General features: G+C 36.4%; 13 protein-coding genes, 1 long non-coding RNA gene and 2 pseudogenes across 22 annotated transcripts; 9 read left to right on the top strand and 7 right to left on the bottom strand.

Annotated features, from left to right (window-relative positions):
• The first annotated feature begins 4,270 nt into the window (after nt 1-4,270).
• Nucleotides 4,271-7,667, top strand: LOC103959540 (polyadenylate-binding protein RBP47). 2 transcript variants are annotated; one of them, XM_009371896.3, is made up of 6 exons: nt 4,271-4,729; nt 5,718-6,198; nt 6,669-6,736; nt 6,830-6,960; nt 7,060-7,156; nt 7,297-7,667. In XM_009371896.3, the coding sequence occupies exons 1-6, from the start codon at nt 4,358-4,360 to the stop codon at nt 7,471-7,473; spliced, it is 1,326 nt and encodes a 441-aa protein (XP_009370171.2). In that variant the 5' UTR covers nt 4,271-4,357; the 3' UTR covers nt 7,474-7,667. The 2 variants fall into 2 exon arrangements, with proteins under 2 accessions (XP_009370171.2, XP_009370172.2); XM_009371897.3 differs by having other exon boundaries at nt 7,300-7,667.
• A 2,522-nt stretch (nt 7,668-10,189) lies between these two features.
• LOC103959538 (uroporphyrinogen-III synthase, chloroplastic-like) lies at nt 10,190-13,901 on the top strand. Of its 3 annotated transcripts, XM_048580278.1 has the most exons (11): nt 10,281-10,423; nt 10,495-10,762; nt 10,864-10,951; nt 11,151-11,217; nt 11,337-11,455; nt 11,807-11,902; nt 12,252-12,307; nt 12,830-12,915; nt 13,009-13,143; nt 13,335-13,409; nt 13,510-13,901. In XM_048580278.1, the coding sequence occupies exons 2-10, from the start codon at nt 10,712-10,714 to the stop codon at nt 13,381-13,383; spliced, it is 747 nt and encodes a 248-aa protein (XP_048436235.1). In that variant the 5' UTR covers nt 10,281-10,423; nt 10,495-10,711; the 3' UTR covers nt 13,384-13,409; nt 13,510-13,901. The 3 variants fall into 3 exon arrangements, with proteins under 3 accessions (XP_009370166.2, XP_009370167.2, XP_048436235.1); XM_009371891.3 differs by lacking the exon at nt 10,495-10,762 and having other exon boundaries at nt 10,190-10,423; XM_009371892.3 differs by lacking the exon at nt 10,495-10,762 and having other exon boundaries at nt 10,190-10,423; nt 13,335-13,371; nt 13,475-13,901.
• A 1,478-nt stretch (nt 13,902-15,379) lies between these two features.
• Nucleotides 15,380-25,784, bottom strand: LOC103959539 (serine carboxypeptidase 1). Its single transcript, XM_009371894.3, is given in 9 exon segments — nt 15,380-15,735; nt 20,912-21,017; nt 21,225-21,311; nt 21,737-21,843; nt 21,955-22,209; nt 22,462-22,666; nt 22,668-22,737; nt 23,001-23,108; nt 25,215-25,784. Coding segments are annotated over 9 exon segments (1,515 nt in total). The 5' UTR covers nt 25,648-25,784; the 3' UTR covers nt 15,380-15,591.
• Nucleotides 25,785-49,263: 23,479 nt separating this feature from the next.
• LOC103959537 lies at nt 49,264-53,604 on the top strand. The gene is made up of 12 exons (XM_048580279.1): nt 49,264-49,717; nt 49,967-50,046; nt 50,495-50,596; nt 50,704-50,820; nt 51,061-51,304; nt 51,365-51,535; nt 51,635-51,941; nt 52,054-52,153; nt 52,317-52,376; nt 52,481-52,564; nt 52,642-52,758; nt 52,854-53,604. Exons 2-12 carry the CDS (start codon nt 49,987-49,989, stop codon nt 53,151-53,153), a joined length of 1,662 nt encoding a protein of 553 aa, XP_048436236.1. The 5' UTR covers nt 49,264-49,717; nt 49,967-49,986; the 3' UTR covers nt 53,154-53,604.
• A 12,003-nt stretch (nt 53,605-65,607) lies between these two features.
• On the bottom strand, nt 65,608-66,702 carry LOC108868102 (F-box protein CPR1-like). The gene has a single exon (XM_018650446.2). The coding sequence runs from the start codon at nt 66,700-66,702 to the stop codon at nt 65,608-65,610; it is 1,095 nt and encodes a 364-aa protein (XP_018505962.2).
• A 5,061-nt stretch (nt 66,703-71,763) lies between these two features.
• Nucleotides 71,764-75,152, top strand: LOC125475440 (amino acid permease 1-like). Its single transcript, XM_048580167.1, has 6 exons — nt 71,764-71,975; nt 72,227-72,320; nt 73,223-73,440; nt 73,660-73,787; nt 73,909-74,136; nt 74,660-75,152. Exons 1-6 carry the CDS (start codon nt 71,816-71,818, stop codon nt 75,080-75,082), a joined length of 1,251 nt encoding a protein of 416 aa, XP_048436124.1. The 5' UTR covers nt 71,764-71,815; the 3' UTR covers nt 75,083-75,152.
• Nucleotides 75,153-87,772: 12,620 nt separating this feature from the next.
• On the top strand, nt 87,773-91,176 carry LOC103959536 (annotated as a pseudogene).
• Nucleotides 90,447-92,967, bottom strand: LOC103959535 (nuclear poly(A) polymerase 4-like). 6 transcript variants are annotated; one of them, XR_007256872.1, is made up of 6 exons: nt 92,623-92,967; nt 92,482-92,544; nt 92,179-92,343; nt 91,540-92,097; nt 91,221-91,294; nt 90,447-90,900 (listed from the first exon to the last, which is right to left on the bottom strand). XR_007256872.1 is itself a non-coding variant. In XM_048580280.1 (4 exons), the coding sequence occupies exons 1-4, from the start codon at nt 92,950-92,952 to the stop codon at nt 91,822-91,824; spliced, it is 834 nt and encodes a 277-aa protein (XP_048436237.1). In that variant the 5' UTR covers nt 92,953-92,967; the 3' UTR covers nt 90,447-91,821. The 6 variants fall into 6 exon arrangements, 1 of the variants encoding a protein (XP_048436237.1); XR_007256873.1 differs by having other exon boundaries at nt 91,534-92,097; XR_007256870.1 differs by having other exon boundaries at nt 90,447-91,294.
• A 3,819-nt stretch (nt 92,968-96,786) lies between these two features.
• LOC103959534 lies at nt 96,787-98,185 on the top strand. Its single transcript, XM_009371886.3, has one exon. The coding sequence runs from the start codon at nt 96,874-96,876 to the stop codon at nt 97,906-97,908; it is 1,035 nt and encodes a 344-aa protein (XP_009370161.2). The 5' UTR covers nt 96,787-96,873; the 3' UTR covers nt 97,909-98,185.
• Nucleotides 97,603-103,882, bottom strand: LOC103959563 (annotated as a pseudogene).
• Nucleotides 103,883-104,592: 710 nt separating this feature from the next.
• On the bottom strand, nt 104,593-109,965 carry LOC103959562. The gene is made up of 18 exons (XM_009371914.3): nt 109,670-109,965; nt 109,390-109,577; nt 109,144-109,248; nt 108,970-109,041; nt 108,698-108,845; nt 108,376-108,458; nt 108,090-108,145; nt 107,678-107,814; nt 107,489-107,579; nt 107,317-107,382; nt 106,972-107,194; nt 106,520-106,621; nt 106,208-106,293; nt 105,997-106,119; nt 105,661-105,730; nt 105,478-105,569; nt 105,216-105,320; nt 104,593-105,125 (listed from the first exon to the last, which is right to left on the bottom strand). The coding sequence occupies exons 1-18, from the start codon at nt 109,948-109,950 to the stop codon at nt 105,012-105,014; spliced, it is 2,142 nt and encodes a 713-aa protein (XP_009370189.3). The 5' UTR covers nt 109,951-109,965; the 3' UTR covers nt 104,593-105,011.
• A 2,126-nt stretch (nt 109,966-112,091) lies between these two features.
• Nucleotides 112,092-112,875, top strand: LOC125475623. The gene is made up of 3 exons (XR_007256945.1): nt 112,092-112,367; nt 112,460-112,556; nt 112,664-112,875. It is a non-coding gene; the product is annotated as an uncharacterized LOC125475623 (long non-coding RNA).
• Nucleotides 112,876-117,313: 4,438 nt separating this feature from the next.
• On the top strand, nt 117,314-118,574 carry LOC103959531 (protein MIZU-KUSSEI 1-like). The gene has a single exon (XM_009371884.3). The coding sequence runs from the start codon at nt 117,756-117,758 to the stop codon at nt 118,458-118,460; it is 705 nt and encodes a 234-aa protein (XP_009370159.1). The 5' UTR covers nt 117,314-117,755; the 3' UTR covers nt 118,461-118,574.
• Nucleotides 118,575-127,778: 9,204 nt separating this feature from the next.
• On the top strand, nt 127,779-128,804 carry LOC103959532 (transcription factor MYB73-like). The gene has a single exon (XM_009371885.3). It carries the CDS (start codon nt 127,957-127,959, stop codon nt 128,686-128,688), a length of 732 nt encoding a protein of 243 aa, XP_009370160.2. The 5' UTR covers nt 127,779-127,956; the 3' UTR covers nt 128,689-128,804.
• A 3,294-nt stretch (nt 128,805-132,098) lies between these two features.
• On the bottom strand, nt 132,099-133,089 carry LOC103959530 (early nodulin-55-2-like). The gene is made up of 2 exons (XM_009371883.3): nt 132,847-133,089; nt 132,099-132,593 (listed from the first exon to the last, which is right to left on the bottom strand). Exons 1-2 carry the CDS (start codon nt 133,019-133,021, stop codon nt 132,334-132,336), a joined length of 435 nt encoding a protein of 144 aa, XP_009370158.2. The 5' UTR covers nt 133,022-133,089; the 3' UTR covers nt 132,099-132,333.
• A 1,709-nt stretch (nt 133,090-134,798) lies between these two features.
• On the bottom strand, nt 134,799-135,804 carry LOC103959529. The gene has a single exon (XM_009371882.3). It carries the CDS (start codon nt 135,501-135,503, stop codon nt 135,141-135,143), a length of 363 nt encoding a protein of 120 aa, XP_009370157.2. The 5' UTR covers nt 135,504-135,804; the 3' UTR covers nt 134,799-135,140.
• Nucleotides 135,805-144,179: the final 8,375 nt, after the last annotated feature.

Here is a 144,179-nt window from a genome sequence, read left to right on the forward strand (position 1 = left end):
TTTCCTAAGTTCATTACTGTGTATGTACGTGTTAGCCCATCATCACTTTCTAATTTCAGTGGTCTCAAATTTAAAACTTTCTTATCCTCCTCTTGGAAACAATAAAAATTCTTACTTGTCTACTGCTTTGTTGCTTCAGTCTCCATAGTCCAATCAGAATACAAACTACGCCATTTCTGTTTAGTTGCATTTTCTGCTTGCCTTTCCTTTTCTTTTCGATCTGCTATTGTTTTATCATATTGGACAATGAATTCTTGCAGAAGGAGGTTTCGATCAAAATACTTTTTCAAAAACTTGTTCATGCTTTCAATTCTTTCTGTTGCTGTCATACCTAAGAAAAAAAATGGAAATTGATCATATTATAGCAGAAAAAGAAACTTGTGCCCTTATTATAAAGTATATACAAAATTATACGTAAAAATAATATAATAGGAATTGGTCAAGAGTAATAACAGCACAAAAGTGGTCTCGACCATAAACTTGTGCCCATTTCTCACATAATATTTCCTCTTAATTCATAATCATCAAGTAACTTATTCCAACTTGATTCAAATTCTTCAACAGTCTCCGAATCATATATGCATATTTTGAAATCCTATGCAAATGATTTAAACTCACTGAAAACGTGATTCAAGTTCCTTGCAACATTCTGATATATCTACCACAAACAAAGACGATGGTGGCAATTAGGAAATACTTCACTAATCGTAGCAGCGATTGATTAGGCTTCATCTGTAAATATGATTCTTGGTGCTTTTCCATCCATGGCTTGTAAAAGGGTCTTGAACAGCCACTCACATGTATCTATTCTCTCTCCATCTAGCAAACCACATCCAAAAAGTATGGTTTGACCATTATTATTGATACCAACTACTGGGGCACACACCATATTGTGTTAATTCATTTCGAATGTCGTCTCAAAACACACAACATCACCAAATACAGTATAATCGCGCCTCGAATTTCCATCATAGAAAAAACAACCACTTATTTCATTCTCCTCGTTTGTTCAAAGAGAATAGAAAAATGAATTGTCTTCAGTTTGCTTGTTCTTAAAATATTCAAGCAAACATTCTGAGTCACCCTTTTTTAGAACCCCGATGTGCTTTCTCATTGTCAAATTGTTACAATTAGACTAAATAAAATTTAGTTTTTGAGACCTTCCTGCTTTAGTGGTAAATTATGAGACATCAATAAATCGGAACTTGATGTCGGAACAAGAATATGATTATGTTCAACAACAAAATTTGTTATAACAAACTTCATTTCTAAATTAAGTTTGATTTCAAGCATTGTCTTGCAACCACATCTTGTTTCTTCTCTTTTCTTCTTTCGAGTTGTCTGTTTTTTTAGTTTTTATTTTTTTATTTTTTAATTTAATAAAAACCTTCACAAGAACAACAAAATTGTTTTTTCTTTAGTACACATGACCTGTCTTTATTCTCTTTGTTCTTTCTCATGCTAAATCCAACAATTCTACCATATGCATTGTAGTAATTATATGCATCATCCTCATTACCAAAAGTCATCCCCAACGAAATATCACCAACTTTGCTTGTAAATTCTCCTTTTTCTTCATTTTGATCCAAGACTTCAAAGCTTTTGGAATCTGAATCTAAATGTATACAATCAATTGATTCTTAATTTGGCATCACTGGAAGATGAGGATGAAACTCATCATCTTGGTGTTTCATCTGTATAAGCATCAAATTACTTAATATTGAATTAAATTGACACCCTATAATAATCCTAAAGACCAAATAGATGGGAGTTGCGTACCTTTTTCTAGTTGGAGAAAAATAACAGATGAAAAATCCAGAGAAAAATAGCAGATGAAAAACCAAGAAGATGTGTGCGCAGAGTCTATTTGTATTAAAAAAGGAGAGTTTTAAGTTTTAAGTTTTAATAACATATTTAAAAAGAAAGGATAGATATGGAGGTAAATGAGTAAAAGTAAGATTCTCTCCTATTAATTAAAGCAGAAAAAATTAAAAAAAATTAAGCTTAACTAGAGTTAGTGTGGATTACGCATGGAAAGCATTGAAATTACGAGTGAAATTTTTTGCCAAATTACCATACCAACCGAATTACCAACCATACCATACCAAAGTTGTGCCAAAAAATTTGTACCATTGGTAATGGTACGGTAATAGTATTCAAAACCATTACCAGTGGTATACCGTACCGTACCACTACTATTAATATTATATCATTTATTTATTCATTTATATATATACTTAGGTATTATTATCGTTATATATGCACTTTTTATTTTTTTCTTAGTCATTTATCCAATCATCTCACCCTCTAGCCTTTACTTTCCCAATAAAAAAAACCCAAGCCTTCTTGCATTACGACTCTTCATCTTTTCACTGATCTAGCCATCGACTTCATCTATGTTGCTCCCGTTCCGGCAACTCTCTCTTTCTTCGCAGTCCATCTCATCTGCTCCTTCATCAAATTGGGATGCCTTTCTCATTGGTTTCGTCTATCAAGTTAATATTTGTACAATTTTAAAGAATGTAGAGATGGAGTTTAGGAATCTTTGTACTATTTTTTTTAGGGATGTTGGGTTTTTTTCAGCAATTCTTCTATCTGTTTACTTCTTGTTTCTTAAATGAATCTCTATAAAATTTTCATAATTAAATAAAAAAGTTTTAGAAACTAAAGAAAGTGACCAAAACACGTTTGGGCCTTGAATTGGGTTAAAAAAAAAATCAAAAAAATTTGGCCCAAAAGCATGGCCCAAAACAAAGTGGTAATTACCATTCCATACCATGCCAAACGAACTATTTGGCATGCCCAAATTCGGTATACCAAAAGTTAAGCACGGTAATGGTAATAGATTTTATCATACCAAAAGTTTGGTATGGTAATTGGTACATGGGGTTTGGTACGGTAATCGTACCAATACCACCCGTAATTGGAATGGGTGATAAGCATACCCTAGAGTTAGTCTGGGTGAGCAAAAATGCACCCTGTGTAAATATAAAATCTTCTTTTATTTGCATGTAAAATACTTTTTTTACAGATTAAAAAAAAAAAACAATAATGCTATTCTTGCCATATTTTTGTTCCATAATTGTGTACCACCTAAATTAATTAGCATTTAATTTCAAAATGTTAATCAATAATTAATAAAAAAAATTGTTAATTAAATGATGATTGTGGTATATGAGGAGTCTTCTACTACCACCTAAGATTATTTATATGTTTTAATTAATAAAAAGATTGAAATTAAATGACGTAGCTTGTCCAGCTTACTTGCCACCTAAGATGGTAAAAAAAAATGTGGTATATAAATGTGGTAAAAATAGCATTACTCTTAAAAAAAAACCCACAATTGCTAAAATATTAAAATTTTCATTAAGAAAAAATTAGCATAAGATTAGCTATCTCATTTTTAAATTTTGACTTCGCCCCTCATAAAAGTTATTACAAGTAATTATAAAAAAAAAGTGCATGAATTTATAGTGAATGATTAATAACTATTGAATCTAACATTTAATTCCCAGTTGTTGATTGTAGCTACCATTCTCTCTCTCTCTCTCTCTCTCTCTCTCTCAATCTAACTTGATTTGAACTAAAATTTTCCACTACTTACATAAAAACACGTACTATACCATTTGTGTTACGTCACAACTGAAAATTAGGCCTGTTTTAGGTAACCCTTCTATTCCATCACTCTAACCTTTCCAGAAAAAGAATCTAACTTCAGTTTGGCAAACAAAGATCTTCCTCTGGGTTTTCCCCTGACCTCCGTACTTACCCATATCCGGTAAAAAAAAAGGATTTCCTTTCACCTCAGTAAATCTTCACTGAAATTCAAGAACAGAGAGTGACGTCACGCGGTAAATTTCGACGTTTAAGGTTGCGGTGAAAACAGAATCCAAAAACAGTAAAAACTAAAAAGCAAATCCAAAGCCCCAAAAAAGGATAAAAAAAAAAAGAAAAAAAAAAAATTGAGGGCAAGGGGCAGCTGGCGGCGGATCAACAAAACAACCTGTGCTAGTGCTTATCGGTTGGGTGTGTGAGATCCAACGGTGAGCAACAGACCTCACCGTTTGATCCGACGGTGGAGAAACCAACCGCGTTTTACGAAGCCAACCCATGAATCCGTCATCCGCACAAATACATCCTCCCCTTGCCCCCGCAGCCCAAGCCCCTCCCCCCTCCCTTCTACTTTCTATCTCTAAAACCTCCAGATTCGGAAAGACTCTCTCTCTTTCTCTCTCTAGAACTCCCAGTCTCTCTTTCTCTCTAGACTCTCTCTCTTTCTCTCTTCCTTAAGTTCGGATTAAACTGCGTCCTTTAGCGGAAGGAGAGAGAACAAAGAGTGTGTTTTTGTGGTGTAAGGATGCAATCAAACGGCTCTGATTCGTCGGTGCAACAGCAGGAGCAGCAGCAACAGAGTAATAACCATAACCAACGGCCGCAACAGGCGCAAGCACAGACGCCGCCGCCGCAGCAGTGGATGGCGATGCAGTACCCGACGGCGGCGATGGTAATGCAGCACCAGATGATGCCGCCGCAGCACTACGCGACTCCTCCGCCTCCGCCGCAGCACTACATGGCGTACCACCAGTACCAGCAGCAGCAGCACGTACAACACCTCCAGCAGCAGCAGCTGGGATCTGGCAGCGGCGAGAATAAGACCATCTGGGTCGGTGATTTGCACCATTGGATGGACGAGAGTTACCTTCACACCTGCTTCGCTTCCACCGGCGAGGTCTATGAATCTCCTCTCTCACTGCTTTTTCTCTCTCCTCTTTATATATTCACGTACACATATTTGTATGGATTTTTTTTACTGGTAGCATGATTATTCATATTGAAGATGAAAATTTTATTTTGATTTATTGTAAAAAAATTGACATTTGGGTTGGAAGTTGGATGCTTTGATGTTTCTGCTTAATTGGGTTGCAACCATTTTGTTGATTTTTTGCATGGTTTAATTGTTCATTTAATTTTCGTATAATTCTGTATTAAGTTTTATGGGTCAGAATATTTATCTGAACTCATTCGGTATACATGATAAAAATGCTGTAACTTTTGTGACTCATAAGCCAGTTTCTCCAATGCACAAATTAGGGCAAACATAAGCAATATAGTTCGGCGTACGAAACAAGGCCTGAAAGTGTTAAAAGCTAAATCTAATTAGTTATGAACTAAAGAGGGGACGATTCCCCTTCGGTGGCTAATTTTGTTTGGGAATATGCAAGAAGAACACTACTTTTCTGCGCTTTTTTCTCATTTGGTATTTTGGGGCAATTCTAAAATTGTACTGGAAGTCGTTGCACTAGTTCATAAAAAGTAAAACTGTTGGTGATTGGAGCATCTTTTGAGTACATATTGGAGCCAATTACTAAAAAGGAAACCCAAAAAGTACAAAAATGAAGAATATATTTTGAGTACATACATACATGTTGTTCTGTTTTCTAATCGAATATACAAAATAATACGGCCTTCATAAGGAATTCTCTGGCCGACGTACGGTAGATATAAAAATTATGGTATTTGTTTGGCCTGGTAGGAAAGATTGTGTACATTTGTTTCTTATTTTCTTTCTTCCGTGACGCCATGGAGTTTTCAGAGAACAAACTGTCTTATATTTCCAGTGAAACTGATTTCTTGAAGAAATTGTTGCATATTGTTTCTGTCTATGTAATTGATCATTACTGCCCTTTTAGGTAACATGTATTTCTTATGTCCTGCAGATTGCCTCCATCAAGCTTATTCGCAATAAGCAGACTCTTTTATCCGAGGGCTACGGCTTTGTGGAATTCTTTTCACATGCAACAGCTGAGAATGTTCTACAGAACTACGCTGGCATTCTAATGCCCAACACAGAACAGCCCTTCCGTCTGAACTGGGCTGCATTTAGCACGGGTGATAAGCGTTCAGATAATGCTCCTGATCTTTCCATTTTTGTAGGAGACTTAGCTGCAGATGTTACAGATAGTTTATTGCACGAAACTTTCTCTAGTAAATATCCATCTGTTAAAGCTGCAAAAGTCGTCTTTGATGCCAATACTGGCCGTTCAAAGGGTTACGGTTTTGTGAGGTTTGGGGACGAGAATGAAAGGTCACAGGCTATGACTGAAATGAATGGTATCTTTTGTTCCAGCAGGCCTATGCGCATTGGTGCTGCAACTCCTCGGAAATCATCTGGGTATCAACAACACTACTCTTCACAAGGTATTTAGTTCTACTTTTAGATAAGGAGGGGTTTAGTTCTTCTCTTTGGTAAGTAAGGTATTTGCGTCTACTTCTTCTCTCTCTGAAGTTGTGTTTTGGTCCTCCAAATCTTCTGTGCATTAGTAAGGATTTATATGAATGTCATGTTGTAGTTTTACCTCCATCATGGCATATTTGAATTTATTGCTAGAAATATTCACTGCTTCTTTAAGGTGTTTAAAGTTCATTTTAGCAAGTAGCTAAACTGATGAAATCTTTCTGGAATAGTTGTAATCATCAATCGTCTTCCATTTATTGGACTACTTTTGAAAAGCTATTTGTAATTTTCTTGTCCTTTGTGATCTATACTCCAGCAAATTAGATACCGTTTCCGAACGATGGTTTCAGATTATGAAAGAGGCTAATCTCTGCATGACCATGGCTTTAATGTTAGTTCTCTTTTATATGCTTATATTTTGTGCTTTCTGCAGGGGGTTATGTTTCAAATGGTACACCAACCCAGGGATTCCAATCTGATGGAGATTCTACAAACACGACAGTGAGTCTTCTAGCTTTCATGGTTTTTTAACCAATTGAGACTGCGCTTCTCTCTAGTCTCTACAACCTTTGCTGATGAATGTGTCATTTGTAGATATTTGTCGGGGGGCTTGATCCTAATGTTACTGATGAAGATCTCAGGCAGCCCTTCTCTCAGTATGGCGAGATAGTTTCTGTTAAAATACCAGTTGGAAAAGGATGTGGATTTGTACAATTTGCTAACAGGTAAACTGTTTGTCATGATGTTGGTCTGCAACACTGGTGGTGGTATAGTTTTTACTTGACAACGATTTGGGACGTGATCCTTTTGACCTCTTGTGACAGAAATAATGCTGAGGAGGCATTGCCGAAACTCAATGGCACAGTAATTGGCAAGCAAACAGTCCGACTTTCATGGGGACGCAATCCAGCAAATAAGCAGGTATTATTTCTCTCTTTTCAAAACGCCCTCCCCAAGTCCACAACAAAATTGTGTGACGAAATACAATTGTAATGCCTCTATCATGCCATTTGTTTTTTTTTTCTCACGAATCTTTTGTTTTCCTTGGTTTTGATTTTCAGCAGTTCAGATCGGATTTTGGTAACCAATGGGGAGGTGCCGCCTACTACGGAGGACCTGTTTATGAAGGTTACGGCTATGCTCTACCACCACATCATGACCCTAGCATGTATGCTGCAGCTTCGGCTGCATATGGAGCTTATCCGGTGTATGGCACCCACCAACAACAAGTAAGCTGAGACAGCAGCTCCTGTGCACGGTAGCAACCTACCAACAGCGAGGGAACCGAGTAAGCTGCATAAGTAGTTTAGAAATCAGACTCAATGGATCTGTAATTTGCTTGGTTCTCTAGAATTCTTATAAATCCCTCTAATTCTGGAGTGGAACTGAATTTTGATAACTTGAGGTAGTTATGCAAGGATTTCATTGATCATTTCTTTAGATTTACGTAATTTTTAGGGAAATATTATTCGATCAGTGCAGGGCCTCCGTGAATTGAAAATGTGCGAGACAATCTTTAGCATGCTAGTGCAAAGTTGCACTTGTGTTATGTTCTACACCGGGCAGCAGTCGCGATTTTAGGGTGAAGGCCTGAACAAGTACTGCAGAAGGCCTTGCCACAAATGGAAGGCAAATTTGAGAAAGCATTTTTTAGCATGCTTGTCTAAGGTTGCATGTTTTGTTGCCACGCTACAAGTTCTTTTCTTGGATTTACTTGCATTTTGTCTAACAATTCGTTCCAAAAGTATTTTTACCAAAAAGTGTTTTTAGTAATTTTAAACACACTTATAAATGAGCATTTACTCCTCAATTAAACTTGTTGCAGTATTCCACTACCCCACCATGATGGGATGGTTGAAAATAAAGGGTTTATGGTAAATGTAGAATTCTCTACAGTCCCACAATTCTCAATATACTACTTCAATTCTTTATTCTTCTCAATAAGGAGGTATTTATAAGATTACAAGGGAGCAATACTAGGAAATAAATCAAAATAATCCTTTGTCAACAATACAAGGAAACCTAGACCAAATCATATCAAACCTAATTAAATCATATAAAATCACTAATTAAATCATATCCCTAAAATATTTTCCTTTTGCCACTTAGTACTATGGTTTAGTGGTATTCCTCTTCACTGGTAAGTGAGAGGTCTTAGGTTCGATTCTCACCAAAAGCGAATTTGAACCACATTATTGCTAACCCATTGTGAGGAAGACTTCAATTAAGTCACCTCCAAAGGGAGGAAAACAACACAATCTCTCTAAATTTTACTGCAATCATCTCAATCACTTACTAACTTGAGCCTCACACTATCTTTTCCACAAACACTCCCCTCGTTCTCTCCTTGGTGGCAAGCGAAGATTGGAGGACCCAATTTTTTTCGCTCCAACGTGAGTTTTATGAGTTGGATTATCTATCACTGAACTACATGCAGTAAACATGACAAACCAATACATATTTTATAAAGGGAAATTGGCACTCCAAAAATCTCATTCTACACTCCTCATAAGTGTATCTTTCTTTCTAAATATAGAAAGTTTGAAGTATAGAATGAGAAATTTAGAACGCCAATAACAATTCCCTTTATAAATAACCAAAAGTGTTTCTATAGAGTTTAACATAAAAATTTTAGAATGCGCTTTGTTTTTGTTAAACGTTTCAGTATGCATATTACCTTCTGGAGAAACATTTTCAATTAGAATAATATGTGTGGCATGTGTTAGTGTTAATAATAATTGTCAACAACCATCATCATCATCATCATCATTGTGCAGGACCTAGTTTTATATTTTACTGCTCACATTGGCGTACGATCAAGCCATAAACAGACTCAATTCTAAGTACCATGAGGCTTAGTGAAAAAGCAAACAATAACAAATTGAGGTGGCAGGTGTTGGAATCTTGGGGCGCACAACACCCTTCAGTTGGGTTGGGCATTCGGGAGACATGGGGAACCAAAATTTAGCACAAATTGAAAAATGAATTATGCAGATCTCTACTTAATCCTTGCAGTAAAATGTGACTAAACAACATTTTTGATCACCTCAAAGAGCTGTTGAACTTGGGTTTGTCAATATAATTGTGATGATACTCACAATTTGTTATAATGGTTTTTCGCGTGAGGATTTCGAGTGTTGTCTTGCATCTAAAATTGGGAAATTTTGCTTAATTAATTTTAGGGTTTGAAGTTTAATTTTTTTATAAAATCAGAGCATGTTCGTCCATGTGTGAAACTTAACTATTAAACGTCAGAAGATGTGTGAGAATGTAAATTACTTTCTCTACTATCACAAAGTTTAAACACCTTACCACATGAAACTTTTCCTTTGCGTTTGTATGCCCTAAAAGTAGAGGTTAAAAAGAAATCATATCCTTCGGGCAGCTCATAGCTCCAAAGACAAGCACACAGCAGGAAGCTGATTGGTCGATGCCCAGAGGAATTCCACAGCCATGTGACACATCCCACCAAGAACTGCGATCCTCCCTAGCGGCAAGAAAAATTTCTTTGCAGTCAGAACATAGATAATATATCATATGTTATTATATAAATAATGAAAAAATTTATTTTTTTAAATTGTTAATTTTTTAACACAAGTATTTTACCATTTATATAATAACATGTGTATATTATCCTGTGTTATAGACACATTGCGAATTCTCTCCGACAGCCCCTTGGTTAATAAGAGGCATTTTTTAAGTGTGATAACGGAACACAAAATGTCATAATACAATTCAATTAATATTTAATATGTTTTCTCAGACAATATTATCTAAACTTCAGAATGACTAACTCATGGAATGTATTATTCCAATTGTTGTACCGGATTGTGTACCTGAAAAATCTCTCGGACTTATCAGAAGATTAAGAATAATTAAACAAAATTAATTATGCAAGATCTTCTGTTTAATTAATTACGTAAGATCTTCTATTACTTAATATGGTAATGGGCTGTCGAGGTGCAATCCTCTCTCTCCAACACGTTTCCAATGGCACACCTTTCTCTTTCCTCTCTCTCTCCTCCTATTTCCTACCCATCTTCTTGTCATCCACTTCACCGGCGAATCTTCGTCGTTGCTTCCAGGATCCACGCAGCCTCCGCAACTTCCACCTCCATTTCACACGCGCAGCCGAAGGTCGTCGTCACGAGAGAGCGCGGCAAGAACGGCAAGCTCATCGCCTCCCTGGTACGCAATTCTCTCCTCCTCTCTCTCTCTACCTCTGTATCTGACATTTTTTCCTGTGATTTTGCTGAAAGACTGGAAATTTAGCTGTTTGTGCTGCGTTGGATTTCTGGGTTCTACATTTCGTAATTGTACTCTGTTGCTGCCCTCTTTCTTGCATTTTCGGATTTGATCTCCTGAAATGTGAATTACTCTGCATTTACTGTTTGAGTGGTTGCTGCCAAAATTGTGAAAGAATTTGGAATTGTTTTCGGGCTGCGGTTTAGCTTTGGATTACCAGCTAGGTGTTCGATGAAATGCGAACGTGATTGGCTGTTTGTGGCATTTTGTTCTTCAGCATTTGTAAATCATCAATTTTTATTTTTTTTCCATTTCCACCGTTTTTCGAAGTTTAATTCTTTGATATTCTCCAACACATTCACATTTGAAAATTTTGAGTGCAGGCCAAGCAGGGAATCAGCTGTTTGGAGCTTCCACTCATTGAGCATACACGGGGGCCAGATCTGGATAGGCTTTCTACAGTATTAAGTGGTAAATTCTTCAACTTTCTTCTCCAATTTGTCGATGTCGTTGAGTAATTTCACAGATAATGCAACTAAGTTGACTGCCTCACATTCTAGTTAGCCCCATTTTGTCCTTTGGGCCTCAAACTTCAGCTCCATGTTTCTAAACAAATGTACAACTATTTTCTAACCAACTTTCTTCATTTAATGGTCCTTTTTGGCTGCAGATACTACATTTGATTGGATTGTCATAACGTCCCCTGAAGCGAGTTCAGTCTTCTTAGAGGCCTGGAAGTAAGGGAGAAAACTCGATAAATAAAACCCTGGCACATTTTGCATTTAAAACTTGTTCATACAAATTGGTAATTTAATTTTGTCTAAATTTTAGACTGTGTCTTGTTATTTACTTTCAGGGCTGCTGGAACTCCAAATGTTACGGTAGGGGTCGTGGGGGCTGGTACAGCAAGCATATTTGAGGAAGTAGTACAGTCATCGAAGCGATCCCTCAACATTGCTTTTGTGCCATCCAAAGGTGCGTATGAATTAGTGTAGGCAACGATGTAGTTTCGTACAAAGTATATTATTGCCTGTTATGCTTCCTACAATTAATGTGAAGCTCCCAGAAAGATGAACTTCATCTTAAAAACATTACGAAAGCACTGGAGAATACTATTAAATTAAAAACTCACCAAACATAGATGAATTGAGGAATGAATGTCTGAACAAAAGTTTTTAACTGTGAAGCAAAAGTTTTCTAGATTCCTGAGCTTGATTTTATTATCCTTTTTTTTTGTTTAATTTATGACTCAATATTGTGGGTATGCTCTCCATTCCACTATTGATTTTGATTATTGGTCTCTTTTGTTTAATAATCGCCGCACAGCAACTGGCAAGGTCTTGGCTTCAGAGCTTCCTAAGAATGGGAATGAAAAATGCACCGTTTTATATCCTGCTTCTGCAAAGGCCAGCAATGAGATTGGTATGTGGAATGCTTCAATTTTGATGCCTGCTTCTTTTGGATAGAGTTTTTATTGCTTTCGCCATTTTAGGATTGTGCATGTTCATGATTGCGATCTTTTATGATTGGGCATGTTCATGATTGTGATCTTTTATGAGTCATTTTTTCCTTTTCCATAAATGGATAGTTATATTCGTTCCTTTACGTTTTTGGTTGTGCAACAATACATATACAATTTTGGCATTCGTAGCGTATATCACGTGATGAAGCCAAGACTTTGGTCAATGTTCTGCTGATAGCGGCTTATAAGATTATGTGCACTGTCACTTGTCTTTGATTCACCCTTTTCATCTTGTTATATTTGTTTCAGAGGAAGGCCTGTCCAATCGTGGGTTTGAGGTCACAAGGCTAAATACATACACAACGGTATGCTTACTCAACTTTGGCATGCAAGTGTGGTCTCCTTATATTGGTTCCATGGAAATTTTCTATGAATTTTTTTTTAAGTGATCTATAATTTTTACTTTTTATTTAATGGTTCCATGAAAAATTTCTTATAGATTAATGACAAGATATTTACACTTCTCTTTTCTATACTTATTGTCATCAATTGATCATCCTTTCTATGTGTTTCTGTTGGATACGATAAAACATAATTTCTCTTTCCATGTCTTTGGTTTTGCAAATTATAGTTGTCCACCATAAAATTTAGTACATCATTCAGGATCAAGAGGCATCCCTGCTCCTCTTCCCAATCATTGCCTTGCTCTAGTCTAATGTGGACATTTGGAGTTTGATATGTTTGTTTGAACCTTTTTGTTATAGTTGCAGGTTGGCAGTTGAATGTGATATTAGCACTAATTGAATAGGATTACTGGTTATAGCTAATGACTTATTTCAGTCCTAACTTAACAATGTTTCTTGGGATCTTGGGATACTTACTTTTAGGAACCTGTTCATCATGTCGACCAAACAGTTTTAAAGCAGGCACTCTCCGCCCCTGTCATAGCAGTTGCTTCTCCATCAGCTATTCGGTAAGTAACCAGTTGAGCTACTTAGAGTTATTTCACTAGAGACTATAGTACCAATCATTAATTTTGTTTTTCACTATCTGCTTTCTCCAACAGTGCCTGGGTCGGTCTTATTCCAGAGTCAGAGCAATGGAGCAATTCAGTTGCCTGTATTGGTGAGACAACTGCTAAGGCTGCTAAGAAATTAGGCCTCACAAATGTTTACTACCCAGCAAACCCAGGTCTTGAAGGGTAATATTGACTTTTCGTTACTGTATATTATATCTGGTATGACGAGATGGTGAATTCAAATATGCTCTATAGTTTTCATTGTTTGGATTTTCCCCTGATGATTGTTGTAGTAGGCTACTATGAGATGCCTTCTTATATCCTTTTTTTTTTCTTCTTCTTTTCTTTCTTAACCTTTTTGTTTTGGACAACAGGTGGGTGGGTAGCATACTTGAAGCGTTGCAAGCAAATGTGCGTCTGTAAATTTGTAGGCAGTCTATTTTTTTAAGGTAGAATTTTACTCCTGCGCTACGGTTTAGTAACTTGCATCCTCTCTTTTCCTGTGGTTGTATAGATTAAATAAGCCGCGTGTCTTCAATTCTCTCCCAGGCCCAGGCAGGCTGACCAGGAGATCGCCGGAGCAGAAATTGAGGCAGCAAGAACTCACAAATGGAAAGTTGAATTTCCTAGTTTCTGCATAAAGTAGCCGTAAAACGAGGATGTAATATTTGCAAAGAGCAGGAATGAAAGATGTCAAGATATTCAACACCCCGAGGCGATCATATTCATTAGGCACAGCTTCTTTCTGGCCCGTGAAATAGGCGATTGGATCATATGTGGAAAGAAAGCTTACTCTTGTATATGTAAACTTCGTTTGCTCAATTACGCTGTGCAAGATCAGTTTTGCTGCTTGTTTGACTGCAGTTCATGTGTAGTAGCGAGGACACGATTGTAATTCTTTGTACATTTTATTCTTATAATCAAAGCTCATGTTGATTGTTCGTGTTTTTCGCTAATGAATTCTGCTGTTTTATGGACATCGAGTAGATGAACTTGTAAGTGCTGAAATTTGTGTCGCGCCTAAGAAAGTTTTTGTGCTGAAATTTACTCCTTGAGGTGGTCCTGCCAAGGCTGTAATTTTATTAGCTTTCTTCAGTCCATGCTGAGTTCCAGTTTAAACTGGAGAACAAGAAGACTCATCTAGGCGAACCGACGATTTGGAACGAGGAGGATTCGCATATCTTCGAGAATTAATTGAGTTTTTGAGGTTGTTAATTTGGTGATTAGCATTGCATGATATGATCAAAAAGGCTTAATTTGGTGATTAGCATTGCATGATTTGATCAAAAAGGCGAATTGGTGGCTGGAGGGGAGCAGCAAATTACATGCAAGTAGTGTAAGCTTCATCTTGACCAATGATCAGTTCAAGAATACCAAATTACCAATTGGTATTCACAATTTTTAATATTTATATTGTGGGTTGAGTTGAAACTTGACGAGTACATTTACTGATTGAAAGAATATGAGAATTTTGACGAGTAGATTTATTGCTAGATTATGAAGTATTAATGTATAAAATCTGTAGAATTTGTGAATAATTGACGAGTGCATTTATGCATGCAACGAACGTACATTTGGAGTGTTTGAATATAAAGAGCCTACATTATAATGCTAGACACACTATGTTTTCGTCATTTGTTAAATTTCTTTTTTACTAGGTGGTGCTACATAAATCAAATTCATGTACTAAATGGCGCTTCAAATTCATACATAGTGTTTTTTATTATAACTATTAATCAAATTCCAACTTGAATAAAAATTTTGATTGGTAGCACATCATTTGGTGTACTAATTTGGCGCAAAAAAACAATTTTGCACTCTTGCTAGTTTTATGTATTTTCTATAATTTTTCTGTACTTTTAAATGAGACAAATCTTCCTCTTATCCATAAGCTTGTAACCAAGGTTCTAAAAGACTCTAGGCGATAGTCAGACGGAAGGCTGAAGCCTAGAGCCTAGGCGGATTTAAGCAAATCTATTATATTTCGTATAAATAAGTGTTTGCATATACTTTAAATATATATAATTTCATCATAAACTACAAAATAGAATGACATATATATTATGAAGTGTTAGAACACAATGAAAACATAATGTGTGCTCATTTAAGTATGCAACAAGTCTCTTACAATTTATTGAAGAAAATAAAATGCAAAATGAAAGTTATCTATTTTTTGTTTAAGTGAGTCGCAACCTAGGCAGGTGCTTAGGTTGGTCTGGGCAAGTTAGGCAGGTGCTTAGGTGGTCTAGGCGGGCGCCTTAGCAGGTCTAGGCGCCATTTCTTAATTTTCAAACTGCCTAGGCATTAATTGGGTGGTGGCCAACTTCCTAGGGGCTAGGCGGCGCTAGGCAGGAATTTTTAGAACAGTGCTTGTAACAGAAAAATTGATAATATATGAAACATTTTCATCCAACCAAAATTTCAAACAACAAAAAACCCAATAGATGATATTAAACCCAATGGATGATATTACACGATCACCTTGGTTATTGTTTTAATTATTAAACAAAAATATATATGGTTACAAATCATAATACTTTTTGAATTTAGATTGTATATATCTGGATATTCAGATAATTAACGTAGGATTAATCAATAGCAGTAGTGCGGTTGGGAAATTGATATGATTAATTAGGAGGAAGGTGGAAGTTTCCCCTGAAGAAAAGATGAGATGAAGGTAAGTGATCGCTGCGGTTGATAGCTGGGAACCATATGACCTGCTCCTCTTATTGTGGTAAATGTCAATCCTTTGTACCCAGCCACATATCCTCCAACCTGCCAGCCCATTGCACCATAATTAAGGAAAATGTGTCTTCCCATCTTGCATTGACATGTATAATTAATGTACGGGGTTACGCTTTTGTACCATATCTACATGTTACAACACATGTTTTATCTGTTAATACTAAATATATTCTAAAATATAAACAAACTCATCATCTACCCATATTATAGATGTGGACTAATTGTTGACAGTGAATTTCATATTGATAAAAGGAGGGATCTTATATGAGCTTATAAGTAATTAGGTTACTTTTCATATGGTCAATTGTTTTTATGGTGATACCCAACTTTCTTCACGGCATCGGAGCAAGTTATTTTGCGTGTAAAACCCAATGGCCCACGTGCTCCACATTGTAAAGCAACATATTGTGTTGTAGCAATGTAGAATAACAATGGAGGTTTCAGAGAGAGAGAGAGAGAGAGAGAGAGAGAGAGAGAGAGAGAGAGAGAGAGAGAGAGAGAGGGAATGAATTTTTGTATATTTTCTTATTAGAGATACAATGCTTACATGAAATGTTATATATTCTTCTAACTAATAAGGCTTGCTTGCACACTATGTCACAACAATCTCAACAACCTTTAACTACCTTATAACAACCATACTAATCTATTGACACATGGCATCCTATCTAACCATTCATCTTATACTGTTATCATCCTCCCTCAATCTTAGGAGAAGGATCACGAAGCTTGAGATTGCAACAGTGAGTATGGAATAATGGTGCAAATAACCCTTTAGTCAGAATATCAGCAAATTGTTCATTGGAAAAGACAAACTACATTTGAATTAGTTGTTTGGCAACTCTTTCTCACACAAAATGCACATCAATCTCTATGTGCTTTTGTTCTTTGATGCATCATTGGATTGTAGGTAAGGGCAATAGCTGATAGATTGTCACAAAACATTATAGATGGAGTTGGGATTGAAATTTGCAAAAAGGCAAATAGCTGTCTTATCCAATCAATCTCAGCAGCTGTTGTAGCAATTGCTCTATACTCAGCTTCAGTAGATTAATGAGACATTGTGTTTTGTTTCCTTGAAGACCAAGATATTGGATTGTGTCCCATGAAAACAACCAATCAAACTGTGAATCTTTGACCATTGGGATTCCCAGCCTAGTCAGCATAACTGAATGCATTTAACTCCAGTGCTCCTTTAACATATTGAATGCCATAATTCAGCGTACCTTTATAAGGTATCTAAGTATCATTTTCACAGCCAAATAATGTGACTCCATAGGGCAATGCATGAACTGACACACCTGGTGCACAGAGTATGCAATGTTAAGTCTTGTAAATGTGATATACTACAAAGCTCCCACTATGCTTCTGTATAGCTTAGGATTGTTAAAGGGTACTCCATCATCCTTAAGAAGTCTGTTATAAGGTAAGTAAGGGGTAGCACAGAGCTTTGACTGATGCATTTCTATTTTTGTTGACAAATCATTGACATATTTATGCTGAGACAAAATCAATCCTTCTGCAGTCTGTGTAATTTGAATGCCAAAGAAGTAGTTTTGAGGTCCCAGATCCTTGATATCAAACTTTGTTGCTAATGCAGAAATAATTTCTTTTATGGCATCATTTGCACTCCCTGTGATGATTATATCATCCACTTAAAGTAGGAGAATCACCACCTCAAAACCAACATGTTTAACAAATAGTGATGTGTCTGCATAAGTGGTTTGAAAACCCAGAGAAGGCAAGAAATTTGTAAATCTCTCATTCCATGCCCTTGGAGCCTGTTTTAAACCATATAAGGACTTGTGAAGTTTACAAACTAAGGTAGAGTGTAAGGAATTCACAAAGCCATGAGGTTGTGCCACATACACCTCTTCTTGCAAGATTCCATGCAAAAATGCATTTTTTACATCGAGTTGTCTCACAGACCATCCAAAATGTGTAGCTAAAGGAAGAACAAGCCTTATTGTAGTAGGCTTAACCATAGGACTGAATGTTTTACCATAGTCTATACCTACCTCTTGATTGAATCCCTTTGCCACAAGTTTAGCCTTGTACCTTGAAATGGTTCCATCTGCATGTCTTTTGATCTTAAATACCCACTTACACCCCAAAAGGTTTCTACTTGATAGTAAAGGAACCGAAGACTAAGTGTTCTGAGAGTGTAAAGCTTGTATTTCCTCTTCCATAACAACAATGTTTTCACTTGTGATAGACATTGGTTTTAAATAAGCTTCAGAAATGGAACTTGTTGGAAGTACAAATAATTTTTGTGAAAAAGAAGGATATGGAAAATCACACTCATCAAATATGACATGTCTAGAAATGTAAATCCTCTATGAACTAACTTCAAGGCATATGTATCCGTGGTATTTAGATGCATATCTTAGAAAAATACATTTTTTGGTTTTTGGTTGTAACTTGTTACTGGTGGTATAAGGCTTCAATAATGGAAAGCATGCACAACCAAATATCCTGAGGTGTTGAACTTCTGGAATTGATTGAAATAAGACCTCAAATGGTGATTGATTATGTAAGGTTGATGATGGCATCCTATTAATAAGGTATATTGCAGTTTGACGTGCAAAAGACTAGAAAATGGCAGGTATAGACACATTTTGTAACACTGTGATTGAGGTTTCAACAATGTGTCTATGCTTTCTTTCTGCTAACCTATTAAGAAAGGTAATTTGCAAAATTTTCCTTGTAAACATGAGTGACACAGTGAAGGTGATACATCAGAGGGTACTGAAATATTAGACTTTCTAAGTGTAGTTGAAATAATAGAATTAGAGGGGTGACCTAGCCTGCTATGCCAGAAACTGGAAAGTCACTTGTTGTCCAAGAAATCAAACTTTGAATGCTTGATGCTGAATTATAGTTGGTCTTGATATTGGTATTAAATATCACCCATTACTACACTAGCCCTTTATAAACTCCTCTCTGTGGCTTTGTCCTGAATCCAGAAATTAAAAGCATCAAAGATTAACCAGCAATTATTATCTAGACAAATCCTATGTATAGATCACAAATTCTGAGTAATTCTTGGAACATATAGGACCAAATTAAGCTTTAAGGGTTGTATAGGTGTATGAATTAGAGAATATCCAATATGTGATATTGGTAGACATGCACCATTTGCAGTTTGAATTGTCTCTGTGGATGGGAAAGAAGTAGCCAAGGATAGATTTTGCAAATCAGCAGTGAAATGGTTTGTTGCTCATAAGTCTGTAAACCAGAATTGTTGAGAAGAAGCATTAGAGTTTAAAGGAGGTTGTGAGGAAGCCACATGCATTGTAGTTATTTGATGAGCATTTCCAAATACATTTGCATTTTTGAAGTGACAAAATTGAGCAGTATGGTTCTTCTTGCCACATATTTGACACCCTTCAAGTACTACTGACATTATCAGTATTTTTGAATCTGCATCTATCAACAAGATGTCCAAATTTTCCACAGATTTGATATGCTAAATGTGTTGGAGGTGCACCAAGAATGCCAAAAGCAGAATTATTATAGTTGTTTCTTGAATTTCCAAATCGAAAATTAGAATTTTACTTGGAATTATAGTTGAATTTGCCTCTACCCTTGTTCTTGTTATAGTTATTCTTGAAGTAGGTAGCCTGAGAGCCCCCATCATAAAAACCAGGAGATTGATTACTTGAATACCCTTTATTCGAATTGCCAGAAAACCCTTGGTTGTGATTACCAAAGTACTCTTGGGATGAAAGTGATGAGTTCTTGGAACTGGACTCAGAATTCTTGGCAACCTATTGCATAGAGAAATGGTGTAACAGTAGTGTTTTTAACCATTGCTTCTTCAGCAAGCAATTGGGATCTCAAATTTTTGATAGAGATAACACTTTCTCTACCTTTAGTGATAGACCTTATAATATTATACTCCCCTGGTAAGCCATTAAGTGTTAATATCGCAATATCATCAACTTCGAATAATACTCTGCAGCTGCTAAATATTTTCAAGCTTTCTTGATTCTCTGCAAATACTAGGATATTGAATCAGTGCCTTTCTTGATATTTTGCAACTCAAATTTCATTTGGAAAATAGTTGCATGAGTGACAATGGAAAACTGTTCTTTGAGCCGATTCCATAAATATTGAGAACTTGTGCTTCCAATAGCACATGACACAGCCGATGAAGATAGTGCAACAGTAATGAGTTGCATCAAGGCATGATCATACATTTTCCAAATCTTGTAGGCATTGGTTTCGGTTCTTGATGATGAATCCCCATAATCTACTTCAAATTCCCCTAAACTAGATGAAACAAATCTTTCAAGACAAGGGTTAGACCCATCTAAGAACTCCATAATTCCATGGCTTTCGAGTAGCAACTAAATATGAAAAATCCAAGTAAGATAGTTGGAATCATCGAGCTTGACAGTCATAGACGTAGAAATAGTAGAGATAAGAGATGTGATGGGTGATTGCACGATTTGTAATTGATTGGCAGTCACCAGTGTAACCTTTAGTTGAAGAATTGTGAATGAGATATGATCAAACACCTGGAGTGCACGACCTAGACAAAGAAAGAACTCAGAAACTTTAGTTTCAAGATCAAGAAGTAGAGAAGAAGATCTTGAATGGCGGAAGCAAGAAATTCAAGATCGAAGTAACCTTTCAAGCAAGAAGAGCTTGACAGGTGAAAGATACCATATAAAGCAACATATTGTGTTGCAGTAATGCAGTAACAATGGAGGTTTCAGAGAGAGAGAAATGTAGAAAGAGAGAGGAATGAATTCTTGTATACTTTCTTATTAGAGATACAAAGCTTACATGAATTGTTATATATTCTTCTAACTAATAAGGCTTGCTTGCACACTATGTCACAACAATCTCAACAACCTTTAACTACCTTATAACAACCATACTAATCTATTGACACATGGCATCCTATCTAACCATTCATCTTATACTGTTATCACATGTCACCCCGTTTATGTTGTTTACGTGTTTAGCTTGAAAATTTCTCACACATGAGGGGGTGTGTTGAGAATGAATCTCACATTAATGGGAAGAGGGACGTTGCATGAGCTTAAAAGTAAGTTGGATTACTCCCCACATATTGTCATTTAGTTGTACGGTGAAACTTCAACTTTCTTCACTAATACCATCCACCTCCCAATTACTTATTTATTTCCGAATGATTGTGGTAAAATGTAGTCACAAAGATGTGGACGTTAAGTACCTGTCCATTTGAATACCAGGCTCGCCATGGAGTTTGTAGGGGCAATTTGAAAGTGTTTATGGCGTATCTAGAAGATGTGACTGGTACTCTCCCATCAATATCTCCACTGCAGATTGCATTTAACATGAAATCTCAGCTGCTATATATAGATTAGTAAAATGTAATTGCAGTACATATGCATATGTTTATATCTATGTAACATGCTGATATAATTAATTATACTTAATCAATTGTTTAATGAAAATTAATCTTCTGAAGAGGAAGGGGAACATTGGGATCACTACACTATCTTACATCAATTCAAGGGTTTCACCTGTATATCCATAAACTTATCCCGCTTGCTATAAGCTGCTTTATGGTGGGTAGAATGGTGGTTGGGCTGTCTGTCCATCCAACTCCACTAGAGGCAACGATTAAAAATGAGAGTTAGTTATATAAAACACGTTTCTCTCGTAAAACCGTCTAACAATATCGTTAACAACAAACAAAAAAAAAAAATATATATATATATATATATATATATATATAAAATAACGGTCTAACAATATAACATAATTTATTAGTGGCAATGCAACTCAGGGCCGAGGTATTCCCTAGCCCCCAACCCCTACGTGCTCCCTTCAATTTTTTTTTTAATTACCAATTTATGAAGCATTTTAGCAAATTAAGCATCATCACTAAAGTCATCCTGCACTCTTTTAAGTACATATATGCAGAATGACATTTTTAGGGTGTCAGTAACACCTAAAAACGACTCTTGGTATAGTGCATAATTCATGTACAATTAAGCAATAAAGAAAGTTTGTCCGAAAGCATATCATATACCCGCAAGCTGACCACTCTGTAGGTTTTGCATGAAGAGCCGCTTGAACCTCCTTAAGATTTAGATAGGTTTTCACATAATTGTCAGAGCATGGATCAAAATCATCAATCTGTATCAGGATATATAACATACCATCCCAATTAATCATTATTTGAAGGTTTAATTCAGTCAAATGCACATTATTCCTTTCATATTAAGCTCTAGCTACAGATAGACTTACAGAAGATTTTGAGAGAGATTTAGTGGGTTCTGATGTTTTGCAAGGGGGAGCATAAATGTTGTAAATATCAACATTTCCAAGCTCCTCCTCAACTTGACTTCGATATTTGTCACATGCGCTGGAGAAATTGCCCGAAGAAAAATCACAATATTTGTGTATCCCTGCATTCGTCTCGTCGGAATTCATAGAATGTGTCCACACATAATCGTAAATCCCCAGTTCACCAGTACTATCATCAATCCAAGCATTTCCGATCTGTATGAATAATACGTGAAATTTTTTAGTGTGACGATCACATCGGCACATGGTACTGATAATAATTTGCGTTATGACATGGATGAACAATGAAATTGATATTTCATAGGTTATGATATGATATTAAACATATACACTTTTCATAACCTGAATGGATTAGTAACACACGTGGTGATTTGGCAGACAAACATTACTTAAACAACAAGATATTATTATATAAACTCTACGTAGAATTAATGAATAATTACTCACTGCAATTCCTTTGAGATTGATTTTTGTTTGCTTCGTGACTTTGTTGTTTAAGAGAATGGTGGAGGCAAGTTGAGGTACGTAATGACCGGCGTAGCTCTCTCCGGTGATGAAGAAGTCTCTGGTTTTATATTGGGGAAATCTCTCCAGCCAGTTTACAAGAAATTTATAGGAGTCCTCTGCTGTTCTCTTGTCACCCACGTCTCCAGTAGTCGGATGTTGTGTATGAATATGAGAACCCAACTCCTGCTGGTGACTCCAAGAAGATCACGTTTGCCACTGCCACACATTTTTATGGTGCTTATTATTATAATGAGTCTAAAGTTAGCGTGTTGCTTCAATACTACAGGTATTTTAAACGTTGTTTGATTTCTACAATTGTTAAATTTTCTATTTTCAATCTCAGCTTCTCATTTTTTGTACCAGTATTACGTCCTATTAAAAAATTTTTTTGCTAAAGTTGACAGAATTTTTGTAACTATTTGGGGAGAGAAAGGACATGTAGTGCTCATTATTTAGTTGCTTGATTAATTAGTAATTACCGTTGTTCCAAGCATAGTCATTTCTGAATAGTGTCTTTCTATCATTATTGACTCTGAAGGGTCCAATTTCTTCCATGGCTCCATATCCCAAAGATGAGCATCCTGGTCCTGCATGTACACAACAGAAATCATGCACACGAATATTGGAGGTGCGTGGCATCGGTGTAGTATGAAACTGTTGGCTGATATTAAATGACAAGTTAGCATTGAGGTCGTGCATCATCAAAGGAAATGTTAAATTTTAAGTGGATTGTCTTGTAATAAAATTTGGTAAATAGAGGCTTCAATCGATATGTCAACTCTATGTGGATTAACATAAATATTGTATGTGTGAAATATGAGATATGGCCATGTCAGCATTGAGTTTTTTTTTTTCTTTTTCTTTTTTGAGAAAAAGCATTGAGTTCTTAGAAGATGGTGTATCTGGCTGCTGGTTATAGTGACTACTTGGAGCTAAGGCAAGTTTGTTAGCTCTGATTTTTAAGCCATCTAAGCGCTGTGAACAGTTGGAGGCGGCAGTGTTGTAGCATGAAATTCGTTTTAGTATGACATGCAAGGTTTCTTCTTTCCTCAGTATGGTTTTCATAGCATGTAGAATTTGCAGTGTCAAATAATGTATAATTGGAGCAACTTTTGGCTCTGCTAGCTTGTTATCATACCACGTACATAAAATTAATCAAGGAATAACTTAAACTTCAGTCACAATCCAAACAATTTCCAAATTTTGGGATTTGTGTCATGTAATGGGAGTTAACCACTAGTTCATGATTAAACAGTAATTATACTTCATAACTTCATACTAAATTAGCCCGTCCCAAGTAGTTGTGGCAAGAACAATGTGAATTGCCAAAAGTACTTTCGTGCGTGTCTTGCATGTGTTTTCCTTTCACGAAGAAAGGAAATGGTATGCCCACTACAAAGTGGGAATGAGAATATACAACACATTACATGGCTCAAAATCATTCAAACAACTGGGTAACAGTTATTTTCATACCAATAGAGTCTTCTAGCATAGTGGCATGGAAATAAAGTATCTTCATTTGGTGGTGGACCTTAACTCTTTTCAGTTTTCATCGAGTAAACTATTTAATGGTGCTCTAGAATATCGAATATATCAGAGTTTTTAACTGTTAGATTTTAATTTTATACTTTTAATCAAAGATCTAAAGATTAAAAAGTTTGAAATATCCGATACTCCAAAGTATCATAAAAAAGATAATATCCTCATGATTTCCTCAAGAATTATACCACTCAATACGTGTTACATTTATATGTATTGGAAAACACACTACATGCATACAGGGACAGTTGGTGTTCAAGAGCACAAGATTAGTGGAAATTCTTGCAAGCTAGTGTTGTCCACCTAGCTAGCTACTTGGCTGGCCAGGAAATACATGGGATGTAAACCCCATATGCATATCATTCTTTTTGACTTTAAGCACTAGTTGTATATATCGTGGTTGCTTACATCAAATTTTATGATGATATATAGCTAAACAACAAACCGACCGATATCGTCTTAAGTCCATTATTATAGTGGTTCTAGCTGTTTCGAGTGTTCTTTTCCCTTAAAATAAGACTGCTGTCACAAATGATGATGTTATCATGTTATCCATGGATTTGTTGTTTTCTTATTCAAATTAACTAAAACTTACTCCGAGTGGTTATATACATTTTGACCAAAAAACAAAAAGAGTGGGTCTATAGTTTGTTACGAATAAATGTTTAAATAAATTTTTCATGTATAGCCTAATAATATATTCGCTGAAGCTGGCATATACCTATAGTTTTCACCGTGATTTCAGATATGTGACATATAGGTCGTTCCTAGCTTTTTTTTACTGGAATGATGTCCTACAAGTTACAAGTGCCATAGAAACTGATAGAATATGTTAATACATACATCTTTTCTTAGACGTCAGCCGGATATGTTTAAGTTGTAGACTCATGTCACTTTAAATTAAGAAGGTAAGAAACTTAATGACAAACTTTATAAGCACAAGCATAATCCACCACCAACATCACTGATATATTTTAGCTTAACCACCTATTACAAGGTGTTGAGTTTTATTACAAAAAATGTCAATGATATTAGAGGTGGAAACTCCCACATATTAATTGCATATTAAATATCGTATGACTGATGTGAAATCATATTCTCTAACACTTCAAGAATAGAATAATTGTATAGTAAAACTTCTAAGCAATATTTACCTCCATTTAACCATAGCAACAAAGGTTTAGTTGATGAATCCTGGGGCGACTCTACAAAGTAGTAGAACAATGCTCTCCCGGCTTTCTGGTCTACAGTAACATACCCTGCATATTGGTCAAAGTTTACGCCTTGAGGTTGTCCTGGCAAAGAACCAATCTTATCAGCTTCCTTCAACCCATCTTGGAGTCCAACATAAACTGGTGAAAATTGGTCATCGGCAACATTTGAGCCATCCCATAAGTCTGCCCGAGGAGGATTCGCAGATTTGCGAGACTTAATCAACTTGTTGAGGTTGTCGATTTGGTTGGCGTTGCATGATATGATGAGAAAGGTTAACTGGTAGCTGGAGAGGAGAAGCAAACATGTCAGTAGTGAAAGATTCATGATCTCCAGTAATTTTGTTGCTTGAATATGCTGGTGGACTAGTAGCATCAAACGCTAGCTTTTAGTATTTATAGGAATAAAGTCAACAACTGAAAGTTTGGGAGGAGAATACTAAGGCCTTAGCTTTGGGGCAACGTACAGCATATATACCATGACCTGTGGCCATCCACATCCTATCATTGTCAAAAGATTCAAGAAAGCTTTTTCTTCGGACATATATATGCGGATCGAAACCATATGCATCTAGCTTAGAATTAGAGAAAAAAGGATGTTTAAGAGTCTGGACTTACAAATTTTACTTTCTCTTTCATGTGGGTTGGTATTTGTTTGGTCACTTTGTGCACTACATATGTTCATCTGTCACTTGCCCAATGATAATATTTCAGAGTTGTATCTTAATTACGTCTCTTATAAATAGTTTTAGGCAACTATCTTCTTATCAAAAATATGTTTGTATTTTGATTATTATAAAATTCTGACTTCGCCATAGTATTACTAATTTATATATTATAAGATAAATGGTTTTAATTTGTTATATCATGTATCGGTACTACGCACCCTCTCACCTCGAAAATCACTCGCTAGTTAGATTCTTATTTGTTTGTGCTAAATGAGAACACAGTTGTTCATTCATTTTTAATTCATATTAATTAACATGCCACATCTAAAGATTCTAAGCTACGATTTTCGTGTCCAATTATTAAAATTTCCTAGAACAAGGGTACTTGTGCTTTGAATGCCGCAGATTTCAGTCCCTTGATTGGATAATTAGTTTAGCAAGTTTGGATATTTCTATTAATTAAAACTGACAATATAAGGATAAATTTTTAGTGTGGCCGTTACATAGTCATTTGGTTCTATTATCTTATGTGTTGTAATATAGATGAGCGACAAGGTTTATATGTCATCATTCTAAGATTATAATATTAATGTTGAGGCCCAATCAAGTCTTAGAGCCCAATTGTTATACAAGTCTCAAGTCGAGCTCAAGTACATGCAAAAGTGCAGAATCGAGAAGGAGTTATGTTCATAATTATGCCATGCTACGTTAATCAAGCCACACATTCGTGTAAATCAAACCACGCTTGCGCAAACTCATGCATATTCGTCACGCCAAGCTTTATCATGTTAATCACTATTCATACTAAGATAGGCCCCAAGTCATGCCCAGGGCTTGTCAAGTGAATTGTGGTGTGCATGGTCACCAAAGTTCATTAGGCAGTCAAGATTGTGGAAGATTTTGGGTTGTTTGGGAGCCTAAAAATTCAAGCCAATAACCTCTTTATTCCACGTAGTTAAGTTTGAGAGAGAACTAGCGTAGTTTCCTTATTTCCCTAGCAACCTGACCAACTTAGTTAGGAATGAACCAAATCCTAAGCCTTAAAGTCACATGAAAGCCCAGCAGGGCATGCATTTAATGAAGAGAGATGCTGACTTTCCTTTCCTAGCTCATGCAGAAGATCAAAGCCTGAAAGCTAAAAGACGCGTTACTTATAGTAACGCCTATGGAAGACTGACTCGGGAATGCCGCGCCTTGGGAAGAATGAGTGATGCAGGTTTCACGAGGTAGTACTTTGCACCAAAACTAAAGTGGCAGAAGAACTAGGGAGAAAAGGGAGAAAAGGCCAAGCAACAATTAGAGATTTTGTAGGAACCCTAGAAAGGAATCATTCACCTACAAAAGAGGTATCATAAGCCATTAGAGAACATAACATAGGAAGAAGAATTCAAACATTAGGGAGAGAAACACATAACCATCTTTCTGCAACTCAGAGTATTCCCCTAGACTTCCTTCAACCCTTTCAGTCAGGGAAAGAGCCTTTAGAACCCAGAAAGCTCAGATTATCCAACCTAGAACACCATGCAACCATGCCAACTTTTTTCTCTCTCATGCCAAACTGATGAACCTCTAGCTTCCACATCATGAATCATTTGAGCAAGCCATTATTTGCTTAATCATCCTATATTCGAGTCAAATGATCCAACTGTGTATTTCCTAAGACGTGCTAATTCTTCCGAGATATTCTGGGACTTGGTACGAATCCGAACCAAGGGAGACAAGAGGATGTTCTCAAAGCCCAAAGTCCATCTTGGCCTAAAAGTCCCCCAACAATTAATAAATATATCAAAATGTTATAATATGACTATATTAATAATATCTTATGACGGTATGACAATCACATTGAAAAAGTTGTTTAATATACAACAGAAAAAAAAATAAAAAGGAATCAAAGAAAAAAAAATAAATCAAAGAAGAACCAAATGAAAAATAAATAAATAATGATATACAATGTAAAAAATAGTGTACGAATTGAAAATCATTACCTTCTATTTCACGTAGATACATAATTTAACATATTGCTCTTCTCTTCAACCCCTCTTCTAATTGTTTTTTGACTTTCAATATGATTCAATAATAAAAATATAGAACACAATCAACTTCATATTATGGAGTAAAAGTACGAAGCTAGCTTGTATTATGTTCTAAATGAAAGACACAAGAAACTGCCATGTATTCATAAAGCATATGAAACCTTGAGCTCCGGAAAAGTAAATATTAATATCACTAAATTCTAAATCTGTTGTAGACCTATTTTACTGAAGGATTATAGAGAGAGGGGGTGACATGCCCAACCCTGATATTCTCCCAAACACCAAGGTAGACACGTGCTGGCCGACATCCGAAGGTGATGAAGTCATATTATAATGCATGAGAATGAGAAATAAATAAGACTTATTAATTTAAATATAATTAATATGCAAATGAGGAACGTGTTCAGAGTATACCACTAATTCTATACACTAGAAAAGAAATGATATAAAATTGAATGAACAAAGGAATGGGTCCTACACCGAGAGGACTCGAAGATGCCGATGTGGAAGCGCCTTGACGCCGAGATTGTACGCCTCGATTCTAAGTCTTGAGGGGGCGCAAAACAAAACATGAGTGGACCAAGTTGATATATATATATATATATAATACTGAAACAGTTATCAACATACTAACCCTCAAAGTTTTATAAAAACATCTATAGTATAATAGGTAGTCGGTTTTCCGAAAACCCTAGCATGCCATAAAACCTTTCATGAAACATATCTCGTATATAGTGTGCTAACTAGTGGTATCAGTATCATTATCAGTATCTCTCGGCCTGAAGCCATTAACTTATACCTTATGCCAACCATATATGTCCTTCAGCCTTATTTCTCCCTCGCCCGTATGCAGAATAGTGACCACTAGATACGAACAAAATCATTGGACATAATCTTTCCAAGCATAGCTAGGTACATATATCTCAAAAACATCTTCATAGTACAAAGTCATCCATCATCTATACTATAAAGAAGTCTAAAAACATGTTCTAAATAGTATATCGTCATCCATCAGATATCCTACGAAGAACATTGGTTCGATAGAAATTATGGTATTCCAAAATATTCTATGTAAGCATGATAATCATATAAGGTAAATCCAATTTACTCATAAAACGTTATCTAAAATATGATCATTAAATCATGCTTTTCATATATGTATTTCTACTATTAAAACATTCATTTTAGAAGGGGTCAACTCATAAATGCTTCGTCGTCTAAGAACCACGCAAACTAGCGAATACGGAAACGCCACAATAATTGCACCTAAGCACATAAAAGGTCCAATTAGTAAAACTCTACTCAAATGATTGAATTTGGGAAAATGGATATCGAAAACGGATCTAGGACGTCAAAATTAGACTAGGAAGGGTCTCGGACAAAACCCAAAAAAGTCAACGTTGACTGTTGACCCGTCAAAGTCAACGGTCAGACCGGGTTAAAAGGCCTAGGTCAAATAGGTCATTGGGTTAGGCCAAGTCAATGGGCCACTAGGATGGGCCGAAGGGTTTTGGGTTTGGGCTTGGTAGCCCGGCTCAAAAGGTTATGGGTTTAGGGTTACTAGGGTTTAGGCTTGGGCTTCATATTACATAGGCCCAAGATTTTGGGCTGGGTTTAGAGTTGCGCTAGGACTAGTGGGCCTAACCTGGCCCAAGACTCGATTTGGACTCACATGTTGCACTCGTCGGAGCCAACAGTAGAAGAAAGCCCGAACATGGGAAAATCTTCCCAAGCTCTGATTGGGTTCAAAACTGAACCATTTTCGTCGCACAAATGTTCAAATTGAAGCTCGTGAGATATCGAATCGAGTTATACCTTTCTCGTGGCCAACCGTGGTTGTATCTCGCCAGAATATGCTAGCAAAAGTAAGTTCACTTGCCGAAAATTTGAAAAACACTTTCCCGAGTTGTTTTTATATTAATTCCTAATCAAATCACACAAATAACTCGAAGCTCAACTCAAGACATCAACAAGATACAAGATCAAAGGAAATCCCAAGTCTTACCATGGTCGATGTTATTGAGGGTTTGTTAAAAAAGGTAAATGTCCAATGGTAGAGTAAGGGAGAAGCTTAGGGGAAGGTTCCTTCTTTGATCACACATTCATGGTTCTTGTATGGGTTTAGTGAAGGTGGTGGTGAGTGGTTGATTGGGTTTGTGTGGCTCGAAGAGAGTGGGAGTAAGAGGTCTGAGAAAAAGGGCTTAGGGGGTTTGAGAGAAAAAGAGGAAGTGGGCTGCGAGAGAGAGAGAGAGAGAGAGAGAGAGAGAGAGAGAGAGAGAGAAGAAGGAGAGACTACCACATGGCAATGTAAGAAGGGAAAAGGCCGGGGGGACAAGCTTAAAGGTGGGCCCCTCTTGGGCACACTAATTAAGGCCAAAAAGCCATATTTTAAACAAATAAAACCCGACTAAAGTGAAAATATGAAAATACCTTTCTATTCCGTAAATTCCGGGGCGGGTTGTTACAATTTACCCCCGTTAAATAAAATTTTGTCCTGAAATTTGAAATAACTAGTTACACTGAAAAACTTGAAAATAGGAAGAAAAAAAATATATATATATATAAAGAAGAAATCGAGTCAAAATGGTTGCACAAAAGGGAAAATGCCGCCCCATCGCGATTGGGTTGCAATGATTCCATCTTTCGTGCCTTCAAGCTCAAACATTCTTTCCCCATCAGTGTAAAAGTAGAAATGTACTTTATAAAAATATAAAGTCAAAAACATATAATAGTGTAAGGTCAAAAATATGTATGTATAATACGATACATCAAAATAGATATGTACTAACATATAAGTCGAAAACTCGTATTGAAATTAACACAGAACATGGAAAGGATTGACCAAATATTTGTAACTTCGAAAATACAAATATAACTATAATAAGATAAGTCAAAATACTTGTACTAAAAATCAAAACTGAAAGACAAAAGTGGGTTTCACCCACGTATACGTAACGTCACATACTATGGGAAAAAGGTATGTGTCTTTGGGTTGAGCCCCCCAACGATAACAAATCCGTAACAACTGCCGTAGACGGTCTACCTGCCCATTTGTTTAACGAGCCTAACGAATAAGCTATCGATATTATAGTCAGCCGCCTGCAATATCGACAACACATTGTTGTCTTGGTAAGCATGTGAGAAATTCCTAAGGATGCCAAACTACCATTTTGCCCCACAATGTGAGAGTGTGTATAGATTGTCCGATTCTAGCCTCAACCGCGCTGTCGTACCATTCTAGAGCGCACCAATCAAATCTACTAGAAGTGTTTCGACATCCACGCGCATCCAAACAGCAAGGTCCTAGAGTGAAGTAGTTGAATGATGCGTAGAGGCGAACACATATCGTAAACATGTCTTTCATGACTAACTATGATCATCGCTTTCCAGGGCGAGAGTACAAGATTCGAAACCTATATTAGAAGAACAATTACTCAGACTACTTCATTTGAAATAACGACTGCTGCTTCAAACCATTCACATAAATTGGCTCACTATCGTTGGAAAAGAACTTCTAGAGTACGATATGATGTCTATGAATTGTAGCAAGATAATATGAGGTGACTATTCATTTCTGCATGAAGATAGTGATTGGTGATGCAATCCGTTAACCATCTGTACTACCACCTTCACCTATCCCTTTCAAACCTCAAGGCTACATGAAACTCTTCTTGATAAGTTTGGTAGGCTCGCGAGAAGGTTATGCTCCAATTATTCCTACTAGCATTGATGTGAAACTAGGCGCACGCATTCGTCGAGTCGATTGATCGTGAATTCCCATTGATTAAGCGAGCAACCATGTAGAGAAGGCCAAAAGAACACTTAAGAATTTGAGGATCAAAACAAGTTCATCAAAACTAGAGTACAAAACCAAGGATACTTTGCATTTTACGACACCTTGTGAGGATTTTCAATTTCTAATAGTCGCAACCTTTTTTGAAATTGATGATAATAGTGTTTGCTATCGAAGAGTCTCCCAAGAAAGTATTTAATGTAAATGAAGTCAACACTTGAAGAATTTGATGTGAAGCTGACAGTCGATGGTTAGGGAACTTAGCTTCATCGTTGGAATAAGCGAGAGGGTTATCGATAGAATAATCATCGAGAATTGTTCTAAAAATCCACACGAATTTCCGCAGCGAAAACGAGTTCGAGATCATTGATTCGATCCTACCGACTACCACTTACTAAACTTCGTAATAATTAGGCGCTTACTCGCTTTCTCCGACACGCATTTTGAATGTTTCGAGTAGTTTCCACATAGATGTGACCCTGCCTGCCATTCCTAGTGAACGCATGTCGCAGAGTACATCACCATTTTGGATCTCTAACTTAAACCATTTAAATTTCTCCGTTTCTCCGTAGATACCACTATGCCCGTGTTTCCTAGAGAATCTCGACACGAGATTTCTTTTTCTACAATAAGATGTGACTATTCACAGTGTGATGAGGATTGTACAATTGTGCCGAACGACAACAAATCCAGAAGTCGTGACATCCAAATGATGTCAAGACCGACACATTACTAGAGTAAGAGAAGATCCTGAGTATACTCTGAATAAACCATGCTCTGATACCAAACTTACATGCTAGACCCTAATATTCTCCTAAACACCAAGGTAGACACGTGCTGGCTGACACCCGAAGGTGACAAAGCCATATTAGAATGCATGAGAACAAGAAATAAATAAGACTTATAAATTTAAATATAATTAATATGCAAATGAGGAACGTGTTCAAAGCATACAACTAATTCTATACACTAGAAAAGAAATGATATAAAATTGAATGAACAAAGGAGTGGGTCCTACACCGAGAGGACTCGAAGATGCCGATACGAAAGTGCCTTGACATTGGGGTTGTACGACTCGATTCTAAGTCTTGAGAAGGCGCAAAATAAAACATGAGTGGACCAAGTTGATATATATATAATATTGAAACATTTATCAACATACTAACCCCTAAAATTTTATAAAAACATCTATAGTATAATAGGCAGTACGTTTTCCGAAAACCCTAGCATGCCATAAAACCTTTCATGAAACATATATCGTAAATAGTGTGCTAGCTAGTGGTATCAGTATCAGTATCAATATCTCTCGGCCCGAAGCCATTAACATATACCTCATGCCAACCATAAATCTCCCTCAGCCTTATTTCTCCCTCTCCCATAGGCAAAATAGTGGCCACTAGATACACACAAAATCATTGAACATAATCTTTCCAAGCATAGGTGCATATATCTCAAAACATCTTCATAGTATAAAGTCATCCATCATCTATACTATAAAGAAGTGTAAAAACATGTTCTAAATAATATATCGTCATCTATCAGATATCCTACAAAGAACATGGGTTCAATAGAAAATATGGTAATCCAAAATATTCTAAGTAAGCATGATAATCATATAAGGTAAATCCAATTTACTCATAAAACGTTATCTAAAACGCGATCATTAAATCATGCTTTTCATATATGCATTTCTACTATTAAAACATACATTTTAGAGGGGGTCCACTCACAAATGCTTCGCCGTCGAAGAACCACGCAAACTAGCGAAGACGGAAACGTCACAATAATTGCACCTAAGCACATAAAGGGTCCAATTAGTAAAACTCTACTCAAATCATTGAATTTTAGAAAACAGATCTAGGACATCAAAATTAGCCTAGGAGTGGTCCCAGACAAAACCCAAAAAAAGTAAACAAAAGTCAACGTTGACCATTAACCGGTCAAAGTCGACCATTGATCGGTCAAAGTCAAAGTCAACTGTCAACGTTGACCAAAGTCAATAGTCAGACTGGGTCAACGAGTCTGGGTCAAATGGATCATTGGATTAGGCCGAGTCAACGACCCACTGGGATGGGCCGAAGGGTTTTGGGTTTGGGTTTGGTAGCCCGCCCCAAAAGGTTCTGGGTTTAGGGTTACTAGGGTTGGGCTAGGCCTAAGATTTTGGGCTTCAGATTACATAGGTTGAAGATTTCTGGGTTTAGAGTTGGGCTAGGACTCGTGGGCCAAACCTAGCCCAAGACCCGATTTAGACTCATACATTGCACTCGCCAGAGCCAACTGTAGAAGAAAGCCGGAACCTGGGAAAATCTTCCCGAGCTTTGATCTGGGTCAAAATTGAACCATTTTTGTTGCACAAATATTCAAATTGAAGCTCATGATATAACCAAATGAGTTATACCTTTCTCGTGGCCAGCGATGGCCGTATTTCGCCAGAATATGCCTACAAAAGTAAGTTCACTTGTCGGAAATCTGAAAAACATATTCCCGAGTTGTTTTTATATTAATTCCTAATCAAATCACACAAATAACTTGAAGCTCAACTTGAGACATCAACAAGATACAAGATCGAAGGCAATCCCAAGTCTTACCATAGTTGATGTTATCGAGGGTTCGTCAGAAAAGGTAAATGTCCAATGGCAGAGCAAAGAAGAAGCGTGGGGGAGGGTTCCTTCTTTGATCGCACGTTCGAGGTTCTCGTATGGGTTTAGTGAAGGTGGTGGTTAGTGGTTGATTCAGTTTGTGTGGTTCGGAGAGAGTATAAGCAAGAGGTCTGAGAAAGAGGGCTCGTGGGAGTTTGAGAGAAAAAGAGGAAGTGGGTTGTTAAAGAGAAAGAGAAAAAGAAAGGGAGACTGCTACGTGACTGGTGTAAGAAGGAGAGAGGCCAGGGGGATAAGCTCAAGGGTGGGCCCCTCTTGGGCATACCAATTAAGGCCAAAAAGCCATATTTTAAACAAATAAAACCCAACCAAAGTGAAAATATGAAAATACCTTTTTGTTCCGTAAATTCCTTGATAGGTTGTTATAGGGAGACTAGTTACAAGGAAGAAAAAAGGGAGAGAATTTAGTGAAAATGATTTCTCACCTCATTGTGTATTTATTTATAGTAGTGTGGAAGGGAAAATCCTTACATGTCAAGTAATACATTACAACTAGGTAACTATCTAAAGGATACTATAGAATCCAAGGGAGACGCTACAAAGGCGCAAGGAGGGGTGGCTGCCCTCCCCTCCTTGGAAATCAAGCTCAGGAGTGGTGGTTTCGCCCCTCTAGTCCCGTCGGAAGTAATGGAGTCCAGGTTGCTGCTCTGGTTTCTTTGCTACTCCGCGCAACAGCTGTGAAAGGAGTTCATCCTAAATAGAGCAAAGCGAACCCCTTCCGGTCTTGGTCGGGAAGATGCAGATAAAACGCCACTTTTTTTTTTTTTGAAAAATTCCTAGATGGAACGACACTATTTTGCTTTATTGAGTTGAAAAAAAAATGATTGTAGGGGGGGACCTCTGGTTCCCCGTTTCCTCTTCACACTCATACCCCGTTCCTTTTAAGAGAGTAGCAAAGTATGCCCCAAAAAACTCACAATTCACCATACCTTCTAGTTCCGACTTGTTAAATTATATATTTACAATGTATTTAATTTTGTATATATGAATATAAATTTTAGTCTGCAATAACTTAATCTAGATTAATATGTAGCACATAATTTAGTGTCTTACTTATATATAAATATTAGATAATTTTCGAATGAGTAATAAAATGAAGAACGTATATATTTGGAGTTTACCTTAAAAAAATAGGTCAAGTACAATTTACACTCTTGGCATTTGGAATGATTTTTAAAATGGGTCACGAAGTTTTAAAATTCTGATAATGCATCATAAAATATATTATAAAGTGCATTAATTTTTATCTTCGGCCTAATTGTACGATAATTTATTAAATTGATGACATTGTAAGCTTGAGACCCATATATGCACTAACTTGCAAACTATATTTGCACTGAATTGACAAAAAAAAAACCACGTTAATTTAATGGATAACTAAACCTTTTTAAAATTTGATTTTGACGAGGATTTAATTGAAACCGAAGGGTGATTGGTATCGAAAATGTGTTTTTTTGGATGACTAGTAAGAAAAAAATATTTCCAATGGAAGAACTTGCAACGACCAACGACAAACTTTTTCCCTCAAGAACGTTTTCGATGGCTCAATACCTTTTCTAACACCATTTTACCCTTGCTAATAACGTTTCGTTATGCAGTGAATAAGCATATTATCGAATGTTTTCATGACAAGAAAACTCACCGGTAATAATTTTTGCCTTTTCAAATTTCACCCCTCCCCCCTAATAATTCTTGGCTTCACCACTGATGGAATCCCATCGGGTTTTACATTATCACATTCCTAATTAATTTTGGACTGCAACATTTGCCCTTGAGAACTTGGATTAGGAATTCATGCATCATGGTGAATGTTTATAAAGAATAGATAATTTGGGGGTTCAAGCATCATGCTGAATGTTTGATAAATCAGGGGTTCATGCATCGTGATGAATGTTTGTTGTCATGGCTTATAAAATATGGATTCCCTGTTTTAGAAGAACCTGGATTTGATGGAAACGAAGAAAGCCTTTGAATGTTGGTTGTAGAAAGATCCTTCTCCAAAATCTAAATTTTTATCTCCAATGTGTTGTATTACGTCCAACATAGACATTGAAATAAAGAGCAACTGAACTAATAGCAAGCAGATCAATTCAATAAATTAATAAGTGAATCATAATAAGAATGATAAAAATGTAATACTCCCCTAAATTGAAGAAGATCAAACTCTCTTTAGTGCACCGATAAGAGCATGCTGATAAGGTAGGCCTATTTTACTGATGGATTATAGAGAGAGGGAGGTTAGTGGCAAGAGAGAGAAGAGTGAGAATTTGGTAAATTATGTGGTGATGATTTCTCATCCCATTGTGTCTTTATTTATGGTGGTAAGAAAGGGAGAATCATTGCCTTTCAAGTAATACATTACATTTAGAAAACTATCTAAAAAATACTATAGAATCCTATAAGGATTTACACAATCACATTCCTAACTAATTTAAGACTGCAACTATTTGGCCGACTGAATAGCTCCATGAGACGGCATCAGCACCGAAAATGATGTGATAACATGCAAATTGATGGCAACGATACATGATCGGCAAGTGCAGTCATAGGAGTTCAAAAATTGAGCACCTTGGAAGCATCATTGCGATCTCAGAAAAATGATAGTTTTTTCGTTCAGCCACCTTTTTTTTTGCTGGTATTTAGGGACACATGGTCTCGTGCAGGATGTCTTGCTCTAGAAAGTATTGAGACAATACGGCATTGACATATTCACCTCCATTATCCAAGCAAAACACCTTAATAGGGAGTGAAAATTAAGTCCAAAACCACGTGGTGGAAGTTTTTGACAATCTTAGTGACATCAGACTTGTGTTTCATGGTATATAGCTATTAACGATCAAAATTTGTAGGTTATCAAACTTGAAATAATTAGCCCTTGGTGGGCTTGGATTCAAAACTGAAATGAAATGAACTCCATTCAAAACTGGGCCACATCCACTGTGTTACTTGGATTATATTGATTTCAAAGGTTCCTACCCCTTTAAATAGGCCTTCAATAAACCCAAAAACTTTTTTGTCACTTTTCTAACATTTAATGCACCATTTCCATCAACCAACATGCTAACAAAGTTTTTTAACCATCGGTCAATATTAGGTGGTGAAGTGATGTTTGCTCAGTCGGGATTGCATGCCCTTTTAGGTCAACGTGTGACAAGTGACCTGCTCGACCTCAATTAATTAACCATGTCACTACTCGCATCGGTCCGAACACCTTTATGTCTCATCCTAGACTCTTACTTTTGATTATTGATTGACATGTGGATTGATTAGTATTTGAGTAGGCATGCTCCTAAAACCTTGTGTCATAAAGTTGTTAGCCTTCCCATGTGTCCTCTGACGGTCGAAAAGTACTTTATGTAGCCTAGTCAGATTAAGTTAATTCGAGGTCAGCCTTAGCGCCCAGACATATCCTTTTTTAATAATCTTCTCTAGGCTTCACCTTTAATTGGGCCTTTCGTGGTTTCTTTCTTGGTCTGCACTATTTTGTGGGCCGAAAATGACCCTACATTAACAAGAGCTAAGTCATTCGAGTATAATATTCCACGAATAACACAAACCAGTGAATTTCATGTTGAGTAGAAATAGGGGAAGAACCCCACACATCCAAATGTATTAACTCAAATGGAATAGTTCTTTTAGTAAAGCTTATTGGATAGGAAGCATGACGCTTTTTGCTCGAGTACAAACATTATATTTTAAATCAGTCCAAAACACCACTAAAAAGGACAAAAGCAATTTCCTCAAATACCCAAAAGATGCACGTCCAAGCCACCGATGCCACAACATAATTTTCTTAGTTGGTCATTGTTCTAATACGAACATGATTAACTTTGCCTGGTGTTACGTCGTCAACGTAGTACAACTCTCTTCTCTTAGTACCATGCCCAAAATTGCATGATTCTAGATATCCTCAAGGAGGAAAAACATATGAAACATTTATACATTACAATCCAACTGTTCAGTAACTTGACCAACACATAAAAGATTGTTTGATAAAGTCAGAATAAGTAGAGTATCATGTATCGATGAAGACGGTATGAGAGAAATAGAACCAGCCTCTGTTACTAAAATAACATCTTTATTTGCAGTGACGAAAGTTCTCTTTTGCAGGATAGTCATGGACTAAAAGAAAGACTTGTCATACGTCATGTGATTACTAGCACCATAATCAATAATCCAACGGGAGTCACAATTTTCAAGGGTAATTAAGGCTTTTATCGACTTTTCTGAATCATCCCAATCATCCGAGAGAGATATTTGATTAATAAGGAGCAAGATTGACTCTTTATCAAGAGCCAACTTAGCCGCATTAGATCCATAATAGAACATATGAGACGCACTATCCCAAATATTCTTGGTAGTTGGAAGACCAATGAACAACCCAAGTAGGTGGGGCTCCATGGTTTTTAGTAATCACCCCTTCACAATTGCATCTTCAATACTCCTCTTTGAGAATCCGAGATCTATTTTATCCGGCTGAGTTGATTCTCCAGTCAAATAGGCAAGCTTTCCCAACCCTGCTGCATGGTCTTCCATCATCTGAACCAAATTGAAAAATTGGTACAGAGTGTTTACCCAAACGGCAGGATATTAACATCGGGTGAATCACTTGAGGTAGAGACTGGAATCATGGCCTCATGTTTTTGTTCTTCTCCTATAGTCGCATCGGGTTGATATAGTATATTTAGGTTTACGATTTGGGTAGGATTGATGGTCCAAGACAACCAACAAAAATCGGGTTTGGCAACCGAGAACAAATTACACGACAATGATTAGGGCCGGCTAGTATAGTAGCAAGATAAGGTTTCGGTTTGATGATGATCACAAAATACTGAAATCGTGCAAGAATTGGTGCAGGCAAATAGCAGTTGTTGGCGATAGGTTTTCCGTGGATTCAGACAGGCCGAAACCTACTTTGATGCCTAGATAAAATTGTAGTATATTAGGGTTGAATTGTTGTGTGTGTGTGTATATACATGAATTACATATCAGTTGACTAGGGTTACAAGGAATCCCTAACAACAAGGAAATCTTAACTAATAAGGAAATTACAATAATAATTATAATAAGGAAATGGGAAAATTAGAATCCCCTGCACTTTTCTAATACTCATTAGATTAAACATTGGTTCCATTTTGAAATTTAATTAGGACGCCTAAACAATAATCATGTCAACATTTTTATATTTATTTAGATTACATGTAATTATTGTGTTTTTTTAATTGAAAATATTAATTCTTAAATTCCATATATATCCTTTTAGGTTGATATATTTATGTAGGTGGCCTTTTTTTTTAGGAAGTCAGTTTCTTCTCCCACGTTAGAATTCTGTGATCGTCATTTTTGAATTTTGAATGGACTTATCCATTTCAATTAGTGGTTGTTTTCACTATTTTATATCAATATCATGTGAGATAATTAGACGTATTCTCTATTTTTAGAGGCTTGAGGTTGGTACATTCAGATAATATATTTAAACGTACCGAAAACGTACTAAGAAGATACATAAAGTAACGTACCAAATATGTTTTTTTACATAAATATAAACATACCAAAATAATATATAAATGTACCAAATACATACAAAAAAGAAATATGAACGTACCAAATACGTACAAAGAAGATATATAAAGTAACGTACCAAATATGTACCAAGGAGAAATATATGTTTAATCAGAGGAAATATATGTACCAACTATGTTTTTTGTTTTAAATAAATATAAGCGTACCAAATACATACAAAAATGAAAACAAACATACAAAATATGTACCAAGAAGATATATTAAGTAACGTATCAAATATGTACCAAGAAGAAATCAACGTTTCATGTGTAATTTGAAAGACTTTTTATTAAAATTGAATACTACAATATTTATCTACAAGATCTATGGAGTTTTGAGATATTATCTAAGAAAATTAAAAGTATATTAAATATAATGGCAAGTCACATTTATGTGTATTTTGAAAGACTTTTTATTGGAATTAAATTCTACAATATTTATCAACAAGATTTTTGGAGTTTTGATGTATTATCTAGGAATTAAAAGGTATATTTATATAATGGCAAGTTGGGTAATTTAAATTATCTAAGAAGATATTCAGTTTACAATTGTCCCTCTCTTTCTCTCTCTAAAGTCTAAGCTTTTTCCCTCTATGTGTTCATCAAGATCTTCATTCTTCATTAGTTAACAAGGACAATAGGATAAAGTTCAGAAACGGAAAAATTATTGGTCAACCAATGTACTTCACATATGCGACGAAACATTGTAAATGCTAATCCTCGAGGTCTCATATGTTTGTCCTAAATGTGTGTACAACTATAGAGAAGTTTCATAAGTATGTTCTTCTTGTGCAGATTTTATCTCCTAATATTCTCCAACACATAAATCATCTCAATTCGTTATCTAATATGAGTTTAGCAGCCTACATCTTTCTCATAAAACTTGGAACTCAAGAACTTTTGCTAAGGAGTCAAGGACATATGCTTGAGAGTGATTTTGTTGGTGTTTGAGAAATTTAGAACTTGATTAGCTATAGGCTTGTTTGAGAGAGATTTTAGGGGTTTTTTTTTTTTTTTTTTTTTTGGGTAGAGATTGGCACAAAGAGTTTAAATGTCCTTTTTACTCTTTAGTAAAAATAAAAGGAGGTAAGGATACAAGATGACTTTTGGGTTGGGTGAACAATTAAAAAGTTTTTTTTTTTTTTTTCCTTTAATGAAAATCACTTAAAAGTAGATTTTCTTACCCGGTATCTTAACAGGTCGTGTCACTACTATAATATTAGCTTTAGGTGGCGGATGTTAGAAAAATCCTGTCGGATAAAATATATCCGATACATCATTTAATTAGTTGCAGATATTAGAAAAATCATGTCGGTTATAGCCGACATAAAGTCCTGGCGGATATCATAAAAATACTGTCGGTTATAACCGACAGTATTTTTGAAATTTTTTTTTTTAATATTTTTGAAGTTTCTGGCAGTTTTTAATTTAATTGTGGCGGTTATAACCTTCAGAAATTGACTATTTTATTATTTTCCTTTCTGACGGTTATTATTTTAGTATTCTAGCGGTTATAACCGACATAAATAAAAATTTTATTATTTTAATATGTTATATTGATTAAATATAAATAAATACACACACATTTTAAATTTTTTTTTTTTCACTCATGATCCTAAAGTCTAATGAACCTAATTCCCACAAGCCATAAATTTTCTGAGAGAATAATAACAACATACTACAATTTTGAAGCTCTATCATTTTTGTAATAAGGATTATGCTTCCTCACAGGCAAGCAACAAGATACAAAGAAATTCAAACAATTTTTTTCAATGCATCACAAAGCACATTGTTTGGCACAGAAACAATTTTTGTTTAAAATGCTATATTGATTAAAAATAAATAAATAAACACATGTTTTAAATTATTTTTTTTTTTCACTCATGGTCCTGTCGGATATAACCGACACAAACAAAGCAAAATTTTGGATGGCCGCCAAAATAATCTCTGAATGTTTTTTTTTTTTTTTTTTTTTTTTGCGATTTTTTACACATGCTATCTCAAAGTATATACAAACATATCTGACGGTTAGATCGTTGAAATTAGTTTCGTAGAATTCATATCCTATCAAATTGATAGATTTAACAAACACTTAAAGAGTTAATGTTATACTTCCATTTTGTGGTATCCACCAGTGTAAGTATTTTAAATTGAAGATCAAATTTATTCATTGCATTCTTATAGGGTCGAGGAGTGTAGCTATAAAAAATCATTAAAATCAGAGCTAAAATAAACCGTTAAATTGTGATTTTTCGTTTATATTTGTCAAAAACTTTTGTTCCGTTACGTATTCTCTGAATGTTTGTTTTTTATGATTTTTTACATATGCAATCTCGGAGTGTGTACGTAAAAGTGGATTTTCTTATCCGGTATCTTAACAGATCGTGTCGTGTAACACCCGTTAAAGTAAACGGGTAATATGACCCAACTTGAAATTGATCCGTTAATTATCAAGTAATATGATCCGTTCCATTACCCGTTAAAGAAAATATATTTTATGAAAATGAAAAACATAATTTGGCCCAAAAAAAAAACATAATATTAAATTAGTATATGCATACCACATTATCACATAAACATTACTTCAAAATATAAAAAATAAAAAATAAAAATAAAAAGACATTTGTCTTTCAAGTATTACATACTCCAAAATAAGAGTGTAATGAAAAACATTAGTACATTATTATAAAATACCAAATATTCAAGGATATGCAATTAAGGAACCTTGCACATTTATATATGTTTTCACATTTTTTTTACTTGTACATTAATGATTATGAATTTTATTTATTTTGAACTCCCTTAAAAATACCATTCATGAGGGTTTGTATGGTTTTAAAACTTCAAACGACGATATATCAATACTCATAGCTTAGAGGATGCGCTCATGAGCCTTTGCATATTTTTTCACATTTTTCGCACTTGTAAATTGATTATTATATTTTTTTAATGTGTTTGATATTTTTAAATTACTTGATACTTTTATTTTTTGTGTGTTTTATAATTTTTTAATCTCTCTCTTTGTCTATTGTATACTATAAAAATAAATAATAAATAAAACTTAAATTTTTTAATTTTATATTGATAATAATACAATGACACATATTTAATACCCACTTTATACATACACATTTTACAGTGACTTTTTTTATTAGTTCAAAAAATTAAAATCATCAAAATAACTTTTTTCCTGATGTGTCAAAACAAGTTACCTGCGTGTCACTTTCATGTAAATCTGTTAAGGACCAGTTATTAACGAGTTCTTATCGTATGACCTGATAACAACCCGATTAGTTATCGTATTGACACAAAACCCGTTACATTCATGTCGTTTATGTGTCATGTTAACGAGTTGTGTAAGAAATTACCGAATCTAATCAACACGTTCCATCCAAAGGTGATTTTGGTGCCTGGCACAAAGCCTACGTTAATCCTTCAACACAATCTTTCTAACTTTGTGGCCCAATTCTACCCTAGACGTAATCAACAAGCCTGCCAAGAATTTGGATCATGAAACCCAAATAGTATTTTTTGTGGGAGCATCTACACCCAACAATTTCATCACTACACCCAAAACTCAAAAGGATCTTAGAAATATTAACAAACAAACAAAAAAAACTTGGGAGGCTTGACTATACCCTTCATTGCGGAGAGCCATAAACAATTCATCTGAATTAATTGCTCAAATGTGAAACCAGTTCTTTTTAATTTACTTGATGGAAAATGACTGCATTTGGGGTTGGAATTTGGATGGGAGAACAAAATAGTTGATGGAAATTGTTTGTTGCGGAAGAAGTAGATATGTAATTAGAGAAATAGTCAAATGAGCAGGGACCAGCACTCCCTGGTTCGAGCTGGCAAACCCTAAAAATATATAAGTAGAAAAGGACGTGTCGTTGAAACTTCGAACAGCCTCTCTAGCTATCTCATTGTTTTACTCGCAGCTTTGTCTCATTTCCCGTCTTCATCGCCCTGAAATATCTTGGACTCTTCCTTTCTACCAGAACCACCACCAATGTTCTAATTAATCTTTGAAAAGCAAAAAAAGCACCTAAAAGATATCCTATATTATAGCTTTGGGTTTAAAGTTTTATTATCTCATCATAAAAGTATTCATTTTCGTTCATTATTAATTAGCCTCTCATCACACACTCACGTGCATGCAACTAATTTTTTATTTGCTTTACGAGAAATCTCAACCTCTTCCGTAACATGAAAGGAGGTGCGGAAATATGAAAAATATCCCACGTTGCAAAGCTAAGAAACTTGGGAATTTATAAATCCATGCAACATGCAGTGTACATCTCTTTTAAACAGAGATGGGGCTTCCTAATGTCCCCTCAACTATTAATAATACATGAACAAATAAAGAAATGATATCACCAACCTTCCATCATAATTAAATAATAAATACGACGTATTTATAAATATAGTGTGCATTTTTTAGTATGAAGTACACATTGAGATATGCTTTGTCTTGTTATTAGAAGACACAGTGTAGAGTAAAGGATACAAAAATGGCCCAGCTAGCTGGCAAACTTTTGTCCTTGTAAGAACTATGAACAAATCCTGGTGAATTGTTTTACCCTAGTCTAAAAAGCATACCAAATCTCTCCCTTTATTCTGGTTAAAAGCACAATTATATATCGATCTTGAGCTAGCTATTTTATTCAATAATTCAATGATGCGGATATGTATTGGTGTCGCTTCGGCTGCTCTAACAGTGCCAAACATCAATTGACCTTAATTAAAATACAAACTACACCGAGAAAAGAGGGAAAATAGACTTTTAAACATGTAGCTTCTTATATGGTGGACCTAGAAAAAAGAGGAAAATAAACTTTTAAACATGTAGCTTGTTTTCTTCTTCCCTTTTATCAGAACTACTAGTACTGCAAAAATACATTTCTCACTTCCTATTTTGGTTAGATGTGTACCTAAAAAGTCCCCAGAAACCCTAGAGCAGATTCATCTCAGTAATTAAGCATGCAAGGATGGTAGGACCAGCTACCCATCAAGCCCACAGCCAGCTTTGGACCAACATTTTATGTTAGTTTGTATGCCATGTATTTCCTAATTTCTCAACCATCATTTTCCAGAATGATTGTACTTTGCTCTTCATAATGAAATTATTGTTCCCAGTATTCCAGAAAAAAAAAAAAAAAATTATTGATTAGTTTCATAATTTTTTATCACGTATAAATTTCGGAGATATTTATACATACATTGGTTTAGGAGGGAAGTTACAGCTGGACTTGATCGGAAGTGTGCTGACAGGAACGTTAGGCCCTCCCTTGAAGGTGGATTGTAACCCTAGTGTTGTGCTTTATATGTTTATAGATGACATCTTCGTAAGTATGACGGGTTTAATTGTGAAGTTGAAAGCTAACAAGTCGATATGACTCAAAACATACAATTAATACATATCTTTGTGAGGAATGAGCGATGACATGTTACAATTGGAGATTACTGCAAATCCGGTTTTGTTTGGTTGGCATTATGAAAGTGTTTTAGTTTAAGGTATTGGGGTTAGCCTAACGGTGAAAGTGGGTAGAGTGATGAGTAGGACTAGACTAGGTCGAGAGTTTGAAACCTCCAATTAATGAAATATAAAAAAAGTGTGTTAGTTTTATTACAGCTACATGGTAATTATGGAAACAAATAAGAGAGGAGAAAATGAATTAGATAAAACCTCTGAGATCTGGATAGGCCTCAATGATCAACTTTCAGTGCTCATCAAAGGCCCCACTCTGAAAAGCTTAAAAATACCACAAAAATGAGCACTTATAGAAAACATGGCTGAGTAGATGGCTTTGTGCAAGAAATGACTTGCGGGGTGGTCAGTGCCACTGAGTCAGTGGGGTATATAAAGGCTCTCGGTTGAAGAAGGGACACCACTACCAATTAATCAAAGATTATGGACCATTTTGGAGCATGTTCTCCTTTCATGGCAAATCCTTTTCACGCAGATTAGAAATTTGATATGTTTAGTTTTTATAATAGTAGTAATTTTTCTGTTTTTAAAATTGGATTCTTTAAAATTGTAATTTATTTTGCCAAAGAGAATGGTCGGTTAAGCAACAGTTTCTATGTGTCTGATGCCCCCCAAACGATTCTTAATTGTGGGGATTTATCAAATAGGTAGAATCTAATGCCCAAGAATTGTTATATTTAATTTCCGTAGTTTTTCATTTTGTTTATGGTTGGTCAAACCAGAAAATCAATACATATTATTGGAATAACGTGCATGGAACTAGAATATGAGGATCAAAACAGCAGCAAATCTGTTATATACACAATTTAAAACAAATTATAGGATTCTTAGCGACAACCAAGAGAAATATAATTGTTAAAAAAAAGGTTAGTATGATAAATTTAAAAACAAGCTTTTTAATCAAACGAAGTTTTTGTAATGTAATGATGTTCACGTGTCACGTCCTACTTTTATTGTGTTATATACTAATATGACGTTATAATATAAGAATCAATATTTCACAGTAATAAAAATGATAATATATGTTATATTATACTATTATACATTTATTGTAATACAGATGTTGAATGTTAACGTTGATAAACTTCATAGGCACATCATGGTCCACCATCAACATCATCAATATTGTTCCAACTTAACCACTTATTATCAAATGTTTGATTTTATCGCAAAAGGCCTCAGTAATATTAGGAATGAAAGCTCTAATAATTAATTGTATACTATTTTATCATATGACTGTGGGATCTTGTTCTCCAACAAACGTGATGTTGTAACACCATTAAATGTGAAGGTAGGGAGTCCAATAGCAAATAACGATCATAGTGATTTTATGATGTCCGCTAATAATAGCTTACATCTATACTACAATAAAACGTTTGTTGTGTCACAATCAACGTTGGTTGTGTAATAAACATTTTATAATGTCGTCGTTCTCATGTATTCATTTGACAATAAACTTTAACAATTATAATATAAATTTATTAAAATAAAGGGTACCTGGACTTTTATAATTTCTAAACCGGCTTTCATACTAGTTACTTCACATTGGCATCACGTTGAACAGCTTGATTCAATTATTTAGATAGTAATGAATTTGATGGCAGCCGAAAATGACATTTACATAATATTGTCCACCTTACGTACGTACATTTCTTGAATGATTATATCAAAGAAGCTAAAGGACATAATCTCCTATTTTTTTAGAGGAAAAATAGTTTGCACGAAAGGTATAGCTGATCTGAGTTTTGTTTCGTTACGTTTTCGTTGGTCCTACAAGTAAAATGATGAAATTACCCTTCCAGGACAGCTTGCTTACTTGCTTAAGATCATTTCACAATAATCGACTAAATTATGAGTTGATAAATTACTCGATAATGAACAACTAAACTAATTAATAATTAAGGGTTGATAATAAAAGCATTACTTAACTAAATTATTAGTTGATAAATTACTTGATAACTAGACAAACTTATTCGTTAAAAGTGTTTTTAGAAAAAATATTTTTGAATTCCAAAAATACTTGAAATATTTTTTACAAAGTGCACCAATTATGTGTTATTTGTAGAAAATATTTCAAGTGATTTTTTAATTTCATTTATATTTTTACTAAAGATTAATTCTAAAAATATTTTTTTTAAAGACAATTTTAATCTTTTAAACGAATCTGAGCCATACCAAATTGTACTTGGTAGTCACTCTCACGTGGATCTAGTGCCGTGTCCATATCATATAGTTTTTATTTTTTTTCGTTTGTTTTCTTTCAACTTTTGGATCATTTCCGGGGAATTTTCGTTTTCCTTTTCTAATTGGCCATCTGTTGGGATTGCTTTGGAGTGAGGATACATGATTTTACTGATATACTCACATATTTGTAATTTCAACCGCCACCAACATCATGATAGCTTCCCTTCAGTGCACCAATTCCAATATGTGCTTGATCATCTCTTATCACAATCTTAAGTTCTTAAGCGTTATTATATGTTGCTGGAAATTTTTATAGGGGATGTAAAAGGCCTTCTAGGTCGGATTTTCTTGTTTCATCTTTTTGGTTCTCTTGTTTATTTTGTTTGTTGAATGATAATATAAATTGTTTATTTGTTAATTTATACTTGCCAACCATTAATTTTTTCTTCAATTCTTCAACAATTCTTGCCAAAATCAAACTTGTTTTTCTTTCTCTCCATGAAACCCTCGTATCCTACTAACCCTCCCTCCGGATGCCGTATAATGTGACTAAAAAGTTATTTGACGAAAATGCCCTCACAAGTCAAATGTTTTAACAGTAAAATGGATGGAAAGTAACGGTAGGTGGTGGATTCCAACAATTAATAAAGTTCAGGTGGTAAAACACACACAATTAAAAGTTCAGGTGGTATTTGCATGCATGCTTTCAAGTTCATGTGGTATTTGTGCAAAATTCCCTTTATACTTTACAGATTAATTTTGCACAAAAATCAATTAAATCAGAATCATTTAACCATTCGATTGATGCCATCAAAATGTTAGTGTTAACTAAATAACTCATCTGTTTATTCTCAAGTGCAAAAACTATACTTGTTTGTGAGAAATTTACACCTAATTGTGACGGATACCATCGCTATAGTGTAATTCGATTATGATGCGTCCAGAGCCGTCCCAATACTAATCGAGGCCTAAGACGAAAATGAAACGATGCCTCTTAATTTAGTTCCTTAATGTGATTTATTCACAACAATATAAATTTACGGTGCATCAAATTAGATTTTATGAGAATGAGAAATACTTGTTTCTTCTTCTTTCTAATCAAAAGTAAGATGAACGATGAAACTTTTAAGATATATAACAAGGGCATCTAGTTGTAACGATATTTGTAAAAAATCATATATATAGTTTCCAATAAAAAGAACGTAAGTAAATCCAATCTATTAAATTTTGGAGGTCTGCACCTAAGAAATTAAATAACACAACATTAACTAAGCATGAATAAAGAATAGGTGACATATGGTAATTAACAAGAAGAAGTCTGAACTCTGAATCAAATCTTGAATGGTCAAGCAATCCAGGAGTGCTCATATATTAATTCTTTTTCCATGATTAAAACCCATTTAGCTAGTTGGCAAAAGTACGTGTTTAGGGCAGCTTTTTCCTTCAAATAAACACACCCCACAATCTTTTATTTAATGCATCGACACAACATACTTGTCACTTGACCTCCACATATAAATCCAATCTATCTTCCCCAGTAGTCAACCACATCATCTTGTTAAAATTATGAACACATAAATACAAACTTTCATAATTTTGGTAAATTTATGTCTCCTAGTGTATTTCCCATTAAGTTTTGATACATATTGCACGAATCAGGGCATTCTCGGAACTAGAGAAATATAGAGGGGAAGAGAGAAGATGATGTGATTAAAAAGGCAAAAGAGTCGGTGCTACGTTGCAGGAGCTTAAAAGAGAGAGGTGCACGTTGGTTCATGATGGCGCAAAGAAGTCCGAGAGCACCATTGTTCTAGTGCGCTGTGCTTCTAGTTTTTGTACGGTTCCACATTGCTCTTTGATGTTCTCTTCCCTTTAATCTTTCTGCGTATCCAGAACATCCCCGCTCAAAAACCCAAGAATTTGCGACATGGGTCTGGTTAGTTTTGCACTTTTAACTTCACCATGAACGAGGAAGGCAGAAGATGGATTGGAGACGATTACCGTTTGGTGGCATTGAAGTTTTTGTTTAAAGATAAGAACTTTTTCCTGTAAAAGGGTACGAATCTGGTCCCTATTTATAGCAATTCAACTCATTCTCTTCGAAAATTCTATGATACTCCAGAGTAGCCTATACTCGAGAGTGTTAAGCAGTTACGTACTGGTCATTTTATCATTGACGAACAATCTAACAGTTAAAAACCTTGGAGTTTATGCTAGAAAATTCCCATTTTCTCAATTGAATTTTGCCAACTTCAAAGTTTGTTTCTCTAATGATATTGGATTGGTTTGATCACAATTTCTGCAGATACTAAAAGAAGCTGGAAGATGAACACCAGAGTGAGGGCAAGGCTACAGTCTATGAAGCCACTAGAGAAGAATAAAAAAGTAACTCATATACTTTGAACTATGAGCTAAACTACGTTATGCACTTTTTCACATTTTTTCAATCATAATTTTCGGAAAAGGTTTTCTTTTCTTTCACTGTGGGAGAAGCCTATGAAACATTGCCATGGAGCGCAGATTATGGCTTCAAAATTTGGAGCCTCCCAATATTATATAAATTTCTGGCATCTTTGGATGGATTTCCGTGATGGTTCTTCCACTTGAATCTCAGCAGTTGTTATCTCTCCTGGCTCACAAATTTTCTCAGGAAAATTATATCATTTTCTCTCCAATTCTCCGTTGACCCTTCTGATTCTGAGATTGGTTTTCAACACAAGAAAGTAAATTTAGCTTCTTTGATCCATTTCCAACATGGGTTTATATTTTACAAGTTTTTTTCTCTGCCCACTTCAGTTTTTTGTATTGGAAGCTAATTGCTGTATATTTAAAGGAAAAGGTAGAAATGCAAGGGAGTGAGATCAAGGAAACCAGAAAAGCAATCAGCAATGGAAGAGCTTTGAGCAGAGAGAGGAAATTGGCTTTGCAACAAGATGTATGAAATTCATATTTTTAGTACTTTTAATTTGTATGTTATGTGATTTTATAAGCTCTCTCTTTAATTAGTATTGATTATTGAGTTGAACATTGTAACTTGTTTAGGTTGATAAGTTGAAGAAGAAGCTTAGACATGAAGAGAATGTACACAGAGCTTTGCAGAGGGCATTTACAAGACCCTTGGGAGCTCTGCCTCGTCTGCCTCCTTATCTGCCTCCTTATGTGAGTGTTCACTATTTTTGTAGAAGCAATATTCCAATCTAATCTAATTTACGGGGCATAGAGTTTGTTGTTCTGACCAACTGGCCAAGCCCATATCTGCTTTTTGTTTTTTTTAGATAATGTAGTTGCTTAGCGGAATATCTTGCACTAATGTATTGTCCATAGTTAAAGAAAGTAATTAGGACTAATGAACGTAAAGGAGTTTTAAAGTAATTTTAATTGTGATTTTTAATTTTATAGACGTTGGAGCTTCTAGCAGAAGTGGCTGTTTTGGAAGAGGAGGTGGTTCGGCTCGAAGAACAGGTAGTGCATTTTAGGAAGGACTTGTATCAGGAAGCTGTATACATTTCAACCTCCAAGAGGAAAATGGAAACATCATCAGCTGATTCATCTGATTTGCACCCGATAAAGAATCCCAAATTTCAATCTCAAAGAGGAAACAATTCTACCATTTCCACTGAAAAGTATTGTCCATCCCGTTCTGGTAAGCCATATGTTCATCCTAATTTATAGGCCATGAGATTTTTAATGTTCTTAATTGCAGTTTCAGTTTCAGATGTTAAGCAGGGAAAAGAGAACCAATCATATAATAATTCTACGAAGAGCAACGACAGAGCCTTGATCCATCAAACTCAGGTTAGGACTCCAGCGAAGAGACCTCCAATCGATCACAGAACAGCAGAAAAGCATTTAGAGCCTCAAAAACTTCAGGTACATACTAAAATTACCGAATTTCATTAAGTTACTGACACTCGTTTGCAGTGCAATGAACATTGTTTTGCTTGTGTTGTACGTTCAGTTAGAAACTAAAAACGTGACCAAGAAAGTGCACAAGCAAGACTTCCTAGTATCCCGGACAAGGAGCTGTCAGGAGATGACAGTCCTAACAAAATTTCAGAAAGTATTGTCAAGTGCTTATCAAGCATTCTCACGAGAATTAGTTCAGTTAAGAATCTGGGTCCTGCAGAAAATGAAAGAACAGAAAATTGGGATCCTTATGGTATTTGTTTGGAATTTGGACAAAGAGATATCGGTCCATATAAGCAATTACACGCAATTGAAGCTCAGAATATTAATCCAAACCGAAGAGCAAATGCTTTGTTCCTACTCCGCAGATTGAAGTAAGTTCTCTGATTTGTAATCTGTTATGTAGATTTAGTTTCCAACCTTCTTGCATGATATGGTGATTATTTTAGGACTACTTATAGTCATATTTATTTGCTGAATTCGCAGACTACTGTTTCGGAAACTTGCTTCTGTAAATTTACAAAGCCTCAGTCATCAGGAGAAGCTTGCCTTCTGGATCAATATCTACAATTCCTGCATGATGAATGTATGTAAGAGACATCAAAAGATATTCTTATTTAAAACAGTTCAGAACAATCTTGTGGTGTTACGCCTAAGTAATCAAGTCTTCCTTTCCTTATTATTTTTTGTTTCCAGTCTTGTTTATCTTAAGAAATTGTTTCATCTGCTGCAATTGTTCAATACTGCAGGCCTTCCTCGAGCACGGCATACCTGAGAGTCCAGAGATAATTGTAGCCCTAATGCAGAAGGTACGAAATATGTCCTGTTTATGACAGCAAACCAGATTGTTAAATTACTTCTGCTTGTCAATAATTCATATATGGACCGTATGGTTGTATTTCATGTGACTCAGGCAACAATAAATGTTGGAGGACACATCCTGAATGCAATAACTATTGAACATTTCATCTTGAGACTGCCGTATCAGTCAAAACATGTAAGTAGCCTCAACTTGTATGCACATAGAAGATTGAACACAGAAGATTTATAATTATTTTATCAACTCCTGAGCAGACCTTCTCTAAGGGCACAAAAACTGACGAGAAGACGGCAAGAAGTACTTTTGGATTGGAATTATCCGAACCATTGGTAACATTTGCACTATCATGTGGCAGCTGGTCTTCCCCTGCGGTAAGTTTTGGAAGAAATAAAATGATCTGTCAAATTACCATTTAATAATCGACGCGGTATGACATTACTAATATATGAGCTCTGCCAAAATACAGGTGAAAGTGTACACTGCATCCCAAGTTGAGAATGAACTGGAAGTTGCAAAAATAGAGTACTTGCAAGCTGCAGTAGGAATTTCATCAGATAAGGTTGCAATTCCAAAGATATTGGATTGGTATTTACTTGATTTTGCTAAGGATTTGGAGTCTTTGCTTGATTGGATCTGCCTTCAGCTCCCAAGTGAAGTGGGAAAAGAAGCACTCAAGCTTCTTGAAAGAGGGAAAAATGAGCCCCTTTCACAATTTGTCCAAGTTACGCCCTATGAGTTTAATTTTAGGTACCTTCTATACAAATGATCCAAATTTTTGGTTCTGCAAATTATTGTTCACATCATCCCGGGGGGATGGGGTGGGGTGGGGTTTATGATTTTGTACATAGCTATAGACATATATGCAAATTACATGTATAATATCTGCTCTCTTTCAACTGTAAGTAATAATGAGATAAATGAGTCGAGTTTCAAAGCACTATCTATGATTAGAAGCGGCTTTTAGCTTAAGTGGTTTAGAACATCTATGTTTGCACTCCGGTCATGTGTTCTACTCCTTATCTCTCAACACTAGGGTTTGTAGCTCAAGTAGTTTAGCCCATTTACATATCCACTCTAGTCGTGTTCTCTACTCTCCATTCCCTAATATTAGAATTTGTATCTTAAGCAGTTAAGAGGATTTACTGTTGCACTCTGATCCTCTATTCAGTTTCGCCTTCTCGGATATTGCTTATATTAAAAAGTACTAGTTATGATTTGATCATGTGCATGGATGGAGAATCTAAAGATTGGTCCATGCTAAAGAAAATTTCATTGGAAACAAGTTGAGTAAGTGGTCCTAAAATTTGTCACGTTCACGACATAGACCTATCCATCAGCCACATCGAAGCAACAAACAGACCTCGCTTTTCAAGGTGGAGGGGTCACTACTTAGAGTAGTCTAAACCTGAATGTGATGTTTAACCAAAGGGAGAAATCAGAAAAAGAAAACCCTACAATCTGATGTTTCGTACATTCCACCACGCTTTTGTACCTACATGATCGTCGGCACACCTAGGATGAGTGAATCACTCATTTACTAATATCCATTGACTCGAAATCAGGCTCTGATACAAATTGTTAAGAGTTGATGGGTAAACGTCCATCAGCCACATCGAAGCAACGAACAGACCAGGCTTGTCAAGGTGGAGGGGTCACTACTTAGTGTCTAAACCTGAGTGGGACGTTTAACCAAACGGAAAAATCAGAAAAACAAAAACCCTATAATCTGGTGTTTCACACATTCCACCACGCTTTTGTACCTACGTGATCGTCACTCATTTACTAATGTTCATATTGACTCGAAATCAGACTCTGATACAGATTGTTAAGAGTTAATAGGTAAAACTGTGCCCTACGAAACCGACTTAAAAATATCACCACTCTTCCGTATCTATATCCTCGGCGTCCCACCTAGTGGCAACCATTTCCTTCTGTTAACACAGATTCACAATCCCCTAATTAATATCAATTTCTAAGATCCCAGAAGTAGAACGTGCCGCTACAACACCGACTTATAATCCCTTCCTCTAAAGCTCTTAAATCAGTGAAAAATATGTTATTTTTCCAATGCGGGACGTTGAGTAATTTTCAACATAAATTACCACAATTATCACCCTTTACTAAAGAACATACAGAATAGTTAGATTTTCTGTACCTGTTGACTTCAGGCTGCGATATATTCTGTCTTCTTCTTCCTGGTGAGATTAAAAGTTTCTACACCCGTGATAAATCTGGATCGCCCCACGGCATTTTGTTGGCGTCTAGGGTTTATACTCAAAACAAATAGTACGGCTGTTTTGAGGCCCAAACTTAATTGTTGCAGTAGGCACCAATATCTTTTTGAAAGACATTTGGACTGTATCTTCCAACCGCTAGACAAGGCAACTGCGTTTAGGGTCCTTTTTTTTTTTTTTTTTTTTTTGGAGGTACATATTTATCATTTATGGGTCCTTCATTCACAGAGTGAACATGATCAGGAACAGCTGTTGTGACTTGGAAGAAATTTGGAGCTGAATGGTTTTAGATTTCTTATTATTCTTCTAGTCGATGAGTTAAACTCATAAATCACGTTTTGATGTGTGTAAATTTTTTTGTTTTTATGATACTTTTTTTTTATAAGAAACAATATAATGTATTTTGAAACGAAAAACTTGGAATGCTCAAGCAATACAATTTGAAGGAGCAAAAATGATTATTCAACCCAATTGCAAGAGACATCGCAACCAAGAGCAAAACAATTTCTTCCAATGCCAAATATGGGTAAACCTTCTCCAGTGACTAATCTCAAGGTTCTAGGTGAGAATTAGGGTCATTTCCGTCAATTGCAACATTTCATGGAATTTATCTTGAAAGTTTTAACTCATAATTTGGATCAACATTTTCTCTTGGTTGCGATGTCTGTTGACACTTAAAACAACTAGCCTATAGTGAGACAACAGAACATTGTAAGATCATACTGAGTTTTATGAATTGTTATTAAGAAGAAAAGTCCTACCTGTCCTAGCCCCAAGCCATCAAAAGAAAAGTCCTACATTGTTATTACATGGTAAAATCACCACCACATTCAAAACTAGCGCACCACAATGCCGCAAACAAATCAAATGGAAACTTGAAATGTAGGCTTAGGAGAAAAGAACTAGAAAGGGAAAAGAGAATTAAGGGGAAAGAGGTGGAAAGCGAGAGGGCTGCCCGACTCAAAGCCAAGTCACGGGTAGCGGCAAGGGATTTCGTTTTATCAAGAGCTTTTCTTTCACTCTTACGCAACGCTAAACTCTGTTTTGCAACTTTTAATGAGTTATATATGCATATGTCTCAAATCGTAATTTGCAGAGGAAAAATAAACCTACATATAATATATAAGAAGTCAAAGCAATGTTCTTTATTAAAGATACATATTTAAATTGTAATTAATATTTCTCGACTGAACATATAACCTTGTTTATAAAGCCAAATCACACAATACCAAAAGTCGTACATGTAAACTAATAATGGACTAGCGATAGGATGACAACAGCACCACCAACCGGTGATCACCAACTCAAGAGGCTTGGAGAAGACATAGTTTAGAACATGGGCTGGCTGAACCCTAGATTAGATTAATCCCAAATCCTAACCACAGTTTTTTAGGGTTGAAATTTTCATGATCGATATTAATGATAGGGAACTGAAAACGAAGACGAATCCAATGATATTCAGCACGGTTCACGCCCCAAAATGATCACCATGAAAAAAATCATGGGAGTTGTGAGAGAGGCTGTTGATTAATATTAAAAATGCTTGCCAAATGGTTTTATATTATTTTAAAGAAGTCCTATCAACATTCTCACTTATCTTCTCATTTCAACTTTCTCAACATATTGGTATGGCACAAAAAATTAAGGCCTACTGGAAGAGCCCGCATAGCCCAACGATCTTTTATATATTTTTCCGGTAGTAATTTTAGGTACTATTTCTACAACCATCAATGATTGGTCAACCTGTGGATCCATTTGCAACTCCTTTGGAAATAAGCTTGAATGGTATTTCTTTCCAGTATTTCAAATACTTCGTACAATGCCAAATAAGTTATTAGGTGTTTTTTTAATAGGTTTTAATACCTACGGGCTTATTAACAATACCTTTGTTGGAGAATATTAATAAATTCCCTCCATTTCGTCGTCCTGTAGCGACAACGGTCTTTTTGATTGGTATCACATTTACTTTTTCTGGCCTAATGTGGAAGGCCTAAGGGGTAGGGGAGTAAGCTAAGTCTCACAATGGTTTAGCCATAATAATTCATTTACAAGTAAAGATGAATACCACTAGAATGTAGTACTAAGTGACAGAAAAAAAAAAATAGAGTTAAAATATTAATTTTAAGTGCAAGTGGAGTACACATGACATGAGAAGTAAGAAGCAATAGTAAAAAAAAACTCTTGCGCGACGATATTTTGCACGGCGAAACTCTAAACTTCGTTGCGCAAAGTCATGCGCAACGAAAAACACATCATTGCACAAAGTGACTTTGCGCGACAAAATTCTAAACTTCATTGCGCAAAGTCTTGTGCGACAAAATTTTGCACAACGAAGAACACATCGTCATGCAAAGTGACTTTGCGTGACGAAACTTTAAACTTCGTCGCGCAAAGTCTTTACAAAATAAAAAAAAATTTAAATCTTTGCGCAACGTAATTCAAATATTTCGTCGCCTAAACCAATTTATTTTCGTTTTTTATTTTGTACGTATAACACTTGAGAAATTGAACGGTATATATACTTATTAAATAGCTTTAAATTTATTATTGTAGTTCTGATCGGGGTTTTTGTTAGAAAAATATATTATTGTAGTTTGGATTGGATTTTTGTTAGAAAAATATATTTTAAATTGACGATCAAATTAGTTCATTATATTCATATAGGGTCAAGGAGTATAGCTGTAAAAAATCATCAAAATCGGAGTTGAAATAACCATTAAATCGTGATTTTTCGTTTATAACCGTCTAAAAGTTTTGTCTCATTCCTTGATCTATGAATATTTATTTTTTTCAATTTTTGGCGTATATGATCTCGAAGTATATACAAACAAGTTTGACGGTTGGATTGTTGAAACTAGTTTCGTATAATGCGTATCTCATCAAAACAATAAATTCACTAACACTTAAGAGTTTATTTATACTTTCATTAAGTATAATATAAGATTTTGTAGTATCCACTAATGTAAATATTTTAATTGAAGATCGAATTCAGTCATTGTATTCATATAGGGTCAAGGAGTGTAGCTGTAAAAAAATATCAAAATTAGAGTTAAAATAACCGTTAAATTGTGATTTTTCATTTATAACCGTTGAAAAGTTTTGTCCCGTTACTTGATATCTGAATGCTTGTTTTTTACGATTTTTGGCGTATACGATCTCAAAATATATACAAACAAGTTTGACGGTTGGATCATTGAAACTAGTTTCATAGAATGTGTATCTCATCAAAACAATAGATTCACTAACACTTCGAGTTTATTTATGCTTTCATTAAGTATAACATAAGGTGGTATCCACTAGTATAAATATTTTAAATTAAAGATTGAATTCATTCATTGTATTCATATAGGGTCAAGGCGTGTAGCTGTAAAAAATCATCAAAATTGGAGTTAAAATAACCGTTGAATTGTGATTTTTCATTTATAACCGTCGAAAACTTTTGTCCCGTTACTTGATCTCTGAATTTTTTTTATTTTTTATTTTTAGCGTATGCGATCTCAAAGTATATACAAACAAGTTTGACGGTTGGATCGTTGAAACTAGTTTCAAATAATGTGTATCTCATCAAAACAATAGATTCACTAACACTTAGAGTTTATTTATACTTTTATTAAGTATAACATAAAATTTTGTGGTATCCATTAGTGTAAATATTTTAAATTGAAGATTGAATTCATTCACTGTATTCATATAGGGTCAAGGAGTGTAGCTGTAAAAAATCATCAAAATCAGATTTAAAATAACCGTTAAATCGTGATTTTCGTTTATTTAAGTGTAGTTGTATACATGCGTTGCGCAAACCAATTTATTTTTGTTTTTTATTTTATTTTATATTATAAATTTTAAAATATAGTTGTTTTGATAAGTTTTTATTATTTTTTAAAACATGTGTGCGACGAATATCAATATTTCGTCTCCTAACCGTTGTTTACTTATTTTTTATTTATTTTCATATTTTATATTCTTAAGCTAAATTTTTTTTTTATTATTTTCTTTGCACGACGATTACACTTTTGGTCTCCTTAACCTTATTTATTTTAATTTATTTATATTTTAAATTGTAAAATAAATTATTTTCTTTTTTATTATTTATAAAAATTATTTTTATAAATTTTGCGTGACGAACCAATATTTCGGCACTTATAATCCTTAATTTTGGATGTGAGCCTAAAATGGGACGTGGGAAATTTTTTTTATTTATTTATTTTTTTTAAGACTTTGCACAACCATTTTTTCGTCACGCAAAACTCTAAAAATTTGGGTGGGCACCAAAAATGGGACACGGGAAATTTTTTTTTAAGACATTGCGCAACCATCTTTCATCGCGCAAAACCCTAAAAATTTGGGCGGGCACAAAAAATGGGATGTAGGAAATTTTTTTAAAGACTTTGCACGACCAATTTTTCCGTTCCGCAAAGCTCTAAAAATTTGGGCGGGCACCAAAAATGGGACGTGGGAAATTTTTTTAAGACTCTGCACGACCAATATTTCATCGTGCAAACTCATATCCTTCGTCGCGCAAAGTGATACGGCTTTTAAAACCAAAATAACTCCTCCACCATTTTTTCAATGTCTTTCTCTACTCTTACCTCTCCTCTATCTTTCCCTCTCCCCAAATCTGACCCTCTCTCTCACACTCACACTTCTCACTTAATCTCTTTTCTCTCTCTTCACTATCTCTCACTCTCACTCACTCTCTCATCTCTCTCTCTCACTATCTCCTCTAATTCTCTCACATTCACTCCTCCCTCTCATTCTCACTCACTCTCAATCTTGCCAAAAGGTATATTCTCCCCAAATTTTAATTTTTTTATTTATTAATGTGTATTTGGAGTTAGTTTTGAGTTTGGTATGGGGTTTGGGGTCGAGGATAGGATGAGGAGTGGAGTTTGGGATCGAATTTGGGGTATACCAATTTTAGGGGAGATTATGCCAATTTTTTGTTTTTTCTGTTATTTGACCTTTTTTTTTTTTTTTTTTTTTTTTTTGTAGGGAATCATTGATACTTTGATGGCTAAAGTTGAGGATTAGGATGCTATCGAAACATATCCCCCGCCACTACCACCACAATAGACTTGTATTAGGATTTTATTATTGTACTTTGTTAATCTATGTGTACATTTTGAATATATTATATATATTGGATAATTTGATCACTATTTTTCATATGTAATTTTATTTTGAATATGTCAATTTAAATTAAAATAATTAAAAAAATTAAAATGATACAATTAAATTAAATTAAAAAAGTAAAAATTCTAAAAATCTTGTGCTACCAAATATTTCGTTGCATAAACAATTAATATAAGAGAAATAATAAAACAAAAAGTCAAAAACCTTGTGCAACAAAATATTTTGACACACCCCGACCAAAGTTGAGACATGTTGGCCGTCACGTGAGGGTGACGTAACCAAGTGCCCAATAGAAGTGAAAATGATAATAAGAAATTGTGAATAAATAAAAAAACTAACTAAAACTTATCTATACTAAAGATAATACGAAGTGTGTGTGGAAGTGACCCAGTCATGCTACAAACGTTTCAGAGCATAGGTATCACAAGTGCGGTCAAACTAAACGAGTACTCTTTATACAAATAGGGAGAATATCCCTACTTATTTATAGAGATGTCAAAAATGCCGTGAAGTCCTCATGAGCCACCAAGGATGATCAGCTACCTAGAACTTAGAGGGGCGCAAAACAAAAAACGTGAGTGGGCAAAAACAAAGCTTTTGAAAACACAGTTGTCTTTATGAACATACTAACCCTTCACTGTAAAACCCGTATAATTTCCCAGAAATTAATAATACGTAAGTATATAAAAACAATGCTTAGAAGTAGTGAAAACAAAGGTATGCAATGTCAAGATGTTCAACAATAAAATGTGCAAGTCAGGTGATACGAATCAATGTAGAATAGTATGTCAGCCGAAGTCACCTAATGTGACCTGTACAGCTGAATCTATAGCTCATCAGGTATGCCTACACATGAGTCGAAACCACCTATTGTGGTCTATATGGCAGGGTTGCGTGTAAATAAGTACACTCAAGTGCTGCGATCACGTGAAGGCTGTGTGAATAATCGCGGGTCACCTACGAGTCAAAACCACCTATTGTGGTCTGTACGACAAGGCTAGTGCACCAAACTTGGATCCAAGGTGAGCGTGTGATGCGGGAGGTGAACATCACGTGAAGCACTGTGCCCTGATCAGGATAATGATCTCACAATGCATCAACGTATAACCATACACAATATAACTAATATCATCATGATGTACTCTCCTGATGCTTACCTAGGCCTCTGCAGCCTCATCCAATACTATGCATAACTATACTAATGCAATACTATGCCTCATCCAATACACATGACATGGCATTTAAAACATACAGTTCATTTAAAACAGTTTTTGGGAATCGTAAGCATATATACATATGTAGAAAACAAAAGCCCACTCACTGGTAAGTAGCAGGATCGTATCCCCCAAGTCTCACCTAACCACGCTTGTCCTCAAGATGCGTCTCACCTATATGCGAAATAACTAATTTAACGTTAATTCGATAGCACATAAACAAAACTTAGGTTTAATTCCTTATACGTTGCTCAAATGGGGTGTTAGAATATGCCAAAATGATCTACTCGACAACACGGACACCGCCATATTTTTAGAATAATTTTTGGACGTCACATGCGCCTTCCAAGGCACGACCACACACATCGACCACGCGCAGGCACTTGTCTGGCACACTGACGGAATCCCTAACGGCGTTTGGGAATATTTCGTTAAATAATAGAATATTTTGTTTAAAAACTAACGAAGTTACCTGACGCCGTCAGTATATTCCATCAAAGTTGACAAAATATTCCCCTCCTTCTCCGGTGGGCTTTGCAGGAACCGCCTCCGGCTTCCGTCTATTACGCCGGATTCTGGAAGAATTTAAACTTCAATATCTTCTTCATTTTTCAACTAAAATCCATGAATTTTATATGGATTTGAAGCTCTTGAAGAATAGAACACAACCATACCTATTTGAGGTCCTAACAATGATGAAAAGTGATTGGAATAAAGCTTGAAAAAAAAAAAAACCTGTCCAAACTGAAACTTCGTGAATCCTCTTATCTCAACATAACTCTACCCTAAAACTGCTCTAGGGTCTCTATGGAGTTGATTAATCTAGACCACTCACACCCCTCACAAGACTACTCTTACTTCTCATTCTCACTTGGTTGCCTACTACTTTTTACTTGCTTGGTTGGTTACATTGGTTGGTTGTTGGTTGATACAAATGGTGTGGATGCCGTCTCCTTTTATAGGCATGGATGGAACCTTGGAGAAGCATGGAAACATCATGCTAAAGATATCTAGATAATTCCACTAACTTCCTAAGCCTGAATTATCTACATTAATCTTGCATGTTGGTGGAAACCTCACCATTCTTCTAGACTCTTCCACCAACTTAAGAAACAACCTTTTAGTCCTTTCTACAAATGACTACTTTAACTTTGATAATCTAGCTAACCAACTTTTGTGAATGTTCTAGAATTTTTTATTCTAGATTTGTGAAGGTCTTTCAATGAGATGGGGTTGATTTCTTTAACAGTCCCTCTCAACACCATCTTATTTTTCTCTCTACATTAGGTTGACAACGCTTTATCTTGAACACCCATTTGCATGATATGGGTTTCAAATCTCTTACTTTGACACTAGATTCCAAGCCTGATTTAGCTCCACTACAGTGACATTTTCTCTTAACTTTGAGCCACTCTGGTTCAAATGCTTCTTCTTCTATGGCTATGTTGGCGCATTTAGGATTTAGCTTCCGGATTCTTGTTGACCTCCTTAGTTGTGATTGTGTAGTTGATACTTCCACTTCACCAGGTCTATCTTCTTCTGGTTGTTAATATATGCCAACTTGCCAAAGGTTTTGAGGCACTGCTTGCTCAACACCATCACCATCAAGTGAATCCTCAGACTCATTTGGTCTCGACTGGATTCGAACAGCTTGCTCCCCCATCTTTTCCTGCAACTTATCTTCAATCTCTTTCGAATCAGGCAACGCCTCTTTTTTTTAGGATCACCAAGAAGATGCTTTATCAAACACCACATCTCGCGATGTGTAACACCTTCCAGTCGTAGGATCACAACATTTCCACCCTTTTCTTTGGCTGTCGTATACCACAAAGATACATCTGATTGTCTTCTTGTCAAACTTGCTACGTAAATGAGTTGGAACAAATACGTAGCACACACAGCCAAATACTCAAAAGTAACTAACTGTAGGTTTCATTTCCCACAGTTTCTCAAAAGGTGAGACAAATTCTAACCTTGGTTGAGGAAGCCTGTTGATCACATGAGCTGCAGTTCTCATGGCTTCAGCCCAAAACCTTCCTGGTACATTCTTGGCATGGCGTATACTTCGATATATTTCTATAAGATGCCAGTTCTTTTTTTCTGCTACGCCATTCTGTTGTGGCATGTTGGCACATGTGAACTGGTGACGTATTCTACTTGTAGATACTGGGAAAACTCATTCGAGGTATATTCTCCTCCATTATCCATTCGTATGCAATGGATCTTCTTTCCCACTTCTCCTTCGACTGTCTCCTTAAACTCTTTAAATTTTGAAAATGTTTCAGATTTTTCTTTCATAAAAAAAATCCATACATATCTAGAGAAGTCATCAATGAACGTCACCATGTATCGCATCCCACTTATCGATGGTTGCTTAATGGGCCCGAACACATCGGAATGAACCAACTCTAACGGTTCTTTTGCTTTTGAACTTTGACTCTTCGTATGGTAGTTGATGTGCTTTACCATACTGGCAACCTGCACAAACTGTGTATGTTCTCATGTCAAGCTGAGGTAGCCCCTTAAGCATTGACTTCTTCATCATCACATTTAGCTTGTGATAGCTAACGTGACCATTCTCATGTACCATAAATCTGCTGTCTCGCTCTTCCTTGTTTTGTCTACGTATGCAGTTTCTGCTGACATTACATAGACTGACTGCAGTCGCCGTCCCTCCATTGTTGGCGTCCCTAAGATCTTGAGGTGTCGATACACCTTCATATCTCGTGGACCAAACAAGACATAATTTCCCAATGACGTCAGTTGAGGCACTGAAAGCAGATTTTTCTTCATACCTGGAACATGGTAGACATTTTGAAGCGGCACATGGTTAGTGTTGTAGCGGGGCACAATTACAGCCTTACCAATGTGAGCAATCAGTAGCCTCGAGTCGTTAGCCGTCACCACCAAGTGGCCTCCCTTGTACTCTGTCAAACTTTGTCACTTTTTCCCATCATCCATCATATGGTTTAAGCAACCCGAATCCACGATCCAATCATTCTCGTAGTTAATCGACTCTTAATTTGCTGCTGTGAAAGTTAACTTTTGCTTCTCCATAGCAACGAATGCTTCAGTGTCTCATTCTTCCTCTAGGGTTAGATATGCTATGATGTCCTAGTCATCTTCACGTTTGTTTTTTGAGTTGGCGACGTTACTCTTTGCGGGCTTTTTGAACCAGTAATTCTTCGCCATGTGGCCCTTTTTTCCGCAATTGTAACATTTTCCCTCAAACCTTTTATTATTCTAGGACTGACCACGATTGCCATGATACTTCGAAGCTCCCCCTGGCCGAGAACTCCCTCATCCTTGATGACCTTTTTCCTTGTCACCATTTCTTTTAGATCCACCATCAACATGCTACTTAAAGCTGCCTTTACTTTCGGTGTAGAGCGCTTCCTCCTCATCTCTTGACGAGACCTCTCCCATTTGTTTTGCCAATGCTTCTTGATCAACAAGCAAATTCTCAAACTCAACAAGTGATGGTTAGGTCAGCCATCCTTGTAAAGCGGCAACGAAGCCTCGATATTCGAGTCTCAATCCATGGATAATTATTCTTTTTATCTTGGATTCTACAATGGTTGCACTAGGATCTAATTCAGAAATTTCACGGCAAATAGAATTTACCTTGTGGAAATATTCGGCAATCGTTATGTCCCGTTAGGGCCACCGATAATAACTCATTCTCAAGAAGCTGTAGTTTTGTGTCGTTTCTCTTTGAAAAGAGTGTGGTAAAGGTGTCCCACGCTTCTTTTAGTGTCTTGGCTTTCCATATGTGCTCCAACATGTCATCTTCAACTGTGGTTTTTAAGGCAAACATTGCCTTATCTGCCTTGATCTTCCACTTCTGCAAAGTGCCGCTGGTGTCTTCTTCCGGCTGCTTAACTTCATTACCGCCGACAACATCCCAAAGATCTTGGCCTTGTAGGTAAGACTCCATGCACGTCGCCCATGTGTTGTAATTTTTGTTGTTCAACTTCTTGATTGCTCTAACAACTTGAAGATCTCCCATCGTGTTGGCAAAACTTCGATAAGCCGAACAAGATTAACGAATAATCTTGTGAAGTACTAAACTTCTCACGATTCATAAAAGCTTCACTAGAGACGGTCCCTGATCGTACCGCTCTAATACCAATTGTTGAGGAAAGATTAGAGTACACAACTTTAACATAAGTGTTGGAGAGATAACACAATTAAACAAATTACTTGTATTACACACACAAAATATTACAACACTCAAAACTCTCAAAGACACACTTTAGAAGCAATGACACTACTCACTTTCTAGAGACAAACTCTAGACCACTCACTCTCCTCACAAAACTACTCTTACTTCTCACTAGATCTCACTTGGTTGCCTACTACTTCTTACTTGCTTGGTTGGTTACATTGGTTGGTTGTTGGTTGATACAAATGGTGTGGATGCCTTCTCCTTTTATAGGCATGGATGGAACCTTGGAGAAGCATGGAAACATCATGCTAGAGATATCTAGATAATTCCACTAACTTCCTAAGCCTGAATTATCTACACTAATCTTGCATGTTGGTGAAAACCTCACCATTCTTCTAGACTCTTTCACCAACTTAAGAAACAACCTTCTAGTCCTTTCTACAAAGGACTACTTTAACTTGGATAATCTAGCTAACCAACTTTAGTGAATGTTTTAGAATTCTTTATTCTAGATTTGTGAAGGCCTTTCAATGAGATGGGGTTGATTTCTTTAACAACATCTTCGCCAAAGCTTTGATCGTGGGGCAGAAGCCAGTGCACGGCACCATTGACGAAAACATTCCTAGGACATTTGTGGTTGTTATTACAGAAAGGATGGCAACCAGGAAAAGAAACAGCAGGTGGAGCTGGAGGAGGAGGACTAAGAATCTTCCAGGAGCCTCTGGCTAAAGAGTAAACCTCAACCCCATACGGGGTGTTCCCGGCAGGATAAAAAGAATGATCATTACTAAAAATTATTCTCAAAACTTTGTAGTCCTTGGTGCGGGAATCGTAGCCGAACGAAGTAGAAATGTAATATGGCAAGTTAACGTTTTCTTCTTCTTCTTCGTTGGTCCAAGGGATGGTAATGGTAGAAGGGGGCAAAGTCACGAATTTTCTAACCGAAGGGTTCCACATTATTGCGGGGACTTCGGGGGTGAAGTCCTCATCATTAGCAAGGCATATGAGGCCGTTGCAAGTCCCGGCCAGATCGTAATCGAAAGAAGTAAGTTCGCCGTGAGTCGAACTGAAATTAGTTATAGCCTTGCTGTTAGTACTATCAAATCTAAGGAAAGATGCAGAAACAGAATCAGGCTTATCCCAATACAGCAAGTATCCCTTAAAATGGAAGGGTCCTTTTAGTAGATGGAGACTACCGACATCACCATCATCATCATCAAGAAGTTGGTCATCATCATTATCAGCAACTTGGTTTTGGTCGAGGAAGATGCGGCGTCGGAGATGGGCGTCAATGAAGGACGGGCTTTCTATCAGATATTTCCAAGACTTACACACGTCGGTGCACTTGATTAGAGATTTTACCGACGGCAACCTCACCAGGATTTCGCCTATGATTTCTTCGTGTAGTAATTCCCCATCAAATTTGGAGCAGTCGGTGGTTTTTACGTCCGGTAGATACTGAAAGGCGGTGTCGGTGGTGGCAGTCCGGTGGTTCTCCTCTACGGACGAAGACGACAACTTCCTCTTCTTCAAGGGAGGTGTTGGTGGTGAGCTGCTGGAGGCCATGTTTGTTTGGTGGTTTTGATTGAATTGAAAGTTGTGGAATGGGATCCCTATTTATAGTGCCAATAATCTAGAGTGGATTTGGTTACCGTAACGTGAAAGGAAACATGTAGTCCTGGAGTTGCCTGGAGTTTATTCCTACGTTGACCGGGAAGCCAAATCTACTTAGAAAACCAAATCCGAATTAGAAAACCAAATCTACGTTCACAATTTCAAGCTTTGAATGTAACAAGCAAAAAAACCCGCACGATGTTGCAGGTTTACACACAATTACATTGATATTTACAATTCCATTACTACATATATAAAACCGTATTTACAATCCTAGTTATACATATATACTAATCAGCATTTCTGAACTTCCTTGATCAACACGTGATAATTGTTGTCTCTCATATGTATGTTTCTCTGTTAAAATTTCAAAAGACAGTTGTTGTTCTCTTGGTGCCCTCAAACTTTGTTTTGCAAATGTAGGGCATTCAGGCAACACATACCCATCACCAGCATAAAAATATATTTTCATTAAACATTTCTATGCCATTTGAAATGCCAAAAGTATGAGCTTCTTGTATTATTAGATTTCTTTTGCTATTCCTAGTTATTTTCGCCATAATGTGCAAAAAATTTAAAACCTCAAGCAACAAATTGATAGTTGGGAAGAAAAAAAATGTAACATGCTTAAATAAAATTATAATTTTCAATCACACATAAAGTGTAAATAAATAAAGAAAATGAACACTAATAGGCCCTAATATTGCTGCACCAATTCACTTGTACAAACGAACATCTGTTGCGATCGAGAGAGAACCAAAAAAATCTACTGAGTTCTATAATGATGAAAAATGAAAGAAATTTAAGAAAGTTTGTAATGTTGTAATGACCAAGAATCTGCTCAAAAGCTTAAGATACAATCATGGGTGGTGTTGTTAACTTTGCACATCTTGTAATACAATTCGGTATTCTTAGTATAAATCATTGGTGGTGTTGTTAGGTTTGTACATCTTGTAATACATTTTGACTATATGATTATTCATGAAATATTTTACTATAGTAAATGTGCAATTTTTGTTGTTTCTTAATATATTTTTAATTAATTTTTTTATTTTATTTTAGAAAACATTTTATAACAGGCATTGGCCGTGGTCAATTAGTAATCCACAACATCCAGTAGCGCGTGGTGTTTAACTCTAATCTGTCACGAGCATTATCTGTGATTATTATGTAATTAACAACGCGCTTTGCTTGTGGTAAAAGTTAGGACTTTTTATCACATCTAGATACTTAATAGGCACATTGTTCGTGGTGGATTGCAATTTACCACGGGCATTCATCGTGACAGATGTGGGTTTGTCTTCTAGTGGATTTGATTTTGACCTAAAACTAATAAAACATAAAACACTATTATTGCCTTAATTAAGAAACTTTATTTGGAATCTCTCAAAGTAAATTTAAGTGAGACTTTCCGACATCGTAAAAGAGAATATGTACACAAGAAACCTTCTTTCCCTACAGGGAAGATTATTACAGTACGTATCACTGTATTTGTATAATATCATTGCCGTCCCCGACTCTCCGATGCCAATATATCACCTTCTGTTCGAAATTTCATATATACATTGAGGGTGATAGTAGGGTGGGTTAATCTGGCCCCTTTTTCTTCTTTTGGGTCTTGCATGCATTACCAAACGCCTGCCACTGAAGTGGACTATTTGCTATAAGTATGAGTGCAGTGCACAGATCATTAAGGCAAAGTTAATCGTCAGTTAAGGTTGGATGTAGATATTACTTGTTCAAACAAAATTGTGGTCCTAGAAAAATGCAGATCCGAAAGTTAAATATCGCAACTAAGTAATGCGTAATTTCGTTCGATTTCTTATAACCATGCATATATTTAATAGCGGAGTCAGAATCTTATGACAATGAGGATGTGACAAAGAAGTCCTCAAATATTGATTGTTCACATATATATAATTTAGCTTATACCCATTTTTGACAAAGATATAATTTTTTTATTAGTCAAAATGAAATCTGAGATTGGTATAACTCATCAGTTTGATTCCTGACAATGAAAATTGATAGAAGTACTTCCTGAGTTTATCCATCGTAAATCGTTTTGGTCATTTTGTGAAAAATCTATCAATATTCTCATTAAATTATCATGTATGAATACATGACCACTTTTTAAGGGTATTTTTGTCAAACTAACCCCTCCACTTAACGAGAATATTGAAAGATTTTTCACAAAATGATCAAAATAATTTACGGTGGACAAATTCAAGAACCACTTCCATCGATTTTCATTGTCAGGAACCAAGTAAGGAGTTATGCCAATATTAGGAATCATTTTGACTAAAAAGCTTGATTTTTATCGCAAATTTAATTTTTAATATATCTTAGATCTTCCAATATTTTTCTTTCCAATATTTAATGTTAAAAGAAGTCTTAGATTCGAATTCCAACCTTATTGATCGAAGACGAAGTTCTTGGTGCTCTAATTAATACACATTCATAATGGTCTTAGTGTATATGATGTGCAAAAATAGTATCAAATGCACATGACTTGTATTATCTGTGTATTAATATATTTCTTGGAATCAGATGATAAATTTTAATGGTAACAAAGGCATCTTGTGAGGGTCAGAGACACCCATTGCCCCCTACCTCCTTAGTATCATTTATAGATAAAATTTTTAATCTACCAAGAGCACAACGGGTTACAGTAAATGTCATAGTATAATTGGATAAAATATTTTTTCTAAATTATAACACTTGATATACCAAACCATGTTCGCGACACTTTGAAAAATATCTCATATATGTATGTGTATCTCCATAAAGCACAACAAAGTGAAAAAGGAGGTGCACTCAAGAGTGCACATACATATTGGTCTTTCCAACTTACCTTACATGTGTATATGATAAGGCTCAGCGTTACTATAACGCCTCCCTCCATCTGGCCTTCAATAAGGATATGAATTTATAATCCACACCATGCAAAATTCGGTAGTCAATTGATACTTTAGTCAAATTCAAAACATGAAAAATTGACGTCACCTCAGCTTTAAAAGATAAAGGACTTTGCAAATCGCCACAAAAGAAGGTACCTAGTGTGTTGCCCCTGGAGAATTTTTTTTTAATGTGGCAAGTACACGACCTAATATACAAAGTGTTATAACAAAATTGGTTGGAATTTTTTTCAAATTTTCAACTAATTGTATTATTGTACTTGATGTGTTAGACTGTGTTCCCGACACATTGAAAAATCTTTCATTCTTTTGAGTTTATATTCCTTCTTGCATCCATTAAAGTAATTTGAAATATTGTATAAAATAAGGCATGCACAATAAGAAGGTATTAATGCATCCACCATTTTTTGAGAGTGGGAGTTTGTAGACTTGTAGATATCCATATATCCAGAGCCTTTAAGGAAAGAGGTTCTATTTTATTTTTTTTTAATGGAGATTAGTTGGGGGTCCAAACGACATTGAACTTTAACAATCTAAATTGTTTATTTTCAAGTTACATTTTATAAATTATTCTAGCAAAATATTAGTCAAATCGGAAATATTTGAGGCATCTAAGTGAGTTCAAAGAAATTGACGAACACTATGATCTAAGAAACATTGAAATTTTATCGTCACAATTGAATGAGCAAATGGTTTTTGATTGAACTGAATTTTTGTACGAATTTTATATGAATCAAGATTTACAACATAGACTGTTCGGATTGTTAAAGTTCGATATGAAGTGAGTCCCATAACTAATTCCTTTTTTTTTTCTTTTCAAAAATGAGAGTCACTCCCCATAAAGGGCCTATCTATATACATATCTTTGTATCTATATACATAAATACATATGTATCTATACTCATTTCCCAAAGACTCTGCAGAATTTTACTGAAAGGAAGAGCTTCCTTAGGCAGACATGGCGAGCACAACTAGTGTGATTGATCATGAATTTCAGAATGAATTATGTGAAACTGGTTTCAATCCTCTCCAAAATGTGGAAGAAGGAGATGTAGACGATGACGGAAAATCGAAAAGAACTGGTATGTTCTTTTTAGTTTCTCTCTGCCAAGTTTTTAACCTCTTTTTCTCTATATACAGGATTACATTCATCTTGTTTTTCAATATATCTCCTCTAATAAAATTGATCTTTTTCTCCTTTGATAAATTTCTCTACCTTCCTTTTCTTTTCCTTCCAATATTTGGGCTGAGGAAGACTGGGTGGAAACTGGCAATTAAATAAGAACTACCTAGAAGCAACAGTTCAGAAAGAAAAAAAAAGTTTTGATGTCTAGATTATTGCATCGTTTTGCTGATAAAAAATAGCATATTTTCCTGGTTTCTTTAGGTGAAAATTGCATTCATTTTAAATATTACACGAAGTATTAATTTAGAATCATGTTATTCACACATCTTTTTTTACCTTTTATACATTCTTCTTAATTTGTGACCGTCAGATGGAATGAATTGAAGAAGATGAAAAGACAAAAATTAACAGTATGTGTGAAAGGTAAAAATGAGTGCCAGATATACGTAATTGTGTATGCAAAAAAATATTCCAAGTATGTCTTGAATAATTTTCTTAGAAAAAGGTGGTAAAAAAACCTTCAATAGAATCTTTTTATTTGGATCAACTGAAATACAGTCATTTATGCATGTAACAAACTTTCTTTGGAAACTACTATTAATAATTTGGAAATTAATTAATGTAGTCAGATTCTGGTTTTGTCTGGGCTTTTTGTTTGAAGTTAACAATTTGAAAATATATCTGCATATATATGCCTAAAAAAAATTTGAAAATCAAAATTAGACGACTCATTTTTAGAATATGATTGAAATCTTCTCTAAATCTCCTTTGTGCAGACACTCGAATCAACTAATACCGGTTGTTCATCAACTAATACCGGCTGTTTATACAAGATCGTGCGATTTAAATTAGATTTAAATTTTTTAACATTTTTTTCACATGCAACGAGGCACTCGACCTCTTTCTTCGTCAAAAGATATTAATCTTCTTTTTATGTGACATAAATGCAGGGACAGTGTGGAGTGCGTGTGCACACATAATCACAACATCAGTAGGTGCTGGAGTGCTCTCTTTGGCATGGGCAATGGCTCAACTTGGCTGGCTTGGTGGCATTTCCATTCTCTTGTTCTGCACATTTGGTGCACTTTATGCTGCTACTCTCTTAGCAGATTGCTACAGATTCCCAGACCCAGTCACTGGCAAGAGAAATTACTCTTACATGGAGGCTGTCAAAGCCTATTTAGGTAAAATACTCATACGATTTGGAAACTCTCATGCAAATTTATGTTTGGAAAATGCTCTACTCCACCGCCACTACTATTCAAAGTGAATGAAATACCGTTATTGCATCATAAATGGATACGTGGGTTGCTTACGTGGTATTACATTCACTTTGAATAGTACGTATAGTAGTAAATTAGAGCATTTTCCCTTATTTTTCATGGTCAAATTTTTGTTACTACTATATTTGTCTTTAATTTCTTCAACCTATTAGGTGGAACAATTTACAAGTTCTGTGGATGGATGATATATTTAAATCTTGCTACCATTGGAGTCGGCTTTACGATAACTACGGCAAAGAGCATGATGTAAGTTTTCCGTTTTTGGGAAATTTGGAAAAATAACCAAAATTTGGACCCTATATATATAGAATTATAGTCATCCTTTTAATTTTATTATAATTAGAACCAAAAGTTGATATAAAAATATTAATATACCCTTTTAACAATGAGGGAAGCAATTACACCCACCATTGCAAAGATTAGAGCTGTAACCACAAAACTCGTTTTGGTGTTATCTGATTCCAACACTTTTTCTTTTGGAAATAAACTCCGCAAACAATTGATCTACAAAAAGCACAATCCTTTTTCTATAAATCTTGTTACAGATCAGAGCCCAATTTGATTTTAACGTGTACTCAAATCCAATTTGATCTTCAGCAAAGAGAAATGCAAGAGGGAAAGAAAGGGGGAGAGCTTACTGCTTAGTGGTTACCTTGAATAAATGATATGATTGTCTTCGAAAAACAAATTGTAATGTTGCGTGAGGCTCCAACCTCTGGGTCTTGCTGGGATAGGAAGAAGATGACAAAGATTGGGATTTTTGAAAATTTAGAACTGTTAATATCATATGAAAAAATAACCGAGAGCTTAATAAAACTTCTCATCAAAAATTGGCTAACCTTTTGAGCTTTTTGAGAGGGCTGGAATTGTCTAGGTTGCTGAAGTGAGGCTTTGAACTTCTTTGGATTTGTTTTGTAAAAAGTTTTAGTCATAAGGGTGCATTAGTACTTTTATATTAGATTTTGGTTATAATTATCATAAATTTAAAAGGGTGGTTATAATTCTATATAGAGTTCTAATTTTGATTATTTTTCCAAATTTTCTAAGTTTTTTTCTTATTTGTTCTTTATTTACAGACAAAAAATTAAGAAATTAATATCACTAGACTAATAACTAATTCGAATTTTTATGTGAATTTGAGTAATCAGAGCCATACAGAAATCGAATTGCCATCGCAAACATGGTAGTGATGACCCATGCAAGTTCTCCAACATTCCACATGTGATTGCATTTGGAATTGTAGAAATTCTCTTATCACAACTCCCAAATTTTCACAAGCTCTCTTGGCTCTCAAAGCTTGCAGCAATTATGTCGTTTGGGTATGCCTTTATCGGAATTGGACTTTCCATTTCAAAAATCATAGCAGGTAAGTTCTCTCCGTCCAAAAAATTATTAACAAAGTTTTACGTATGTGGCACTACGTACTCATGCAAAAAGGGGGCTCCATTGCATGCATGTTGGTTTTGCTTAAGCCTGTTATTTGTGTCGGTAGTGCCACATATTGACATGACGTCTGTATATAAGAACTTCTTCAAACTAGGATAATAGTACGATCTAGAAATAATTTAAAATTTTGATTGGGCAGGGCATGGAGGAAAAACTTCTCTTGCAGGAGTGGACCTGCCTTTATCTGAAAAAATTTGGAGGATGTTTGCAGCAGCTGGAGATATTGCCTTTGCTTGCTCATATGCTCTAGTGCTTTTGGATGTCCAAGTGAGACATCCCAATTGCCAAGTCAATTAGTTCTTTCTTTTCTCACTTATAAAAAATATACTGAGGCTTTTTCTATTTAGTTTTAGTTTTATACATTATATTGCATTTTATTAATTTTCAGGACACTCTAAAGTCATCGCCACCAGAAAACAAAGTGATGAAGAAGGCTGTGTCAGTAGGGGGTTTGGCTATGTTAATATTATTCATGATGTGTGGTACGTTGGGATATGCTGCATTTGGAAATAAAACCCCAGAAAACCTACTGGCTGGTTTTGGAGATGATGTAGCCTTCTGGCTCGTTGATATGGCTAATGTTTTCATTGTGGTGCACATAGTTGGTGCATATCAGGTACATATATTATATATATACCTTTTCCCTAAATTTATGCTTCTCAAGTGTGCTCAAACACGAAGACAACAATTTCACGTCAGAAGATTTTGTTTTGTTAGATAGTTTAACATGTTACGTTCTCAATAACTAACAATCTAAACTCACTACAAGAATACATTCTAATAGTTTAGTAGCATAAAATGAGGTTATGAGGTGAGTAAAAGCGCTATGGGTGCCTAATAATAACATGCATGACTGTCAGTGAGTGAAAGCTTTAGCCACCCTATCATCTTGGGCCACTTATACTAGTGACTGTTGATGATGTTTTCTTAGTGATTATTGATTTAAATCTTGTTTAAATATGTCAAATTAACAATATAATAACATAATATGTCATATTATAAATATAACATATTATTCCTCATGAGCTAAGTGAAATATTATATATTTAAATATGTTGTTCGAATTGACATTTTTAATAATATAACAAGTTAGACTGTCAACGTATAAACTTAAGGTCGGTATTATTCTATTTAAGCAGGTACTTTGCCAACCGGTGTTTCGTATTATTGAACTATTGGCTAGAAGGAGGTGGCCGAATTCCAAGTTCATAAACAGGGAGATCCCAATCAGACTAGCGAAGGTAAAGTTCAACATCAACATGTTTAGGCTGTCATGGAGGACAGCCTATGGGGTGTTGGTCTCGTTTCTTGCCATAGCTCTGCCATTCTTCTCCGACATGCTTGGCCTTCTTGGGGCCCTGGGCTACTGGCCACTCATAGTGTACATTCCGTTGGAGATGCACATTGTGCAGAACAAGATTGGGAAATGTACAATTAGATGGTTTGGGCTCCAATTGTTTAGCTTTTTGTGCTTGCTTCTTTCTTTGGCTGCAGCATCTGGTGCCATTCATGGTCTGTATGAGGGTCTCAAAGCCTACAAGGTCTTCCAATTTAAAGAGTGAAGTGAACCAAAAATTAGTATATGCTTCAATATTGGCATATAGCTATGTGTATTAGATAAAAGGATTTTGCTAAGAGCAGACGTCTTGGGCGAGTTGCAACTGAGTTAAGTGTTGTTATTAAATATAATTTGAGAAGTTTACGTAAGAACAATCTCATTAGGCTCTTATAGTATCCTATTAACTACTCCATTAACATGTTTGGTGTTCAAAAAGAACAACTATTTTCTTAATTTTTACATGATGAAGTAGTCTAGTTACTAGATGGGAGACTTTTAATTATGCAGCCTTCATTTTCTACATTTACATATGCTGTTTTTTCCAAAGGTATTCTGCTTTTTCTTCTCTCTTTTTAAGCATTTCAAACTTCTAAGGTGGTATGTGGAAGCCCACTTAGGCACTTTAGACTAATCTAAATCTTTTTTGGAGCACAAAATAGGATGCATGTCTATTATCAATGTTATCAAAAGCACCAAATATCCAAGTGCTCTAATAAACTAAAATCACAAAACGTGTGTGATAATAGATTCTAAATTATGTTGTAACATCACAATGATCATTTAATCTAACAATACTGAGTAGTTCTGTTGTTAAGTTCAAATCTTACAAATGATAATTGTTGATAAAAGAAAGTAGGAGCAAACACGATAATTAGGATGACATTCTTCTGACGTGCCATCTCAACTTTCAACTTAGTTATAAGCTCTCCTAATCTCTTAAAACATGTTAGTTTACCTTTGGGTACATTCGTGTTGGTTATTCTAATATTTTCAATTCTCCCCCAAAAAACATCAGCCTATGACAAAACAATGTTAGCAAAAAATTCAATGGGATGTTGTATCACTACTACAATATTAGCTTTAGGTGGCAGATGATGTTGGCGGATATTAGAAAAATCCTGTCGTATAAATTATATCTGACACATCATTTAATTAGTGGTGGATATTAGAAAAATCATGTCAGTTATATCCAACATAAAGTCCTGGTGGATATTTAGTGGCGGATATAAAAAAAATCATGTCGGTTATAATCGACAGTATTTTTGAATCCTTTTTTAAAATATTTTTGATAGATTCCGGCGGTTTTTAAGTTAATAGCGGCGGTTATAACCAACAGAAATTGACTATTTTATTATTTTACTTTCTAGCGGTTATTATTTTAGTATTATGGCGGTTATAACCGACAAAAATGAAAATTTTATTATTTTATTTATATTGATTAAAAATAAATAAATAAATAAATAAATAAACACATATTTTAAATTGTTTTTTCCCCTCATGACTCTAAAGTCTAATGAACTCAATTCCCACGAGCCATAAATTTTCTGAGAGAATAATAACAACAAACTACAATCTGAAGCTCTATCATTTTTGTAATAAGGATTATGCTCCCTCACAAGCAAGCAACAAGATACAAAGAAATTCAAACAATTTTTTTCAATGCGTCACAAAGCACATTGTCTGGCACATAAACACACATGAACATCTGGTGTACTTTATAATGTCTAAATTTATTATTTTAAAATGTTATATTGATTAAAAATAAATAAATAAACACATGTTTGAAATATTTTTTTTTTCACTCATGGCCCTGTCGAACTACAACCGACACGAACAAAGCAAAATTTTGGACGGCCGCCAGAATAATCTCTGAATGGTTTTTTTTTTTTGGCGATTTTTTACACATGCTATCTCGGAGTATATACAAACATATTTGACTATTGGATCATTGAAACTAGTTTTGTAAAATGCATATCCTATCAAATTGATAGATTTAAAAATGCTTAAGAGTTAATGTTATACTTCCATTAAGTATAAAATAAGATTTATCCACTAGTGTAAATATTTTAAATTGAAGATTGAATTCATTCATTGCATTCTTATAGGAGCGAGGAGTGTAACTGCAAAAAATCATCAAAATCGAAGCTAAAATAACAGTTAAATTGTGATTTTTCATTTATAACCATCGAAAACTTTTGTTCTGTTAGCTAATCTTTGAGTGTTTGTTTTTTGCGATTTTTTACGTATGCAATCTTGGAGTGTGTACAAATAAGTTTGACTGGTTGGATTGTTGAAAAACATTTCGTAGAATGCATATTGCATCAAAACCGTAGATTAAACCAACACTTAGAGTTAATGTTATACTTCCCCATCAAGTATAAAATAAGATTTTGTGGTATCCGCTAGTGTAAATATTTTAAATTGAAGATCGAATTCGTTTGATGCATTCTTATAGGGTCGAGGAGTGTAGTTGTAAAAAATCATTAAAATTGGAGCTAAAATAACCGTTAAATTGTGATTTTTCGTTTATAACTGTCGAAAATTTTGTTCTGTTACCTAATCTCTGAATGTTTGTTTTTTGTGATTTTTTACGTATGCAATCTTGGAGTGTGTACAAATAAGTTTGACGGCTAGATCGTTGAAAAAAATTTCGTAGAATGCATATCGGGTCAAAACGGTAGATTAAACAAACACTTAAGAGTTAATGTTATACTTCCATTAAGTATAAAATAAGATTTTGTGGTATCCACTAGTGTAAATATTTTAAATTGAAGATCAAATTTATTCATTGCATTCTTATAGGGTCGAGGAGTGTAGCTATAAAAAATCATTAAAATCAGAGCTAAAATAACCGTTAAATTGTGATTTTTCGTTTATAATCGTCGAAAATTTTTGTTCCGTTACGTAACCTCTGAATGTTTGTTTTTTATGATTTTTTACGTATGCAATCTCGAAGTGTGTACAAATAATTTTGACGGTTAGATTGTTGAAATTTTTTCGTAGAATGCAAATCAAGTCAAAACGGTAGATTAAACAAACACTTAGAGTTAATGTTATACTTCCCCATCAAGTATAAAATAAGATTTTGTGGTATCCACTAGTGTAAATATTTTAAATTGAAGATCGAATTCGTTCAATGCAATGTTATAGGGTCGAGGAGTGTAGCTGTAAAAAATAATCAAAATCGGAGCTAAAATAACCGTTACATTGTGATTTTTCGTTTATAACCATCGAAAACTTTTGTTCCGTTACATAATCTTTGAATGTTTGTTTTTTCGATTTTTTACGTATGCAATCTCGAAGTGTGTACAAATAAATTTGATGGTTGGATCGTTGAAAAAAGTTTCGTAGAATGCATATCTCCATTAAATTTGCCTAAATTTAGAAGTGGGAAAAGTAATTTGTGCTAAATTTTTATTTATGTTTTTGAAGTATTGATTAGACAATATTTAGTTTGTGTGATGACATTTTCATTGTACAATTCTCTTTTTGTTTCTTTATCGCATATTTTACATGGATTATTATCTATTAAACCAAAAGTATAAAAATTATCTATTAAACCAAACAATTATTTATTTAATTTTTAAAAACATATTCTTTTTAAATACATATTATTTATTTATTTATTAAACCAAACAATTATTATTTTATTTTTTACAATCGTAACAAAATTTGGGGGGAATTTAAAATTTTGGGGGAAAATTAATTTTGAGAGGGAATTTTGGGGGGATTTTTGCCACCATTTTGTTTCTGTCAGTTATAACCGACAGTAATGAAAAATTTCTGTCGATTTTCATTTTAAAAAAAATGTTTCTGTCGGTTTTAACCGACAGTAATGAAAATTTTCCAAAATAAAACCCCTCCATCTCTTCCTTGCACCGGTGCTTCTCCCTTCACCCCTTTCTCCTCTCCTCATTTCCTTCTCCTTCTCTTCTCTCCTCATTTACTTCCAGTTCGAACACTTGCAACCAAAGTTCGAATTCTTACCGTTGACTCCAATGACGAAGGTAACATTCTCGCTCTTGCTTTCTCTCTCCTAGTTAGTCATCAGTCAATATTAGGAAAAAAAGGGAATGTAAATACTAGGAGTCCTTTATTAAGTAGGTTGTTTATAAGCTTTATTTTTTTCCTAGTTTAACCCTGATTGTACATGTATATATTTCTAAAGAAGCAATACAAGAATATTACCCCTGTAAAGTTCTATTTGGTATCAAGAGCAAGAGTTGCCGAAACCCTAGTTTTTCCGCTGTGCTTGGTTGACTGTTTTTCTGCAAATTTTCTGCAGAAAACAGTGTTGCCGTGTGTGTGTAATTTTGTTGCGTGTGCAGCAGTGTGGGTGGTGCTGTGTTTTCTGCACAGTGTTGCCGTGTGGGTGTGGTACTGCTGCGTGTGTGGCAGTGTGTTAAATCATCAGAAGGAGGCAGTGGCATCAGAAGGAGGCAGTGGCCGTGTGTGTGTGGTATTGTTGTGTGTATTGCTGCGTGTGCTTTGTTTTTTTTTGGGTAAATTCGAATGGCATCAAAAGGAGGCAGTGGCATGTTGAAGTTAGAAGGCAGTAACTCAACCAATAATCCAGTATTGAATCTGGTCGTTATTCAGAGTGATGCATCTGCTGTACCAAATACCGTTAAATTAAATGGATCAAATTATCCTCTTTGGTCCAAAGTTTTGGAGATGCACATCGCTGGACGCGGTAGGAAGGGCTTTGTGACTGGGAGTACCAAGGAGCCTGCTGAGAATAGTGCTGAGTATGAGACGTGGGAGACAGGGAATGCATTAGTAAAAGGGTGGTTAATCAATTCCATGGAACCTGCTATCATGGGATTTTTTATTCACCTGCGTACCGCTAAAGAAATTTAGGAAGAGGTGGCTTGGACCTATTATGATGGTTCAGATATTTCTCAGATTTATGAATTGAAGGTTAAATCATTCAGACTTCGTCAAGAGGGTCGGCCAATTAGCGTGTATTATGCTGATCTCAAGTCCGTTTGGCAGGAGTTAGATCAACGGAGACCAATCAAGATGGAATGTGCTGTGGATCTCAAGACACTTCGAGAAGAACTTCAGATTGATCGTGTGTATGCTTTTTTGGCAGGTTTGGATGATGTGTTTGATAAAGTGCGTAGTGATATTTTACGTACTCAGCCCCTACCATCTATTGAGGAGGTGTTTTCTGTTGTTCGGCGTGAAGCTCAACGACATGCTACTATGATGGGTGGAAATAACAATCACGGAGGGTTGCCGTCCATGGCCATGATCTCTCGGCCAGTTGGTGCTTCTTGTCCTAGTAATTTTTCTACTTAATCTTTAAATTCTCGTCCCTTCAACCGAGAAAATAAAGATGATTTGAAGTGTACTTTCTGTGGACAAACCCGTCATACTGAAGATACATGCTTTACTAAGCATGAGGTGCCTGATTGGTTTCCAAAGTTAAAGAAAAAATTGTGTGCCAAGGAGCGTGGAGCAGCCGGGTCCAGTGAAGGCCGTGCCTTCCTTGCTACGGCTACACCTAATAGTCCAGGAAGCCGTGCCTAGCCCCAGTGACTCTAGTCAAAATTTGTTGACTCGTACTCGAGGTGACTCGTCTTCCAACACAGGTACCGTGGGACGTGTTCTCTTAGCCTCCAAAATTCAGCACCATACAGGTTGGATTCTGGACTCTGGGGCAACGGATCATATGACATATGATAAAAATATGTTTCAATACATGACTACATCTCACAGAAAAAATATATCAACTGCCAATGGTACTTTGGCACCCGTGTGTGGTGCCGGCACTGTTTATCTCACCCCGTCACTTCCCTTACATCATTGCTTGCTTGTTCCTTCTTTATCCCATCACTTGTTGTCCATACCACAGGTTACTGAACAATTGGATTGTGTTGTTCTAATGTATCCGTCCTTTTGTCTACTTCAGGATATTCAGACCAATGAGATAATTGGGCGTGGCACTAAGAGAGAGGGGTTGTACTATGTGGACGACGTCGTTTCTAGCAGAGCTAATGCAGTTCGAGCGTCCCGGTCTAGTAATTTACAAGAAGTGTGGTTGTTGCATCGTCGATTAGGGCATGCATCTTTTGGGTATTTACGACATATGTTACCTAGTCTATTTAGTGGAATAAATGAATCAGACTTACATTGTGAAGTATGTATTCTTGCTAAAAGCCATCGTGCTTCGTTTCCTCCTAGTATGAATAAAAGAGCTTTACCATTTGAACTTGTGCACTCAGATGTTTGGGGACCCTCCCCTGTTGTTACTTCTTCTAGGATTAAGTGGTTTGTTTCGTTTGTGGATGATTGCACTCGTATGACGTGGCTATATGTGTTAAAAAATAAAAGTGATGTTGGTATGGTATTTCGTTTTTTTTCTCAAATGATTCGGACACAATACTTGTCTGTGATTAAAGTTCTCCATTCTGATAATGGGGGTGAGTATATTAATTGCGAGTTGTCGGAGTTTCTGTGTGATCAAGGCATTCTCCATGAAACAACCTGTCCTTATACTCCACAGCAAAATGGGGTGGCTGAACAGAAAAATCGCCATATCTTAGAAACGGCACGAGCTCTACTTCTGGGCGCATCGGTTCCTAAGAGTTTTTGGCCTGAAGCAGTTACTTATGCCGTCTACGTGATTAATCGTATGCCATCTCGGGTGGTTGATTTTCGCACTCCTTTTCAAGCCCTCACTCACCATGTTCCAGTGGTGTCTACTCATACTCTCACCCCCCGGGTATTTGGGTGTGTGGCTTATGTGCATATTCAGAAAATTCATCACACTAAGTTGGATCCATGTGCCCTCCGATGTGTGTTTGTTGGTTTCTCATCTCACCAAAAAGATATAAATGTTATCACCCTGAGACTCGGCATATGTATGTTACCATGGATGTGACCTTTTCTGAATCGGAGTATTTTTATGCTCCCGTATCTTCATCTTCAGATCACCAGGGGGAGAGCTCTAGTGGTGATCTGGAATGGTTGGACTTGGGAGGGAACACTGTAGCTGATGCCGTGCATAATGAGGCAGTGATCATAGATGCCGTGCGTGATAATGGGGCTGGAATGCCACGGCAGATTATTGCCGAAAGCGGCATGGAGTCAGGAATGATTGCAGCCGAGAGTGATTTGCAGTCAGGGCAGATTGTTGACAAGTCTGCGGACGTAACCCCCTCTCTCTAGCTCCACAGTGCTGCCCAATGAATCTTCTCTGGATATACCTGAGGTAAGTATTGTGGATGATTATGTAACTAACGCGAGTAATGATGTAAATGCATATAAGCTGCCACCGAGACAAAATCGGGGTGTGCCACCTGACAGGTTTTCTCCGGAAGGCAAAGTGAAGTATCCAATAGCCAACTATGTCTCCTGCAATGGTCTTGCACCAGAACGCAAGACCTTGGTGGACAATATGGAGGCTATTCGAGTACCAACCCGTGTGGAGGAGGTTCTAAAGGATCCAAAGTGGGCAAAAACAATGGATGAAGAAATGTTGGCATTACAGAAGAATAATACCTGGGAGGTGACGTCCTTACCAGAAGGAAAAAAAACAGTTGGATGTCGGTGGGTGTTCACTGTCAAATACAAAGCCGATGGATCATTAGATAGGTACAAAGCAAGGTTGGTAGCTAAGGGATACACCCAAACATATGGTGTAGATTATCAAGAAACATTCTCTCCAGTTGCCAAGATGAATACGGTACGTGTTCTAATATCTTTAGCTGCTAATATGGACTGGCCATTAAAACAGTTTGATGTGAAAAATGCTTTCCTCCATGGGAACTTGGAGGAAGAAGTATATATGGATTTTCCTCCTGGATACAGTGCTGGTAGAAATACCAGAGTATGTCGGTTGCGTAAGTCACTTTATGGGCTTAAGCAATCGCCTCGTGCATGGTTTGATAGGTTTACTCGAGTTATGAAAAAGATTGGGTATTATCAAAGTCATTCTGATCATACATTGTTTGTTAAACGGAGACATGAAAAAGTGACAGCTTTAATCATCTATGTAGATGACATGATTATTACTGGAGATGATTTAGATGAGATTTCAAGGTTGGAGAGAAATCTTGCGGCTGAGTTTGAAATGAAGAACCTAGGGGATTTGAAGTATTTTCTTGGAGTCGAAGTTGCTCGATCTTCGAAAGGTATTTTCTTGTCACAACGTAAGTATGTTTTGGATTTGTTAAAAGAAACTGGTATGCTGGGATGTAAGCTAGTAGATACTCCTATTGTTGAACAACACCATCTATGTTTAGATCCGAATCAGAAATCTGTTGATAAGGGGAGATATCAGAGACTTGTAGGGAGACTAATTTATTTGGCTCATACACGTCCTGATATTGCTTATGCAGTGAGTGTAGTAAGTCAATTTATGCATTCACCGAGTGTAGATCATATGACTGCTGTTATGCGTATCTTAGCATATTTGAAGTCTACACCTGGGAAAGGAGTTTTATATCGGAAGCATGGACATTTGAGGGTTGAAGGGTTCACAGATGCTGATTGGGCAGGAAGTGTGGGTGACCGACGGTCTACTTCGGGATATTTTACTTTTGTAGGAGGAAATTTGGTTACATGGAGAAGTAAAAAACAGAAGGTAGTATCAAGATCCTCAGCTGAGGCTGAGTATCGAGGGATGGCTCACGGCATTTGTGAGATTCTCTGGCTTCGAAAACTCCTTAAGTGATAATAAGTCAGCGAGAGGTATAGCTGATAATCCGGTACAGCATGATAGGACAAAACATGTGGAAGTTGATTGACATTTTATTAAAGAGAAACTTGAAAGGAAGATTGTGTCAATACCTTTTGTGAATTCGGAGGAGCAACTTGCAGATGTTCTAACTCATGCAGTATGTAGTCGAAAGTTTGATGACTCACTTGTCAAGTTGGGCATGTGTGATATCTATGCACCAACTTGAGGGGGAGTGTTAGTCATGAGTCAATATTAGGAAAAAAAGGGAATGTAAATACTAGGAGTCCTTTATTAAGTTGGTTGTTTATAAGCTTCAATTTTTTCCTAGTTTAACCCTGATTGTACATGTATATATTTCTAAAGAAGCAATACAAGAACATTACCCCGTAAAGTTCTATTTCTCCCCCCTCTATCTGTCTGTCTCTCTCTCTTTCTCTCCCTCTCTCTCTGTGTCTCTCATATGGGAGAGGTGATTGAAAAACTTGAATAATTTTGTGTTGTTTTTTTCAGTGGGTTAGATGTTGTTGGTGGTGGTGCCACGAGTAACGGTTAGCACAACATTATGATGCTGATGATGCTCAAGACACCTTAAATACAAGGCAGTAAGGGACAACCCATCCCATGAACTCGTCAGACTCAAACGACCCCATGATGAAGGGTAGAAACGGGTGAGGGTTGGGGCTGGATGGTCTGGTCAGAACCTGGATTTCCAACGCGCATGGTGCTTGGCATCTAGCTTGGAGCAGAGGGTGGACTTGTCGACGACTTTAAGAGCGAATGGGCAACGGGCGGAAGGGTCGGATGACGGGTCGTGGACTAAGAAAACAGTGTCCATTGCTCCCTTGCCTAAGACTTTAAGGGCCTTGAGGTTTTCGAGATCGAGCTCCGTCAAGGTTTCGAATGGTGAATGTAGGGGATATGGAAAATGCAGAAAGTGATTTATATTTTTTTTATTATTATTAATATATTTTCTATCAGTTTTATCCGACGAGAATATTTTTATTTATTCTTATTAATAAATTCCCTATCAGTTATATTCGACAGAAGTTCTGGCGGTTTTAGTATTTTTTGTCTGTTTTATCCGACAGAAATCTTATTTATTTATTATATTTATATATCCTGTCGGTTATATCCGACACAATTTCTATCGGTTTTAGACTATTTTCTGTCAAAAAGTTCATTTCCTGACGCTGGCAAATCTGTCGGTTAGTATATCCGCCACTGCATCCATTTTCTATCGGATTTTGTTTAAAATCCGACAGTAATATACATTTCTTGTCAGTTATCATAGCGACACTAATAAATGGTTTTGTAGTAGTGTATGCTGCAACCAAATATATGTAATGTTAATATAGAAAGGAAACTCGTATATGATATAGACGATGTTTTTTTTTTTTGTCAATGGTACAGAACATCCATTATGTGAAATCAAAACGGACAAAGTACAAACAACAAAGTCCTAAGAATCGGCATACAGAAAGAAGACGTTACTTATACAAACAAGGTATGAGTAATAATTATTCATTGCAACAATTACAAATAGACATAAAAGAAAAAACATAAAAAGGTTTCAACTCATAAAAAAGGCTTAGGTTAGAGATGACCCACCGCAGTTGCCCAAAAACTAGAAGCAACCGACAACCCACACTGCCAATTTTCCACCACAAAATAATATTTGTTCACCCACTACATTGTACTGTATACAGACCTTCAAAAGCTCCAAATAATAAACAAAACCAAACTACAAACAAAATATGTGCATCATTCCTTCTAGATGCATGGCCCAGCAGTTTGTTCTTTACTCCACCAACTAAATAAGTTCGTCGTCCCTTCTATATGCATGGCCTATCATGTTTCTCTAAAGCATATGCTAAAAATTCGACCGTTTTGCTAAAGTGATGCTCTATGGGTAGGGGACTTGGTTTTCTAAACCAACCGAAAATTACATATTCAGCTACCAAAAGTGCATATGTACATGCTCTATTTTCAAATCATTTTCTATCTTTCTTCGACTTACATAACATATTCACTGTTTATTATGTTATAGATAATTTATTTGATATACAATATTATCGACTTATCTAGTATAAAAGGTCGAATTTCAATTACTGTATCTCTCGAATGCTACAGCTTTTAGGTTTTTTTTTGTTGTGTAACATTTACTAGATCTATATAGTTTCATTTTTCTTTCTTTTTAATCTATCTTCTTTTTTTGGTTCAAACTTTGTCTTGTTTAGTGATTGGTTCTTTGATTTTTCCACTCAATTGACTGCTTGTTGAATGGCAACAGTCGTATAGGCGGCCGTGGCAATGAGTGTGTCCAAAAGTTGAGAGGTCTTTAATCTTTATGAAGTTCCTCTGAAAAAGGACATATTTTGATTACCATGCGTATTAGCCAATGACCAGACCATGATTATAAAAGTTTGAAAATTAGTTAATTAAAAAAATTCAAGAGGCAATCAACTAAAATTAGAATTTTGGGAAGAGGGGAATTGGCAATTGCATACAAGTTCAAGGGGTAAATCAACAAATACCTCCATTGATTTTTATACACAAATTAATAGTAGAGACATTATCTAAAAAAAGTTGAGGTTTTGCCATAAAAACAGTTGCAATATGAGGAGTTTTTTTAAGGCCTTACAAGGAGCTGACCCTCACCGATGTGACTCCTTTATTTTCATATCCTCACACACATTTTCATGTGTGGAGAATTTTCAAGGCACACATGTCGTCAACACAAATTGAGTGACGTGAAGTACGTGTGACTGTTAAGCTTTACATGTAGGTCGCCTGCTCTAATATTATAAAAGAAATAAAATTTCATCACAAAACTAATTGTAAATATAAAGAGTAACCAAGTATGAAATTTCCGATTACCTGCCATTATCCTTCTAGTTCGTGGAATTTGTACTCTTTTTGACTTTTGAAATAAACTTAACGTAGACATTGAAGATCATTAATTTTAAAAAATATAAATATAGGTTTAACGGATATTGGAGAAAGGGGCATTCACAGATCATTTTTTATGTTTTACATATTTTCAGCAGTTGGATTGAATGAATTAAAAAAAAATTAAAAAATAACAATTGATAAGAAGTGTGCGAATAGCACGAAGAAATGCTTTATAACCAAAAATTAAAAAAGTAAAAAAATTAAAGCGAAGTCCCATGTTCATTTTCATATTCAGCATATTGCCCTCAATCACTTTTCGTAAGCTCGAGGATTATGGACGAAATATGCCACTCAGCTAATCACCGTCATATTGAAAAATTTATCAAAATGACAAATAAATGTCTCTTTCAACATGTAAAAAAATATATTTTTAATCTGTCTTCTCATGCCATATCAAGAGATTAGTAAAACTCACATACACAGCTTAGCATAATCGTTAGTATTAGAATATAAACTTTGTTATCGATATTTCACAATCTACTAGTAACTGCATTACATCACCAAACTAATCAAACAATGAATTTTAATTTAAATATTCTTTCAAGAATATTAGATTATAATTATCATCTAACTAGATAGAGATTAGCAGCACCTAGATTTTGCTTTATTACTTAATATTGCTAAACGATCCATTTTTTCCTTAGACAATAGACAAGAAAATGATGACAAGACGACACCAAATAATTATTTTTGTCAATTTCTCCCTAAACATATGATTATTAGTAGACTTGGAAATTTTTTACATGATTTGTTAATTCGACACGAAACAACACAAAAATAATAGGTTTCGAGTTAACCTGTTAACGATTTGGGTCGTTATCGGATGACCCATTAAGAACCCATTCATAAATCGGGTCATTATCAGGTCACCCATTAAGAATATGATGAGATATTATTTGTCAGATCTAGACATTAAACATGACAATTTATTTTACAACCCGTTAACCCGACAGAAAACAACATGACGCGTTAAGAGATCGGATCGTTATCTGATCAAATGTTAATAACTAATTAAAATAACGAATTGGACATGACACAACATGTTAAGATAACGGATATGACACAAAAACGAGACAAACACGACTCGTTTGTCATGTTTACTTATTAGCTCCACTTGATGCGTGTAAAAATAAACCTCTAAGTTGACTAAAACGACACGATTATTATCATTAAATCAATTTGAGTGGCATAATGTAATTTTGGCCATTGTGGGTGGCATTTCTACACGCAGAAAATCATATAATCCCGCTGTTCAAACCATCCAAAGTTTGACTCACATTTTCCCGGTAAAACACCCAACCAGAGCAAACGAACTAAGCCACATGAAATGTCGAAAACACCCCTCCCACTCCTACCCTCCCTTCTCCTCTTCCTCCTCGTCTCCCTACCCTTGATTGTAATTTCACAATCCACAGAGCAGTCAATCCTCCTCAAGATCAAAGCACAATGAAGAAATCCACCGTCCATCCAATCGTGGAACTCCTCCTCCTCACCGTGCGATTGGCCGGGGATCAACTGCACAAACGGCTTGCTCACTGGGCTCTCCCTCCCCGATGTAAACATCACGGAGAGAATCCCGTAGGCCGTCTGCAAGCTCCCAAGCCTCGCAGAGCTCCACCTCGCCTGGAAGAGTTTCCGAAATTTCTCTACAACTGCTCGAATCTCGAAGTCCTTGACCTCTCGCAGAACTACTTTGTCGGCCCAATTCCCCCCGATATCTACCGGATGTCGCCGTCTCTTAAGCACTTGGACCTCGGAGGAAACAATTTTTCCGGCAACATTCCTGCGGCGATCGGCAGGCTGACGGAGCTGAGGACACTCAAGGTTTATTTGAATCTGTTCAACGGGAGTGTTCCGTGGGAGATCGGGAACTTGTCAAATCTCGAAATATTCGAGATGCCTTATAACGGAAACTTGGCGGCGGCCAGTATCCCGACGGAGTTCGGGAATTTGAAGAAGCTGAAGAGCTTGTGGATGACGGATACGAACTTGATCGGAGAGATTCCGGAGAGTTTTTCAGGTCTGTCGAACCTCGAGAACTTGAATCTTGAGAGGAACAATCTGGAAGGGAAGATTCCAGGTGGGTTGTTTTTGTTGAAGAATTTGAGCGAGTTGTTTCTCTTTAACAACAAATTTTCAGGGGATATACCGCCGGCTGTCGAGGCTTCGAATTTATCTCAGATTGATCTGTCTATGAACAATTTGAGCGGCTCGATCCCACAAGATTTTGGGAAGATAAAGAATCTGACTGTTTTGAAGTTTGAATCTTTTTTCAAATCAATTAACGGGTGGGATTCCGGAGAGTTTAGGCCTAATTCCGACGATGAGGGTATTTCAGGTTTTTAAGAACATGTTGAACGGGACCTTGCTGCCGGAATTAGGCCTTCACTCGAAGCTCGAAGCTTTTGATGTCTCCAGGAATCAGCTGAGCGGCTCTCCGCCGGAACAATTATGCAGCGGAGGAGTTTTGCAAAGAGCTGTTACGTTCTCTAATAATCTTACCGGAGAGTTGCCAAAAGGGCTTGGAAATTGTGATTCGTTGCGGACGCTGAAGGTCTACCACAACCGTTTTTCGGGTGAGGTTCCCTTCGGAGTTTGGACTGGACTAACTCTGTCGAGTTTGATGCTGAGTGACAATTTGTTTTCGGGTCAGCTTCCCGCCAGCAAGCTGGCTTGGAACCTATCGAGACTGGAAATTAGCAACAACAGATTTTCCGGTGAGATTCCGGTTCAAGTTTCGTCCGGGGAACGTTTGGTTGTTTTTAAGGCGAGCGGAAATCTGTTTTTGGGGAAAATCCCAGTTGAACTGACTAGTCTTTCTCAGCTGAACACTCTGCTGCTTGACGGGAATCAATTTTCGGGCGAATTACCATCTCAGATCATCTCATGGGAATCCTTGAATACTTTGAACCTCTCGAGAAATGCGCTTTCGGGCCACATTCCAGCAGCCATTGGTTCGTTGCCTAACGTGCTATACTTGGACTTGTCCGGGAACCAATTCACAGGTGAAATCCCAGCTGAGATTGGCAGCTTGAGGCTCAGTTCTCTTAACTTGTCTTCCAACAAGCTTTCCGGCAAATCCCAGATGTGTTTGATAATCTCGCGTATGAAAACAGTTTCTTGAACATTTCGAATCTTTGTGCCAATAGTCCAGTTCTTAACCTTCCCAGTTGTTACACCAAAGTCCCTGTCTCCCACAAGCTGTCCTCGAAAGTCCTTGCCATGATTCTAGTCCTTTCCATCGCGGTGTTCCTTGTTACTGTTTTATTGACCTTTTTCGTGGTCAGAGACTACTGGAGGAGAAGGAGTGGTCAGGATTGGCAACATGGAAGCTCACCTCATTCCACAGATTGAATCTCACAGAGTTCAACGTGTTGGCGAGTTTGACGGATACCAATCTCATTGGAAGTGGGGGTTCAGGGAATGTTTATCAGGTTAGCACCAACTGCCCGGGTGAATATGTCGCGGTGAAAAGGATTTGTAACACCAACAGCTTGGATGAGAGGCTTGAGAAAGAATTCATTGCTGAGGTTGAGATACTGGGGACAATTCACCATTCGAACATTGTTAAGTTGTGGTGCTGCATTTCAAGTGACAATTCGAAGCTTCTTGTGTACGAGTACATGGCAAATCAGAGCCTCGATAAGTGGCTACATGGGAAGAGGAGAAGGCCAGCATCAGGCCTGGGTGTGGCTAATCACACCGTTTTGGACTGGCCGACGAGGTTGCAGATTGCGATAGTTGGCTGCACAAGGCTTGTATTACATGCACCATGACTGCTCTCCGCCGATAATTCATCGTGATGTGAAGTCCAGCAATATCTTGTTGGATTCTGAATTCAAGGCTCGAATAGCAGATTTTGGACTGGCAAAGATTTTTTCGAAGGACGGAGATCATCAGACAATGTCCGCTATCACAGGCTCCTTCGGCTACATGGCACCAGGTAAGAGCTTAAATTGGTCTGTTTAGCATTCATATATTTCGGACATTGCTTACATTGTACGACATTTTGCTTTTCAGAGTATTCTTATACAACGAAAATCAACGAAAAGATAGACGTCTACAGCTTCGGGATTGTACTCCTGGAACTAACAACCGGGAGAGAACCCAACTGTGGAGATGAGCATACAGGCCTAGCAGAATGGGCATGGCGGGAATACAGCGAGGGAAAGGCCATAACTGATGCCCTCGATGGGCAGATCGCAAAACCTTGTTACTTGGAAGAGATGGCCACCGTGCTAAAACTAGGACTCATCTGCACCAGTACATTACCTTCAACTCGTCCTTCCATGAAGGAAGTTGTGCACATTCTTCTCGGCCATGGTCCGTCAAATGGTTTTGAAGTGGGAGAGGTGGGAAGTGACTTTGATGTTTCTCCCCTCCTCAGCACTGCCACCTGCCTTTCCAGTTACAAACGCAGTAAAGAGGTGGACGATAGCTTAGTTTACAGTGTGTAATGTACATAATAATTGAGAAGAAATCTCGCTGCGAATATATGCCGGCGGGAAAGCATCGGTCGGGGTTCCACATACCGAATTTCCACTAGTTTCAACTTTCAAGATCAGTATAGTTTTATGCATAAGAGATGGGAAGCATTGTAAATACTTTTGGACTCATAAGCTTGTTAGTCTCAGTTTTGCAGTAAATGTTCACTTGGTACTACTGTTTCGATATAATGGTTTGTTTAAAAAATATTATGAGTTTCAAATGCATGCCTTACTGTTGGCCTCTGCAAAGATCCTGACCTAGCTCCATCTTCAAAATTGACGGTACTCCCGATTGCTACAGCTGGCTCTACAATACAAGATCGGGAATAAAAAGACTTTTCAGGTTCCGAAAAATGTATTGGAGAAAAGAGATGAGATAAACACTACGGGTACACAAAACTTGTAAGGTATTAAGCACAGTTACTGGGAACAAATCACGTATAGTGGTGCAGAACCTGCCACCACAATTTGCACCAGTTAAAGACATTGTCTGTGCTAAAAAAAGGAAAATAGAGAAAACATGTATAAGAGAGTTTATGTTAAAACCTTAACCTCTTCTGACAAGGCGTTTTGAAATACCCTATTCGCATTTATAAAGTGCCATTTCCCAAGCAACTCTGGCAATTCCAAAAGTGAATCATCCTGCAAATATCCCCCTCTCCCACCATCTTCTCCAGAACTTTCAGTTTTCTCACTTCCAGCTGGTACAATTCCTAATCCAGAGTTCACAAATCGAGTGACTCACTTGGAAATTGAGTTTATGAGTGATAGAAGTGACCCCAATGCACATTCGGCCTTCTCCACCCCCGTCTTCCGACTACATGGTTTGACTAGTTACCCATCAGGGAAAACAAAGGGAGGAAGCTGCTTCCGGCGAACATGAGAAACATATATATCCATCCCTGGTTTCCAGAACATGTACATGTTTATTCGTTCCCTGAACTCATCGACTGTTCCACGTATATCAAATTGCTGACCTTCTTTACCTCTCACTCCCTCTTTCCTCTGCAAACCCATAAAGAAAGCACAGTGCGGCCATGGCTTGGATACGTCGACATATTCCTTAGGATATGGATGGCACTGCAGCATCCCTTTCGTGTCTCGCTCTATCTGCACGGAGATAAAATGCACAACATTAAGAGGAAAACCACTATAAAAGCTTTCAAAACAACTCCAGAAGAAACCGTTTACCTTCAGGGTAAGCTGTCTAAACCGGGATTCCACCCATCCCTCCCACATCAGCAAGTCATCAACATCAGCTGCAACTATGTCCACTTGTAGATAATTTTTGTATGCCTCAAAGAAGAGATAAGGTTCAAATAGAGCACTCCACTGGGCCTTATTCAGCTCAATCTCCTGTAATAAAACCAAAGGAATCCAGTAAGATAGCCCAATTTACACCACCAAGGAATCCAGTAACCTACACAAATAGAAAAAACTAATGAGTTATTAATAATGAAGATTCTGAACAGCTCTGAACACAGCAAAACTTACATTTGAATAAACACCACGTCTTTTAGCCCAAAACTTCAAACATCTGAGTGTCGTCCGGAAGTGCTACAGTTAAATAGAGTGTCACACTTTGAGTCAATTAAACCACAAAATAAACCAGGGCAAGAGATAACCGTGATCAACCTCAACATTGGGGACAGGTTTAAGAATTTGATCTGCAACCCTGCAGCCGTTCAGACTTCGAACAGTTTGCTCATCAACATCATATAGCACAGATCCGTGTGAGATGTCTAGATCCTGTTGACAAGCGTGTTCCAACACCACATCAATATCATAAAGAACACGAGGATCACTCTTTGTTATCTCTATCATGGTAACAGCGTATGCATCTTCAAATGTTAGCAATGGACCGATTTTCCACACTAGCACCAGAACCTTAGATGGCCCAGCTGACAAAACAAGTGAGGAAGGATGCAAGAGGAAAATAACATTGGCTCGGAAATAGTTTTTCATATATGGTCATATGGTCATATGGTCATGAAACACAATGAAATGGATAAACAGAACAAATAGCAATACTTTCGTCGCACAAGGTTTTGCGCAACAAAATTGTACTTTGCGCAACAAACTTATTTCGTCACGCAAAGTGGTTTTTGTAGTAGTCAAGGTTGAAATGACAAGGTAAGTTAGAAAAAAAAAATCAATGTGCTAAGAACACAACCCGTACACGAAGTGTCATAATACAAGTAGTTGAATTTTTTTTTTTTTTAATATCACACTATTTATATTATGACACTTGTATACCAGACCATGTTCTAAGCACACTAAAAATTCTTTTTTAAGTGAGAAAATTACTAGCATTTCTCTCATTTGAAAAGGCAACTGGACCTAATCAATTAATATTAACCCAACTAATCATCTCTATTAGTTTATTTTATTTGTCTAATTTTGTGGATAATACTCTCTTATTGAAGAGAGAGGCACGGGCCTTGCTCCACAACAAGCAAAAGTCATTGCATCCACAGTTATCGGACTGAATAAATCAGAAGTAACAACATGCATAATTAGACAAGAGTGTATTATGATAGAAAAAGAGTGTGATTATCATCTTTCTTTTTTCAGTATATGACTAGCTTGATTAAATCAAAATCACTATTTGCAACAAGTGGTTAAGAGATAAGAGTGTTAATCCGTGTACTCATACGTTAGAATATCTTATTTCTCAATATCGTTTGTATTAAAATAATATTATAAAAGAACAACCAAAGCCACGAGTTGTTAATGAGCAACCTGTAGACTACAAACACGGGCGTCATAGTTCTTGCTACATTTTTTATTTACTATTTTGTTCGAAGTTAGCTAGCTTCTTGTACATATATGAAACTGGAAAGGTAGGGGCATGTTTAATTTATGGGTTGTGTGTCAATTTGTGCTTGTCATGAGTCGAGTATTTTGTTTTAATTTGCATACACACGTATGAATACGATGCCTTGTTTTGAATTAAATATTTAGGGTATAGATGTGCACTTGTGCGTGTCATGCATATTTTGACATTACTCTTATCAGCCAACGATTCAACCCCGTGAGCTGTCTTCACTTCTAGATGGTCTTTTTCTTCTTAATCCCATTTGACATTTGTTTATGAAACTAGGACGGAATGTTTCAAATGTATACGATACCATTAGAAGTGAAGAAGATTCAAGATTGTATAATCTTCTTTGCTACTCGCATGTTTCCATGAGCATGTAACTGTCCACGAAAAAATTCAGATAATTAAATGGTTGAATCAATGTGAGATTATCAACAAATTTGAGATTGGTCATATAAATCATGATGTTCATGTCACTTGTACCAAACAAATTTACTTACGAGTATTTTAAGAAACACCGTACCATAGTCTAGCTCCTCGATTGAGGGCAACGCTTGCTAATTTGAGCTTCGCAAATTGATAGCATAAAAATATATATCTGAAATATAATTGTGGCGAGAGAACATTACTCTTTGAAAACTAGTCTACATATCTCTTTATCCCCAAACATCTAATTGCTTATACAATAAACGAATAGTGCAGAACATTTGTTTGTACCATTCACAAATAAGCAGAAAAATCCAACTAAATGAGGTATTAAAGTTGGGTGATGCTAGGGAAATCATCCATTTAAACCATATTTTATAAATATATGACATGGTTGCTGATGATTGGATTATTAGTCAAGTGTTGATTTATGTGCTTATTTCTTATTGATGACATATTACATGATTTATAAATTTTGTCTAAAACAATTAGTCTGCCTAACATTACTCATTAAAGTTTATACAAGGGGGAACATTGGACGGCAAAAGCTTGTCAATATGTTCCAAAATAATATATGTGACGGGCACAAAACGTGCACCCACAATTTGAAAGCATTATTAAGGCTAACTGGGCCGGCTGCGTTGCCCAACCACTATTTTACATCTATTTCTAAGACCCTAACCCCGCCATGTGCTTATGCATCTTTTGTTCCTCACCAAAGGCCACATGTATTTGTTGTACCAAGTAATAACGTGGATAGCATTGCGTGCAACCACGAGTGACACATGAATTGAAAAAAAGAAATTGACATCTTTGTTTCGAGGGCAACACATATGGCACAATACATCGTCATTATGTGAAAAATATTTACAAATATCATTGTATCATGAAACAAAATGTCATGATAGCAAGATTAGTGCTATAAAAGTCTCTTCTCAATTTACAAAAAAAATAAAAAAAAATAAAAAAATAAAAAATAAATAAAAAAAAAGGTTACCGAAGAAAATTATGGAGAGGAGCAAAAATTGTTGTAGGTGTGTTGTAAAAGGTGATAAGGTTTCCCTACCAAATTTGTTTTTCTGCACAAAAAAATCAACAAAAGGGGCTTATGTCACAGCTCGAGATTCGGCTAAATTCGTCAGCTGTACAACATTTTGTCACCATACGATGTATTTGGGTCCCCAAAGCAAGATATATAGCTGCACCCAACAACATCAGTCTTATTAGATGTCACCCTTACATGGCTCAAGAAAAATGATGAGGCTTCAAATATTTCTAGAAGTGAGATTTAATCTAAGAGCGACTTTTGGCACGTTTATAAAGCCATCAACCAATATCTTGAACCAATTCAGCTAATCTTTCAGGTAGGTGGGGCGTCAAATCAAGAAAAAAAGTATATACTTTTTGACAGGACGATACTATGTGAATTGAGAAAAATTTAAACTTAAATACAAAAATACGTAACATTCTTTAATCAGTTTAATTGAATTTGCAAACGAAACATGAATTAGTTTAGAATACATCCACTACGTTGTGGTGACCGTCATCATGCCAATTAATCTGCATAGTTAGCTTTATTTTTCCTTAAACTTTACTTCATCGTCATCTCGAATGGGAAACCCAAAAGGATAAAATAAAATAAAAAAAGCCAATTTTACATGTTTTATTATAGAGAGGAACTCTTTCAAAATTAGAACTTTCTATAAAATCTATGTCACCTTATATTTTTGGTATAATATTTTATAATGTTGGTATGAAAATTAACATTAATCTGTGAAGTGACAGAAAACTCATACAAAGAGTCTCACTTTTAACATAGCGCTTATAACATTTCTCCTTACCATATTTCTCAACCAACCCTAGTTATGTTCCCCATGATTATGACATAGTATACTAACCTGCATCATATTTTGTTCATATCGTTCGATTGGGCTTTTTAAACACATGCCAAACTTATGGCTATAATTAATCCCATATCTCAGGTGAAAGCAAAGCAACCGACTACGTTGACTGCATGCATTGTGGTCAAACCAAATAAACTTGGAGGCAAAGAAACACAGGTGAAACGTGAAATGGGTAATGCAGTTCATTGCGCAATGAGTTTTACTTTAATATAAGTAAACGTCACCATCATGTAAAGAAAATTTTATGAGTATCGAAAATGCAAGTCATTTGACGTATTGCATTACGTGTTATATATAATAAAATGAACAATAGAGTTTAATCCACATTTACTTTTAATTAACATGTTGTCATGTTAATGTTGCTACGTCCATGCCCTTCATTAATTTTAAAGAAAATTCGCACCGTAATAAGAAAACACAAAAAAACAAAAAGAAATGATGAGAGTTTTGGCATGTGATGTTTTAGTGTTTTATAGCACAAGTAATAATAGAAAATAAACCATGATTAGTCACAAAGTATTAAAGGGCGGCTCCAGATAAATCATTAATTTAATCCTTGTCTTAGTGTGATGGTCATTGGTCAACAAACTCAACCTTCTATTGTAATTTCCATGTTCCTTCCTCTACTTGTACTCCATATATATGATTAACCTTTGTCTTCTCATTTTTCAGTCCCTCTCAAAAACCAAACTCTCCCAACACAAAGCAAAGCAAAATATAGATTGATCATTATCCATGGAGGTGATAATACCAAGTAGAGCAGCCATGGATTTCGACTTCAACAGCGCTCGATCCTCGCAGTCTGTGACTGAGCCTTCGACGCCAAGGCGGTTTGGGGACTTCTATATGAGTGCACCAACAAGCCCTACTCGGATGTCCGAGTTTTATAGGGATTTTGAGGAGTTTTCCAACATGCGCAACTGGGAAGATGATGAGGCAGCATCTCAAGCGGCCACACCAAAATCGCCTAAACGTGAGGATGACTTTGGATTCGATGACTTTGCTTTTGATGTTGGTGAAGAGGTACAAAGAACTTCTCTTTCAGCTGAAGAGCTTTTCGATGGCGGCGTCATTAGACCCTTTAATAAGCCTCCACCCACTCCATCATTTTTCCGTCAGGTTCTGTCACCTAGACGGAAAAAGGGTAAAGAATATCCGACGACCCAAATGGACAACACAACAAGAAGAAGCGAGAGAATAAGCGAACAACAACAACAAAGAGGTAGAGAGAGAACTCCAGCAGCCTTGTCATCCTCCCTTTCAGGCCGAAGAGCTACAAGATCGGTATCACCCTTGAGGGTCTCCGAGTACCAATGGGTAGAAGAAGAAAAACAAAACCAACAGCAGCTACAGAAGCAACAACAAAACAACAAGCAGTTAGCTCCCAAAGCTACGTTTACATCCTGCACAGATTCTAAGGCTTCAAGAAAATGGAAACTAAAGGATTTTTTGTTGTTTCGAAGCGCCTCGGAGGGAAGAGCCACAGATAAAGATCCATTCACGAAGTACTTAACTTTGTTTAGGAAAAATGAAGACGTGAAGAACTCCAGCTTCAGGTCAATAGACAGCCCGGCCTCAGTTTCGATCTCAAGGAGAAGAGGGCATCCAGTTTCAGCTCACGAGTTGCATTACACTGCGAACAAAGCAGTGTCTAATGATATGAAGAAGAAGACCTTCTTGCCTTACAAGCAGGGCATTTTGGGCAGATTGGCCTTCAATCCCGCAGTCAGTGCCCTTTCCAATGGCTTTGGGTCTCTTTCAAGAAAATGAATATCGATCCCCAATTGATGCTTTGATATGTTCTTGAGAAACTTTTTTCTTCTCCTTTTTGTTGTAAAGTTGGTTATTTGTTGCTAATTAGCAGTGTAGAATTCATACATGAGAGGAGAATGGTTGATGGTGGTGTGCAGTGAAAAATCACAAACATAGAGAAACAACTGCCCCATTACTGCGCATATACACCATTCTTAATTTCTTTGTTCGATCTCAAAGTTTGTAATTGGAAAAATACATACATATAATGGAAAAAGCATAGATTAACAATTCATACATGAGACCTTTTGCCGTCATCTAAACTGGTATTATTAATTTGCACCATAACTAATGTTTCTGACCCCGATCAGCCTTAATCCATATTTGAAGATTATCAAGTTCGAATCATTCGAACTTGGATTATTGGATTAGAGGTCTTGTTAATTATATCGGATCTTATCCGAACCTGAATCAAAACCCAAGGGAAGCAACAAGCTAAGAGTTCATAAGCAGGCCGCACCTGACCCGAGTGAGTATCTACAATTCCATTTTACAGAAGAACAAACATTTTTCTTTTGCCCACTTGAATAACTCCCTGCAATAATTCCAAGACCCTACACCTAACCATTTGACAAAAAAGGGAAAAATATCATAATAGATGCCGTGGAAAAACATTGTATCAGACTTACAAATCCAGTTTTTGTCGGATAAACTTCATAATTGATTATCCTAATTCAACAATCTAGAAGTCAATACGTCATGGTATATAGGATAACGGTCATGTTCTTGTATTCTTTAATGGATCCAGAAATCGTTTTGAGAGCATTTTAATAGTATTCCGAAATATCTGTACTGAGAACATTTTAACCGTTAAATCTTGGTTTTTATATTTTTAACTTAAGATTTAACAAGTTCAAAATCGGGAATATCTATATATAAGGCCTTGAAACTTTAAAATCCCCAAAAACTTGTAGCAAACTTGTAAGTTATAACGAATGACAAAACCCATTAAAATAGCCCAACTTTTGGTGCATGATTTGCAAACTTATTCACATGGAATTTGTCCTTAATTGGTAAAATGTCCTTAATTGTTAAAAAATACAGTTAACAAATATTTATAGGTATTTAAAGGTTTCTTAAGGCCTTCACGATAATATTCTATGATCTTTTAAATGCTTGAAATGAATGTTCAGAAAACATGGACGCAACTGGTAGGACAGACTTGTATTTTATTCCAGCTAGATAGAGACCAACGAACTACTAGACTAATCTTTTGTCCTACGTGATTTTAAAATTGTCGATAACGGGCGGTAGGCAAAAGACATTGTCAACTTCTAGACGTGAGATTTCAAGTCTAAGATGGGATGTCAAGGCTTAAATAAATCGTATAGGTTTTCGCTCTACGGTTTTGGAACCATATGTACGTATAATCACTCCAAATGACAGTTTACCTTAATCCAAGGTCAAAAACCTTGATCGCATCCGCTTGATCAGATCCACCAAGCGGTTCCAAGCAAGGTTTTTGACAACGTAATGCAGACATAAATACTTCAATCCAACAACTAATACTATACTGTAATTCTATCGGTGATCCGAATAGATTAAAGCTCATTTAAATTAATCATCTGTAACGGATCCAAAGGTTTTTTAAAAACTAGTAACTTTTTCTCAGCTAGATTGCACGGAAACCAAATAACGAAACAAAAATCTGCAGACGTAATACCTCATACATAAAGGGAGCATAGGCACCTCTTTTGATAAATGCTTAGTCGTAGTTATCAATTCTGATTGGGGTAATCTCATCTGCAAACTTGAAGTGTCCGCCTAAACGTGCAAAAAAGACCATTTGTTGTTCCAACGTGAACTTAATGTTCTCAGCCTGCATATAATATCTGATCAACAGGGATATAAATTTTGCAAGTACATAACACAGAAATTACCTTGCGGAGACCGTGTTGTTCTCCTTCATACTCCACAAGAGCAACAGGCAAACCCTTTTCCTTCAAAGCATGGTAAATCTTACGAGCTTGTGCTGGCGGTACAGACTACAAAAATAAAATTGTATTTTCCAAACTCAATTTTTACCATCTTATCTCATCTCCTCTATGTCAAAACTTTCATCCGTAGTCATTACACAGTGAAAGAGGGGATGAAAATGCATATGACGAAGAGTATAAAATGGCACGATCTCCCTACCTTGTCTTCCAATCCTTGAAATAAGATTATGGAGCAAGAGAACTTACCAACGAAGTTGATTGGCGACCTATCAAAGTAATCTTTTTCACTACCTGCAACCAATTATATTTGTTTCGGTGGCCAAATGGCATCAGTAACGTAAAAGCATCAAATGTGATCTTCTGACTTACCAACAAGATTATCGATATAGTGAGATTCAAACTTGTGAGTTTCTGCCCTCAACATTGCTAAGTCAGCTATCTGTTCATCACCCGATGTGACAAAAGAAACTCTCAGCTTTCAAGTTCTTAGACTATACCGTGTTACAGTTAATGAGACAAAGAGGTGAAAAGTAAACTATAAGTCAGCTATCTGTTCATCACCCCATGTGACAAAAGAAACTCTCAGCTTTCAAGTTCTTAGACTAAACTGAGTTATAGTTAATGAGACAAAGAGTTGAAAAGTAAACGATAGAGCTAAGAACTCACGCCATACGACGAAGCTCCTGCATGGAAAATGTCTCTAAAAGCAAAAGCAGCTAAGGCTGTATAACCACCTGCAGAGTCCCCAGTAATACATAGCCGTTCGCCATCTACCTTCCCAGAGTCCACCTACATAACAAAACATATATAATTACCATGGCTTGACGGGTGTTCTACCAAATTCACCACCACCGTTACTAAGGGGAGGATGGATTAATACCAAATATCTAGCACAGCTGCAACAGTTATTTACATCCACAACTCCCCATTTTCCCATCAGCCTTTCGCGATATTTTCTTCCATAACCTTAAAACCCTTAGTATAAGATATAATGAAATATATCTTGAAATGCAGTTTATTTTACTTGACAAACTAACGCATGTGATTAAAAAAATAAGAAAATAAAGATTGAAATGTTTAGTGTCGCAAGAGGACTCATAAACTCAAAACCAATGAACTCTAGAACTATCAATGTGCAACAAAAAGATCCTATAGAAACCAAGTACAAAATGTAAAAACTATAATATACGGTTAAGAGCAAACCAGTGCTTCCACCATAGTTGACAGTACAAATGCCCAACCACGACTAGTCCAGTAATGAATACTCATATTTAAGACTCTGCGTGATTCAAATGTAGGACCTTCTGCAGTAAACGAAAGAGGAACTAAACTGTAACAAATATATTTATATACAAAAGGCAGTGCGTGAGCGTGCTTTATGTGAACAATGCTGGTGAGATACTTCTGAGGAGAAAGTCTTATTTGATATCAATTATCCAATTTTCCCGGATCAAAGTTTCTTTTCATTGCAACGAATAGATAATATTGTCCTCTGATTTAGAAACAGAGGCTCACCTTCATCCACTCGGGAACTTGCGGAACAACATTTGTAAAAGATATGACACAATAAAGGAAATATAGCTAGGAATGTTTCAAACCACAGCATACCATGGGCTTGCAATACAAGTGGAGGCTTTCGTGTACCCAAAGGCAAATTTGCCAGGAACTTCTGTTGAGAATTCTATGAATTTGGGTGAACTGAAGTAGGAATTGTATTTTAAACAATCAGGTGAAGACGGCCAAATAATCTCGAATTCAACCGCTTCTGATTTGTGGTCGTCTAAGGTCACCTGTACCAAACTAGAAAGGTTTAGTGATACAAAACACAAGTGGTCTAATATACAACAAAAGCCCTTTTCCAGATATGGTGCAACGGAAAGATGTGTTTTTGGACGTCAAAGGTTGCAGAACACCTTTTGCTACAGACAATGGAAGAACTTCTGATGCTCCTTCCACGAATAGGCAATTGATCCCTAAAGTCTGCGTAGACAAACATACAAATTTCAAAAACATCTAAGCCGGTCAACATGTGAAATAAAAATTGAATTAAGAAAACATGCATTGATGAATCCCAAATAACTGCTGTTCAACTAGAAAAAAAATGTTCAGGTATCGTCAAATTTGAGTATACTGACCTTATACTATTTGCAATGGATCAACAGCAAACAAAAATGTTAAAGTACGAAATTTACCCATTTATGCTGATTCCAATACCCATGTTCCCTGTCAGATATAAAAAATAGTTCCCCTGCACAATTAAAGCATAACACAAAGCATCTGACGGTTCAATATATTTCCTACCGTAGATTAATATCAACTACTGAACATGTACAAGGTGAATCCCACGATATAGAATCAACAGAAACAGAAACCTTGAGGCATTCCATTGTGAAGAATAACAATCAAGATTCTTGATCCCGGCTACTAGAACTTCTCAATCATAAAAGAAGTTCCCCAAGAATGGACATTTAAAACCCTCCCCCCCGGGGGAAATTTCTATTCAATCAAATTCAGCCTAATATATTTACTGAGCACGATAACTAAAACAACTTCGAGTTTAAATTTGTTTCTCTACCAAGTAAATCAAAAAATCACCTTTAGGTGACCACTTGGGTTCAGTGAGAGACTCGATAATTTCTGGGGTCACAGCCAGCAACATAGACACGTTTATAGAATTCTCTGCAAGAAAAAACCAAGAAGCTTAACCTGACTAACAAAAGGAACATAGCATAAATTAGAAGAGCACTGGCATCCCGAAGAGAGATTAGCTACTACCCTTTCTCAGAAATATAGCCAACCCAAAGTTGAGCTCTATCCCATGGCATGTTAGGATGAGACCATTCAATCCATGACATTCGTTCGCCTTTGGAGTCCAGACGCGGGAAGGCATAGAAGTCACTTCCACTTATTAGTACTTTTGGTTCTGTATGTCACATAGATGCCCACATTATGATTTCGTTTGTAGTGTTTACACAATGTACTATGCAATTGAAGTGAAGCAAGGACTTGGGTTTAGTTTTTGGCAAACTCTGAATTAATAATTACCCATAATATCCTTGCCGGGAAGCTCTACTGCTACAATCGTTGTGATCGGTTCAGTTGCACTTTGACGAGCATCTACAAAAAAAGGAGAGATTGGATTGACACTGCACATTCCTCACACTAACAGAAAAAATAAAACAGAAGATGTTATGTGCTTTGCATTCCTTCCCGTGGAGTGACATAACGGTTGAATCGGGAATCAAAAACCCCGTCGGCATAGCTGACAACTGGTCCACCATAATCTGGAGTGAGTGGTACCGGTGCAGGAGAAGAATCTGTTAGTTAAAGCAAAAACAACAACAATAATACTATTAGATAGCAACCTAGCACCTTAATTTCAATTAAACATTAATTATACAAGTTATAAATATATATGTGTGTGTGTAAGGAGCTAACCAGTTGTGGACTGTTTGTAGAGGCGCTGGTCGTTGTAATTGGAGAAAACGAGGGTATCTGTATCCCTTGAAACGCTGAAGGCACTGCCAGTTTCGGAGCCCTGAGCCATCGTCTGCACGGCGTACTCCTTGGGCGTGATGTCAACCGGTTCATCCTCCGCTCCCTCCGGTTCCCACACAACAACCTTTCGTCTATATATATATATATATATATATACACACTAGTATTTGTATACAGTAAACCAATCCAATGAATTAAGTATTTCTATGTGCATAGAATGAAAAACAGATTGATGGATGGTTAGATATAGATACCCTGAGTCGTCGGGGCGTGACTCGAGCCATAAGAGGCGGCCGAGGGAATCGACGGCGGTTCCACCGAGTAGCTTGGAGGTGCCGGAGACAACGGCGGGGGTGATGGGGGATTTCCAAGACCCACAGGGAGCTGTGATTTTCTCCACTTTCATACTTTCGAAAGGATAAGTGGTCATATTGTTGAAGTTCTACGTTTTAGATGGGCCTGCTGATACGTTGAAGTTGAGAATTCAAGTGAGAAGAAAGTAGAAGAACCGACATGCAGAGATGAACGTATGAAGAGGATGAGGACGGCTGAGGAAGAAAACCATTTGACTCGTATAAGGAGGAACCGCCACCTCACCCCCTTTCTGACACTAGCCACCTCTCCTCTCCATGCCACGTTGTTCAGTCTTTCGTTGCTTTGCCAATAGGGTTACCACTTATACAGTACCGTTACATCGTCACGTACTAGAGACATGTGAAAAAAAGTTCATTCGTACATTTGTACAGTGAGATCCCGTGTCGTATAAATTTTACTTTGAGAAAGAGAATTCAAATTTGCTACGAAAAATCAGTGAACAAAAATTTATACATATTTTGCTTTGCCGCAGTAACATCTCATATCATGTAATTAAGTTTTACTTCTGAAGAAGAATTTAACCTGGGTACAAAAAAAACCGGTCACATTGACCTAAATAACTGGTGTAATCAACAGACTTTGTCCCATGACACATAAAATTTATTGTTATGGTCTTTGAAGATAGCAACTTTAGTCAATGAAATCTGAACTAAAAAGTTCAACCGCTAAAAATATCGATTTACAAAATATTGCGAAATGTACTAAAAAATTCATATATAGCCATATTTGTCCTTTCAAGACACATGCTGAAGCATGGGAACCTTAACTCCAGTGTCACCATCCTTAAAATATGTGATGCCTACGTTAATGCTAACAATTCTTGCACAGCGTCTTATGATTCTCGAAATATTAATAATTCGAAACGGATAGAAATCAGTAAATTAGAGATAACATCCAATACGAGACAATCTGCCTTGTAACTGGTTGTATATCCCTCATGTCAATTGAGAGAAAATAAACACATCGATATACAACCGAGGATACACAAGCGCATCAACACAAACTTCACATAGGGTTTAAAATACCACATTATGCATGTAGCCAGTAGCCACCCCATTTGCGCCAATATTTCAAGCTCCATCTCAAAGTTGTTATTTATCCACAGTTTTCCTTACTAAAACTAGCAAACTGTTTTCTACTCAGATGGAACAAAAGTCTCCTCAGAAGAAGCAAACCTGTAAACCTATTCCTTCGTATGAAAACATAAAACTCAAAGCTTCCAGCTTGAGGCACCTCTTTCAGGTCAAATGTTTAGTCGAAGTTATCAATTTTGATCGGATTAATCTCGTCCGCAACCTTGAAGTGTCCAACTAAACGTGCAAAGAAAACCATTTGCTGTTCCAGCGTGAACTTAATGTTCTCGGCCTGCATACAAGTAGCACAAGATCAATTTACTCTTTCGGATCATTTGAATTTGTAAATGCAGCATATAACAGAAAATAGAATAGAAAATACCTTGCGGAAGCCGTGCTGTTCTCCTTCATACTCCACATGAGCAACAGGCAAACCCTTTTCCTTCAAAGCGTGGTAAATTTTACGAGCTTGATCTGGGGGTACAACCTACAAAATAAATCGTGGTTTATAAAATCAAACTTGAAGATGATAACTAAAACCCAAATGCACCACATTTATCGATAAATTCATCGGTTCCTTTCTCATCAACATATTCTTGCTTTATTGTATGGTGACTGGTAAAGAGAAGGCAACATCTGCTTACCTTGTCTTCCAACCCTTGGAATAAGATTATCGGGCAAGAAAACTTATCGACAAAGTTGATGGGTGACCTATCATAGAAATCCTTTTCACTGCCTGCAACCGGTTAAAATTGGTTCAGTTTCAAGACAATATCAACAAAAACAAAAGAGCAACGTAAAGCACCAAACATCATCTTCTGACTTACCAACGAGATTGTCAAGATAATGAGATTCAAATTTATGAGTTTCTGCCCTCAACATGTTTAAGTCAGCTACCTGTTCGGGGACCAATACAAAGAAGATATTCGGTTTTTAGTTCTTAGAGAATGTTGTGCAGTATAAAAAGATATTTTGTAGTGACACGAGGAAGCGGGTGAAAAAAATAGGAAGAAAGAAAACAAGAGCCAAATCTGAAATAATCCAAAACGAGAAGTTTTACATATTGCAATAATATAACCCCTTCCTGTTCTCTAGTTTAAGAGAAAATGCGAAATTAGTTGAGAGGCGAGAAATTAACAATGAGTATAGAGTTAGGTACTCACACCATACAAGGAAGATCCTGCCTTGAAGGTGTCTCTAAAAGCAAGCGCAGCTAAGGTTGTGTAGCCACCTGCAGAGCCCCCAGTAATACAAAGTCGTTCCCCATCTACCTTTCCGGAATCCACCTAAATAACAAAGTTTATATTGCCAGGCTTGACTGTGATCCATCAAAATCAACATCACTATTCAGGAGAGGGGAGATAAAATGGATACCAGATATCTAGCACAGCTGCAACAATCATTCACATCCACAATTCCCCACTTGTTCAAGAGCCGTTCCCGATATTCTCTGCCATATCCTTTAAACCCAATGTGTTAGCTATAGTAGAATAGAATTTGAAAGTCAATTCTTTTTACAGCCAAACTAACACCATAGGTAGCCACACATGTGAAAAATAGAAAGAAAACAAAATAAAGTAATAGAATTTGAAATATTGAGTGTAATCTGAGAGTTATAAACTCAGGAAGAAGTGTGAAAAGATTCCCCTAAAGTGAAACAAGAAAAAGATAAGGTTAAGAACAAACCAGTGCTTCCACCATAGTTAACATCAACATATGCCCAACCACGACTCGTCAAGTACTGAACACTCAGATTTAAGATTCCATGTGATTCAGAGGTAGGCCCTCCTGTAGTAAATCAAAGAGAAACAATAATGTAACAAATTTTCCAGTAAAAAAAGATAATGTAACAAAATTTATTTACTAGAACAGTTAACCTATACATTCAAGAGAATGAATATATTTGACAACAAAAGGCACCTAACTAAAAGGCATTGCACATGCGTACTTGTAATGCTACTAGTGCAGATGATGGTATCCTTTGCAATAAATTACTATATATTCCCTGGTCAAGTTAAACTTTTGATTTACGCCCACAATCATATAAGAAAGCGCAGAGCTATTTGCAAAAGAAACACCCAAATAAGGGCCACTTAGGAATTATAATTATGAAAATTTTAAACCACATAGGCGCATACCATGGCTGTTCAATAACAGTGGAGGCTTTTCACCCTGAGGAGCTTGGTAATTGGGATTTGATGGTGGGTAAAAGTATGCAAAGGCAGTTTGACCTGGAACTTCTGTTGGGAATTCAATGAATTCAGGTAGGCTAAAGAAGGACTGGTATTTCAAGCAATCAGGTGAAGAAGACCAAATAATCCTGAAGTCAACTGCTTTCATTTTATGGTCATCTAAAGTCACCTGTGAGAGAGAATAAAAATGTTTCAAGACATAAAACCCAAGTGGTTCAATTCCTAAAACAATGGCATTTTCCTAGCAAAAGAAAAAAGGTTTTATGATGGGACATAAACGATGGCAGACACCTTAGCAACAGCCGACGGATGAACTTCTGATGCTCCTTCCACATACAGGCAATTGATCCCCAAGGTCTGCACAGACAAATATGAAAATTTTACAACGAAAAAACTATGATCAGGTCAGGTACTTCACAACTTCAGCACAAAAACTTAGTGAAAACAAGGTTTCTAGACGTACAATATTATCAATATCTGTAAAAGGAGTATTAAGCAGAGATAGTGATCCCTGTGCATCATCCAGGATTCCAAGATATGACCTCCCCTTCTGCCTGCATGCAAACATCCCTTATTAAGCAAGAATAGATAGCAATCATTGCAAATTACAAGTCCAAACAAGAAACTCAAAATAACCAGAAATAATTCTCACCTATAGCTGCAAGCAATTATGTTTTTACTTTCATGGCTCTGAATAAATTCATAAGAATTCATGCCAAAAACCCATAATGGTTTGGAAAACTCAGCATCCAAGGAATAAACTGATATGACCTCATTACTAGACTCAACCTGTTGATACAGAAAATGTGAATTACGAAAATATGTATCATATGAAAGCCAATTGATGCCAACTGACAAATAATTGTTGTCCGACTAGACAGCAGACTCCAGCAAACATAAAACTGAGCACACTCTTCTTTGACGCCAAAATACTGTTATCCAATTAAGCAGAAATAAAAATCCATCTTCCAACTAGATGTTACTTAACCATATTAGAAGGAGTATACTGTTCTTATCATTTGCAATAAATAAGCTAGACAGAAATGCTAAAGTACGGAACTTACCCATTTATAAAGATTCCAGTACCCACTTTTTCTGTCAGTAATAAAAAATAGTTCCCCTGCATTCAAGTATACCCAATTAAAGCATGCAAGGGCATGAAGCAACTGAAAGTTCAACAGTTTTTGGCCTAGGTTAATAGAAATATTTGACCGTGTAAGACAAAAATATCACTATGCGGAATAAACTCAAGGAGTGAAAGAAATTGATAGATTCTAAGAGAGTAGTCATAAAAATCTGATCCCTGTCAAAGCTACTTAAAATTTTTCCTCAACCACGTAAAAAAGGTACCTTTAGAGGACCACTTGGGTTCAACTGGGGACTCCTTCATGGAAGGATCAGAGCCAGCAACACAAATTCGTTTGAAGATTTCTCTGCGAGAAATAAACATAATTCCATATTGATCATATGTAATTATGGTAGCAATCCATAAATATATCTACATTATATGTAAATATAACTGAACTTAATCTGCATGAAGTGTGTGCCGACATATCATACTTTCCAAAGGTGATTAGTTCCTTCAGCGTGACCTAATTTATCTTGGAAAGATAATTTTTGGGAAGGGGATGATAATGAGCAGCAATGTTATCATGAAAGGAGATTCGCTTACCCCTTTTCAGAGATATACCCAACCCAAAGTTGAGACTGATCCCATGGCATGTTAGGATGGCACCATTCAATCCATGCCAGCCGTTCACCTTTGGGATCCAAACGCGGGAAGGCATAAAAATCCGTTCCACCCACTAGTACTTCTGGTTCTGTATGTCAAATGGAGTCCAAATTAGTTAAACAATGTCAAAGATACTGCAATATCTTTAACAGTTAACAGATACTATGGCACCATAAACTGAAGCAAGATATGGATTGTTGATAAACCCTTACCCCGAATGTCCTTCCCATCAATCCCTACTGAAACAATTGTTGTTATCGAATTAGTGCTGCTTTCACGACGATCTACCAAAAAAAATGAGAAATTAGTTTGACACGTAATCCCTCATATCTTATAAACGGAAAAACAAATGAATATACTTATAAGAATGCACTACAACCACATACCTTCCTGTACAGTGACAAAACGGTCAAAACGTGCATCAAACACCCCGTCAGCATAACTAATAACCGGTCCGCCATAATCCGGTGTGAGTGGTGTAGGAGTAGAATCTAATCGAGACCCATAAGACCACAACACCAATATTAATACAAGTTATCATCTTTTCAAATTAAGCGTTAATTACCAACCTTTTTCCGAGAAATTGAAAGTACCAAGCACATAAAAGCTATGATATTGATAACGTCACATACCATTGGAACTTAGAGATTGCTTGTAGAGACGTTGATCCTTATAATTGGAGAAAATGATTGTGTCCCCTGAAACGCTGAATGCACCACCTCCGTACTCCTGCGCAACCGTCCGAACCGCATAGTCCTTCGGTGTAATATCAACCGGTTCGTCCTCCGGCCTCTCTGGTTCTCTCACCAGAACGTCCCGTCTATACATACACCGTATAATTCCTCATCGGCTCATCATATATACACATTCACGAGAATTGGAAATAACAGATAGATAGAGACAGATGGATACCCTGATTCGGAGGGGCGGGACTCGAGCCAGATGAGTCGGCCGAGGGAATCGACGGCGGTTCCGCCGAGTTGCTTGGAGGCGCCGGAGACGACGTCGGCGGAGATTGGGGATTTCCAGGACCCGTACGGAGCTACGATTTTCTCCGATTGCTTGGCTTGCAAGGAAGAAGAAGTAGTCATTTGGTGGCGGTGGTGGCTGTTCGTCTGGACTCTGGATCTGAATCGTTGACGGATTCGATTGAAGGAAGACGAAGATAAGCGATTGAGATTGATGGTAGCCATTTCTGAATCTCCCAATCCGCGTTTTTATATTTTAAAAATAACACCCTTTTTCAAACATTTACAGAAAAAATAAAATAAAATAAAAAACTGTTGGGAGAGTTTTGAAATGGGCGGGAAAACGCGGGCTTTTTGGAGGCCTGGGTCAGGGTGATTCTGAGGCTTTATATGGGCCGTGTGATGGTCCAAGTTTAATGGCCTCATATATTGTTAGCTTTCTAAGCCCAATCTAGACTTTCCAAGTTTCTATACCTCTTTTTTTTTCTTTCTTTTTTTTTTTGCATTTTTTTTCATCACTCTCAAGTCGTGGCAATATTCAACACTATATTATTACTGTTGAATAATTTTAAATTTTAATATTTATTTATATTCACTACACATATCTCAAAATTTAAACTTATATAACGATGATAAATAGGGTGGTAAGCATCACCATTGTGGTAGAGCCAATGTGGAGGCATTGGCTACTGTTGACCCCAATAACATATAAAATCCCCCCTTTGAAATTTTGTTTGACCCTGTACTAACTAAGACAAATGAAATAAGGAGACCTTTAATCAATATTTTTTAAATTGACACAAACCAAAATTGCGTCATTTTTGTTCTGTTTCACTTGGAAAAAAAGTTTAGCATGATAATTCTCAAACAAGCTGAAGACTTATCAAGCACGCAAATGCCTTCTCCACCCAGACTTCATATCTCCTAATTCAAAGCTTATCTGTTGTTCAAGTTTGGTCAGGCACCCTTTATCGCACTTGGTTGTATCACGAAATCTCAATCATGACTGTATTTTTCTCATCTTGGGCTTATTGAAATTTTTAGCATTTTTGTATTGATTGATTGATTTTAATGATATTTTTGGAAAAAAGAAAAAATATTATAAATTGGCAATTACAAGTAAAAAGTATGATTAAATTTTCGAAGCTTCTATTTTATGACCCCATCGTTGTAAATTTATGACTCCACCTATGCTACTTAAGTGTGGTGAGCAAACTAAAGCAGTTAAAATCGTGAAAATAGGAACAAAAGCAATAATTAGGATGTGAGCATCTAGCTGAAAGCTAATTGGCAAGTGGATAGATCCAGTGTGTTCTTAAACACTAGTGCAAGGATCTAATGTGTTTTTAACTAATTCAAGTGAATAACACATACTTGGAGATGCAAAGGGTTTTTGGTCGTTAGGTGCACGTAGATAACATGCTCTGATATCATGTTGGTGTAGACATGTAAATTTCGGTAAAAATAAATGTTCACCAATGCATTAAACTTTGACATGCGAGGGCTTACGTGGCATGTACCATGTGTCTCACAAATCATGAACCAAGACACAAATGAAGTTTTGGTACTTTCGTACGCAAAGCTTGGAGAATCTATAAATACAAGGCTCCAAGACAAAGAAAGTGAGCCAGAAAATCATTCTCACACCTAGACGCTAAAGCTCTCAAACTCCCAACTTCCCAACCACTCAAACACTCCAAAAGATTAAAAAAAGTCTCTACGTTCTCACTACAAGAAAAATGGGCTAAGAACACAATTGATTTGTGCCCTTCTCATTTTCATTGAGCACAAATACATATTTGTGTGTTTTAAATTCCATTGAACACCAAATTTTCTCAAATGTGCCCTCTAACAAAAAAAACAAATTAGTTTGTGTCTGGTATTTGTGCCTACTAAATTTTGAACACAAAACTTTGTGTCCAGCTTCCATGTAAGAGATGAAATTTTTTTTTTATTAATTTACAAACACACAATAAAGGCTTTTGTGCCCTCTAATTTAATATTTTTAAATAAAAATATATTTTTTTTATGTCCTTTACATTTACTTTTTCCCTATTCACAATTTGTGAAAATATCTAGTTGCAATCAAGTTGAATTATTAGGGGGGAATCTAATTGATCTATTATTTTATTAATTTTCTAATGGGTTTTTGTGTCCCGTGGGACCCACCCACATGAGTCTTCACCCTTCCCTGTGCATTCACTCCTTTCTTCACTCCATCACTCTTTCGTCTCTCTCTTTCACGCAACCCTTTCTCTCACTAACTCTCTCCACTTCTTTATTTTTTTTCTTTGTCATCTCCCTCACCATCTATGTGCTCACTGCACAGAAAACCGCATAATCCATCTCTACCTCACTCGCCACTCCGGTGAACCTTGCCACCATCCAAACACCACACTGTCATCCTCGCTCTCTCACAGTCTCTCTCTCTTCTTCTCGACTTTTTCCTTGACACAGAGCACAGAAGCAATGGCGACAAAGCTGCCGATCTCCAGCAAGGTAACCACATGCCTCACCTTGCTCTCCTCACTGCGGACTCCCTATTATCTTTTGCTTTCTGAAAACAGAAACTGATGCAACGAATTGACAAGCTCCATGGCAGCTTGACTTCCTGGCGAGATTTTTCGTTGAATCCAGTATGGGTGAGTCTCGAAAACACCTTAGTTAGGTTCTTTAAGTTGTTTAGATATGTTTTCGTGCATTGCATGCCTGATTTGGTTATGGTTGGATGCAGTTTCAACCTAGGGGACAAATTCCCCAAATTTCCAATGAGGGCTGTGAGTTTCAGGCTGATTTTAAGCTATCACCGGCCACCCAATGGCCCTGAGAAGGTATATTTCGAATCCTTACCTTCGTAGCTTTGTGTTCGCTTTTGAATTGTTAAAAATGGTTGTGTTTTGGAGCAAAACGGACTCTAAAACCCATGGCGTGGCTGCAGGTCGTTCTCTCGCTACGCGTGGTACTACTGTGGATTGCGCATAGAGCACAGGCACCTCCACCGGAAGGATAAATGCCTGAAAGGATGAATATACATTTGAAATCATTGCCTTGTTTTTTTTTCTTTAAATTATAATGATGATTTCTTAGTTGAATTTCGGCATGTGATTGATCTGTCAAGAGGAGAAATTATGAGCAATCTTTTCCTCTTCTGATCTAGTGTTTTCAATTGTTTGATTCAGGTTGTAAGGTATTTCCATTTTGTTTTTTTGTTTTTTTTTAAATTAACTAATAGACCACAATTACAAAAATTGTGCTAACATGAATTTGAAATGTCATCTGACACAAGTGTCAGAACAAGGCACAAAAAAACCCTTATTTGTGCTCAACTCTTTGAGCACTGATGGTTATATGGTGCCCTCTAATCAAAGGGCACGCCTATAGAGGGCACATATATAGTTTAGTTGCTTGTATTGTTAATATTGCTCTATGGGCACATATGTTGGTGCCCTTTGACCTCATAGGGCACAAATAACTTGTGTGCATTGACCATATTTTTTGTAGTGTCTTTGTCAAATCCTTGAAGAATCATCAAGCACCACTACACGTGCTAGTTCTTTCATCGCCACAAGCCAAAACCTTGAGGCGTTCGTTCATCCGAGATCAAGTTATCACGACTCTTAGATTAATAACACACACTTTTCATCTTCAAAGATCGAATTAGATGATCAAACCTTGTAAAGAGCTTGCAACTCTAATCTCGTTAATACAAATATTATTTTATACATGTGTTCTTGTTTGATTTGTCACAAAAATTTCGCATTTACAGTTGGAAAGTAAGCATCCAACTCAAAACTAACTAACAACAAATGAAAAGGGTTCAGGTCTTTTTATACAAAAATCCAAGCCTTTTTAGTAAACAAGGGCCTAACTTAATAACTTGTAGATCAATGATTGAGTGATGAGAGAGGTTTTCACTTCCTTGTTTGGGCATGGATTGTCTTCCACATTGTCTAATCTCTAGCTAACATCCACATTAAGCAAAGCTTTTTCTTGACATCATGTCACTTGAATTACCAAAAGAGCTGACGATCCCATCATTAGCACAATAATAATTCTAACGGATGGTATTGATAGGTGGAGGAGTTTTCAAACAGTGTTCTGATTAATCTATTTTAAATTTGCTTTATATGCCAAAAACATCATATTCAAATATCAATCGTCCAAAAGTTCAGTTATCAAATCAAATGTGTTATATATAATTATATTTTCATCCAGGCATTTATCTATATGGATTGCATGTGGATGCGTTGTTAGTCTGGTCTCAACCAGCCTGTCATTTTTTACAGTGTAAGTTGTAATTTGTCTCAGACGACGCCAAATTTTATAAAAAATTTCTTCCAACTTTTGACATCATCTTTGACAAAGGCAGATTCTTAAAGATCTTTTTTTTTTAAAGAAAGGATAGTGATTTTCATTACTAACTATAACAGTATCAATTACAAGGGTTATATGGGTACAATCTATAGTGACCAAATATTTGATCTAGAGGTAGTTTACACAAACAAATAATGATGATAAACCCCTAATTGGCAACCACAAGCATGCACACACTAGTACAAGAATTCTTGTACAAATCTCCCACAAAAATGGTAGGTGCAAAGACTTATATCGGAGCATATGTATGTCACCACCACATAAGTGAGACCACATCAAACCATCGCTAACAAGCGAGACCACATCAAAAACACTGCTCACACTCGAAGCCACATCAGTCACTAGGTGAGACATTACCCGCTAGATGCGGTGCAAACAAACCTATGTTGACCTACACTATCTGAGAAACTAAATCTTTCGGTTGGCTTGTCTCTAACGATTGGCTCATCTCAACTTCCAACTTTACCACTTCTAGTGAGATTAGCCACAACGTGAGCCAAGCAAGGCAAAGCCTCCATATATCTTGTCGAGGAAGGCATGCCGCCATGGATCAGTCAAGGAGAGCCACAAAACCCTAAAAAAAAGTCATAAAATGAGGATCCGACTCATCAACAACCAATACCCAACTAAACTCGCAAATCTTGCCTAAATCAAGGGGATAGGCCCAGTGAGGCAGTAATTCTCGAATTTTGCGGGGAGAGGGGAGTGCATCAAAGCCGCGAAAATTGGTTGCCCACAAAAGGATGGTGAAGAAGAGGTGCTACGCAGCACCAAAAACTAGAGAGAGAGGGGGGAAAAGGGAGGGTTGAGGAGGAATGGTGGGGGAAATAAGGGGATGAAAGGCAGGGAGTCGAGAGGCTAAGGAGGCAGGGAGTGGAGAGTCTAGGGAGGTGGGGACGTTAGGAGGAGAAGGGGGCGCTAGGAAGAGGAGGGAGAGGCTGACGTTGTCCCCAAGTCAAGTCAAGGCAAGGGACGGGTGGCTAAGATACAGTACTAGGGTTTCTGTTTAGAGAGGGAGAGAAAGGAGGTTGCGGTAAAGGGATTTTTTTACATTCTCGTTGGTTGTTGATCGATCCTTAAAGATCTTTAATAACCCTACAAGCTTGGATTTCAAATTTTCACTCTCGAGCTTAGTTAAAAGAGTAAATTGTAGAAATGATCTCTCAACTTTAATCAAATTGGAGTAATGATCCCTTAACTAAAAATCTATTGTCATTGGTCCCTCAACTTATCAAAACGTGTAACTATTGGTCCTTTTCGTCAACTTCGTCAGAATTCTGTCAAAATGAGTAATGTTGGAAGGACCTTTGCTACAATTGGGTTAAAGTTGAGGGATCATTGCTCCAATTGAGTTAAAATTGAGGGACCATTTCTCCAATTGAATTAAAGTTGAGGGACCATTGATACAATTTTTCTTACTTAACTTTCCACATTTGCCTCTTGATTTAGCCTCACGTGCATGGCACGTGACTCATTTTAGCGGAAGTTCTAACGGAGTTGACGAAAATGATTATAGCTGCACATTTTGATGAGTTGAAGGATCAATGGGAATGAATTTTTAGTTGAGGGACCATTACTCCAATTGGTTAAATATGAGGGATCATTGCTACAATTTACTCTAACTGAAAACTCAAGAGTTTAATCTGAAATCTAAGCAAGAAACTGACACACCAAGAATGACAAAAGAATTACACTATTACCGTGTAAAATTACACTAGTACACTATTAAAGTGCCAATCTCGAATCGATTCAATCTTATATTATTGGTTTTCTCCACTTTCGTAAGTGATCAGATCATGGTTTAGTTGCAACTTTATGTTGCATCAATGAATAAAACTTTTTTGGTAAATTCATATGCATATGCATATGGAACCCACCTTTGCTGCAGGTAACTTGGTCTTGCATTGTACCCAAACTCCAAATTATATGCTTTAAACCGACCACAGCTTTTCTATCCAACCATATGCTTGTGGTACATGATTGCTCAATTAGTGGGTCGTTTCCCAAAAGCGTATTGGACATGATCATGGAGTTAAATCCCAATTCTTTTGAATGAGTTATATGAGCACTCAATACCTAAGTTTCTAACTAGGTTTCACAGCTTTAGTTAAGCTCCCAATAAACCAAACTATCCAGCAGATGTGTTGTTAGGTGATTTGATCCTCCCATAGTTATGCTCCATGAACAGTAAGGTGTTTGATAAGACGAACAGACACATAGTTGTACATAATCAATAACACCAAATCTTGTATATTTTATTAGTTATGGCTAAGCACTGATTAAAGACTAAATATAGTAAAGCATGGAGCTCCAGCATGGACACTAGTTCTCTCATGTTTTGACCCTCTTGTTAACGATGTAGTGGAGCTTCAAATTAATGATTTTGTTGCTACTAAATTAGGGTTCAAATTAATGATTTCGTTGCTACTAAATTTTAAGGTTCTTGCACTGTACCTAAAAATGTCATGGTGACGTTATCTTAAGCCATGATTCACGTGACAAGTTTGCACGATTGGTTTCAAATACTGTGACTGAGACACTGCGGGTGTGTGAAAGTTTTGCTACTAAATGTGCCACGGATGCCTAGTTAAACACAAAACAGAAACTAGAAAAACACTTAGTAGAGCTTATAGAACCCAACCCAATTATTTGCAGCACTAACTTTTGCTGCCTAACATGGCGTTTGTGATAAGACCATATCTGACATACAAGAGGGAGGAAATAAAAGGGAACAGGGAAAGAGATAGCGACTATAAACAATGGAAAGAAAGCAAAGTTTAATTCCAATTAATATGGATAAGCAGGAGAAAAATATTTTGAGGGGGATGATGAGCTGCACCTCAATAATTATATTGAGGCATTTAGGATTGGGGTTTGGAAAAGCATAAAGCTAGTGACATTGATGCCTTGTTTGATGATCAGAGATCCACATGCATAACCAACATTTCCGCATTTCATTTCGAGTTTCTTTCCGCAAAATACTTTGTTACTTACGTTACTTGTAAGGAATCATTCTTCGTAATCAAGTGATTTGCAAGTGAAAACGACTTATCACATGATAACGAGTGATCTATTAAAAAAGAATGAGTCATTACTTGCGACGAGTGATATATAAGAATGAATGACTGCTTTTACATGAAATTTGACTCGTTACAAATAATAAATGATCTTCAAATGAAGAAAAATGACTCATTACATGCTAAGAGGCGAACAATGTTGGTTTTATTTTTCTTCATGCCCTGGCCCTTCGTCTGCAATCTGTGTGGTCCGACCTCTACTTATCTTATCACATTCAACCCCCTCCCCTTTTCATCACTAAACTTTGTCATATCACTCTTTACTATTTAGTCCCATTAAGTTCCCCCTCCCTTAACCAACTTGAAAAATAAAACATAAAAATTGAATTCCCTTTCCAAACTTCAAAGATTCCAATCACGTAAACTTAAACTAACCCCGAAACGACGCCGTCCAACAGAAAGTATCCAAACACAAACATAACCAAATGACTGACCAAACTAAATTTTGAAGTCCTATTTTCTCCAACCTTCCACTCTCTATATATATTTCCAATTAGCGTACATTTTCAAACACTCATATCTAATATACCCCTTCTTGTATTTGTTGAATTGATTTCTGAACCACAAACCCTAGCCACAATGCCTTCTGTGCACTCTAGCCCCTTCTACCACTTAGAGAACTCAGCCATATTTAACCTAATCCGGCACGGTCATACGCCGGGCCAAAAACGTTCATCGAAATCTTCATCCGGAGGTCTTCTCAAGATGTTCAAGCTCTTCCCCATGTTGACGTCAGGCTGCAAAATGGTTGCTTTGCTAGGCAGACCCCGAAAGCCGTTACTAAAGGATCATGCCACAACAGGTACAATTTTCGGGTATCGAAAAGGGAGGGTGAGCCTAGCAATACAAGAAGACCCTCATTGCATGCCACTCTTTGTGCTCGAGCTGCCAATGCACAGTAGTGTGTTTCACAAAGAAATGGCGTCAGATATAGTCCGAATCACGCTGGAGAGCGAGACGAAGACGCACAAGAAGAAGCTGACGGAGGAGTTTGTGTGGGCTGTGTATTGCAATGGAAGAAAGGTAGGGTATTCTATTAGGAGGAAGCAAATGTCGGAGGACGAGCTTCATGTTATGCAAACTTTGAGGGGTGTTTCGATGGGGGCAGGGGTTCTTCCATGCCCTTCTGATCAGAAGGAGTACGCAGGAGATGGGGAATTGACTTACATAAGGGCAAGGTTTGAGAGGGTGGTTGGATCAAAGGACTCTGAAGCTTTGTACATGATTAATCCCGATGGTGCTGCAGGGCCAGAATTAAGTATTTTCTTTGTAAGAGCTCATTAGCTTAGCAAAAAATTATGTTCTGTTTTCATTAATTAATATAGGTTATTTAATGTAACTTTCTGTCTATGTAAACTAAGGTTCTCAAATTCATGAATTGATTGTTTTTAACTTCAATGATTGTAGTCTGTCCTGCTCTTCTAAGGTCCTCAAATTTTGAGGACTTGTGCGAACCAAATTCATATTAGCCGTTAAAATGTATTAGCTTAAGATCCAAAAGTTTAAAATATTTGACAAATAAGCGAAATCAACTTAAAATCCAGGAACCATTAGAAAACTCGTTTTCTTGTTTTGCTTTATTAAGTTGTCAAATATTTTAAGTCTTTTGATCTAAACTAATATAATCTTGTGACTATTATGCATTTGATCATCACAGGTCCTCAAAATGAGGGCCTTAGGAGAGCATGAGTTGTAGAGTAGTTGAGTTTCAAAAGTTTTTTTTGTCCTTTTTTGACGAAGTAATATTCTAAAACTTCTCTCTAATTGACAAAAAGGGTATTCGAACTCGAGTACAATAAAACCGACACATTGCGTTAACCAGTTGGCATAACTATCTGTAGTTCCAAAAATATCTTTAGTTGCCTTCAAGGTATTGCCTTGATCATGATGATACATATGAAAGAATCATTAACAGGCTGGAAATTGCTTGGACCACAATCAACTTTTAGGCAGTGTAGGCGCTTGTACCATTGAAATTAATGTTTTCAGACCCAACCCCCTTTCCGAAGTAAAATTAAGGGTTAATGATATTTTACACTATAAGATTGGAGGGTCATTTGCAATTGAGACACAAGGTTTCGGTTTTCACATATTACACTACGTGGTTTTTGAAATACATTAATTTAACCATCTCGTTAATTTTACTGTCTAATTAGGCATTAAGTAATGAAGTAACATGGACTAGGGTGGCATTTGAAGCACACGACCATCAATTTCACGGTTTAGTACTTTACACTTTTACTCTTTTAGTCCTTGTATGAAATCGACAACCAACGTGTACCTCAAATGCGGGCTTAGTCTATGCCACGTCAATACTTAACATCTAATTAAACAGTAAAATTGGCGGAATGGTTAAATTGGTATGTGTAAATTGAAACTTCGTACTCATTTTGTAAATAAGCCCAAACCTTGTTGTGTAAAATGCAGTTAACCCTAAAATTAAAAAAAAAATAGAAGAAAATGAAATTGAAAATGAAAATGAAATTTTAATCCTGTATGTAACAGCGTTGATATCCTGATGTTACATCGATATCTGATAGATATTGTTGATATGACGTTGATATTTGGTATTAAACATCAATATAACACTATTAAAATAACATTTATATTTGGTATCAATACGTCAATATAACGTTGTTAAAATAACATTGATATTTGATTACTTTATCGCCGTGTAGGTCGTTCATGTCGCTCAACCAGGTCATGTGCAGCCCATGCACACAATCCACATGCGCAGGGAAGAAAACCACAGTATAACCTGAGGCCCTATAAACCCAAAAGTGAGCCGTACTCGATTCAATCAGTGCTCCAGTGTAACAAAAGTAATAGACAACAACAATGGGCTTCTTGAATTGTACACAGCCGCCCGGCTTCATTTTGTCAAGAATAATGCTAGGATGCATGCGCGCGGATTGACTATAGTTGGTTATTCATGCTTGTGCAGGATTGCAGGATTAGTGACGCTTAGGATCAATTATTGTCCGACCTATTCACAAAAGAGCAGAATGCACTAATTTGTTGATGAGAAACTAATCCAGTTCGAAGTTGTTGATGTTCATACCAATCGATCATAGAAGAAAAATTCTAATTCATTTCCTTCCGATTAAGCTTCCTTCCTATTAAATCTGGAAGTTCTTCACTAGCACTGGGGTTTGTATCTGCACGAGACTAAGTAATACCTCAATGCGAAGGACCCTAATTTTTTATGAGTAAGTCAGACAATCCACCTGGTACCCAACTGCCAGACATAAGAATTTTCGACGTGATAGACTACCAGACATACATAGAAAGAGATAAATCTAGGGCTTACATTTAGGTTATCGTAAATGTATTAAATTAAAGATCGTCAAAGATAGTTATCCAGAAAAACTTGACCCAAATGAATTTACATAGATTCCAAGCTACATCCCTTATTGGATAGGGGTTGGGGTAGGTTGGTAAGAAGAATATAGTTAATTAGATCTTCCCCATGGACTAGAGTGAGAAGTCTTGCGATGGTATTTTAAAAATTGAATCCATCTGTCAACAGCTTGCATATTCAACAAATGTCCATTTCAGTTTCTGTGTGTAAAAGCGACTTGTCACTTGTAATATTGTAGATAATTGCTACATATTTACATCTTTTGATCTTTTGGAAGCCTGCCGAAGATTTTGTACGCAGTACGTTCTATTTATGAGTCAGTGTAGGTTATCTCCCATTTTAGTTATTTGTATGTGTTTACGCGTATCTTTGTTTGTCTAGAAGAATGATCGAATGTCGTAGACAATGCCAATACGTACTTGCTGCCAGAGTTATGTTCGTACATCTATACACACGTATGTAAAGCATCAAGATGCCATTTACTAATTTTCAGGATTCACAAGTTTTTTAAAAGAATCAATACATACAAAACGAATGAGTGCCGAATCATACAAAACGAATTAGTGCTAAAACAAGAAGTAATAAAGGTAGGGCGCATCAATACGTGTGGGCATCGGCGGATCCATATGAGGATCCCTCGGAAGTTCGAAGAAACACTTGTGATCAATCTTCAAGACCCTCCAACAATTTGGGCAGGTGCAGTGAAGAGGCTTGTGTTCCTCCATGAATGTGCAGGCAGCAGTGCTTATAACAAAGAAGAAGAAGAGGCTTTTAATTTTTGTTTTAAAAGACCTATCCAAAACAACAGCATTTTTGAGCCAGATCATTATAAAAAAAATTAAAAACTAAAATATCTTTGTTTTCTCTATAGGGCCCGAGAATCCCGATCTTTTCCAGTATCCCTAAATTATATGTAAGACTTCCAGCCCCAATCGTCGCAACCTTCCAACTTTAAATCCAAGTTACCCTATTCCCCACCACCATTTGCTGTTCCACCGCCTTTAGCTGCCTAATTTTATTTCTTCCAAATTCACATAAGTTTTTTTATCCTAGACTCTAGTCCCAACTACCAATTAATAATATATATATGTTACATTAACAAATTTTATCTTTGTAAAGTCACTAATTGTATTATGTTGCTGAGGATAATGTGTTGGTTTTATTACTTTTGAAATTAATATTGATTTATTCAATGAACCAAACTCAATAGAACATAGTGATATAGAATCAAATTAGTCTAATATTTTATTTTTCTTTTTTAACTTTTATGTTGAACCTCCGATCTTGAAATCCTGAATCCGTCACTGTATACGGGTCTCATCCCTATTAAGAAAATTGTACAAATATGTGATAAGATTAACATTTTACAAAAAAAAATAAAAAACAAAAAAACAAAAATAAAAAAAAATAAAAAACTGGTGGGAATAAGAAAAACGAGGAGAATATCAAACAACCGTGGTTAACCAAATTGTTGACCGGCACGAGCAGGACAAGGCACCAGTTCTCACGCGGTATTGCCGTATTGGCTACCACCCTCATTGTAGGACCGACCCAACAAGTGAGAAATTTTTCAGTGTGATCGGAATAAAGGAAATATACCACGTATTTTTATATGAGCGCTGAAAAATTTTATTTTTTAAGTTATTAATATTTTAATACATACATCCCATAATTTGTATAATAACACGTGATGTATCATTCCGTCTACCGATTACATTAAAAAATTTCTCTCAACCGACAATTGGGTTGGAAGGGGACATCGCGGGACCCATTGATAGTTACCAGACCAGGTGTCCCAAATCTCCTCCCATCAGTGAAAATATCTGCCAACGAAAATACGAGTCCAAATTTGGGGCCCACCTCCAGCCTACAATCGACCGTACACAATCACCACTTTCTGTTTTATTCTCTTCAAATTTTTTTACCCTAATTATGGAATTTATGGATGAGTAATGAGTATGGATTATCAAACTTTATCACTGGATTTTATTCACCAAATGATTGAATTATTTTAATTTCTTTTAAGTTTGGGCTTACATTTACGATGTTTAAGGGGTTTGTGTTCAATTTTTTTTTTTGACAAACGATATTATCTGCATTAAAGAGATGGGTATGCTTAGCTTTACAATAGGCTATCAATAATGTGGTTCAAACTTATTTTTGGTGAGAATTAAACATAAGACCTCTCACTTACAAGTGAAGAGGAATACTACTAGACCGTAGTGCTAAGTGTCAGGCGTTTGTGTTCAATTGATTAATAGTATTCATCCCAACATTTGAAATCTGAATTTAATTCTCTCATCTTACAATCATTTGAATAACAAAAGTTTGAATATGTAGAGTAAAAGATTCTCACATAGGTGAAAGGAAAAACCTTGTAACAATTTATAAGAGGTTAGACTATTCCGCACCTTAACTTCTTCAAGGTATCAGAGCAAGGTTGACTCACTTGAGAAGCCCAATGGCCAAAAGTACTTCTCGTCACCTAATTCGTGTTGTCAATGTGTTTAACTTGAAAATTCACCACGCGTGAGAGGCATATGAGGATGTAAAGGTAAAAGAGTCACACATCATTTAAAAGAAAAACATTGCGAAGACTTATAAGAGGTTGGACTACTCTCTAAATTGCTAATTAATTTTATGATAGAACCTCAACTTATTTATTATACATCTCTCTTACTTGTTTCTTGATCGTTCCTACACTCATCATTGCTCGATCACATAATTAAGTCTAGTCCATTTTTCTTGTGCCAAACGCGACTGACTTTAACGCACCTCTAATTTGAAACTAAAGAACACATTAAGGTTAGTGCCCTACAGCCCTTGGGCTTTTTATCTACTGAAGGACATTGGTACACAGTTTTGTTGTATGTAAAATTCAAAACAAGTCGGTGACCGTGACTAGGATTTGGTGCCAGCTGTGGTATCAACTTCCCAACTGCTGCTTGCCAAAAGTTTCACCCAAGGCATAAATCCATAAATAATGCCACGTGGGCGGCTAGGATGCAATCATCACAACGATTGTGTTCAGTTTGTGGGAGCTCCCCTACTGAGCTTGTCCGCGCGTGCTTCTCAGGTCTCTAGCCACAAAATTCGAAAATTACTTAAGAAACTGATACTTGTACGGCGGTGGGGTGGCGTACGTACGTAGCATTTTGTTTGTCACGTAAATGCATGCATGCATAATCCCGTTGATTGCGTTCTTAGAAAACAATTACAAGATATTATCTACTTGTTAGAGGCATTATTATCCTCATGATCACTTAGCTTACCCTTTCATCATTCCATTGTTGTAACTTCGCATCTCTATCATGTTTGAGATGTATCTTCTCATAGAAATTAGAACTCTCACTAATGTGCCAACTAGCAAGGCGTCCATTCAATTAGCTTTTTCCTTTAGGTAAAAAATATTTAATTTAAAGAGAAGCCTCGATAACACTCAAGATCTCTAGAGTGATACAAAAGAGTGTTCCCAATTTGTTGAGGAATACAGTCATCCCAAATACACAAATTATTGCAATTATGTCCAACATAAGTAATGTAATCAGTAGCAAAGTTTGCTTCTCTATAGACATGGTTCCACACCATCGAGTCAATGGAGGAAGGCAGCCATTTTTTGTCCTGTCCAATAATCCTAATTCTCAAGGTATTGCACACTTCCTAGAAACGATATCAATGACAATCTTCGAGCTACCATCAACTATGATCTTCCTTATTCAGCTCTGTTTGGATTCAGCACTAATTGGTTATCTTCAGTTTTTGTAATATTTCTTTTTCTCGAGATTTTTTCAGCTACCAAACACTATTTCTTAAGAATTCTATCATCGTATCAAAGATTGAAATTATTAAATTTAATCACAGACATTAAATAAACTCGTCATTTAAAAAATTCGAACTACATGTCTGCATTGTGAGATTATAAATCGATGGATCGACGATCACTTTCCACGTTTTGCACTAGACAACAAAACAATCGAAAATGTTTAGGGGTGTAAAGTGAGGGTGACGCTCGACGAAGATGAGTAGGTGAAAGTGAGCTTTATTGGATGGGAGCTTCAAAAGTCAAAGACGGGATTCAACTGGAATCACGCGAGATTCTTACAGCCTGGGAGTGGGGGCCTTCCTACGTGTTGAAGTCATTCTTAATCTTAATTTTTGTAATTTACAAGTAGGCCCTTCCCTTTTATCGGGGTTTGCTTTTTAGGACAGGTTCGATCAGAAGCCGTTGATTTCAGCGACTCTATAGGCTCTAGGGGTTGACTGACGGGGACCTTTATCTACAGCTGTTAAATTGGTGGTAGGCTATAAAAAAAAAAAAAAATAAATCAGTGGCTAAAAAGTAGTCAAAAAAGTTCGTTGGGCCCCAGTCGCCGTTCTAAAACGTTTGTGTTGTGTTTAACAGCCTTGCGTTTCCTGTCATGTGTTAAACGCTCCCTAATTTATCAGTACTCACGCTTCTTGTCCCATGTGAGAATGATTTTATTACTTTTTATTTTCGTTTTATTTTCTCATTCTTGCTCCTCTTTAATTACAATGGCTCAATTTCTCATTACCTCGCACGATAAATAATTCTAAGATCAGTCGTTAAATTGGCTTATGTGCGTATGTACGACTAATTTTTTCAAACGGTGTTGAAAAATATCCAAAATTGTTGCAATCAATCACGTAACATGTTAGGCATAATCAACTAATGTAAGGATAAACGACTTTTTCCAACTCTACTTGCACAATCTCATATTTCAACCACATACGGTAACTGAGTATTTACCCAACAATACTTGTTTATTTATTAAAGGAGATTTAGGTTAAATCTCTTAATTAGTGGCTGGGTCAGAATTTTATAATAATGGAGTCACTATTTTGACATTAAAAACTTCATTGGATAATTTTGTCGAGCTTCTGATGGATACATGCTAAATTATGTCGCATTCTATCGATTTTTGCCAAGGACTATAGAGTGACCTTTTTATTGAACACTTGTTGCACCATACGGTTGCACACAAGAAATAAGAGAAGAAAGACAAAGGAAAGAAAGAAGAAAATTTACCAGTAACTAAACATGGGGTTGCAGAAAAGAAGCAGTAGTTTATAATTAAGTATTTTTGAATCATTCTTTTAATTTACCGCAATTGTGTATATGGATCATATACAAATACAAAGATACATATACATTAGGGTTATGAAGATATTGGGGACATAAGAAGCCAATGACTCCATATTGACTCCATTACTGTCTTAAACGACAGCTGTTAAATTATAAAATATTAAATTTAATACCTACTTTTGAGTTAAAGTAATAAAATATCGATATGTACCATTAGAAATTAACTGTAGGTACCTATCCATATTCTTAAAAAACTAGCTTTCATGCACGCGCTCACACATGTGTAGAATGCATTTTTTGAATCACTGGCATGCTATGCACAACTTACACATTTTAAATGTATTTATATGCATAAATTGACAAAAGAAAAGTCAAATATTTTAAGTAAATGAATAATTTTAGATCATGCTAGAAGAAACCTCTCATAAACCAATTAAAGCAGCTGAATTCACATAATAAAATCGGTCTCTATAGAATTTACATTAAGAATAGAGAAAATAATATTTAACAAACAATTGATTGAATCACATTATTGCTAGCCCATTGTGAGGCTAAGCCCACCCCCTCCCCTTTAGTGTAGATAATATCGTTTGTTAAAAAAAAAAAACAGTCATTTGACAATTAATTGAATCACATTATTATCTGCGTGTGAAAAACATTTTTTATAACCGGCATTACACGCATCTTAAGATGTTTTGAACGTGTTTAAAACTAGAGAAAATAACATTTAACAAACAACTGATTGAATCATATTATTGCTAGCCATTATGAGGCTAAGCCCATCCCTCCCCTTAGTGTAGATAATAAGGCTTGTTAAAAAAAATCATCATTTGACAACTTATTTAATCACATTATTATCCGCATACGAAATGCCTTTTTTTATAACTGGCATTACATGTCTCTTAAGATGTTTTGAACGTGTTTAAAAATAGAGAAATTGAATCACATTATCGCTAGCCTATTGTAAGACACTAATTAAAAAAAAGTACTAAAAAATTAATTATTAAAAAAGCAATATTAAAATGATGAAAATGCCTCTGCCGTATTTGATGCATTATTTTCGAATGCCTTTAAAGTTTTTTGTCTTAAGGGCGTTTTTGCCCAAATATTTTTGTTGAAGCTTGGTGACACAAAAATCACTATTCACCTTTTGTATTCTCTTTATATATAGATGAGGGTACGTGCGAGGTAACCTTCATGATTCATTACGAAGACAATACTACAAAAGTAAGTCAAACATTTCACAATCACCTATCCCAATCAGACGTGGTTTATATTAAATTATTAATTCAGTTTTAGTTACATTTCTAATTTTTTTTTTTTTTTAATTTAAAATATAGAAAATTAATGAAAAAGATTTGAAAATTTTGAGTTTTAATGATAAGAACAAAATAAAGGATAAAATAAATAGTACAAGGATTGATTTTTTAATGTAAAAATATAATTTTTCGTTAAAGTAAATAGTATCATAAGTTTTTCGTTAAATTTTTTCTAAAATATATACATATAGGATATATATATATATATATATATATATATATATATCAGAAATTTAGAACACGAACGGCTCTAAATCTAGATAATAACATGCATAAAACGCAAGTTAGTGTTAATTCTGGACACATGTCATATTTTAGTTAGATTATTCAAACCGTTCAGCATTATTATATGACAAGACAAATAACGTACGATAAATTCGTGAGGGATTGATTTGGCCTCGCTGCCTAATTTACACAAAATTCACATGTTGCATAAACTTGATTGATAATATTAAGTTCATCAAGACACACAATTTAAGTATTTAAAATTTGATCAAACGGATAAAGTTATCAAAATTTTTAAAATAAATCCCTTTTCATAATCGTTAGATCAAATTTTAAAGGTTCAAATTGTGTAATTTGATAATTTTGGTGGGAAGAAAATCCTTCCCCGAAACATGACAGCTCACATTATCTCAATATATCGGGGGAAGCCCCAAAATGGTAAATGAACAAAACCAGAGGCTCCAGAGAAAGAAAAAAAATCCGGAAAAATAAATATATGCTGACATAAAACAAGGGGTGCGCATGTACGCACTCGGTTCAAGCTAGCACCCCGCCCACTTTACAAAAGCCAGTTTCGTGGAAGTACCCTTCTCCTCCCCTCTCTATCTTCCATAAAAAGTGCTCACAAGTGCATGTATCTCGCCCCCTAAATACAACACCCAAAACACAACCTTTCTCTCATTCACTCCTCCTCCTCCTCTCTCTCTCTCTCTCTCTCTCTCTCGTGCACTCACTCCTCACTCAGCTCGAACAAACACCATCACTATTTCCATGGAAGCGATGAATATGTGCTCGTCATCTACTTCGTCTTCCGGCACTTCCTCGTCTGAGTCTTCCCTCCCGAGAAATCCCAACAAGCCCGAACGAATCAAGGGCCCGTGGAGCGCTGAGGAGGACCGTGTCCTGACCCAGCTCGTCGACCGCTACGGGCCTAGAAACTGGTCATTGATAAGCCGGTACATAAAGGGCCGGTCCGGGAAGTCGTGCAGGCTCAGGTGGTGCAACCAGCTGAGCCCCAGCGTCCAGCACCGACCCTTCTCTCAGGCCGAGGACGAGACCATCTTGGCCGCACACGCTCGGTTCGGAAACAGGTGGGCCACCATTGCCCGCCTGCTTCCGGGTCGAACTGACAACGCGGTGAAAAATCACTGGAACTCGACGTTGAAGCGGAGGGTCATGGGAGATCAACTAACGGAGGGTGGTAGTTTTGGGGGCGGCGGCGGCGGCGGCAATGTGGGTAGTAATGAGGGGATCAGCACGAGTTCGGTTTCCGGATCTTTGGCCAATGGGTCGATGGAGTTTGACCCGTTGACGGAGTTGACTTTGGCACCGCCGGGGATTGGTAGCGGAAGCGGCGGGGCGATGGGGGGCGAGCAGCAGAGGAATAATGAGAGTGTGCCGTCGGGGTTTTGGGACTCGATGAGGGATGTGATCGCTAGGGAGGTTAGAGATTACGTGGCGACAACATTTTCAGAGCCTTCGGAGCTTCATAGATTAAATTAATCATGCTTTTAATTTTCTGATTATGTTTTTGTTAATATGTTGGCTTCGATTAATTCTCAGAGGCAGAAAATGTGAGATTTTCGAATGAATATAATTTTAAAAAATATTTGAAATTATGAAATTGTAGTTCTGTTGAAAGTGGTGTTTCCAGCCTGTCACCAACGAACAAGTGGAAACTGAATGGAAAAGACAACAAGTGGAGGATGTTAATATAAAAATTCTGTTCACTGACATAGGATATTGTTGAGATGATTTAAAATACTGGCAAGTAGATTTTAGAATATCTCGTTTCGTCACACTTATCGTAAATCAACTTTGTGGCGAATGTGTTTGCTTGTGCGGATCATTCTTCTTGTCTATGAAGCTTGGTGGAATCTTCCTATTGAGGCGAGATCAACTTGGATTTGAGATTTTCATAATTTTAGATGCCCGATGGATATTTTTGTTGTAATTCGGTTATTTTTTTTAAAGTGTTGATCAAATCGTTCAGACAATTAATTTTGCATGTTGTACATGTTCGTATGACAATTTTTCAAAAATTTGAGATTGTTTGTCGTAGGAACACGTATTGGCGTAAAAAACATTGTGTGAGCGGTGAATTAATCGTGTAATATATGTTCGTATACCAGTTTTGCGGTGACTAATTTGGTATGAGTGGGAATTTAGGTATAAATATGGAACAGAAGTTAGCATAATATATTAACAGTTTTTTTTGGTAGCTAATGAAATTCCAGCTGCTGAGAGAATATAATTAGTTTATAGCATGTTGTGTTCATCCATTGAATTGACACACGGAAGAAAAGTTAGGATAAGAATGTATTATTATGCAATACCATCCAACGCTAACGGCTAATTATCACGGAGTGGTTCAGTAGTTGAAGATGAATTTTAAGCCTGTATTATATACAATATGTATTGGGTTTGATTATTGCCGCTGGAAAAGCATACAATGGTGGCCAGGAGAGACTAAAATGTCTCTGTAAGTCTTCTTTGTCCCGGAAGGGTAGAATGTCATGGCAAAACCACCAATTGAATTTTTTTTTTTAAAGAAAAAAAAAACGCTAACAACTTACTTTTAAAAAAAAAAAAATTAACATAATAATATCATCTACATTAAAGGGTTAAGCCTCACAATGAGCTAGTAATAATATGATTCAAATTCGTCTTTGACGATAATTGAATTTAAAACCTCTCACTTAATTACCAATAAAGAGAAATACTATTAGAACGTAATACTAAGTATAACCAACTTAGTACCTGAATTGATGGGAAAATGAGCATATTATTTGTTACATCTTAATTAATAAATAAATTGGGTAAAGATTTACAAGAATTTGACTATATATATATAAATGTGTCCATTTATTTATCTTCAATCATACATGAGTGGAGAAAATTGGTTGAAAATATCAATTACGTAATTTGGCCTTTCTAATTAGCAAGAAAATATGATGGTAACTAGATTTTTTCTAGATAACGAGAATAAAGTCTCGCCTCCTACTCCGGATACATTCTGGTTGGTGTGCATGCACCAAAATTAATAACACGCAATTCTGGTTGCCCGGATCGGTTCCACAACTCGTGCAACCATTAAATCAATACAAATGACCTGGGAACTGAGGATTTTTTTCTTCAAGAGTTGAGATTTGTACCATTCAGAATCAAACTGCAATATGTTTCATGTTTCCAAATAAAAACAAATTCATGTTGGATATATGTCAACAATCTGTGATAAACTTGTATATGCTAATCAATAATAAATATTGAACAGAGTATGAACAATGAAATAATATTAAACAGAAAATTTGAAGATCGAGGCTTACGTACCGCAATGTCCTTGAAACAAAAATTTTGTCTCTACTTAGTGCTTATAGTTCTACTGACGTCTGCTTCACCAGGATTTAACGATCTAAGTCAGGGATTACAGAATCGGAAAAATTGACTTCTGGCGAATTTCTGTGTGATTCTCTCAGAAAGGATGTTTATGATTGTAGAAGAAGAATGTTGATTTTCTGTGTTCTAAATGCCATGCAGATGGATGTATATATAGTGAGATTATGCCTGTTCGCAACAGGTATGAGAATGAGGTGTGACTGTTGGGAGACATCTCTTCAAAGGGGTTCTTTGCTCTGCGTTTTTTCTGAACTCTTCAGACTTCATCTGAAAAGATAAGTCTGTTGGTAATAATAATAAAATAAATAATTAATTAAAAATAACTAGTTAAATCCAAAAATAATTAATTAAATAATTTAATTATTAGAGCCCAAGGTCCAAGGCCATCTATAATTAATTATATATCAATTAATTATTACACCCCAAACCCAACTCTAAGGTGAGCCCAATTTTACTCTCTAAGGCCTATCACTCTAATCACTTACTGTAAGGGACAAAAACTTTATAAAGTAAGGAATCCTTTTAGAAATAGCCAATGTGGGACAATGAAATTTCTACTCAAAATTTCCAACAATTCAAACTCTTTGAAAAACGATTTCACACCCACCACCACTGACTTTAATATATTTGAAACCCAAGTACGAAAGGACTTTTTCACCATCTTTTCTTCCACTGGAGGAAAAGCTAACAAAGCATACGTACGATCGAATAGCGGCACCCTGTTTTGGCGCGGTGTGATGGGAAAACAAACTGTCATCTCATTGAAAAGTCGTGTTCCCCACTTCTGCTTCTACAGAAGCACTTTTGGATTTGTATAAGCAATTCATGCATGCATGGTCTGCATGTTTTAAATGTGTATGCCAAACCTCCATCGTAGAAAAGGCTTTCTTGAATGTGATGTGTTTCATGTGACTAAAAGAAACTGTTACAAAAGTTTCTGGACTGTTAAAAAGGCCCATAAGACCATAAGCCTAACTACAATACGAGGTAGCCCGTCAGAAAGCATACGAGACAACGATGCAGGAGGCCCACCCATCATGAGAGAGATTATCGGATGCGATTAGGGTTGTAAATCGGATAGAAACAATTCGAGTTAGTATTCGACTCGGTTCGTATTTGAATCGTCGAAGCTTAACTCATCATAGAAACAAACCAAGTCTGGTTTGACTGGATTAAGAAGCAAGTCAAACTTGAACATTAGTATTTCATAACAATTATAGTATGGCGCCTCGCAATGTAAACGAGGCTAGGATGCATGAGTCCCAACCATAACGAGAGAGTGCCAGATACAGACAGTTCAACTTCTACTTAGAAATCTCATATTGAGTAATGCTCGGAGGACCATATATGTTAAATATGAACTAATCATTTAGACCAGGGTTAATGTGATATGATTCAGATTTACAGTCTAACAACATAAACATCTGAAAGATTCAAATAGTCTAGCTAGCAAGAGAACATTTTCCATGAGCTGAACTTTTCTTTTTCTGTTTTGTTTTACTAGAACGTAAGATAAATTTCAAACAAACCAAATCATCTTTATTGCGAACATGAAAATCAACAAACAAAGACAGATTTATCAAACAAATTTCCACCTACAAGTATCATTGGGGAAATTTTTTATTTTTACTGAAAACCCTCCAGAATTATTGAACTACATGGTATCAATCTGGTTTATGTATGTGTATAATGTATTTGGTTTGCCGTCTCTTCTTCCCGGAAGTTTTATTTGTGTGCTTTCAAACTCTGAGTTTAATTATTCCAACGTGGTAGTGGGACGGCAAAGAACTTCATCAGCCCATCCTTGCAGTTCTTGCCATCTTTATCACCACTGGCAAAGTAATATGGCCTCCACTGAGTCAGCTCCACCTTGAAGCCGTCGCCACCTCCCTGCGTCTGACTCGCCAGCAGCTTGGCTTTGCTGAAGTCGCAAGTGATGTAGCTCCCCAGGTTCGGCAGTTGGTATACGCTGTAGCCGGAGTTCGCATCGCTTGGTGGATCGTACTTGAACACTGCAAAAGTTAAACATAAGCATAAATAGTTGACGTACGTATGCATGCATGGAATAATATCGAGCTATGGAATGGACATCTGGATGTCCAACTAACTGTCGGTATTGTCATTGATAATGTGTCGATATCGTTGTCACAAACCAAACAAACTGCCATGTTAATATGTTATTGTGCAATATAAATATAACCATGTCTATTGAAATTCAAGAAGGGATGTCATGCACAGAGAATTTTGATGTTAAAGGATACTAACCTAGTTGGTCATTTATGTAAAAGGGGCTGTTTTGGAGAGCCCAGTCAGTGTAGTTGTAGCCAAAACGCCAGCCTTCAGACCCTCCAACGACGATGGTTCTGGCCTCTGTCACTGCCAACAGAGAGGCAGCAGCTAGGAGGAGGATGAACCCTTGTGCATTAGAACTCAAAGCCATTGTTGCTCCACTAGTAATGTCCTTGTAAAAAATCTATGCGCTTGAATGTGTGAGAAGGTGATGAGAAAACATGAGAGGGTTATGGGGTTTATATAGGAAATAAAAGGTGATTAGATTTGCCTGTTTCTCTTTAGTTGGTAAAAATTTGAGGCTTTTGATTCAATTAATTCGACATTTTCACAATTTTCAGATTTTCCAGAAGCTGAATTTCAAAACCCTTTTCTCATTCGGTAATTACTGAATTGCCAACCTTCATATTACAGCATAACTTTACTCATTAGTTGATTGTGTGACAACAGGACCAGTAAACTGGAGGGGTAAAAGAGTAAAACTGATTGGTTGACAAGTGATTTGGTCGTCGTAAATTTGGTAATTATCCATTAAGAGCAAGAATTTCATGTAATTGCAATGATTCGTGGCGCATTAACAGTTCAGAGGTCAGCTACGGCAACGGAGAGTAGGTGTGGGACCGTGGGTTTGTTTAGAGACGAGGGTACAAGGGTCAACATATTAACCGTAAATATAGACGGATTCTCTTATTCAACGAGGTCTTAATTTCAATGGTTTATTGTCAAATAATCACTTGTAATGTATTTGGAAATTCCATTACATCTCTAATGGACGATTTCCACATGTTAAGTTGGTAACACGAGAGAAGCTCTTATCCAAATGACGAATCAAAATCGCACATTGTTTTAATTATCAACTAAGCTAGACAAAAATCATAAATTTGTTTGTTAGTCATCCATATACATCAAATAAATGAAACAGTTCATCTTGATGATATTACTCGTTACCAAAAGATCGATTTGTGTTATATAAAAATCACTAAACAGTCTCCAATTTAATTCAAATTGTGCAGGAATGGTATCTTATTAATAATAAAAGAAACTAAAAATGACTTTTGTACGAATAAAATATATTAGTCATAACTAGGTCAACAATAGGTGCACCCATGACAAACACGAGTAGACAAAAGTACCATCCATATTCCATATTCTTAAAATATAAACTAACTGAAACTTTTCTCCCTCTAGGACCCTAACATAACGCATCAGGTGCAAGTTTGAGTGGGTCGACTGGTAAATACAAGTATTGTCCACATTTTTAAAATCTCAACCATCCAAACATTCTTCCTGCAAACCCTAATGATGACCGTTAAGTGTAAGTATGAGTGACTGGTCGACTAGCTATATTGCTCTTGTCAACCCGTCCACTCACACCAACGCGTATGATGCGCACCATTGGGGTTTGCAGAGGAGACCTATCTTGTAAACTAATGCTACATTTTCAAAAGTGGTCATTGTGTCTTACTGATCACAATAACTTCAGCAGCTAGCAGAGCAGCTGGATACTATCGTTGACTGAATTGGTGGGAAATGGCTAGAAATTCAAAAATCCCACATACTATAACAAGCTTAAAAGTCCCAGAACCCATCGTTTCCAACCCAGGAAAGGAATGAATACTTAGGGTCCACACTTGCTTTAATTCTCATAGCTGGTGGTAGTTTACAACTTCCAGAAGTAATGTTAAATCTCCAGAATATTAAGTGGTGGTAAATTTGTTTCTTTGCTTTCAGTTTAGTTGCAGACAAAAGTACAACCAGTTCTACAGGATTTGCCACTTCAAAAAAAATTACTAATCTAAACTGTAAGGAACGAGATTGAAGTAATGGGTGTAGGATGCAGCAAATCTGACCTACAATTACTTTTTTTGTTAAATGATTTGATTTGATTGATTAAAAGATAAAAAAAGGCAATTGCTTAAGGGAAAAACTTGAATCATTATTTTAAATGCAAATCACAGTTTGACATGTTTTAGTGATCATTGCAAAAATGCCTGATTGGTAATGTATGTAGCTTAGCTGAATTTAGCTCCTTTTCCTTTTCAACTAAACAAAGTTAGAGAGGCAATTCAAAAATTCAAAAGGAAGTCTCCCAAATTCATTTCCATCCTCCCAGAATCAATGACACCAACATCACAAAATGTACGCCTTCCCTGTGCTAACAATGTACCCAACAGCATAGAACAGAAGAACATCAAAGATTAAAAATTTTAAAAATACAAATAATAGGAAAGTTGTTACTAAAACCAAATCCAAAACCCAATAGCCAGAAATCAAACATTTGCAGTTTGTGGGGATTGAACCACAGATTCTTGCTGGGTTTGTGCTGGGTTTGCAGTTGGAGTGGAAGTGGCAGACACAATAGGCCTTGGAATCTGAGTGCTGATTCTTCCATCAATGCAGGATGAACATTTCGCTTCTGCCCAGCTCTCCAAATCGTAATGTCCGTACCCCAAAATACTCATCCCAGAGCAGAGCCTTCCAATCACAGCAGCAACCAGACCCAAAAGTGCAACCACCACAAGAACAGCAACAACTGCTCCAATGGAGCCATGAGGTGTGTGGGAACTGTTGGTGTTTTGCTGCAGCACAAAGTCTGGTGTAGATTGCTGGGTCTGATCCAATGGCCTTGACATTTTTCAGGCTGATCCAGATGAGGGAAATGCTGGGTTTTCTACTCCTTTGTGCCTTGAAATGCTCCCCAAATGCTGCAAAAGTCTGAAGCTTTTTTGTGAGTTGCTCAAGAAATCAGAATAGGTTTAGGGTTTTGTGGCCTATGGTGGGTAATGCATGGTTTCCTTTTTGGAATTTGGTTCTTGGGAGGGTGGATTTATTCACTTGTTTGGAAGAATAGGCCAGAAGTAGAGTTTATTCTCCTATAGAGAGAGAGTGTGGACTCACTGAAGAGAGAGAAATTGTAAACTTATAAGATTCTGTTGAAGCATTTAGATTTCGTGAACATTCTCATCAATTGATTTTTTATTTTACCCCTTTTGGAGAAGAAATTTTTGGTAAGGTTGTCTAATTAGAACTGTTTGCGTATCTAGTGAAATCAATGTAGCGTTAAGTAGCATCAAAATATTGGGGATCTTGTGTTTGTGAGAATTTATCACGGGTGACGTGGTTCAGGTTCTATAGTAAATATTGATGATTCTATGTTTGTGAGAGTTCTCATAGATGACATGGCCTAGATTCTTTACGAAAATTCTCTAGCAGAGATAAGGGAAACTTCGATAACAACTATCTTATAGAGAGAGATGTGGTGAATCACAATTGTATTTTTTTTTTTTTATTTATTTTTTTTATACAACAATATATTACACTAAAGGGATGGAAGAATATATTAGTTGCGAAATCGTAATTTCCAATATTTAAACTTAAGATCTCTCATTTAGGCCATCTCCAATCATATAGGGCTAAATCCAGCCCTTGGCTATGTTTTATTTGCCTTCATATTTTGTTACTTCTGGGCCAAATTTAGTGCTCTATGAGACTACTGACTGCGTTGAGGCCAAACTTAGCTTTGATTTTTAACTCCTACTTCCATCATATTTTCTAAATTGATGTTCTAATATCTTCTTGTCATTTCTTTTACCCTGATTCCTTTTAGCCCGTTGATTAGAGATTGCTTTTGTCAAATTTAGTGCTAAATGTGGTCCGTAATCTTTGGCTGAAGATAACTTTAGAAGTGAATAAAAATACGGTTAGATTGTAGTACAATTGTGTTAACTAAGCAGCGTAACTATCCTTGGTAACATGAGAATTCCCATAAATCCCTAGAAAATTCGAACCCCAAGCATCCGTAAGAGACTCCAACCCCTTTTCCATCAATTTTGATAGTACTAAGATTTGCTGTTTTTGATATATTGTATATAATCATGAATGTCCAAAGAAATAAGGTGTTTAAAAATAAAAATTAGGGGCACAAAGAATCAGTCATTTTTCAATTAGAGGAACCGAAGGGGGAAAAAGGACAAAAGCAAAGTAAAAAGTAATCGGAAAAGTTGGAATCTTGGAAGCGTAAAAACACTTTCCAAGAGAAGCACTTCGGAAAAAAGTCATTGTGCCTTTTCAGCTCATTTTTTGTTACCGTATGAAGAAATCATGCTAACAATCTTTAGAATTTCAAAGTTGAAAACCCTTTCAACATAGAGATTATTGTTGTGGCCTATTTTATCTGATAAGGGAAGGGGGCCGAAGGCATAGAGAGAGAAAATAAAGAGACATGTGTTTGTAGGATTGTGTAAAGGAATGTGTGTTTCCCCCATACGCAGTGCCTTTATTTATAGTAATAAGAGAGAAGAAATCCTTCTCCTCCAAGGAATACAAGTCCATATAGGAAAGAATAACTAGAATCAAATCTAATCTAGGATTTACACAATCACACCTAAACAAGAAGTTTATAACACTCCTCCTTAAGTGTGTAAATACTCAATTAGATTTGGCATCATGTAGAGGTTGAGGAAGTCGACTCGTCGACATTGATTATGGGAACACGTTATTCTCAATAGGGTAGGAACTTGCATAAGGAAGTAAGTCTCACAAAAAACCCTATGGCTATGGTAAAAACTCAAGTAGGGACAAAACCCATAGTCTAAGAAAAGTGCATGAGAAATGCAAAGTCAAATGAAACGTCTATGAGACATCATCAAGGATATGATCAACCTAAGGTGAGTGCCTCGTTAAAACCTAGTTAGGTAGTGAAAACCCAGTGGGAAAAATGCTCCTAATCGTAGGGAAAAAGAGTACATTAAGATCAAGCAAGTATATTTAGGATACTCCCCCTGAGTTTGACACAATTCCAAAGAGAACTAGCAATGTTACAACTCAGAAAGTTTATGTATACCAATTCCTTGAACAAGCTTCTGAAACGTCGCATTTGATAATGATTTGGTGAAGAGGTCAGGCCATATTGTCTTGTAAACTAATTTGCGTGACTTCAATTTTCTAATGATCTTGTTGTTGATGTGAGAAGAAAAATTTCGGCACAATATACTTGGTGTTGTCTTCTTTAATGTAACCCTTCTTGAGCTGTTCGATGCAAGCTGTGTTGTCTTTATAGATCATCGTTGGGACATCAACAACGAGGTAAAGATTGCAGGAGCTTCGAATATGGCCCACAACTTCTCTTAACCAAAAGCATTCCCGAGTTGCTTCATGTAAGGCTAAAATTTTAGCATGGTTAGACGAAGTGGCAATTAAGGTATGTTTAGTTGACCTCTAAGAGATTGCGGTGTCTCAACAGTAAAGGCATAACTCATTTGAGAGTGCGCTTTGTGCGGATGAGATAAGTATTATGCGTTGGTATAACCAATAAGGCGAGAATCGACTCGAGTAAGGGGGTGCGGCATTACTTGAGGATTCATAGGGATAGAACAAGCCCAGGTCCGTAGTACCCTTAAGGTAGTGGAAAATGTCTTTAACACCAGTCTAGTGTTTGCGTGTTTGTGCATTACTGTATTATGCCAAAAGATTAACAGCGAAGCGAAGGAAATGTCAGGTCTAGTGCATTGAGCTAAGTAGAATAAAGCACCTATCGCACTCAGATAAGGAACTTCAAGCTCCAAATCTCTTCATCATCCTCATTTGGATGGAAAAGATCTCGTTTTGCATCTAGCGATTGAACAACCATAGGAGTACTCGAAGGCTTCGCTTTATCTTCATTAAACCGGCGTAACACCTTCTGGGTGTAGTTCGTTTGATGTACTAAGAGTTCATCCAAACGGTGCTCTATCTCGAGACTGAGACAGTATCGAATCTTCCCTAGATCTTTCGTCTCAAATTCTGACTTTAGGTGCGCGACAGTTTTCTCAAGCTCTTTATAAGTTCCGATAAGGTTCATGTCATCGACATATACTGCAACAATCGCAAATCAGAATGTGACTTCTTAATGAACACACAAGGGTATAATTCGTTGTTTGCATATCCCTGACTGGTCAAATACTCATCCAGACGGTTGTACCACATTCTTCCGGATTGCTTCAAACCGTAAAGTGAACGCCTCAGCTGAATTGAGAGAGTGTTCTGGGGTTTGGAAATATTTGATCCAATCAATGTAAGTCATTTAGGAACTTTCATATAAATTTTTGTATCAAGATCCCCATAGAGATACGCAGTTACTACGTCTATTAGCTGCATACTCATTTTTCGGAAACTACCAAATTGATAAGGTAGTGAAAAGTAATCACATCCATAAATGGGTGAATAAGTTTCATCATAGTCAATCCCGGGGCGTTGTGAGAAGCCTTGCACAACAAGACGAGCTTTGATAAGGTAGCGAAAAGTAATCACATCCATAAATGGGTGAATAAATTTGGGCTGCAGGCCCAATGCAGAAAATAGGCTACAAGAAGGTCAGGCCCAAAGTATAAGCCATACAAGGTGCTGATTAGGTGTGGTGGGTACAAATGCATCAGCGAAGTTGGGACCTGGTGTATCGTAGTGCAGAGGGTGCACAACAACAGCGTAGGCTGTGTTCCACTGTAGCGGGGACATGGGGGACACCAAAAACATGGGCTGGTGTCACGGGCTTAGTCTAACAGAGGCCCAATTGGGCTCTGTGATGCGGGCCGAGGAAAGTGTCAAAGCCTAAAAAGGTTGATACTTGCCAAGAAACAGGCCAAGCCCAAGTGGGCTTGGGTTTGCTTTGATCCAGACACCCTAACGTGAGTTGGGTGAATTTGATGAAGAGGGAGACTGGCGCCACCACTTCAGCCTGTCATGTTGTGATGCAAAAATCACGGCGAAGGCCGTGGGTTCAACGACAACTCATAAAATCGAACGGAGAGTGAAAAACTCTCAACGTTGTAAAACCCTAGAAATTTTCGATTTTAATTTCAAAGAAAAAAAAATTGAATTTCAAGCAAGAACTTCGTCGGGGACAACTTCAGGTCGTAAGAGAAGTAGCTGGAGATGGCTGGGCATGGTTCCAGGCCATATTGGCCGATGGTTTCAAGGTGCACGACGCCGTCTGGGCGTCGGGTCTAGGTTTTGGGCTTGGAGTCATGGCTCCAGGGTTGGGTTCTTTGCTCGTGGGAAAAACTGGGGTGGCCCATCGACATGGATGGGTTTCAACGAAACCTTAAACAAAACCCTTTATAATTTTTTTTTTCAATAGTAATTCAATGCATATTCATATAATTTAATTTAATGCATGACTAGATATAGGATGCAATTCATGGCAAATATCAAATTCACATAATTCAACAATTATGGATATAATGCATACACAATTTATGTAGAATCTAAGATTCGAAAAACGTAAAGTTGAGTTATGCATTATGATGAATGTTCATGCTATCAGAGCTGCAAAAATATTGAAATAAAAATCATTGTTTTGGAAGAACCTGATTGCATGATGATATTGATTAACTGGTTTGATGTAGAAAGCTTCCACGTCAGATTCTTAAACGCAGCGGTAGGAGTGTGCTGATAACGTGTTGTGGCCTATTTTATCTGAAATTGGAAGCGGGCTGGCTACACAAGAGAGAAAATAGAGAGAGATATATTTCTAGGGTTATGTAGAGGAATGTGTGTTATTCTCCCTACGCAGTACCTTTATTTATAGTAATAAGAGAGAGAAGAAATCATTCTCCTCCAAGGAATACATGTCTAGATAGGAAAAAATAACTAGAATAAAATCTAACCTAGGATTTATACAATCACATCTAAAAGAGAAGTTTATAACAATTATTCATTTATAAACACACACACACACACACACACACACACACACACACACACACACACACACACACACACACACATATGTATATTGGGTTCATATGACATTGTAATGTAAAAAAATGTTTTAAAGTGATGTTTACCAACTCGTGATTATATAAGGGCTCGTTTGGAAGTGCATTTAAAAATACTGAACTTATCTAATGCTTCTTACAAGAAGCCTTAAAGTGTTTTTTTATGATCCACTTGAATTTTTACTAATGATTGGTTTAAAAAACACTTTCACCGAAAGTGTTTTCAGTCATTTTAAAAGCTTTTTCAAACAAATCCTAATAATTCTATAATATGTTAAATAATAACTTGCTCGTAACGAGTTCCGATACCTATTTTACGTCACGTAAAGAAAAAACTCAGGGAAAAGGACGGTAGAAACCCTAAAATTTGGATTAGAATTCTCTCCCATCCTCTTTTTATCATCTTCTCTCACATTCTCTATTTGGTTTTTCTTTTTTTATAAAAATATAATATAAAATATTAACGTAACTTAACCGTGATCGTTCAAATACCAGGAAAAGAAAGGAAAGGAAAAAAAAAAACAGGAAAGAAAAGCCTGCTCTCCAAAATTTAGACCAACTTGCATTTTCAAATTAATATACTCAAAACCCTCAGATTCTCAGTGAACATCTATATTATGGGATGGGGACTGATCATGACAAATACCAGAGCCAATTCTCAATCCCCATTGAGCGTTTGAAGTCACAAGATCAACGGTCCATGATGCTCCTTGCGATATAAAATTCTGTCAGTTGATGTAATTCCAGACCCCCATGAAATAAGAATAACTCAAATGATGTCATGGGCTGCTAATCATGACACAATCTGGTCCAGCAACTACTTGATATTTTCCAAATCGGTGGTGCTATTCCAACTATTTTTACTTTCTACGTATTTTTTATTAATTTCTATCGTTTGATATTCTTCAATTTATTCGATCTGATAATTCAAAAATTAAGATGAATGTTTGAGAAATAAAAATTATTAGAAAACAATTCAGAAAATAAATAAAAATAACATAAATACTGATTCTTTATTAATGAAAAATACTTGCAATACAAAATGAAATAAAGAAATAATTACAGGAATTAAAATGATACTAACTTGATTGAATCATAGATAAAGGCTAGTGCAAAATCTAAGTCATTCGAACAGTATTTTTGTCTTATTCTTATGTTTGTGGTTTTACGACGTCTGCTCGACCAGAATATAACTATCTAATTCTATAACCGGCATTGGATTATAGAATTATGGCGAATTGCTTTGTGTGTTTACTCTCTAGGTCCTTTGGAAACTGAGATTACAAATATATAGGTTGTTTCATACCTTATCAAATACCTGTTGAACGTGTTTGAGAGTGCACAACTCTTTCTAAAAATTGTGTCTCTTAATCAAAACAGTTTTTAATTAATATGTTAATTAAAAACTTAATCCGAAATTATAACTAATGAACTCTGATTTCCAAGGCCTAAGGCTCTTGTCTTGATTAATTAATATTAATTATATTAAGCTATATTACACAAGCCTAATCCACACAACTATAAGGCTCAAGCTTTTAATTCATTACCAAATGGTCCAAATCCTAACTACTAGTATAAAAGACAAAACACATATAAATGCCCTTGGGAAATCTATGTTCCCCGATGTGGAACATGGAGTCTCAAAACTCGAAGTGTATGGATAGCATTACCTTTTCTTAAAACCCGACAATTGTGAGTGAGGAGTGGTTTAGGGCTTAAACTACAATCCGAACCGGTTATGTTGATTGCGCCAAATCGTAACCGACCCAAATGATCGATTTAAATCAACTCGGTTTATTAAGATTTTCAGTTTGAACTGATCGGATTCATAATTTCGTACACAAACGGGTCGCTCTTGATTTTGGGCCTGCCATTGGGCTTCGATTGTTTTAATACTCCTTTTGATTTTGTTACTTGCCCAAGCTTATTTGTTGTGAGTTTGGTTTCTTTGGGCCTTAGATTCCCTTAGCTTCGTGCACAAGTCGTATGTAGATAAGAAGTACTAGGCCTCGAGTTTTTTTCTGCGGTGCTGACGTAAGTAGAGTAACGTCACTGCCTGAAGATTGAGTTCGTGTGTGCAGGATCATGCTACAGTTGTAAGCCATCTCTATGGACAAGGATCCTCTACGGATCCTCTTTGTGGGTATCCGGAGATTAATGAATCGTATCTGTTCATCGTATATCATACAATTAGTTTTCGTTAGATACTATTTATATTTAGTTTTAAATTTAAAATTTAAAATAATTTCTAACGGCACAATGTACGATGAACGGACACGATTAATTAATCATCTGGATCCCCATAAAAAGAATCCGGAGAGGATCCTATTCCCATCTCTATGATTTAACGAATCACATCACCTTGTCCGAATAAGCCCTTTTTTTTTTTAATTTTTTTTAATTTTTTAATTTTGTTATTTTTTACAACGACGTCATAATCCAAACTAGGAGAGCTAAGTGAGTTAAAAAGAAAAATTTAGAATAAGGTATTCTTTAAGAGAATTTAAAACTGCTTTTATTGTCGGATTAAGATACCCTTTAAACAAATTTTACAATTAGTGTAAAGTTCAAACATAATCGACCTAGGATCGAGCTCATTTGTTATAGAACGAATAATTATTATTATTATTTATAAGTGGAGAAAAATATTATTAAATTATATAAAATATCCCAATCAAAACCTTCCTTTGTGGGGGCAGAATTTTGTTTTTGTTTTTGTGTTTTAGTAGAACGATATCGTTAGTGAATTAGATAATTAGTTGTTAAGAGAAAGAGAATCAATAGTTGTTGAATTTGCACTAAGATGTATAGCAAAATTTTGAGTGAAGCAGATGGGTTGTTCCACAGTAAAATTATGCAAGTGCCCACTTTGTAATATCTACGTATATGATTACAACAAAACATGATAAAAGATGAAATATTATTCAGCTAGCCCAGGACGTGTTATTTTGTCAGTTTTTTGCCATGTATATTATTTAGAGTGGGATAAAATAGCACCATCCAAATTATTTTTCTTGGGTTTGTTGGTTCATGTCTCCTATTGGGACTGGCTAATTCCGTCCAAAACTAAGCTGTGAAGATGAGTGAACCCAACGGCGGAGGTACATCCCACCAGGCCCCGGCAAACGGAGGCGGGGCAGAGCACCTTTGCGGCCTAGAGGAGGTGTTATCAAGAAGATTGTGGCCGACTTCGTTAAAAGTTTCTGACTAACTGATTTATATTCTCATCACGTTAGAGCCCAACTAGTTATGTGAAATATCCCCAAGAAATCTCTCATTGGGTGCTGGAATTGTAGTTAGGCTTGGAACTTGTATGGATCTATTTGCAAAATCATATTTGGTGACGATGTTAGTGTCAGTAGTGTTCATGATCATGACTTGTTTGATATGGGGATTCTTGCAATTGGATTTTGTTTTTGGTAATTCAAGTGGCAATGACAATTTTCTTGATTGTATTCAATTTTTTTTTGTGAATTTAGATTAGTTTGTTTTTCTTTTCTTTTTTTGTCGAAGTGTAGGGTGTCAAATTTCACATTTGTTCTAAAACTAGGATGA

This window comes from the organism of the source record quoted next, unplaced genomic scaffold (genome assembly GCF_019419815.1).
Source record: "Pyrus x bretschneideri cultivar Hongxiangsu unplaced genomic scaffold, Pyrus_bretschneideri_v1 Contig15, whole genome shotgun sequence".
In the NCBI taxonomy this organism is placed as follows: Eukaryota; Viridiplantae; Streptophyta; class Magnoliopsida; order Rosales; family Rosaceae; genus Pyrus; species Pyrus x bretschneideri.

Coding starts and splice junctions, on each gene's coding strand:
- LOC103959538 (XM_009371891.3), top strand. CDS start 10,226: ATGGCACACCTTTCTCTTTCCTCTCTCTCTCCTCCTATTTCCTACCCA. Junction 10,424..10,863: donor GCAAGCTCATCGCCTCCCTG/GTACGCAATTCT, acceptor TTTTGAGTGCAG/GCCAAGCAGGGAATCAGCTG. Junction 10,952..11,150: donor GCTTTCTACAGTATTAAGTG/GTAAATTCTTCA, acceptor TTTTGGCTGCAG/ATACTACATTTGATTGGATT.
- LOC103959532 (XM_009371885.3), top strand. CDS start 127,957: ATGGAAGCGATGAATATGTGCTCGTCATCTACTTCGTCTTCCGGCACT.
- LOC103959535 (XM_048580280.1), bottom strand. CDS start 92,952: ATGAAAAACTATTTCCGAGCCAATGTTATTTTCCTCTTGCATCCTTCC. Junction 92,545..92,622: donor AACCTGTCCCCAATGTTGAG/GTTGATCACGGT, acceptor ATTTAACTGTAG/CACTTCCGGACGACACTCAG. Junction 92,098..92,178: donor TTAGACAGCTTACCCTGAAG/GTAAACGGTTTC, acceptor ATCTCCGTGCAG/ATAGAGCGAGACACGAAAGG.
- LOC103959534 (XM_009371886.3), top strand. CDS start 96,874: ATGGAGGTGATAATACCAAGTAGAGCAGCCATGGATTTCGACTTCAAC.
- LOC103959530 (XM_009371883.3), bottom strand. CDS start 133,021: ATGGCTTTGAGTTCTAATGCACAAGGGTTCATCCTCCTCCTAGCTGCT. Junction 132,594..132,846: donor TTACATAAATGACCAACTAG/GTTAGTATCCTT, acceptor TAACTTTTGCAG/TGTTCAAGTACGATCCACCA.
- LOC103959529 (XM_009371882.3), bottom strand. CDS start 135,503: ATGTCAAGGCCATTGGATCAGACCCAGCAATCTACACCAGACTTTGTG.
- LOC108868102 (XM_018650446.2), bottom strand. CDS start 66,702: ATGGCCTCCAGCAGCTCACCACCAACACCTCCCTTGAAGAAGAGGAAG.
- LOC103959562 (XM_009371914.3), bottom strand. CDS start 109,950: ATGGCTACCATCAATCTCAATCGCTTATCTTCGTCTTCCTTCAATCGA. Junction 107,580..107,677: donor ATAATTGCTTGCAGCTATAG/GTGAGAATTATT, acceptor GTTTGCATGCAG/GCAGAAGGGGAGGTCATATC. Junction 105,321..105,477: donor TCCAAGGGTTGGAAGACAAG/GTAAGCAGATGT, acceptor TTTATTTTGTAG/GTTGTACCCCCAGATCAAGC.
- LOC103959537 (XM_048580279.1), top strand. CDS start 49,987: ATGAACACCAGAGTGAGGGCAAGGCTACAGTCTATGAAGCCACTAGAG. Junction 50,597..50,703: donor AATTGGCTTTGCAACAAGAT/GTATGAAATTCA, acceptor TAACTTGTTTAG/GTTGATAAGTTGAAGAAGAA. Junction 51,942..52,053: donor TTCCTACTCCGCAGATTGAA/GTAAGTTCTCTG, acceptor CTGAATTCGCAG/ACTACTGTTTCGGAAACTTG.
- LOC125475440 (XM_048580167.1), top strand. CDS start 71,816: ATGGCTCAACTTGGCTGGCTTGGTGGCATTTCCATTCTCTTGTTCTGC. Junction 73,441..73,659: donor CATTTCAAAAATCATAGCAG/GTAAGTTCTCTC, acceptor TTGATTGGGCAG/GGCATGGAGGAAAAACTTCT. Junction 73,788..73,908: donor TAGTGCTTTTGGATGTCCAA/GTGAGACATCCC, acceptor ATTAATTTTCAG/GACACTCTAAAGTCATCGCC.
- LOC103959531 (XM_009371884.3), top strand. CDS start 117,756: ATGCCTTCTGTGCACTCTAGCCCCTTCTACCACTTAGAGAACTCAGCC.
- LOC103959540 (XM_009371896.3), top strand. CDS start 4,358: ATGCAATCAAACGGCTCTGATTCGTCGGTGCAACAGCAGGAGCAGCAG. Junction 6,737..6,829: donor GAGATTCTACAAACACGACA/GTGAGTCTTCTA, acceptor TGTCATTTGTAG/ATATTTGTCGGGGGGCTTGA. Junction 6,961..7,059: donor TTTGTACAATTTGCTAACAG/GTAAACTGTTTG, acceptor CTCTTGTGACAG/AAATAATGCTGAGGAGGCAT.